This window comes from Necator americanus, chromosome X, assembly GCF_031761385.1.
Source record: "Necator americanus strain Aroian chromosome X, whole genome shotgun sequence".
In the NCBI taxonomy this organism is placed as follows: Eukaryota; Metazoa; Nematoda; class Chromadorea; order Rhabditida; family Ancylostomatidae; genus Necator; species Necator americanus.
In genome coordinates this window covers 7,831,971-7,976,149 of record NC_087376.1, presented here as the reverse complement: position 1 = coordinate 7,976,149, position 144,179 = coordinate 7,831,971, and the positions used below count along the sequence as shown (strand labels likewise).

Genomic DNA, 144,179 nt, shown 5'->3' with positions numbered 1-144,179 from the left:
GCTATTGAATAGCTTATATGAAAAGTTTATGTCAAAATGTAGTAATCACGAAAACGTAGCCATAATTTTACCGTGCAACCCGGTTAACAACATATCCCATAACTCAGCTCTTTTCACTTACTGACATTTCAGGCGTATCAAACAAAATACGAAAGGTCTTGCGTTAGAACGCTATACATACGTACGATTTCCATCAATTAGCTTCAAACATGTGGCTAAAATTGGTAGCTTCACAAATTTATATTTATGATGTATGAGAGAGAAAATTATTTTCAACAAAAGCTTCAAAAAATTTTCAACAGAAAAACGGATATTTAAAATTACCAAATAGTAGTAGAAAGCAATTAGTCAGTAAAAATCACTGACTCATTGCCTTGTTTCCGAAAGTATCCTTCCTCACTGGCATACCTCGCTTAAAACTTACTCCTATATTTCAAAATCATTGTATGAAGTGGAATGTTCCCTATCTCTCGGTGGTAGGAAATTGTTCACCTTAGCGACGTTTTATACTGCAAGAAGCATCAAACCCTGCTTTTAGAACACGAGCAGATCCGAACAAATATCCCACGAATATCTGTGAGCGGGCCTTTCATTTCATCCACGAACGCCATGAAAAATCCTTCCCGTCTTACATTTCAAAGTGCTCAGTTGTTGTAACAACTCCTTCAATCGTAAACAGGGCTGAATAAAATAAGATCGGATAGTTATTGCATAGATCTGTGGCGGATACATCAGTTTGCGCTCGCCTATAGTTTGTAGAAAAAATTTCAGCTCGTCAACATTGAACAACAACGAAATGTTTAAAACGGTCAAAATATTATGCCTACATAGCCTATTTGGAAGATTAACGGAAAAGTTCGCCTTGATGAAAAATCACGTCAATCGTCAACCAAAATCAAAAAAGTGGCAGTGGCAACTAAATACAATGGATCATATCCGGAATTATTAAGTTAGCTTTGTCTCTTACGAACTGGAAATTGTCTTAACGTCTACAGGAGCAATGTTTTCTAAAAAAAAATACTGGAGAAAAAGACCAAATTTGCCGAGTTCATTTTTGTAATTTTTTTCCCGTCTCACTGGTGCTATGTAATTGGGCCGATTTGCTCTATCCTCGGTTATAATTTTTCTACAATTGGAACTGGAAATCAGTCAAAAGCTCCGCTAGGGTGGAACATCCGCTGACGCCCGAAAATCTTCACCTAATCTTTGAAGAAGAAGGGGAAATCCTACACCGCTCGCTCATGGATGTGCACGAGGGTGGCGCGTTTCGGTTGATTTTGTAAGAAAGGACGCTCTTTTTCACGCCGTCTGAATTTTTCTGGAATCAACGTCATTTCTTTAGGAACGCTGTGGTAAAACGTTTTTACTCTTACCAAGCCCATTATCGTCGCAAATTACCTCTTGGTGGGATGAGTTGCTCCGTCGTTGTCAAGGACCTTTTGCAATCTGTCAGCAGAGCTTCAATCCCCTACTCATAAAATTTTGTTTCCTTTGAAGAAAAATATAATTCTAGGTGAGCTCGCACTTCATCGATTTTTTTGGAGTTTTAATCCCTCAGAGAATGTTCCATCGATCGGAATAAATAGGAACCCGCCTGTAAACCCTCCGAATTGGTTGAAGGTGTCTTTAGACCTTGACCAAGTACCCTGGAGAGCGTTTGCAATTTCCTGAGTAATCAGTTTAGGATCAGTTCTCGCCAGTGATTTTAAAGAGTCACTATCAGGGCGTCCAGCTCGATCGTTATCAGACAAGTCAAACTCACCGCTGGAAACTTGTCTAATCCAGCGTTGGCAATTATTGACTTTCTGTACGTTTCCACGTAGATCACAAATTTTCTTTTGTTCCAAATATTCCATTGACACCCAATTGAAAATGAAACAGCATGCAGTGGCGTAAATGTTCTTCACTGGGTTGATTGTCCTCAATTTTTACAACGATGTAGTTAAAAAACGTTTGAATTTAATTGCCGCAAAAGTCAAGACCACGAATTGTAATATTCCCACATAAATCATGTTTTATGCAAGTACGCTCTGAAGTAGACTGAAGCTTAATATTCCACGCTAACAATAAATGATTAATTGTGGTACCTGGCGATGGGTACCTCTGATACGTTTCTCTTTTATGAAGGTTCAAAAGTGAACGTAAAATACCCTATTGCCATTCGTATGGTTGTCAATATAATCTTCTTTTATTCAATACCGATATCTAATTGCTTTTTTTAAGACATATCCCAACTTTTAGTAAAATTTCTTCTGCTGAAGTCTATCTCTGATGTCCTCTTGGTTGAACAGTTTTAGGTACATAAAAGCAACTGAATGGGCTGAAATTTCGTATCTCAGCTCAATAGTTCTTTAGGCAATCTCTTCCTCAAAGAAGTTTATTAAAAAGTACTCATGGGCGTCGACCTGACTTAGGATTTAATCCAGATTTTATCTAGATTTTATCTCATAGGACGCAGTCATCGAACGTCGCCCTATTTAATTTGTGTTTTTTGCTATCTTGTAACCTCATTTGGAAAAATGACTGCTCTGCGAATCATTTGAGCAGCTATGGCGGGACAATTATGTTTAAGCCTTAACTCTATGTGTTTCGAGGAGATCCTTAAGCGGACATGAAGTTGATCGTAAAGAAACGACTTCTTTCGAGACTCTTTTGAGGCAATGTTAACGTTTCCAATGTTTCTGAACAATATCACTTTCAAAGATTTTCCCCTATCAAAAGACGATCATTCCCGACAGCAATGAGAATCTCGCCCATTACTTTTTGTGAGCAATCGCTTGATCTCATCTAATGCTGCAAATATTGAGTTATCTTGTCCCACAAGTTTCTTTCTGCAGCCATCAACACTTTAAAGACAGCATACTACGAGTCTGAGGTGGCGCGGATTTCAGGTGGAGTATTCATATACGAGATAGTAGATTATGGAGAGGAGAGTGAATCCATCCATTTCTTCCTAATTCCCGTAGAAAACGGCACGGAAGATACGGCTTCAGGCGTTCTGGCGCAATATTTTCTACAAGGAGTTTGATTGGAGCGCGCCAGCCTTCTGCACGCGCCGCATCTTCCGGACCGTTTTTTACGGCAATTAGGAAGAAATGGAGGGAATCGTACCCTTCTCCATAACCTACTATCCCTTATAAGAATACTCCACCTTAAATCTGCACCATCTCAGATTCGTGGGGTGATGCCTGTAAGCTAACCGAATCAACATTCTGTCACATCGATTACTGCTCACTATTCTGCTTACCGTATTGTTTGTTGGAATATCTTTGTTGTTGAATAAGAAATAAAGTTATCATAAAAGTAAGAAAGAAACTTATGGGACATTTTATGGTTGAAGTTTTTTGAACTCTTCCAATGATTTCACACACGCCCGTTATCTCAAAATCATATGTGACACATATTAATTTTTTCACCATTTTTATCTCAAGTAGAGGAATAAAGTATAAAGTAAATTGGGAAGCTTGTCGCATGAAGCATGCCAGAAAAGAAAAAAATAGAGAGAAAGGATCTTATATGAGAAGACAAATTTGACCGCCACTAGCGAACTGGTTTGATAATTAATGTACACTTCTCGACGAACGAGGGTTCAAAAAAAATCTATTTTCGTCTCTATTTTGCTATTGCAGGAAGTTTATCTGTAATTCTTTTACTGTCACCTACGGATTTGAAGGAGTCACCCACCCTGTTAATGTAGAGTGGTCCGACGATGAAAAGGACGAGAACCAGAAAATCGCATATCCACATTTTCGATCCAAATACTCGATCGGGAGTCGTCATCCCTCGATATGTATGGCTTCGAGGATCTTATAAGTTGTCCACACATTTTGGGGTTGAAATAGCATATAGCTCTTTTTGCTATAGGATCTTATAAATGGTGTAAGAAGCCACTAGGAGAGCAAAAATCCCTTGGAGAAAATAAGTTAAATAGCGCCAAACAGCAAGTGTTGTTAACAAATGAAAGAATTAAGCGGCTTTTTGTAACAAAAAGTGAAGGGGTATGGAACAAGAGATAAGGATCAAAACAAGAACCATATCATTTAGTACTTTATTTCAGGAAACTCCAGAATAATCTTAGTTGTCTCTTTATCTCAACTTTCTCCTCCTACTGAAAAGTTCGCTCCTAGTTTCAGAAATAGTCTAAAACTAGTTTGTCAAATAATTCACAGAGGAAGATTAAGGGTTGGACACAACCAATATGCTCGGCGTTCAACCGAATGAGCTCGACGCCCTCGAATACGCACGTACTCAACGACTGAACATGTTCTGGACCGACTATAAAGATGTTGCGAAGTATTTCCGTTGCTAATCTAAAGTTAAAAATCAATTGAAGCACTACAGCTCCTGAACTTTTAGAAGAAACTTCCACAACACCACCGATGCTCTTCTATTCAATTATTATTATTCACTAGCTGACATCTACACATGTCAGAAATAATGTAGAAGTAAGCGAACACGATTAAGTTCAGCACAACAATAAATAAATACCATGTAAAAAATTATTGTTGCTACAATTATTAGAAGTCTTATAGAGAGCAAATTTTAGCACAACCGTTGGCATCATCACTCAACATAATTAGTTCTATATTAACTCAAGAAATGAGATTGGCACTCGACCTCGCACTCCGCCCTTTTCTGCCATTACATAGTCTGGATCCAATCCTGGCAAGCGGTAGACGATCAGTACCTGAATAATATACTTATGCTGCGACCTTGTGCCTGTGCTGAGACGCAGGTGGATCAAGGGGTGGACTCTTCGTTTCTGCTGTTGTAGAGTCGACCCATAATAGTGTTAAATACCGCACGTCGGTCCGGCCAAAGGCCTGCAATCAAGAGTTGCCAACAAATAAGCTCCACCTGTCCATTCCAGGAGAACGCCACGTTCTTCCAAAACTTATGGGACCATGGGCCGGCAATCTGTCCTTACGTTTCACAATTAAATACACGACACAGTAATAAGAAAGAATCTCCTGATACCGTAGGAAAGCCTAGTAAGGTAGCATCAAGGACAGGGTTGTAGGATTCAGATACCTGAATCCTTAGGATACCTTAGGATGAAGATACCCTAGGCTACCGAAACGAAAAAGGACGAAGATAACGATCTGTACTTACAACGCACGTACGCTTGCATCAGAAGTGACCATTGATGATCTGATGATGGAAGCTAGGATGATTAAGTACGACGTCATCGGAATGACCGAAACGACGACACCTCCTGAACGCCGTATATGACACTGGACGAAAACTGTTCTTATGAAAATGCGACAGAAGGATTTGGTGGAGTTGGTGCCCTCGTCAACACGAGTATGACAATGAACATCGACACTTTCGAACAATCAACCGATGCTTACAGATGAGAAGAAGATCTACGAAGAGGAATAAGTCGCAGTTTTCACATCGGGACCCATATCTTGCAAAGAAGAAGGAGAGAGGCTTTCTGAGTTCATCATGGCTACTAAAACCATCGCTGTCGGATGTCGCTGTTGTGCCATAGTTCTATATGAGATCGGACTATCGCCTTCTCCGAAAAAGATTTCCTTTCGCACGGAAAGGAGAGAAAGCCGCGTAGTTCACAAAGCGGACTCCCAGAACCATCAAGGAGTGGGAGCTCCTAGCTTCGCTTGTCGGCTTTTGGGAGGAAACCTTCAAAGACAACATCGGCATAATATGATTGGCTTGTAGAGTATCTCCTCCACGACTGTACGGAGAAGGAAAAAGGTTTTGGAAACCACTATGAGAAGCCTGTCTACGGAGACTCTAGAAGTAGTAGGTCAGCGTGGAGCAGCACGATTTGCAGGCAACCATGAACTTACGTCCGAGCTGGCGAGGCTTTGCAGATAAGCAATAAAAGAATACTTCGAAGAAGAAGAGTGCCAATATTGGCTGAAGCAACAGAGGCGAGTAAGAGCATTCGCTACACCCGTCGGAACTTTGCCAATCACAAAACAAAAGCGACTGCTCTCCGGAACCCAAAAGAAACAACTACAGCATTGACGAGAGGGATAAAGAAGGTCATTTACGACTTCTACTCAGATCTCTTATACAGCCACGTCCACTTGCCCCCTCACTATCTGAAAGAACATGAACAAATCATTCCAGAGATCCCCACTTCCGAAATCCGTCAAGCTATCATGTCGGTAAAAAATCATACTTCACTCGCTCCCGACAGAATCAAGTCTGTACAACTGAAGAACTTATCATCTAGTCATCTGCAAACTCTTCATTGGAGTAATCCTAAGAAGGATAGAAAGAGCATTGGACGAGGCAATGCGAGCAAACAGAGTATTGAAGCTTAGCATGACTGACCATATACTAACCCTTTCAAAACTCACAGAGGTATCGCGAGAGTATAAGACACCGCTGTGTCTCACCTTCATCGACTTGAAGAAAGCCTTCGATTCAGATGAGACGAAACGGATGAAGACCTTAGACAACAAAGGCATCTCTACTCCACCCATAAAGATACTACGTGAGTAGTATAGCAACTTCCCCATTCTGTAATAATGTCGTAATTGACATAAAGACAGAGATTTGGCAGGGTGACGCAATCTCATCAAAAACATTCAGCCCCACTATCATGAACACGATGCAAGGATTGAAATGGGATAATATGGGAGTGAAAGTTGACGTACGGCATTTACACCATCTTCGTTTCGCTGATGACATCGTTCTGATAACATAAAGCATCAGTCATGCGGAAGGCTGGTCGGATTTGATGAAAGGTGAAAAAGATCGGTCTTCAGCTGAACCTAGATGAGATGATGATCATGAGAAACGGATGCGTTTCTGATGTCCCATTCACGGTCAACACAACGTATATATCCGAATGTACCAGCTATGTATATCTTGGTCAGAAATTTAACATGATGGATGACCTCTGAGATGGGCAGGAGAAAACGAGCGGCTTGTGGACATATAAGAGGATGAGGATGTAGTGAAGAGGACTAAGAACATCCAGCTCCGTGTTCACACATTCAACATCACCGTTTCTCCTGCTTTGAAAAACCTAGGCGTGTACCAAGCACGAGGAAAATGTGAACAGCGTCTTCGAACGTCGTCAGCAGAACAGATGATCCGTTTTAACGACAATCGTTGGACCAGAGCTGTGAGCGACTGGATACCACGTGACATCAAGCGCACCACAGAAAGTCCCGAGTCCCCACGGTCAGTCGGAGTCTTCTTAACGAAGTTCTTCAAAGAAAAATACGATGCTAATAAATTCGAGTCTCTCGCGAGAAAAAAAAATTCGCTAGACAACTCTTACACGCGATCAGGACAAATGGTAGCAGTAATATTACTGGTGCCCGCTAGAGACCGATGAACAAAGGGAACACAGGTGATACTGGTGATAGTTACCTCAAAACGACTTGAAGCTGCGTAAACAGTTGCGTTCGTAGCGCCGTGGTTAAACTGATGCTTGCGAGCAACTCGAACTGCAGCTGTGCGTGGCTGGCGAGAGTTCCGCAACGATTGCAATTACCAGCTCAGTCGCACCGCATCGAACCCAGCCGCTTACACAACAGCACCGAGCTTCAGGCGGTTCTGACCCGAATACGCGACTGGATCCTTAGACGTAAACAAGCAAATTGTAAGTATATCGAGCGTCTTCGAAGAATGAGTGAGAAGATACGGAAAAGCGGCAATAAATGAAAAGCACTCTACATCGTTTTGTCGTACGCTCATTTCCTGCGGAAGAACTGCATCGTAGTCGAGTATGACTCGAGCTTGTTTTGTTCCAACATCCGAAATGTCGAACGATTTGCCGGTTCCCGTAGCAGGCTGAAAATCCACTAACCTTAAACAAAATTTTACGAAACGAGAAGCTTTAATACCGACCTTGGATGGAGCTGTAGTAGAGTTTGCATGAGTTGGAATCGAACCCGCATTCGTTGTCACCAGTACAGCGGATGAACCTCGGAATGTCAGAGTCCTAAAGGAATGATGTTGTTGAGATGCCTGTTGTGTATGCAGACATCCGAATGAAGAGATTTAGGTCCGAAGAGAGTTTAAAGACAGACATAATGACACATGACGACACATGACGTAGACGTACAGTCTACGTCATGTGCTACTTAGTAGCTCAGCCCTGTCATGGAGACCAGACCAGACAGTCGTTCCCTCCACACCGCGGGAGACGTAACGCCGATATTACACGTTCGACGCCGACAGTGTGCTTATGCCCAACAGTGCTGTAAGTTAGTACGCCCGGACAAAACGTCCTAATTCATGCAACATATTGTGAGGGGTTACGTACAAAGAAGAATTGTTCTCAATCATTCGACCATGACTGCGTGAGTATCCTCTACATCCAAATTTTGGCTAATTTTCAGCATAATTGCGCCGAGTTGGACGGGTCCCATCGCGCGTACATCCGCTCTGGATTCGTCGGAACCACAACGGCACCATATGGATCGCGAAGTTTTTTTTCTAACTATAGAATATGGAGGATAGAAACTAACCAGTATTTTTGGCAGGTGCTGATGGGTTCGACTTCACTTCAGAACTGCGAGGGTTAATGGGCGCGTCTGCGGCCTAACAATAGCTAGCAGAGCAGCGGGGGAAACAGACCCAAAAATACTCGGGCTTCTTCGAGGAATCTGACCAAAATGGGGTCTAAAAGAAGTTCTCGAGCATATAGCGATCATGATTCGTGAGAGCGACTTGTGCCGCCCACCCTCAGTAGACTTACCGTCGGTCCTTGATAGCGGAAGCCTCTTTCCCGTATCTCGAATCGCAATGGCTAGTCAAGATTAAAAAAATGGTGTCCAAGTCTTTCACACAAGTATGGTACTAATTTGATGACAATGTGGACATGAAAGTTCTAGTTGATCTGGGCCGGTTTAGAAGCACTGACCAAGCATAGGCTTCAGCGTCTCTTTGCACTACGCTATAGTCAGCCGTACTCTGATTTATTCTAATTATTTCTCGAATAATCTAGGCGTACTCGAGAGGCTTTGTGCAACACCAGTTTCCGTTCTTTACGAACGCATCTCAGATTCTTGGTATCCATGCACACGACTGTCTTTCACAGATGTTATTACCTGCCCGTTTTCCTTTTTCGTGAAGAAAGTGTCGTGTAAAATGTAACTGGGAGGTAGGATGGACTCAACCGCGCTTTTATTTCCGGAAGTGAATAACTAAGTTAATCGGCGCACTAAAACCCAAGCATTAGTCAGGGAAACTACAACATGTAGGTGAAGGCTACTAAAGGAAAAAGAGGAGGATAGAGCATTGTCCATATTCGACTGTCCTTTGATCTTGGCATGTGGAATTTGTAGCTTTTATATTGATTCGCTTGAGCTGTGGCCGAGATTGGTATTGATCCTTATTAACAGCTAACGTATCGGCGCTATCACCTTCTTCAGCGCCTAAAAAGAATCAAAGCCATCAGTGATTTATTCTCTCAAGCGCCTTATCACCTTACAGAAACATTTAGACGATAACTAAACTGCAACAGCAACACACCGACTAATGCTTACCTCATTTGCTAAATTTGGTAACGCAGCAGGCCACCACGTACCACAACTACTAGTCGCAAGGATTTTTTTATAGGGACCTGTTGGCCCGACCCGTGCATCAAAACCCGCACAGATCTTGATATGGAGTTAGTTCGTTTGTGATCGCAATGCGCTCATCCTTTCTGTTTATTATTGAACCTTTGGCGGTTATCCAAAATGTCTCTGGTGTTCTGCGCGCTATGATTTCGGACTCGAAAGATAGTATCGTAACTTCCACTTCTATTTCTGAGTTTTAATGACATATTCTACACTTGTCGGTGCCAGCCGAAGAACAAGTCAGTCTTTTTATCCTCCCGGACAAGTTTGGTACCAATCTATCGACCTCGGAGCGATGAAGGGCATGGCTGGCTCCAGGGTATTTCGAACCATCGACCGTTCGGTCACAGCGGACCTCTTGCCGACTGTGCTCAACCCGCTCTCGTCCTAGATGATATTATAACGTGTACACAATCCAATCTAATATGTTCAACCGTACGGTTGCAATGCGTATGCAGCAAAAGACGCTCTGCCCCTGCTTTCTGCACACACTCCCCCTTCCGACGGTATGATCCCAGCAGCGTTCACCCTTCTAAAGACGATTGGGGCTAACTACCACCACGGACGTTGTACTGATACTTGTTTTGCTATTTTTTTTAAATATCGAAGATATCCTTAGGGGATTGCTCTTCATAAATCTGCTGTGATATGTTGTGTACCCAAAAACGCTCAAAGCTATGTAACAGTAAACATATTCAAGGACATGACTGCCAACATATCAATGCAGGACATCTCAACACCTGATGCCCAGCAGAAAACAACCAAGTACAACCAGGACTCAAATGCTGGTCTACTTTTCAAGTCGTGAATCAAAACTGACTTGACTCGTTCGTGATTGAATGTCTTGAGCATACGAAATAAATTATGAGGAAAATGTGAAATTTGAGGGTAAGAACCATTATGACAACATCTCATTTGAACGGAACTACATTTCCTCGAGAGTCTCGCACTACTTCCTCTTTGGTAAACTGATTCAGAAGGAAAAAAGGAGAAGATTTGGAACGGATCTATTTAATTCACGAAAATCCAGGACACGAAGCGCACAAGTGCATTTCACGACAAACCAACATGACTCCATCAAGTGAATGTGAATTTAAGTGTTGCACGCAAATTTCACTTGCACTTTTATAGCAGAGGTACCTCACGAACGTCAGTTAGAATGATTACCCTAAGTTTTTTCTTCTAAGCCAGCAATTCTTCATATTAATACGATCGTATCACCATTTTGTATAGTAAACATACTAAGTTTCACCATCTCTATATAAAAAAGTAGGAGACAGCAATTTTAACAAGGACATTACCCACAAGTTCTACAAACTAGCTTCATAAATCCATCATGATGCTGCTATAGACCCAAAAACTCAATAATTTATTTGAAAAAGGATAAATAATTAAGAACACAACTAAATGCAATTCACCCTAATAGAATTTCGCATGCCCAACATTCTACTCTAGTTTATTTTCCACAGTTCTACATGACTATAGGGGATAATATGCTTTCTTTCAACAGGCGATTGCAGCCGTATGAATTATGGACGTAAAATATGTTTTCTCGTTCCTCAAGGGAGCTAATCTCGTGATGGCCAATGAACAAAGCAACACAACACAACAAAACTACACACGTTTCAGAATCTGAAAAAAAAATAGAATTGAACAAGTTATTTACATATTAAACAGAGCTCACGAGGCAAAAGGATCACAAATATCGACTATAAGATCGCGTTTCCAGCACACGAAAGATGGAGGTTTAAGAAGAACGTTACAACCTACGCGACGAACACAGTTTGGAAAAGTTGAACCAAACAGTAAAAATGTCACTTGAGATCATCTCCGGGAGTGAGAACGGGTCCATTCCGTGCAGGATTTGGGGAAGCTTTCGCGAAAAGTCCAATGTGAGGTTCACTCAGCGAACTAAAACACAACACTAGACTACACACTGTTGCAGTTCCAGCATACCACAATCTATTCCTATCTTTGGTCACAACTACAACACTAATGCATCATTCAGCTTCTGTTGCACTCTCACTTTGCTATGCGATTAGGGAACGAGACAAAAAAACAATGCAATACGGAATAGACAAGGTGCGTTCCTAATTTTGCAACCATATCACAAATGATCATATTCAATGAGTACATATAGTACTCAACGAAATTGCAGCTTTTGCCATAAAATAGCGATCATTTTTGCAAGCACAGCTGGTTAGTTCACACAAATATTCACCAATTCACACAAAGATGTACGAGAATTGATCACACTTAACAAAAATTTTCGAACGAATCTCCAGAAATCAAGGAAATGTATGTTTGTGCGGGGGTTAATGTTCGTTCGTGTTTAATCAAGGTATGATGCGTTGAAATTATAGTGTAATACCCATCCTTATCATAGAACAGTATCGAAGTCAAAAAAATTGAGAAAAAAAGGATTCATCCCAATAGAATGCTCCATCACAAACTTTGATCAATTCTTGAGATTTAGCGCAATACTTAGAAGCTGCTAAGTTCAATATAAGCCTGTGACAAGCTGCTTTACAAATCCTAAGCTGTCAAATGCAATTTCAAATGCGACAATTGTCGAATTCACAAGGAGCCACTCAGTTTTATTTCATCTTTCGCTACTTGAGACATTGAAAGCTTTCATAAGTAGTCAACGTTAGCATCAATGATATGTGCAAAACTTAGTTGATGTGCATTAGTAATCACGAGTGCTTTTAACTGAGCAGTGATTCATCCAAACAATGACAATCACGCACTATGAGTAACAAAGGGAAATGAGAGAAATAATCAGCAGGTATGTATCCACACGCTTCAAAAGGGCTAACAAAGAGGCAGTGGTAATAGTAAATCAATTTGCTCACTGCAATTTATACATATGCGCTCACTTCTATGCAGCTGCACTGATCTCATATTTTACGAAACCATCAACAGAGAATTCTCTTCAGACATTATTTCAAAGGGAGAAAGAAGGAGAAAATCACTAACCCACTGAGCTCCCGCTGAAGGTCAGCCATCATTTGATGAGCTTGGGCGAAATAGGACATTTGCAAATCTACGAAATCTCGCAGGCATTTCAACTGATTATTCTGAAACAACAAGTATTCACCCGTGCGAATGGGCGAAATTATGATACTCTCCCACTGTTCAAGATGTTATCGTAAAGAGATTGATGTAATTCTGAGCAAAATAGCGGAAATAACACAATGCAATTCTTTCACCTATTGAAAATGTTCAATAACGCCGAACAAAGCAAGACAACTGGTAAAATTACCTCGGAGCAGTGCAGTTCAAGTTTGCAAGGAAATGGAAGTAAAGAAAAAAAATTGGCTTTTTTGGTCATGGAAGCAAACCTCCAGTTCTTGTAGTAATGTATGATTTTTCAGAGTCAAACTATTACAGAGAAAACAGAACTTCTAATACATGTACGATATGAAAATGGTCAGGTGTTGTGAAACTTCAAATTTTATTTCTTAGTTCACCATCGTGACACGCCAAAATATAAGCGAAGTAAGGTGCTTCCATAAAAACTGGACATATAAAGCAGAATCAGAAAAAAAAATCTGCATGATTCATAATTCTAGATAGAAAGCATAAAACGCTCAAATTTCATCCAAAGAACTATAAGAAGAAAGAATGGCATATCAAAAACTGAATACTTCCTATGCACTGCAGCAATTTGTAAAGTGCAACGGAAGGAAAAAAAGGCAGAAAAGGCGCGATGTGGATTTTGAATCAACCAATATGTGTTTGATACATAATCTTGCATAACGAACTTACGTGTGCTGTCTGGATACCCTCTAGTAAGAGTTTAGTGATTTCAACCTGCTTATCGAACTCGGCTTGTGCAACCCTTAAGTCGGCCTCAGCCTGCAATAACAAATTAATAGCGGAGTGCAGGAACTATTTAGGAAATAAAATTACAAACAAAACAATAAGCAGTCGCTTGAAATCAGTAATTTTACCGTGTTTGTATTTCTCGAAACTGTTATCGTTAGGGCGTTGAATGCAGTAGTCAAAAGAAGATCATCCGAATAAACCGGATCGCCACAAAGTGACCTGATTTGGTTCAAAAGCATTGCACAAATCTTATATTTATGAAATGCACATCACGCTAGCCGCTGGCCAACGTAATCTGCAATGTTGAATTTGGACCGAAATCTACGTTTATATGAGTAACTATGTACTAAGATATTACAGATGGCCTTCTTCGTAGAAAATATCAGTTCATTAGGATACCATCCGAGGAGAGAGGAGTAAAAGAACATTGACTTTTTATCTCCAAAATAAGTATATAATCGCTGTAAGGCGGAGCTTTCACTTCTAATCACAATTTGTAGGTATTGCGAAGAATCGAAACTTCGATGGAATTTAAAATAAATAACGAAAAAACAAAAAAAAAGAGCACAAAAAAATCTTGAAGCATAAATGGAGTTTCGAATAAAGATTGGGGAAAGCGATTAATCATTCACGCATACAACACAACAGTTATCAAACCTGTTCCACGGAAAAATTTCCTGTGGTTCTACTATTAGCCTAAAAGTAAGAGAGTTGTTAGTGGGAAAAAAGAGACGTTAGCGAAAAAGACGCTAAAACACTTTAACGAAAAGAAATCACTCACAGCTGCCTGACTCTCCACTGACTTTGCTTTTCGGAGTCTGCTTTTGCAAGCATCCAAGTCCAAGCGTTTGCTATTTAATACTTTGCGTTCTTTCTGGAAATTGGAAACCATGTACCAAGACAACCAAGACAAACGAAACATATGTAAAGTGTATGTATGCAAACATAACAATTCTGCATAAAAGCATAGATAAACTAAGAATTTGGTTGTACCTGTATCGTTTTCATGTCGCCCTCAAGAAATCGACGAATAGGAAGAAGAGTCTGACTAGCCGATGAAGTCATGAATTCCCGTTCAGCTTGTCCCAGCTTTTGCTCGGTTTGAGCTATTTTTACTAGTGCGCTTCCTTAAATTCGTGCAGTAAAGAAAGGAATTAAGAGATGGAGACGTAATATTACAGGAAAAGTCATATTTGTGATTAGTACACCGGAAATTTAACCAGGAGAAGGTCATAGACCATATTAATGCTTTACATACATTCAATGAATTAATTCACCACTTTTTCAAGTATATCCACAGACGTAACCGTGGAAATGTCTAATTTTCAATTCATCTTACTTGCAGCCATGTCTACGTCCCTAACCAGAATCTCAAATTCCTCTCACTAGACTGAATGACATTCAAAAGAAAAAAACTTATTGGCCACTAGATATTGATGTTGTTTTATATCACATTTATATTTATACACATTTAAAAGACATCACCGATAGGTATTTGTATATGCTGTCGATTTACTGAAGAAAGTCGGTGAATCTCAAACAATGAAGTTTATAGTCTATTCTGAGCAGTGTCGAAGTGACAAATATTCATCTTTTATCAAATTCTATGCATTGAAAACTGTCGTCAACTAAGGTTTAGAGCAAAACAAAAGTTCTCGCTTGACATCATATTCTTCCAAACGAGTCGAAATTCACTTAGTCGCAAATCCACCGCATTGCTAAATTGTCCACACAATTATACCAGTGCTGCGTACGAAACTGTTGTGTTGTGATGAACGTGTAAGATGTCCACATCCTCAGCTCCCTAGCAACATTTCAAAAGAGAATTAAAGTGGGTGGAGATTAACGAAACCAAGCTACCAATCTGTTACGTACATTTTTTTTTTGAAAAGATATTGAAATGAATGCGCAAAGTCGGCCCCAACATCCAAAGAGAAACAAGAACTTCCAAAGAAAAAATTGAAAACTAATAAATTTTACTACAACAAACGCTGCTTTGAACTAATTTCTTCAAGGCAACATTGAAACATGAAGCAGCGAAACTGAAATTGGCAACACTTACAATTAGATGCTTCAAAATTAGCTGAAACAAAAACGTTTGAAGCAGATCAACGCATACTTCGAAGTTTTTCTCAAAAATCATTACCTTGTAAACAAATTTAATAGAGAAGTAAGTCTTCGACGCGTTTTCATGCATAAATAAGGTGACTTCGTTAGAGAGTTGGAGTTTCGGAAGAAAAAGATAACGTCCTAAACTTCATAAACTCAAATTTAGTTGAGGCATAGAAAACGAAGTACTTGAACATCGATTTTGGATACAAAAAAGTTCCTGGATAATATAAGATGTGTTTGTTGAAGCAAAGAGAAATCACACTTTTCTTAAAAATCAAATAGAATTCAAAATGAATAGGAAGATAGCTTGAATACTAACAAATTCTTATAAGCAATGATCTAACCATATGGTGTTGTGCTGCCAAATTCTTCTCCAGCATCGCTCATCGCTTGCGCCATCAACTCCAGATTATTGAGTCGACCAGCGTGATCCTTCTTCAGTTCCAATTTTTCGTAGAAAACCTCTTCCATCCGTATGGCTGCAAATAGAGATGGTGAAAGCTTGACTGGATGTGCAAATGGTGAACGATGCACATCTAAAGAAGATTTTAAGTACAACTTACTTGGATTAGGTTGTAAGTAGCTTTCTATGCATGACAGTAACCTTCGAGTGTGTTCTTCCGTTTTATCCGCTCTTTGTAGTAAGTTCTCAAAATGCGGATCAAGATCGGTGCGTTCGGCCTTTAGAAATGTCTCCTCCGTGTACTGCAAGAATAATTCCGTAAGTGATTGTGTGTACATTCGAGATCCAAAAAAGTTAATCTGCAGACGGTCACCTGTTTTGCACGACTGAAAAATCCACCGGCTTCAGTGGCAATCTTTTTGAAGTTAAAATCCATTAGAATACTGAAAAAGCGTTGCAAGAAAAAGCATCAACAATGAGGAACGACGACGACTAACAACGAAGAGGTTCATTAGTGAGAGTACACGTCAATCAATATTGCGTTGCGCCAATAATCTTTGCGCGCTTGTACTGGGACAACATCCATAGGTCGGAGTAGCGGGAAGAATCCTGAAGGATGACCGACACAGCCATGTTGAGGCAATTGCGGAGGCGAGGCGATGCAAGCCAATAAAAACAAGCGAAACGGAAAAATCAATATGAAGGCGCGAAACCACCAAACGTTGAGAATCGGAGCGTAGCCTGGAAATCGCCAGGACGAATTATTCGGCTGCCAAATTCTATTCGACCATGTACTACAAAGAAAGTAAGATCGATATGTTTTACAGAAAAAAAGCAGCATTCTTTGACAACCAGTAGTTTTTTTTTTAATTCATTTGTTTGTTTTTGAGGTCTGAACGTCTAGTAAATCACAGGACAAGTTCGATCTCTTATGGAATATCCATTAGTAGATTCGATTTGAATTAACTCGCTCACGCGTGGGATAACATTAAAAATTGCATCACATGCACTACGAATCATTACCAGAATGTTTCTCATTTCCAAACCTATCAACACAGAAAGACGTTGCTTACAAAAACTCACAGATACCTTTCCGCTCGAACAAAACAGTTGCAGGCCAGCAAATGAACAGTTATTTGCAACGAACAAAATTACAGTCGATCATCAAACAACTATAATTGCAATTATAATTGCAACTACATAAAGTGTAATTTGCTTCGATCGCACCGTTTCCATTAATCCTTTTGGGTCTCGGTTGCATCGCAGCATAAAGTACAAGGTCGCCCACGTCCATGTAATTCATGGTTCATTTTTACCAATGATATGAATGTTCACATCGTCTAAAAGAATGGAAATGATTATAAATCATTTCCAATAGGCTATTTTGAGCATATGAAAACACATTTGACTGTTCAGGTGGTCATGTTACTAGGGCGAGGAACAATTCTCGCCTTGAAGAACCTGTCATACCTAAAAGGGAAGAGTCGGATCTAGTAGGGTCAAACCAATCTGAAAGCCTGGGAGAGGTAAGTAGGACTGCCACCTCGTCTCAGCTTACCACCTACGCAATTGCACCAGGTTTCAGGTCGTTTTCAAACGACAATATCCGGAGTGCTGACTAAAAATATGCCGAATAAATTAGTGAGAATTAGGGGAAGTAAGACCTTGCTTCTATTTTTATCTAAATATATTGTTTTTTTGCCATTTCTGTTCATTAGCTTCCTGAAGCTCATGCCGCTTCTTCGGTACGCTTTCCCCTTTGAGCACGGTTTCTTTGCCGTTTACTGTTATGCATACGTTGGCATACTTTATAATTATTTTGCGATAAGAATTAAAATCTGACTAATTTTTCTCCTCTGTTTTCGTCACTATTTTGATTGTATATATTGGTGCAGCAATTCAAAATTGCTTACTTTACGTACAGAAATAATTATTTTTGCAGTGACACTATTTTCATCATATTCTCGAAAGTTTTGCAGAAATATTGCTGCAAGCTGTAATTTTGAATGTCGGATGAAAATTGATACTATGTGAAGAGAAGCTCAACATGCAAATCCGCGCAAAAGAAAGCGCCAGAGGCAAAAGTTCACTCAGTGTTTAGTTTGAACCAGCTGTACTTATCCTGGACATCATCCTCCCCATTTTTTAGCTCCATGAGCTCGCTTCCCTAATTAGATCTGGCAGCTGAGCACAGTTTGGTACTGCCTAGGTTAAACACCCGGGAAACACCTATCGTAATTCAAATCCATCGCGTAGAAAAACTAAAACATAACCACACAGAATACTTCCACAAAAATCCTACAATTTTTCTCAACATCGACATGAGCTCGCTTTGCGATTGTATCTGGATGGAGAATTCACATTGTAGAGCTACTACGATGTGACTTCTCCATCCAGATACAATCGCAAAGCGTTGCTACTAAATATAGCGCCACCACATTACCGTAAATAATCAGTGCATTAAAAATAATCGGATGTGAACTAATGCAAAATATTTGTGCCCATAATTAGGAACTGGCAATGAGGTCAGCGCTGAACGTCTGGAAACCGGATGAGGCACGCTCTAGAACAGCGTGGCGTAATGAGGGAGTTATGCGTACTTACCCTACGTCTTCACTGTTTGCGCTTTTCTTGGTCTGTGATGAATCTGTTCTGTTTTGTTTGGTTGATTCATTTGATGAAGGATCTCTGTTAGATACTGTTTTTCATCATAGTTTTAGTTGTGAAGCAGAGAAGATGTAAGGAAATCCGAGGAACTCGAATTATTTTGCTCCGATGTATTTTCACATGTTACCCATCTCCGAAATTACCGTTAGAACCTTCTCACAACAAAAATTTGGAGTTCAGCACTTTATTAACGTGAAAACGAATTTGCTATCAACGCAAATTGATAATGCCTGCCGTTGTAATGTGGTCCTGAACCAGTTTGGGCAAATTCTACTGAACAATACGGGCGAGTCACAGCGTGACTTTCAAATTTGGAGATTGGAATTGATGTTTTTTCAACTCTTATGAAATAGAACAAGAGGGTTCATGTACACAACTTTGGAAATTTGAAAGAAAGCCGAGTGCAATGAAGGAGGACACGTCAACAAAGGGCACATTTTTTATGAGGGCTCATATGACATGATGGAACCGAGAAATTTTAGATGAAATGCTATCTCAGGCTCTGAAACCGGAAATGAACGGAAAGAAAAAAGTTTACCAAGATTATCTCTGACAGCCTACATTATTCATACGGTACAGCATGAATGTACACAAAAAAACCTTCAATTAATCATTAAACAAATAGCACGATGCTGCTGGATATTCCCGTCTCTTTGGTGTTGAACACTTAATCGTCTCCAGCTATGTTCAACCGGACGAGCGCGACACGTCTGTCGCAACGCAAACTCTTTTTCTGCTTGACAGACATATAGTCCGGTCAAAACGACACGAAGCACGGTGCGGTAGCGTAAGCGGTTGCGCTCGAATCAACGAGGTGGAGATAGCGGTTGTAATCGAGATGGGACCAGACATGAAAACTGCAGCCATGAAAGGTACAGCATGGGTCCCCACTCGATCCAAACCGTTACGCTCCGCTTGCACCGCTTCGAGTGCAACAGCTTGCGCAACTACACCGTGCTTCATCTCGTTTTTACTCTACTGTGCTCACTTTTCTTCGCACTGCTGCAACTGAAGACACAACTCAACTCATCTGATTCGACAAATTTGACTATATATATTTATATATGTATATATATATATATATATATACTACTATACTATTATACTATTACTACTATTATTACACTACTATTACTATACTACATATGTCCATGCCCTGATTCATGTCAAATTCAGCAAATCATCGTGATCTCGATCGCTTATCTTTTTAGCAACAAATACAACGAAAAAAAAAATTGGTCAAAACCTAAGGAGAACAACAATCATCTTTCCCCACAGATATTATTTGATCAGGATCAGAAGCAAATTAATAATTCGTCCAACTTCGCGACATTTGTTAAACTGGTCTTAAATCGAATCAAAAAAGGTTAACGTGGAGAACTCGTCCATTCTAGAGAAAACGGCATTGTAGAGGTGGAGAGGAATTTCCAATTTTGTCACAGAACCATGGGAACTTTCTGCTACAGCATAGCTGCTTTCCGGAGTTAAACCATGATAAGGTCACAAGATGAGTGCTTTTCATGTGATTGCATCATATCGAAGACATTGTAGGCCCAGGATGTATTCAATAAATGCAGTATGCCACCGATTAGCGCAGCGCAGCGAGAAGAGAAAGAGGAAGTGTATGTGAAGTACGGGAAGAATTTGCGCTGCGGAGGACTGATCGCGTTCATCTGGTTGAACATATCCGGCGACAACTGTAGATGTTCGCCCCAAGAATTACCCCTAGCCCGATGGGAATCCGGAAGCGATCCAGAAGCACTTCTTTGTTTCCTTTTCAGTTATGTCGCTGTAGCAAATTCAAGTCAAATTTATGAACTCAAGTGGCTGCAGGAACCTTATGAAACACTAAAATGAGCTTTTTGTTCGCTCCCATTGCTATCTATCTCTATTTCCAACGACTTGCGCAGCTATTTACAGTCAACATCAACGGAACAACATCAACATGTGTACATATGGTCATTCAATAACATTCCTCTCGATGAGCGACTGCTCCACACCGAATTTCTTTAAAAAGATCATCCATGTGATTGTTTATGGATAATTGGGACAATTCAAAACAAAACAAAGCAAAGAAAAAAACTCTCGTCGACGGAACTGAGAGGTCAGACGCCGACGTTCGGCGAAGAATTGGTGCGGTTGTCGCTTTGTGTAGGGCATGTAAGTAGTTTGGAGTTTAAATGTCGTCGTAGAGGGATCCATGAGAGGAATCGTGTTCAACCCGTGGAGGCCAATTACAAAATGTCACGCTATTATTTCTAAAAAAATCATTTATTTGTCCAATGCACTCATGATTCACTGAGAATTGAAATAATGGTTCACTTAGGATAAGCACTTTGAGCACCACTGAAATCCTTTGCTTCTGAAGTAACTGAAGCACATATGAGATAGTTCATATTTTTTTGTAGGTACCTATTTTATTCGGATAATGCTCAACAATCCTATAATAAGCTTGGGCAAAAAATAGCTTTTAAGATTGAAACTGGTTGTATTTCTCAAAGGAAATGTTAGAGAAAAAACAGTTCCTCTAAGAAATATAGTCAGTTTCAGCCATAAAAGCAGTTATTTAAAAAAAATAATAGAAGAGTTGTGCCTCTTTCCCAGGATACCCTTTTCCATGGTTCGTGCTATAATGAAATGCCTCTTGCCTTGCCAAATTTCCAGAAGCGTCTTTGAATTTCTTTAATGTTCATCTCGTTATCTATGGGCGAAAACAGGTTTCCACCACGAAAAAACCGCGATTAACGTGGAGATCCTTTTTCCAAAGTTTCTCAATTGGGACCAGAACAATGGGGGAAAAACACTTGAGTATGTCGCAAAGATCCAGAAATCCAATTTTTCTGAAAAGTATCCTTGGGGTTATTTAAGGATTTTTTTTTGAAAAGTACTCAGCACTATTTCAGGGATTTAAAACCAACTTCTATTGTTCTTGTTATCATTGCATCCTTCTAAAATAAACAAAAAAAACTCATTTTCGAAACTGTAGGTGGTACGGTGGAAAGTCTACTGTCTAAAATCTACTGTACATAATGATCCGACAATCTACGTACATATATATGTATATGGAAGAAAAGCGAAATTTCTTTCTTCCGTTTGATTAACCATGTCCGTAAATGGACATCACATTACATTCAGTGCAACAATCTGGTTTTTATTCAAGAACCAGAAACCTAGTACTGTTTTAAAAATATTAAATTGTTATTACAATAGTTATTGTTATTAAAAAACCAGAACAGAAAGAACATTTTTCTTTTTCATTGGCAATAAAATAAAGTGATATTGTGAACGGAGAAATACAGAATTAAAAAAAATTAAGTTGGATTAAAGAGAATTCTAGAAAAAATGCAGAATAGCATATGAAAAACTGACACAAAGAAATGATGAATGATGAATAAAAATTGATTTCCTGCCAGGATACCGGTGGTGATCTCACAGTGAGCACTCAATTCTCAATGTAATCTTTCAGCTTGAAAAAAATGCTCAAAATTTCATATCTGAATGGTTTTGAATATTTCTTTGCGAACTCCAACATGCATCTCCTCAGATACATGACACCTTAACGAGAATTTTTTTCACCGTCTCTACGTCCCATCTCTTCGACATCCGTTCCAATTTTGATGGATTGAGCGATTCCCGCATCGGAGCAGAGGAATTTTTTGACTCGGATTCAGCATTCTGTCGGTTCAGAGTGGATTAATATAGTGACTTTAAGCTACTGTTTATTTTCGTTTATTCAAGTGTATTTGGAATTATTTCATGTATCCAGTACATAGGAGAATACGGATAATGAATTATAGTTAATGTCTAAGGTAGTTCAAACGTTTTTGTGCCTTCGAACCTCGATTTACTTCTTCGGTCTATTTTTTATTTTCTATTAGTGTGCCTACGAGTTTTTTTCAGGTGGGACCTTTATTAATTTGACGTTTCTGCTTTTAAGAAACATCAGGGTAATGAACGTTTCCACATAGAAATCTCGTAAACACACTAATGGATGAAAGCGAAACGTTTGGCTAATGAAGGCTCCACGCAAAAACCTCACTAATGTAATGGGCAATAATAGAAAGGATGTCGAATGTATTAAATTGGGTGAGCGAGATGCGCTATCGATTGAGTCAGGGTGGAAGAAAGAAATGGTAAGTGTGAGAGGTGTGTGGGGACGCGGCAAACGCGGCGCAGTCATACGGTAAAACATGAGCACCTCTGGGGCCGAGTATATGGTGGCTAGTCTAGTGTCGAAATTCACCGTTCCACACGGAATGTTAGCTTGACAATGTCCTTTTTTTTCAAAAACGAAAATTATGTCCTCTAACTTCTATATTAGAAAGACACTTCTAAGTCCTTCTAGTTCACAGACAAATTTTTTTTTTCAAAAGCGAAACCGTGAAAGACCATCGATGAAATTGAAGTGAATAAAGCTAAGCTTTTTCTAAAATGCTACCATTGGGGTTTAGTGCGACTAAAATGCGACGAAAGAATCACCTCCCTGCCCTAAACAACTTGAGCCGCAAGTTTCGCGCTTCAACTAATTAATTGCCCGATTCGACTTCTTATTCAGGATTTTGCTCGATTAGGAGCGCAAAAAAGTGCATGCCTTGCTTCAAAAGAGTGACCACGGATCCCTTAGCTGGTTGTTGTTCAGAGCGCATTGTGCTTCGTTTTCAATTCACACGAAAAAGGTTGCTGAAATACGGTGGAGTTCTGAAGAGGAAGCTAATAATCACCATTTTTCTAGGAACCTCTCTGTGATAAAGCTTCTATTTTGATAACTTCTTTAAACAGATGATAATGGCGCCTTTGAATCGTAACCTTTCAAGATTTGTTACAAAAGATAATGGTGAGGAAGTACCTCTCAGTCACTTCACATTTTTTTCTTTAAGAAGTAGTCTTGAGTTAAAAGAGTATTAATTTATTCATAATCGACCTAGAATTTATTCAAATATTTCCCTCGTATGTCGCCGATTTTTGTCAATTGAAGAGCTCCTTAGGTACGCGTCATTTTCAGGTGTTTTTCTACTAACAGAAAATGAACTCCTGAAAAACAAAGTCTATGGTGTATCAATCCGCTTGGGATTCGCCTACACGACTTCGACTTCAGTTCAGAGTCATTGAGGTTTATGAACGCGTGTTGGCCTATACAATGACTTGCGAATCATCCGAGACAAGCCTGGTATTAACTTATCGACCTCGGAGAGATGAAGGGCGTGGTTTGCAGTAGGGCGGTTTCAAACTGTCGATCGTACAGCCACAGCCGGACTTCTTTCCGACTGCCTTGCACCCGCCCATAAATGAACTCCTAAAAGACTCAAATCGTTTTAATGTTGTTGTAAAGTACCAGCATAATCACTACATCAGATATTGATGAAACAGCTACTGAAACTGGAACTATTTCGCTAGTTCACGATGAAAAGTGTGGTTTTTTGTTGCAAATTCAATATATACGAATAAAAGACTGTGAACCCATCATTTGTGCTCCCAAAGCAAAGCAATCTAATCCTTCTGTTTTTCTACACTTCTAATTCTGCTCCTCGTTTTGAGAGGGGAAATTCGTATGACACGAATACAATTATGGATTGCGAATATTTAGTAATGATTTATAAGCTATGGATTTTTTCGTCTCTACATTTTATTGCTACCCTATGTATAAAGGATAAAAGATAAAGTGTCTGCAGTTAATTCGCCTGGAGTGTACCGTCGCGTTCACTTCGATTCAGAATTAGAATCCAATTAGAATTCAGAATATCAGAATTTGAGGTTTACGAATGCGTGTATGGCCTACACAATGATTTGCCGGTGACCAAGTTACTGTTTTTATCCTCCCAGACAAGTCTCATACCAATTTATTGACACTGGTGAGATGAATGGATTGGATAGCGCTAGCAAACCTCTGATCGATCACGCCGCGGCCACAGCGGAACCTCTTACCGACTGCGCTATTTTTTTCAAAACGTTTTGGTTAGTTTTTTCCCATGTTCTCCCGTTTCGTGTTTCTCATGCTTCTCTACGTTTTTAACTTTAAAAAATTAGTCTCATTCTATATCATCTACAAGTTGCGCAAGTACAGTAGGATCTCTTATTCTTCGACAGAAGACGAAAAAGACTAAACCGCGTCTTTTCCTCTTTTTTTCATAACTTGCCTCAAATTTATCTTGATTATAAGATCTACACATCAATAGATTCGTGAGCGCGAGCTCTACCGATTGGATATAATTAGAATTTTTAAAACCTATCAAGGAAACAGTTTCAGAAAAAATTACCTGCGGGTACATGTTAACTAGGCTGAGTCCGAGATAATTGCGCCCCAACTTATTTTTTGCGATTTATTGGAAGTTTCTCCAAATACCAAGTGGATATGTTTTTTCAGGAGAAAGAGATCTATTGAATGATGCTAATTTCAAAAATTTCTGTGGCATTCGAATTTTCATCACAAATTCCTTCAGCCTCTATGGAAGGTTGCTGTCATCTAGGCACGCCGACCCACCAGATACCTTAGGACACACATCGAGTTACGGCTCTGTTACCGCATTGATTACTACATTTGAAAAGGATAGAATAACTACAAAGAAGAACGTTTTTTTTAGAAAACGAAATCTTTCGAGATAGTCTGCTTCATTTGTGGAAATTGCAAAGAAAAAACTTTGCAAACCCTTGAAATTGAAAATTCTGATAACGAAAGCGGGGCTGTCTTTTTTAACAGCTAATCCTTGACGTAATTTTGAAACCATCATTTCCATAGTTCTATTCAGATTTCTAAATCACAGATTCCTCTGTTTTCTTCGTCATTCGATTGCTCCATTCCAGTCGTCGTGGAGAGATTCGTCTAAAGGCATCACCCCACGAATCCGGAGTGGTACGGATTTCAGGTGAAGTATTCGCATACGGGGTCGTAGATTATGGGGAGGGGTGATTTCGTTCATTTCTTCCTAATTACCGTAGAAAACGGCCCGGAAGATACGGCTTCCGGCGTTCTGGCGCACTATTTTCTACAGAGAGTTCGACTGGAGTGCGCCAGCCTTGTGCAGCACCGCATCTTCCGGGCCGTTTTTTACGGCAATTAGGAAGAAATGGACGGAATCATCCTGCTCTCCATAATCTACTATCCCTTATAAAAATACTTTACCTGAATTCTGCACCACCTCAGATTCGTGTGGTGATGCCTTCAAATAAAATGATTTCTTTGACTTGATGACTTTACTTTAATTTCGAAGAGCGAAGAATGCAAGTAAAACGAAAAGAAATAAAGTAAATAAAAAGGGGATAAAACAGAAAATTATGAAGAATATCGCTCTGCAGGTATAACATTCTCCTGTGTAGTTATTCTGTTCTTTTCAAATACAATAATCAATGCGGTAACACAGCCGTTGCTCGATGTGTGTTTTAAGGTATCTGGTGCATCGACGTACCTAGATGACGACAACCTTCCATAGAGGCTGAAGTAACTTGTGATAGAAGTTGAAAAGATGCAGAATTTTTTGAAATCGACACCATTCAATACATCTCTTTCTCCTGAAAAACATATCCACCTGATATTTGGAGAAACTTCCAATAAACCGCAAAAGATAAGTTTTCCGTAAAAACACATGAAAAGTCCTACATCTTTGCAGGTTCAAAAGTGACCGCAGCTGAAACATATTAAGGAAGAAATCGGAAAAACTCATAGGACTAAGAGTGTTCTCTATTGGGTTGCGCCCACAGATGGCTAGCCTAGTTTGTTAGCGATTTATGAACTGTCAAAAATCAGAGTAAAAAATACAAAATACCGAAGTCGTAGCTTTAGCTGTAAAAAACAGAATATCCTGTTGAGATGAAAAACCAAGATATGAGGTCCTCCTACACGAAATAGTTTTCTTACATATTTTGTAAGAAAACAATTTTTAAGATGGTAATGTCCTTCCTGGAGTTCAAACGTGTTACTTTAGTCAAATTCACAAAGTCTTCAGAGTCATGGAGTTATAGCTGTGAAAGATATCAAATCGTTCGCAATATTATGTAGATTACGAATATGTGACCATCATTTCACTTTTCGAAAAACATGTCCACGTCAAAAATCATTTATCCTTGGGGCGCAATTATCTCGGACTCAGCCTTGTCAATACGTACCCGCAGGTAATTTTTTTCGGAAATGGTTTCCTTGATAGGTCTTGAAAGTTCTGATTAAATTCAATCGGTAGAGCTCGCGCTCACGAATCTATTGATGTGTACATCTTATAATAAAGATAGAATTGAGGCAAGTTATGAAAAAAGGAAAAGACGCGGATTAGTCTTTTTCGTCTTCTGTCGAAGAATTAGCGATCCTACTGTACTATCTATCATACATACATATAGTATATACATACTATATACATGCATACGATAGTTTTGTTGATATTCTTTTAGCACCATCGGCACATCTCTCAGCTGATCTCTAGTACGCCGACAAAATAGTGATATTCGCTCGAAACATGTTGTAAACGTTGTATTGAAATTGGCTGTAGCCTGAGACTCCGCCTTGGTGAGTGCGAGGTGTCTGCAGTAGTCTCTTCGATACCCTCAACGGGATCAGGGTGGTGAGCAACCCACTGAATTCGTGGATTAACTCTGTTGCTTGGGATTCGTGCTTAAAAACAATGGCAGCTACAAGAGAGATGTTCAGCAAAGGTTCGGTAAATGCAATCAACTCTTTGATTAAGTGCCTGATTGTGGTCGATTAAAGGATAAAATGATAAAGTCACTGGCGTATCAAACCATTTGGGATGCGCCAACGCGTTTTACTGGAATTCGTAATCGTTGAGGTTTTGGAACGCGCTTTAGCCTATACAATGACTTGCGGGGGCCAACCGATGATCAAGTCAGTGTTTTTATCCTCCCAGACAAGTCTGGTACCAACTTGTCGACCCCAGAGGGATGAAAGGCTTGGTTTGCACTAGGGCGCGGCACTAACCCTCGACCGTGTGGCTACAACGGAACTATAACCGACTGCGCCACACCCGCCACATTGTGCTCGATTCCCATCGCCAAAACGAAATTAAACTGCTACTCCATCTATATTCAATTCGACCTACAGCGATATATGAGTCAGTTTTCGGCAGCACCTCCAACGGCGATGGAGAAACCTGATTCCATTGAGAAGTTGGGCGGACGCGGACGACACGTGTAAAATATCAACATCCTGCACACCTTTCTAAAGTAGTCACTCTTTCTAAAGTAGTCCTTCCGGACATAAATTAAAAAGGGCCTGGTCATGTTCGTAAAAGAAAGTTTATTTTATAAATGGTAAAAGAAGTTTTGAAAGGACTTGGTGTCGATGGACAGTTCGTTCAAGATGTCCCACAACTTACCGCATAACGACGGATAGATAGATAATATGTGAGCTCTAGCTGAAGATCAAACAGAGTGTGCTTGGATATGCTTAAGGAAGACACCCGACAAAGATGCGGAATCCGCCCATCCCAAAAGTAAAGTGAAGTTTTTGTTCTCTCTCAGTGATAATTACGTAACTTTACATGTTTAGTATTGGTCCATAATCGTAATCGTAGCGAAAACGTGTTCGTAGGTATCGGCACCATCGTCGTATGGATTAGTTGTCCAGTCGATCGGCGGACACAGAGTGACAAAACACTCGTGCTTCTATCCTAAAGACGCAAGCGTCAGGTCAAGCCAATACCTTTTGCCAAGTGTACGCTTCTGCTCGAGCACTACACTATGTTCATCAAAAACAAAAGCAGCGGTATACATTTAAAAAAAGAATTTTTCTATCAACTAACTGTCATAGATTGAAAAAGAAACGCTTCTGTGAATAGATATTATTTCCGCTGTTTAATCGCAGAGAATTTTTGAGCAATACTGCAGTTCAACTGACCATTATTCGGGGTTCCATGATTTTGAAGTCCAAGCTGGTCACTATTAGGAAGAATTAAAAAAAGTGCATATATATATATATATATATATATATATATATATATATATATATACTCACAGACTACCAGTCTCATAGTGAGCAGTTTTCTGGTGTTGTACAATACATTATACCACAACTCTAGATACTGTTTGAACAGGATAACACTTATGCAGAAAGGTGTTTTACTCAGATGCAAAGTATAATATGCATGTATAATATGTCCGAAATGCAAAGTAAAGAAGTTTACCTTTACTCTTCTGATTCGCGGACATTGAGCGTCCAGTGGGCATAATTTCTCATTGGGATAAAGCACGCCATATTTCCCCATAAATATCCAGAAAACTATCCAAAGTAAAGATAGAAATCTGTAAGGTTGATCACTTATTTTCTTAACATGCGCATACTCTTTACAATTTTACAGTTCTTTGCTCACACTTTGATGATCATCCGTCGATGTATCCACAATGACTTTCTATCACAGTGTTACAACTTTCTGGGAGGGATGCAATTTTATGGGCCCAGAGGAGGGGGAGATTGAGACTGCAAGAACAGTTCAACAGCTGCTTTGAAGTTACTGAATGAATTGAACAGTTTTTGCTTCAGGGATTACTCAAAGGCCTGAAAGAAGTGGTGTGATAGGGTGAGATTTGAAGAATGGGATGCGTGAGGACCGATTCCCCTCACAGGCCTCAAGTTGGCAGTGCGCTGCCGAAGCGAGATGCCACTCCGCACTCCATAAGACTACCATTTTTCGGGGTCCTCAAACAGTGTCTGGAACAAAAACTGCTTGATTCCTTCAGTGGCCTGAAAACCGTTGATGAGTTGTTCTTGAGGTCTTATCCTCCTCCTCCCCCAACTTCTAGAACCAGGGAATTGTAAATCATTTCCCACCCCCCAGAAAGATGCAACACTGTAATAACACACTCATGGTGAATACATCGACGGATGATCATCAATGTGCGGATGAGAAACTGTTAAACTGTAAAGCGTGTGTGCTTGAAAAAGTATGTAACCAAACTAATAGAAGGTTTTTTAGCAAAGGTGTAGAAAAATAAATTCTGGTGCTGGACTTTTGGACCACCCTAATCTTTATTCCAAACTCATTTCCACTATGTTTTTCATTTTTTGTTCATATTAGACTATTAGCTACAGTAATGAGTTTGATTGGACATGCATAGCATCAAAAATGCCTAACCATTTTCATTTAATAATGAAGAGGCTGTGAAAACGCCAGCCAATAAACAAAGTTTCACCAAAACCTCGCTAACAAAACAAGAAAACATTAAAATCCACTTCACAGCGGCGAGGTTTCAAGGAGAGAGAGCTTGATTCAATTGTTCATATTTTGAATAAATTTCGTGGTCAAAAAATTTTTCCCTATTTCTCCCTTTCCAATGAGTTTTTAGTCAATTATAGGGCAACAACTGGACGAGATTCTGTTTACTGGGACTAGGATCATTTACGTTCCCTCCATGTTCTATCTGTAAACAAAAAAACGAACTTTTAGCAGTTAGTCGGTTTACGAAGCTGCAGTGAATCTAGTTGATAAGGTTTCGCCAATATCAAAATGTATGACCTTCAAAAACGTTACAAACTGATCCTACAACAGATTTTTTGTCAAAGAAGTAATACCACTTATATAGCCTATTTCACTCACTCCCTCACTCTCTTTGTTTCTTTCTTTCTCTCTCTCTCTGTTTCCTCTACATTTGAAATTTCCTGAGTGACGTTGGAATTTACAGACTGTTTACTCAAATCATACAGCAGGATGAGACGAGCATTGCAAATCAAAACTGTCTGGGAATTGCAAGGCTGGGAGATAAATAACACTCCAACGCAAGGATTACTCAACCAGAAAACATTAGTAACTGCTACTTACATACTGAAGAAAAAATGTACAACCATTAGGAAAGGGAGTCAGTTGGTATATACGGTAATGAGGAGACTGGAAGGTCACAATGTCAGCCAATTTATTCCAGGAACAAAGAGCGGTGTTTTTTTTTTTGTATTGAGATTCAAGGAAGAATTCATGAAAAGTATGCAAGAAGGCTGCTCATTTAGAGCGCAGGGCAAACTTTTTGCTTACTTTAGTAGAGTGCAATATTTTCGGGAAATCCGTGAATTATTTAATTCTTTTTCCCAACATCAGAAAATCCAATATAGTTATGCAGGTTGAGAAGGATTATAGTTCTGAAATTGTGGATCATTTTAGTGAAATGAATTTTTTGACATCTCAAATCATCTAGCGTATTTGTTTTTCAAAAAATGGACGTTTCATCACTATTCAAAATCTGCCCGAATGCTGCATAAACCCTTTGTTCGAATAGATGGCTTGTTTTGGCGTTTCCCTTACAAAAACAAAGAGGAGAGGAAAAACATAAATGATCAGCTGAATTTCCCTTATACATACTAAATAATTACTTCCACTGTATGTTTACGTGATCTCAAATTTCTCCTCACCTATAGACTAAGGAAGTTCTTAATTTTGAGTGGTGAAATTTGATTTTTAGTAGTCGTTTCGCCATGAAAATAAATTGGTAAAGCCGTTTTTAATTTTAGAAAACTCACTCCTCATCAGTGGCAGTGTAGCGCAATCGGTAAGTGTTCCCGCTGTGTCCACAATCGTCCGGAGGTTCGAGTCCGCCCCATTGCAAACCAAACCTTTCATCCCTCCGTATCGATAAATTGGTATCAGACTTGTCTGGGAGGATAAAACACTGGCTTGACCCATCGGTCAGCCCCCGCAAGTCATTGTATAGGCCAGTTACACATTCGAACTTCGAACAAAAAAAGTGAACCTCGAACGAAGTCCGAGTTGAAGTCGAACGCGTAGACGCATCTCCATAGGGATGAACAACGCCTTATCCTTTTCTTTACCCACTCATCGTTTAACCTCAATTTGAGCATTTCGAAGTCGAAAGTATGCATCGAATCTCAATAACAGGTGTTTTCAATGAGTTTGAACCGAATATTTCAATCATATTAATTCTCGTTTAACGTGTTCTTTCCAAAAACGAATACTGTGACACCATTGACAGCTGCGCTCACAAATTAATGTAAAGATGAAGTTGAAGCTGAGCCGAATTGTGATCTACTCAGAATTTCTACCTACGAAAAGCTAGTCGAAACTTTGCAAAGTTGTTGTCCTTGAAACTTTCAGAAACTGTTAAAAAAGCAGGATTATGTCCATAGTCGTTTATTTATTTTCCACGAAATAACTTAGTCTTGAAGTTGGGCGGGGCGGCATCTAAACGACTAACTAGTCCCTTTCATACACATTCCACCAGTAATGCACCAGCCGTCATCCATGCTACGCCACCTGCTCCTTCTTCTCTTCGTCATTGTATGCGGTATGTTTCACAGAATTTGAGATTTACTACAAAAGAAAAACACTCAATTTAGCTTATAGAACATGTAACAATGAAAGGTATATTTGCGAAAGAAATTAAATTTGATTGTATAAAATGCTGCTGTGATACTAAATAACATTATATAATATCGCTCACAAAGAGAATACTTAAACAACGAAAACATTCACACTTATTTATGTGCACAGTGTTCTAGAAACACTTAGCATAACATACCTTAACATTTTTGTACTAGTCCACAATTACTCTTATATCATCTTTTTTTTTTATTTTCAAGTATTCTCAAATGTCAACTACGATAGCGGTTTGCCATAATCATCTAGCCTTTCAATATTATCCAACTAGGACCTTCATTAGGCTACAAATCTTTGTCCTTAATTAAGGTCTTAGTCAAATGAAATTTGAAAGAAAAATCTTTTGTTGTTGGCTTTTATGGAATAGCATCAAGCTTTCAGCTTTAATTCCAGTTTTAACGTTCATTGATCTGAGTTCGCCTCAACATTTGGGAATATGTGGAATTAAAATAAAGTTTTAGCAGTTTTAGATCCATACTTAATAATAAAGAAATGGCGGAGACCAGAAGCCCAGAAAAATCTTTAAGAATTAAAGAATTAGCTTATTCCCGAGTTTCCTTAGCCGCACATCCACATTTCATAGTCACATGATCAATGAGATACTCTTACGCAGCTCTTGGATGTTTGAAATCGGATCCGTAGTATATGGCAACCAATTAGGGCCAAGTTAAGTCAGAGGTATGATGTTACGAAAAAGAAACTTTATTATTGTTTTCCCCGCTGCGGTGGTACGGTAACCACATGTAACTTACCTTAAGAGAGATGTCTAGTAAATTTGGCAGAGTTTAGGTGAAAAAAAGAGAGTTGAAAAAAGTCTTTTGTTGTTGGCTTTTATGATATAGCACAAACTCTGTCTTATTTCCAGTTTGAACTTCATTGTTCCAAGTTCACCTGGAGAATGAATATAAGGTTTCGAATTTTTAAATGATCAATGCATTGTTGTTACTAAGAAAAAGATCATCTCTTCCGGAAGTCCCATAAATAGGAAAAATTATAGTTTAATACGATTATGCAAAGAAAAATTCTAAAACTAAGGTAAGTTTATATTACAAAATAGATCTATACTCTAAGAATACATTGCAATAGAACAGTTCTACGATTACATGTTTCCATGGTGAAAATTATTTTGTAGCAACTGAGAAAGACTTTTTTTTTGTTTTTGTTATGAAATAAAGTCCACTTTCGTAACGAAGATCAGTGTAAACAATTTATTAGGAGTACAGAGAAAAATGTCGCATCAACATATGTCTACATTTGTTTATTCTAGTCAATCAGCTTTGTATTTTGTATTTCGAAGTTATTTTGAAAGATTTCTGTAGGTGGAGACGACTTCTTTACCTCTGCTTTACACATCAAGATAATTTTCTTGATAAATTTCAAAAATTCCATTCCTTCCAAATTCCAGAATTCCCGTGGTGGTTACTCAGGTTCAAGTCGAGTAACATCGGGTATTTTTAATACGAACAAAACGACGGTACTTTTCGTTTCCCTTAATGTTTGTTAATCAAATCTTCATATTCAACTCTTATTCCCTTCTTTGAAATTAATAAAAAAAACCTTGAAATTCATTCATAGATTGAGAATTCCCGATAAACGTTATATTTTGATGAATAGTTAAGATTCACGAAATACTAACAATCAATCTATCCCCCAATTTCAAAGGCCCTGCGGATGACATAATTTTTAATCAAGAAGCGTAAAAAATTGGAATCACGTGGATAACGGGGGATAGAGAAACGTGGAGGAACCTATCAGACATTAGATTACGAAAGATGTCTATGAGTGTGATAGCATTCCCGAGAAACTTTGATCTATTCATGGATGGTAAGATCGTGGTGCTCCAAAAGGCATAGGCTCCCCTCGTTTCTATTCAAAACGTACTAAATAGTACCAGTTGATCTATATAATCAAAAATCAAGGCAAATATCATGTTAAACTCACTGCAACAATTTCTCCACGTTTATTTTTCTTGATAAAAACCCGTCGGAACGAATTTCTTCGATAGCTGCAGTGGATTTTGCAATAACAATTTCTATCCTATTCACTAAAATTTCGTGTTATTAGCTTCATAACTACACTGCTGATGATAAATACTGTATTGTTGAATGATTATGTAGAAGAAAAGAAAAGGAATAGCAAGGATTATACCCGCAGAAATTGCTTTCAGTACTCCACCAAGAAGTGTCCATTTAGGAGAAACCGGAAAAACGAAAAACACCAGGAATTATTCAGCACAATATGTGCATAATCTCATAGGAAAATAATCTTTAAAAACACAACATTTATCCATTTAGCAATAAAAGCCACTCTTTTTGTGGTAATGCAAGATCTGCCACAATTTTGCAATCGCAAATTAAGGTTTTTCTGTCTTTTTGATGTGTGGATGGGAAAAATTCGATTGTTTCGAGATGGTCTTTGAAGTTTTGGTTTTCATAGCCAAAAAATAAGTAAAACATAATTATCCTTAACAGTTCACTTTAGCTCAATAAGGTTGCACTATAGAGTCCAAACAAAGAAAAAGTGAGTCCTTAGACCACTATTCCTTTTGTACTCGTAGTTTCCTTCTTCCGCACAATTTACAATTTGTACGAAAAACTGAAGCTGGGAAAAATTCCACCTTTTTTAAATTTGTTTCACATTCCAGCTAGGATATGGTTTACGTAACCGTTTTGTAGCTTAATCCATTTATAGCCATTTTTTTTGGTCATCATGAGCACTGCCTTTTAAAAATTATTTTTGTATTCTTATTTCACCACATTTTTTCCTCAAGCATAGGACTTCATGTATTTCAGTGCTAGCGTATCCCTCACTAGACGATGCAAGGCAAGATGTGGACGTGGCCTACTTGGATTCATGGCAGGACACAGTAAGCCCTCTTTACTAGTCTAATTCAAACAATAATCAGAAGAACAGCGCCAAATCAGCAATCAGCCAGGAATAAGTAGAATTATGATCTCAACGGCACGTAGTGTGCTTGGAAATAACTACAAATACTAGAACGTGCTACAATTTTGTAATACTAGTCAAGATACTAGAATATCAAAAGTGAAGACTAGGCAGCACAACTTTGAAGAACTGATAAAAAATAAACCACGATTTAAACGCTTGTTAGGACATGTGTCGAAGAAAATTTTGCAATTACAGCCCTTTTTCCAAGGACCATATCAAAAACGATGGGCAAATCAAGTGAGATTCGGGAAACGAGCAAGCAGTTGGGCTTCGTCCGTTCGGTTCGGCTAAGCAATTCTATTTTTCCGCTGTTTCATCACCTTTTTTCCAAATGCGTAGCATTTCGAGTATACCACAGGAACATTATAACAATACAGTTTTATAATATTTACGATCTCATGATGGATTAGACGATTCTTACTGTTTCTTGTGCGTGTTGCCAGAATAAACTACAACTTTGTTGTTTTTTTCATTTACTTTGCAAAGAAGTACCGGCGGATTTTTCTCGTTCAAAATAATGACTGTTGTATCAATATCTAGCAGCTACTATGTGGTACTCAATTCGAAGCTGGCTCCTTATTCTTTTCTGTGCTCTAAAAAATAACCAAATCGTAAACTTTGTTTATGAAGTGATCATAAATAGCAGTTATACATAACTTATGCTAAGCAACTGTTCAGCATTAGCTTGAAATTAGAAAAAAAAGCACATCAATGCATCCGATAAGAAAGAGCAGATCAGTTAAACATTTTGTAAAGAGGAACAACGTCAAGGAGAAAGAATGACCCGGACAGAATTGTAACGTTGGCTACAGGTTTACGGTCAAAAACACCACCAATTAATGTGAGCACGTTTGGAACGGCAACTAAATGAGTACCGCTAGGTAACAGAAATTATATGAAAATATCTAGCTAAAATCATGCGTAGGGTAAATTAGCACCAGTGTAAAGAAAGGCTGGAAGACATACGGGAAATATGACATCAAAGCGAATACAGTACAAGAAAAAAACGCAGTACATAGCGAAATGTGGCAGTAATAGGGTCTAGTTCGTGGAAATTTCCTTGAAAACAACATTAAATTGTAGAAGGAAATCACAAGAAAGAAAAAAATCGCTACTATGTTTAGCAGCCAATAAACTACCCATACGTTTTAAAGTGAATAATCTGAAGTCAATTGAAAATGTTTATATACAGAAACTACTTTCTTTTTTTTCTTGAAGAGTACATCAACGGTTGATTAGTTGTAGTATTTGACGAAAAGTGACCTCGAATTGAGGAAGGATATGTGATTCAGCAAAGTCTGGATTATTTGCCGATCCGGATGCGCATGTACGTAACTGGCGTACAAACACTTCCAGACGATTTAATAGCTCACTGAAAATGTAAACAATTTATCATCAAGTATTTTTTGTTACCAGAATTTCTATGATCACTTTTCCACTAACCGATATCGGAATTTACTATGCGGAGTGATTTGTTCAGCGTAGATGGCACAGGTTGAGTGAAATTGTTGCATGACGTCGCTAAGTCGGATCAGCATCGCAAGTCGAGAGTCAGTACGAGATGTCTGCGTTACGCGTCCGACTCTTTCGTTGCGAAGATCACGCATACATCCTTCGAGAGTGCGATATAAGGCCAGTAGTGATTCCTAAATATAGAAGCACTTACAGGATGGTATAATAGCAAATAAATAAATAAATGAGAATAATAAGAAGGATAAAGGTGAATGATGAAAAAGGTAAATAATAAAAATAAAAGAATCAGATGTAACGATGACGTTTTCCTCACCTTACTTACACTTTGCTGTTCACAACTAGACAGCGGTGTAGCAACCACATCGTCCGGACTACTACTGGGACTCGTCTCTGATGTAACAGATGAGGAATGTGGCTTAGATTCCAGAAGAGAAAAGCGTTTGTTCGCAGCTGTCCCAACAAGTCCACCGCGAACTGAGATTGGAGCTGAATTTGCAGAAATAAAGGTGTTAAGCAACATCCTAATGATATAAACAAAGTTTCGGAAAGAAAAAAATTTAAAACAAGCTTAGTAAACACTAAATTGAATCCCACCAACACACGTATCATCAGACAATTTTCTCGCGACCAAAAAATCGCTCTCTTATTTCTATATGAGTTCATTTCAACCATCAAGTAATATAAAATTGCTGCAGTAATCAGATAAAAATCCGATCTTATTCTGAAGTGCTCAAAAAACTTAGGAGATTTTTCTGGGAACTTGGATCCCGAAATGTCACATCAGTCATGAGCTAATCGTCGTTGATTCAAAGCAATTAATGTCAGGCTCCTTCGCTTCATGTTTGATAGTTTTCCTTCATTTTTGCCTTGATAGTTCACATAAGCTAAAATAACATTGACACAAAAAACTGCTATTTCTGCAGTAGCCATATTTTTGGATCGAATATTATAGATAATGAATTCAACAATTTCCCAAGGGTCAGTGCAGGTCTGAGGGAACCTTTCCAAAACTCCTGAATTAGGGAATCACTTCAGTAAATAGTTAAACAGTAGTTTTGAGCGACATGTGGTAACTTTCCAGACTAATTGGAAGTGACTGGATACTGGTTCAAAAATTCAAGTAACTAACGCTGACAAATGCGTGAAAACAAACAGAGTCATGACTTTGAAAGTGATCAAAAAAATTTCAAAAAGTTGTTAGAAAGAACTCATACAAGAGATTTAGAAAACTAGATCCATAAGGAGAATTAATTTTTGGAAAGCGTAGCAAATAGCGAATAATACTTCAAAATCTTTTGTTATCAGAATTAAGGTTACGAGAAAATAACAATCATTCAACCAGGGATAGCTCAGGGCTTATGTTACAAGTAGGCGCATAATTAGGACCTGATTGATATCCAGCAGCCCGTATAAACTTCCCCTGTGTATGAGGAGCAACAACAGATCTTTGTGGATCTATTAGCATTGCTTTTTTCGAACTAAAAATAAGCACTAGAAAAAAGTGGTGATACGAAGTCAGACTCGCCCTATTCACCTAGTGTGAATCTCGTAAACAAATATATTCTAGGAGAAATTCGTACATACTTTTAGTCGGAGCCGCTGTGAGTTTCTCAAATTTCGTCGTGATGTCTCTCAACGATTGAGTGCGAACCATGCCCGAATCGAGCTCTTCGTTAGCGGAAGGAACACGATCTTTCGATACTACTTCTCTGAGCTATAATAGAAAATTATCTGTATAAAATGGGGAAAATCCAACAGAAATTATAAATATAAGGTATGCTTATGTTAAAGTAATCAAAAAAGTAAAAACCTTCGGTCTTTGGAGTGTGCTGAATGGGCGAGGTCCGTCAGAGTCCGAGCCACCGTTTCGTTTTTCTACATGCTTCATATTCACTGCTAGGGTGGATGCGGACGAGTCCGAATCATCAGAGGAGGCCTGCACAGAGAAGGGCCGATGATGCTGTAGCGGTGCAACCTAGAATGGGAATTATCTTCAAAAATTAAAGAAAAAGTAATTTTTGCGTGATGGAAAGTACAATAACGAAGTTTTCGGAAAGGGGTCCATCTCAAAGCTTTTGTCAAGTGACTTAAAATCGCATTTATGAGGTGATACTTCAACAGACATGCTCTTTTATTCTAAAATATGCACAAAATTACATTCCTAACCATGAGGAGAAGAAATGTCAGTATGAACGTAAAAACACAACGTTAATGTCAGTAGCAACGAAGAACCCTGGTGTGTTACGGAACTAAGGAAAATTTTATTGAATTTTTTGAGAATAAATACGCAGGTGGGGTCCCTTTCTAAATTAAAATTCAAAAAAAAAGAAGAAGTTATCAAGTTAGACTTTATGTTTCGTGTCCTGTTGCAAACAAAATATTGCAATGCTTTCGTAAAATCAGATGTTGGTCGACTTATGTTACAGATATCGTGTCAGCACCTGTACTCTGTAAACTTCTAACAAATCAACAACAGCGTAAATAATCCACCAGTGGCTCGTTTATCTTTTTCACAAGGTAGTGAGTGGTTCGTACGTGAGACAAACTTTTCTTTTTTTCTTCTCTACTCTCTCCACACATATAAAGAGTATCAACAATATTCCTTCCAAAAACGATAACACAAGAGGATAAAGAGGTACATCTATTATCTCTTAAAGCCTTAAAATATCATCATTATCACTTATCACTAGTCAAAAGAGCGCTGGTATCGCTCTTTTGACTATTAATTTTAATAAATCAGGTTTAATAAAGTTATTAGTGACACTACTGTCAAAGCCCTAAATTACCGTCATGTTGCTGCGAAACGAATAATTGAAGTAGTGGATGGGGAACGAAATCCTTACATTCATATATGTTTGTTTAATTGTACTTAAAGTCTATTTATTTGTCCATAATATATGAAAGAGTAGGAATGAAGAGTTACAAACCTTCTGAGTGATAAGCTGTCTAACTCGAGCTACTTCGGGCGCGGATGCTGATGACGTAGAGGCAGTTTCATCGGCTGAGTTTGCAACAAATTCAGACGTGCTCTTATCATCTGGTTTTTCAACATGACGTAACGTTCGAATCCTGGCCTTTAGTTCACCTTCTGCCAGTTCATCGCCGAGTTTTCCTTCGCGCTTAATTCGAATATGATTCACCTAATAAACGAATAACTAGGTATGATTAGAAGTCATGCATAGACAATACAAACAGGACAGATAGACAAATAATCAACTCAAAGAAGTGTGGAATGAAATTAATGCGTTTTTGATCTTACACGGAATCTTTCAGGAAGTGAAGTCTAATCACACAGTTTCTATTATTAAGAGAAAAACGTATTAAATTTCTTGCCACTTTGAAGCACAAAAAAAACCGTTAGAACTATTTTCGTTATGTTTGTCACAGATTACAGAAACAAATTCAACATGGCAATTCCGACGGTCATTTGGAAGCATCTATTCCGCAGATCCTAGAAACTAGCTACAAATCCACAAGAACCCCCAACTACATCGCAATAGAAGGGTACACTATATAATTTGCGACATGAAGTCGGAGCAAAAAAAAAACCCAAATATTTCGCCGTTTGCAAGTTTTCTTGAAAAAAAGGACTGCATGGCGCCAATAAATTCGAACGCTTTAGAAATTTGTATGGTAAGCAGGGTTCAATGACTTTTGGGTTAGTAGGTACGAAAAAATGGGGTTAATCAAGTTCCTCATACCCTTTCAAGAGGACCGCGCTTTGCTGACCGTCTAGGCTTCCAACCGGTGGTTTGCGAATCCGTTTGACAAAATCCATCCACCTAACAAACATAGAACACATAAACTTGGCATGCAAAACTGCATTCAGCAAACGAAAAGAAAGCAGGAAGACAAAGCAGCCAAAGCAACACTGAACACAATACAAAGCAAACAACGCAGCGAGCAACTTGACCCCTACCTTGTCCACTTTCTTCTTGCCACTATCCGTCTTAGGAAGGACTGGTAAAGATGCCGCGTTGGAGCGAGTAGGAGGTTCTGGAGCTGGACGAGTGACAACAAGCTTACTCGATCGTGGCGCAGAAGACTCAGGTGGACTACTCGTAAACTGGCTAGATTCCGGAGAAACTGGTGATTCCGATGAAGTTTTCTTTAGGCGGGACTTCAACTGTACTAGCACCTGGAGTATTTCCTTACTAAGGAAGGAATTAACTTTATGACGATGTTTCACGTACCTGGCTCTTGCCCTCCATAGGATCAGGAATAGGAAGCTCATCCAAAGAATCATCAGAGAGGGCATGGCCCATTCCTGTAGATTCCGCGTCACCAACATCCGAGTTGTCTGGAATGTCCCAAATAAGCAAGAAGAAGTCTCCGATTAAAGATATCTCGAAACAGCGCAAAAAATATGGAAAAATGAACGAAAACTCTCATCTTCTCATATTTTTATTCTAGGAATCACATAACTTCAAAGACAACGTGATTAAGAGATCAATGTTTCTAGTGTTACTGAAAGCGATTCCGGATAGTACCAATCTTTTTCCTTAACTCTTAAGTAGCAGAAAAAGGATACAAACCTGGTTGATCCCTCTTCATCGATTCCAAATATGCATCTATTCGATCAGTTTTTGGCAACGTTCCAAAACGACTTATGGCCTTCCGGAGATTCTTCTCCGCAAGTGGTGAAATAAGGACCTCTTCTAAAAAAAACGAAAATATAGTACAATAAAAGGACAAATATCCCCAAAGCAACAAATCACCATTGCCTTGTCCGCGATCCATTGAATGAGATGCGTTGCTCAGTGCTGTCTTCAGCAACTTGGGCTTAGAGGATTGTGGAGGAGTTGGAAGCGGTAGATGACGTGGAGTTGGTCGAAGCTGATCAGCAGTTGGATCGCGGAACGATGAAAGCTGAAAAAATCCTGTAAATTTGTGGAATTGGAATAAAATTAAAAATACCCAAAAATCGTACAGATGGTTGAGCTGATTCCTGTAGCGATGACTCATGATGCGAAGATCGCAGCGGAGGTGGTGGAAATACTTCTGCGGAAGCTCTTTGAGAAGCGCCAGCTCCACTGAAGGAGCGTCGATTATTTGTGTCTTGGAATCGTACCGCTGATACGGGAACGACATCGCTGCGACGGGAGCGACGTTGGGAAGTGAGACGGGATTTTTCCAATTGGCGATCCACCTAAGGGTGAAAGCATATTTTGTGGTAATAGGAAAGGTTTCATTTGATTCACCTCTTCATCAATGTTGGAATGTGGGAACAGTGATTCTAAACTCGCATGTATATCACGAAATCGCGGTCGATCGCTAGGAGACCAAATCCAGCTAGAATAAGATATACAAAAAAAAATCATACCAGAAGGAAGAAATACAAGAAGGGAACAAAATCGCACCACTGTAGCATCAGACGATAGACACTAGGTGGGCATCCAGGCGGCGAATCCATGCGGAATCCTTTTTCGAGCAAAGAATAAACATTCGATAAGTCCACTCCGGGATATGGTGCCATACCATACGTTGCAATTTCCCAAAGCAAGACTCCGAAGGCCCAAACCTGAAGTACAGCGGATAAGGTGAGACATGATCGGAACTCAATCGTAAAAATTTACATCGCTTTTTGTACTGAATGTATTGAAGGCGAGCCCTTCAGGAGCTGTCCATTTGATCGGGAATTTTGCACCCGCGTGAGCTGTGTACGTATCTTCTCTCATAAAACGTGCCAAGCCAAAATCTGCTACTTTTACAACATTTTCGCTGCCAACAAGACAATTCCGAGCTGCGAGATCTCTGCAACACAAAGAATTTTAGAAATACTGAAAGAAAAATAGTAAACAGAAAAAAATCTAGCTGAGATTACTACATTTGTTGAAGTGAAATCATACAACGAGTACGATCAGTCAGCACCACAGCATAAAATAATTCCATTTCATTATATTCACTACTTGAAAAACAGCATTTAGAAAAATACTCCAATGTGTTCGTCTTGTTTGGAGAATAGCACTCAAATTTTGCAATAGCTGTGCATTACTAGATTAGCGAAAGTTACCTTAACTTACCAAAATTTAATAAAATGCAACTTGGTAGGGTGGGATTAGTTTTGAAGAATAAAAAGTTCAATGCCATGCGGAAAGGAAGCTCCAAGCCCGATTAATATAATAATCAACAGATAAATAACAAGTAGACATAATTATATTTTAATTGAATGTGAAAAAAAAACAATTGCTACAAATATTAATAGGATAAACCAATCCAAACAGCCCCATACAAGCGTTTGAAAAAAAGGATATAGAACATCTCCTACCTATGAATAAAGTTCCTCGACTCCAAATAAGCCATTGCTGATGCGATCTGAGTAGCCATATACATCAACACCGTCGGTGGTAACTTCGATCGGTCCGATTTTCTAGAATCAAAAAAGTTTTACAAAAAGTTCCGGGAGAAAAAAAAACCCACAGAAAAGGAAACGAACCTTAGATATTCTAACAAATTACCGTTACACATATACTCGGTGATTATGTAGAAAGGTGCTTCTCGTGTGCAAACCCCTAGTAACTGTACAAGATTCTTGTGATGAAGATCTTTCATTATAGCAGCTTCGGCTAGGAAATCATGTAAAGCCATTGCATCTTCCTTTAAAAACAAAGGATTTACTTTTGAAAATAGTATACACAAGGATTACGTTTGTACAAACAAAAATATTACCTTCAAAGTTTTCACAGCAACAGTCCGTTCATGGCGTTTCCAGTATCCTTCGTAAACATCGCCATACTGACCGCCGCCTTAATTGAATATATTCAGAAGAACTTTGGAATACAGTTATTATTACTCAATTCATACAATAACATCCAAGTAAGAAAAAAAGAAGAGAAACTACAAGAAGAATGATTATTTGAAAATAATTAATTTATGTATGATTTAAAAGAAGGCACAGTAACGAAGATGAAAGGAATGCAGAGAGAATAACAAAGTTTTTCAAAAATCTTACACATTGAATACTACTACTAACAACACCAATATCAACTAACACAAACATAATAAATGGAGAATATACCAATTTCAAAAAGTATAGGCGTTTCCAGGTATCAAGGAGCTCAAGAGGGCAAGATTTAGCTTCTTAGCCAAGAAAATCAAAAAATCTCCTTTTTTTTCCTACCGAAAACGTGAAAAGAATTCCTAGTAAGTGATAGTAAAGGGTGGAATGGTCTCATTGCAAATACTGTGCTTACACTACTGAGATATAGCAGAACATTCATTAGAACTTCGTCTACATTTAAACATTTTTGTGAATTAATCTTATAATTCGCCACAGAATTGATAATGTGTCATAAAGGATACGAATTGATTATCGATGTATTTCTATCACAACCGAAAAACAACAGTGTTATTGCATCTACAGTCGAGTCAAAACCAATTTAACCCAATTTGTGGTGCAATTGCATATGTGGTTGCGCCCGGTGAGGGACATTCCTTAGCTCCAATTGGCTAATGAGGGTCCCATTGCGCCGCTTCGTGCACAGCCACTTACAAAACTCCACCATAAATCAGTTCGTTTTAATCTTACGATAGTAATTAGGAGCAATTGATCTCGCTCGAAATTATGTTTCATTTCCTAGATTCCTAATCTGGACCTAAACAAAAGATCGGGAGCAACAGTAATGTCTGAGAGGAAACAGTGTTTAAACAACAGTAGAGCAGTCACTTTCTACCTGTTTATGTAAATATCTTTATTAGAAATCCTAGATGTAACAATAATCTGAAAGACAGCATAACTTCGCAATCTTCCAAACGTTGATTTCGCTCACGAATAGTTCCCCTTGAAAAAGAGGTTTATGAAGGTAACACAGTCAGCGTCGAATACGTTGCAGCGGATGAACGCAACGCGTCTTTCTCACTCTTCTCCTCTGCACCTCCATAATTCAAGGCACATCGCGTCGACTATACCTTGGCGAGATTCAGTGCTCGGCATCCCGGCTGTCCATTAATGCGCATTAAAATTTTGACTGTAGTTTGCAAGTTTACCATCTACAAATCCAAGAATCAAAGGCATCAGAACCACTCGAAGTATCAGTTTATAACTCAAAACGGTGAAATTGTGATTTAGTTATTTTGTCGAGTAATTTCACAAGTAATCCACTTTGATTCCTAAATTTATGAGCGGATTTCCTAGCATCAAATAATTTCCCAAACGTTCCCTTTAGAAGGTCCACTACTATGACACAGCTAAACCAACTTCCAAAGAACCTTATTCGTTCAAATTCGACGTTTTACTTTTTCGCAATAGGCGCTCTGCCAGTTTCAGGCACGACAGAACCAGTCGTTGATTTGTTCAAGAAACCACTGCTATGGCAACCAAAAAGTGGGAATTCTCCGGGATTTTTCGACCCGAAATAATTCTGACATGAGTGGATACTTCGTTTTGATGGATGTTAGCTCTATGAAACACACTACCGAAGCAAATGTCAATGTGCTGTTCAAAACTGACAGATTCGTTAGAGTGTCAAGATGAAAAAGAGATTCAGGACAGCTGCGGACGGCCCATAGCTTCTAAACCAGATGTCTGCCGCAAAATCCCAGAAAAACCATGCACTAGACATTTAGAAAAAGGGAGAAATGTTGTGTTTCGCTTTTTTTGTCGACGAATGTGCAACCAGTCCAAAATACGAACACAACAGCAAGAAGGAAAAAAGGAAGTGTAGGTAATCTTAGTGATATATGAATTAATTTCAAATAAAAACCCACCTAATTTATTGTGCATGACAATTTCCGTACGTTCCACCTCCCATTCGTCTGGTTGAGTTGGACTTAACGAGAAAACACATGGAGGTCTCTCCTTTTTAGGAGCAGGAAATAACAGATTACCTAAATATATCATGGATATGGCTCTCCAGGAATCGCAACAAAAACCCACGAAAAAAAAAAACCAAAACTAGTCACTCACAAATCAGACCATCTGCCTGGACACTATGATGATGAACTAATTCACCCAAAGTTTTAAATTTTGCATCTTGTGTGATGTATAGCTGAAAAACATGCTATTTTAGCCCGTGATTCTCGCCATGAAAAAGAAAAATAAAGGACTGAAGAAATGTTGGTTTAAAATATTATCACCCTATCATTCGCGTCCACGTTAATCCTATAGTGGTAAACTCGACCATCATTTCGAACAGAAATCGAATATTGTCCGATGCTGGTCTCCGATTCACGAACAAGAAATGACCCGTTGATTCCGCTACCCAAAATATACTCCGATTCGCTGCGCGACACCTTCCCATGATACCTAAAATAGAATAGTAAAAAAAAAATGAACCCGTTCTTCAATAACGCACAGATGATCAGCTTTAAACGTGGACGTTGAAACTAAAATTTAAGGAAAAAAAGATGAGAAACACAAGGAATCCTCAGAGATCCCTGGCGAAGCTAGTTTAATCTCATCAGAAAATAATTTGGGAATAATTCGCTAGCAATTGTTGACTTCTTGAGCTGGGATGACATCAACTTCATCCTCAGACCTAGTTTCTCTTTTATTGTTTAGAAAACGTCCTTCCCATGATATTCCCTTAGTCATGTGCTGAGAGTGAGCACCCCAATTAGAGTACATTCACCCGACGCAAATTCTCTCATATCAAAAGTTCCGAAAAAGTTTTTTCTTTGTTCAAAAAAAAAGCAAGAATTAACAGATGATCGCAGCTTATTTTGTATCGAAGACATTTAGCATAAAATAGAAGTTTCTTTCGAATAAAAAAAAAGATTCGTGCAAGTAGTTCCCAAAACTTCTACGAAACACGTTCAAAAATAGAATTTTTGCAATTAAAGAGGAATCCACCAGACTTCCAACAATTAGTTTCATAATACATATTTTGGATTCGCTCTATAGCAGTCGAGAAGATTTTAGCTACTTGGATTTTTTCACATGTTATTCTAGGGAAGAGCAGGAGCTCAATTGCAAGGAATAACACTGGAGACCTCTCTATTTCAATTTTTCATAGTATCCGGTTCTTTTGCCTGCTAACTTCACCTGCCACCACGGACAAAACAGAAAATGTAGTCAAGTGAGTCACGGTCCTCGCTACTGCTCTTGTCACTACTTAGCCGCTCAATCTGAAGTTATGTTGACTAGAGATTTCGTTATTGTTTGCTCAGGGTTTTGAAAGTAACAGTCTTGGAAGGCTCTCAGTAAAGATTGCGAGCGAACAAAAAAGAAAAAAAAAGGAAAGATAAATTCAGAGCGGGGGCATTGTCATATGTGTAAGCAACGGAAGGGTCTGCTATTTGCGAAATTCAATTTGAGTTCGAAACGTGGTTTCGCTTCTCAGACAACAGGAATAACCTCTGATTCAAAATTTCAATTCTGCGAAAGAATCGGGAAGAATACGACGGTAGAGGGAAAAGAAGGGACTGAACAATAGCTGAAATTGGAGAAACGTGCGGTCGTTGACGGTGGAAAAAATGTCGAATTTCATCCTCTGTGATAACCTCAGGCTAACAGAAAAAAAAACGAGCGATTGACCTAATTCACTTATTTGTTTTAATTATTCCTCGTTATTTTAGGAACCCACTTTGAACCCAAAACTCTGGGACTTACGAAAAAACAAGCGAAAGGAAAAAAAAAGGAATTTGAAAAGGTGAACAGATGCAAGTGACACAATTAGGGCGCACTTCACATAATAGCGCTACTAAAACGCATTTTCTGGAAATAATGTTAAATGAGAAGCGTATTTTTGTAAAGAGCTCTAAGAGTCCCATCTGCTGGTGGACTTCCTTTCTCAAACGTTCATCGTGTGAGGTACACAAAAAATGCAACGGTAAGGGACGGTTACATTACGATTACATCTGCGTGGCGATTATATCAGCACGGAAATACCATCGTTTTTTACAAAGTCACTGCGCGGTAATTTATGTGTGCTTATGTACATAAACAGTCAACCTCCATAAACAATGTCCAGCCTTCTGATTCCCGCTTAGTCCTTTTTTTAATTCAGCATGTCATCTTTAGTGTTCTGATAGTGTGGCGCGACAAATGCAAGTGTTCTATTAAGAAACCAGCAGAACTCTCATGCTTCCTTCCTAAATACTTGCCAGGAAGTATTTAGCCTTAAGTAGAGTTGTGTGGTAACAATTTAAAGTAGCGTGAAACTAGTCCTTGCGCAACATGAACGTCGAAATTTGCGAACGCTCCCATGCGTTGTTCGCCGCTTGCCCGACCTAGCGATAGGACGCTCAAGCTGCAGTACTTAAAATGTTTGTACGAATTCTTACTACTGCCTTTTTATTGGCAATCAACTACGGGACATAAAATAAACATTCAAGAAACATTTCCTGGAATTGTAAATTGATTGGTAGTCAACCTAGAATTTCCACTGGTCTAACACCAATTCAGAAGCGAAACGATTTCTGATCGCTGCAAATTATCATTACATTACTACCTAGGGGTATACCTGTTCACAAGTTTATTAGAAAAAATTGCACTAGAACTCAATTCAAACTCAAACTTAATCCCTCTAGTTACTTGGGATTTTTCGAATATCGATTTTATATTTAAACTCTTCTATTTTCCAAGTTTGATGGCTACTGGAAAATTGATTGCAAGAAAATTCAGATAACAAATTCTTATAGGCTTAGGTAAGCGAATAATAGCAAAAAAATGTTGAGATAGCACCTACCAACTATGTTTATCAAGTGAGTTGAGAGGAGCGATATAGCTACTTGGCACCCAGCCAATTTGTCCAATTCGCTTTTGACTTGCTAAATCGGATTGTCGAGTAGCCGCAAGACGTGCTTCACACCATTCTCCTGCCTTGTTGTAACCAATCACCCGAACCTAGAAATGAAAACGGGGAACTATACTTAATCGCTTTTCATCCTGTATTACAGCACTCTCTGAATCACTCACAAAACCAATAAATATCCGGCAGGTTTAGAACTAAAAACTGAAATTTTATAACATATGTTCCGTTTATTGCGCTGTAATGAATCGAGAGAAGTGATGTTCTGGTAAATACGCTATGAATTCGGGTGTTAGGAATGATTATTGCCATTGCACCCGAATTTTATTTGGGATTCACGTTACAGGCAAACAAACGATAATTATTCGCTGTGTACGACACCTGACCAATGCTGAAATAGGCCGGTGTAGCGCAGTCTGAAAGAAGTTACTCTATAGCTGCAGTATGATTGATCGGAAGTTCGATTCCGGTCTAGTGCCAAGTAGACATTTCATCCCTCCAAGGTCGATAGATTCAGAGTTACCATACCAGAGTTGTCTGGAGGGATAAAAATACTGGCTTCATACATCAGCTAGCCCCCGCAAGTAATTGTACAGGCTAGTTAAGCATTCGTAAACACCAAACGATTCTGAACTGAAGTGAACGCCGTGGCGCATCCCGAGCGGAGTGATTAACGCCAGACACCTTATCTTTTATCCTTTATCTATGCTGGATAGCTATTAGAAATTCTCCCTTAAGAGTCAGAGATGCTAAATCATTATTACAAGTTATCATAAGTAAGATCGGAGTAGTAACACTAACCAACTAACTGATAGAGAAACTTGTCGGGAAAAATGAGAGATAATCTCCTAAATTAGCAAAAATTGTTGCTGCAGTTCTTAATTAAAGAATTTTTAGGACTACAGGTAGAGACACCAAATTAAATAAAAACTTCCATTGCCTTTACTTTTTTTCTTATCACAGCTAATCTGTTTCTAAAAAATCTTTATCAAATACTATTCGTATTGAAAAAACCCCCAAATTTACTTACTGAATATGACATCTCAAGTTTAAAAAACTCAAACGTACCATGTCACCTTTTCGTATTGAAAGCTGCTCTTCACCAACACCATGAAAATCATAAAGTGTGATGAATAAAGGCGAAGTCGCATCGTCACCTCCACCCATCGATGCGGACAGCAAATCCTCACTGAAATCCGTGGATGATAAGAGATTAGAATAGGGCATGAAAATTTTAGTCATATAAAGAACTGTTTAACGATAATATTGCGAAGGAGCAACTTGAGTTTTCCAGCACCTGATATATAATTAACTAGCTAAACATAAACAAACTGAACTTGACCGCAGTGTATTTTTTAACAATTGAAGCAAATGTATGTCTTTTTTAGAACTTTTTTAAATAATGCAATCTCTTTTAGGGATGAGCACACATAATGACAGCTCTGAAGGTCATAAGAAAATGATCGCATGAGAGGAAAGAAGAACAGAGACGAGGAATATACGTATTGGATATTTGCAGATGAAATTCAACCCATCAATAGAAACCGCAGCATGGTTGTTCGTGAAGTACACGTGATCAAGCACGAGGCAAAATTCAGCTCCTTTGTTCTCGAAAGAAGGAAGGGTTCACATAAGAGGTTCGACGGAATCGCTTAATAAGCACTATTTTATGTTCAAGGACATGTCACTATCCAGAATTTTGTCTAGGTGCGGACCAACACAGATAGGCAGTCAACTAACAGAGTTAAATCGATTGAAAGCACAAAAAAAAACAATAAGCAGTCCTTACGATATTCAATAAAACGGAACTTTCACTCAGAATTGAAGAATTATCATCTCTCAACGGTAGACAATTTGCTAGAGCAGCAAACAGTCCATTGTCAGTTAATTGAGGATTTCATTCTTACAAGACAATGAAATATAATGTTACATCGTAAACAGCTGCAAAAGTAATGCGGCAGGGGAATAAGAAAATACAGCGCTATCCAGAACATCTTTGTTTGACATTTCAATTCAAAGGAAAGTCTACAACGCGAATACATTCGTCTCTTATCTATGAACACACGCAAAATCTGGAAATTTACTAGGGAATTCATTACATTGCAAAAGTTTGTTACTAAAGTAAATCTCAGATCACGAAAGAGTTTGTTGAATAATTCTAAAATTCATCATGAATGAGATATTTAGGTCCTCATAACTATATCTACACCCAGTTACTCACTCTCAACGCTTTCGAACGAAGTAACAAGTTCAAATAATGCGGATTATATAAATTACAATGATCTGGAGCATACAGTCAAATCAACAAAACCACTGAAATTAAGGAAAAAACCAGGTAACAGTTCGGTTAAAAAGAAACGGCGAGGGAAATCAGGCATAAATTTCTCAACTGTTCTACAAGCTTACTAGAATGCCCACACCAATTAAGACTGCATTAGTGACGAGAAAATACGGATTCGTTAAAATCAACGAGGGCTAGGTAAAATAGCCGTTAAAATGGCATAAAAAGCTCACTACACTCATGCGATGGAGTTAACTATAGATCATCACTCTAGATCAGCACCTATGAAATCTTCGCTTTACACTATGGATGCAAACGTTAAGCGGATGTCAAAAACGTCGCCAACTGCACAAGCGGCTCATTTTAGTGAGATAAATAAATCAAATCGGTTAATAATGGCGGATTCAAATTCAAGAAAAAGATATGGACAACTGTGATATGAGGCATTTGAAGACATTGTTCAAAGAAATCATACGATATAGTGTAACACATGCTATGGGAACTTGAATGCCGACGCATATGAAGAACGGACGTTTTCACGACCGCCACAAAGAACTAAACGACTTTATTCGAGATGACTTCAACTATTTTGTGCCGAGAGATGGATTGGGAATGAGGGAGCTGCGTTCACACTGAAAATCCTGCCTAAGCTGCTTAAGAGAGAGAAGAAAACGGAGGCAATAGTTTGCCCAGCAAAGTACAATTCAGTTCAAGGAAAAACTGCTGGGATAACAATCGACGAAGAAAGCTTGAACCATAATTTTTACTAAGAATTCACAGAGAAATTGAAATCTATAATATTAATAAAAATCATCGCTCGCCTCAGTTCTCTGCTATAAACTCTTCACTCTGCAGAAAAGACAACAGAGTTCGCAACTGCATTCTCAGAGTGTCCAGACATTCCAACAGAAGTATTTATAAAAGGAGCACCAGGTGTTCTTGCAAAATAAGCGACTGTGCACACAAATGCGCACAATTGTGTAATGAAGTGCCGCGAACAACTGAACCCCTGTCCCGGTCCTGTTTGCCAGTTACTCTGTTGAGAAAAAAGACCAGCTATAATTCACTAGTTTAGGTATGGATAAGTGGATAGAGAACTAGCAGAGCGCAAAGTTCTAACCATGATGGTAATATATACGATGAAAAAAAGGCAGAAAACAAATAAATGAGCTTATCAGAAGTCCAGCCGCTCGTTATTCACAGCTGTTCGCGTTCATCACGATACTAACGACAAGAACGGATCGAAAGCAAATATGTAGTCTCTCTGGGACACAATACAAGCACATGGTCGTACCTATCTAAGAACGAAAAATGAACAAAAACTAATATGCGGTGAAAGAAAAACGGATAACTCAAGTGAAATTGAACAGATGGGTAGAATTTTATTGATTAAGCTGACATGCGATGAAAAAAACAGCAAAAAACAAATAAATGAGCTTATCCGAAGTCCAACGAAATCTAGTTATCAGTCAGATGGAAAGGAAGGAAACTAGATATGAAGAGTACTCAAAGAATGAAGAATTCCTATTTCAGCTTCATTAGAAATCTGGCATTTATTTTGTTCCAAGATTACTCCGTAGACTACGAAAGAAAAAAAGTGACACAAATAAAACTGGTGAAAACTAGCAGATTCAACCAGATAAATGATAAATACTGAGAATAGTACGAAGTAACAAAGAAAAATTAAAGATTTATTTGTATCTTGGGTCTTTCACTGAAATGTATGTTCTGAACACCAATGCCACAGAAAACATGCAACAAAACCCGAATTGAAATGAAAAGTGTACGCTATGTTGTATAAAAGTATAGGCTTCGTTTAGGTTTAGTAGAAATTCTTTCAGCCACGATGTCAGAGAAAATTCATTATACTTAATGCAGCGAAAGACATAATTCAACCAACAAATGAAATGGGCGATTCCATAAGCGAGGAGGAAACTACGAAATTCGCGAGGTGGAAAAAAAATGCAGAAAGTAAGGATAAGTGCTGTGGAGCGAGTGGAATAAAGTCAACAAAAAGATATCGACCGCATACTTCGGTGAATTCGTACGATTTCCTCACATTACTTAATTTGTTCACTGTATTTTGTACTTCACGAACAAAAAGGAACATTGTTTCACGTTTTGAGAGAAAAAAAAATAAGCAATCAATTCTTGGGATGTGAAAGATGTATTCAATCTCGATAGTTGCCTAGCAAGTTGCATCATCCGTTTTAAATAACAGGTATTCTTGATACAGAAATACAAAAAAAAAAAACCGAAATATGTGCAACTGTCAGTTCACCAAAACCCAGCGTGTGAAACGTAAGGTAAAGATTGTCGCTAACTGGAACTAAAACAGGTCAAATTCGCAGACGAATAGTTTATTTCAAGAGTTATATGAAGCTTGAAGCATGCGCCCGCAAGTACTCTTTCCAAAAGTTCACGGATGCAAAGTTTTCAACAAACGAAGAAAATGTAAACGATCTGAATTGTTACATTTAAAAAAAACCTATATATTACACAATAGAAATGCACTCTATTGCGTGACCAATATGCGACACACTTTTATTGAACAACGAAACCGTGTCTGTTGTCCATTTTAATGAATAGAATATGAATGTGAATAACTACTGTGAATAACCGTTTCCAATACTTTTTTTTCTATATATGTGAACTGTGCATAAATCATTGCCGATAAAGTTTGTACATTACATTAGGCGATTTATTTAGAAATAGATGGTACTTCTTCCTACCTTATTTTGATAACATTGAGACTAGAAAAATTAAAAAAAAACAAAAATTAGAATGCGAATCCTATAGGTACATTCGAAACAAATTCCAGCAACTACTTATCCATTATCATCACAAGAAAAAATTGCACTATGAATGTGGCAGGTTCAAATGTCCAAAATTTCGAAAATTTGGAATTATTACATTATTTATACCTATTCGGTGCTAAAAACTAAAAGATTCTTTTTTTTTTCGAAGGCTAATTAATGTCCAGATCACATCCGTTCATCTGGATACAGAAACAAAAAAAAAAACAGTATGTCTTCTAAACAGAAGCAAGAAAAAGCAAGATCTAAAGCAATTCCGATAGACTTTTAAAGTAAAGTTCATAGAACAGGGATGACATTGTTTCTACACATTCATATTAGGAGTTTTTCAATGTTTCTCCTGAAAAATGAGAGAATGACACCTATCACCCACCTATTCCTCGATATTTCCACGACTACCTTTGTACTAACAACCGACTCAGTTGCTCAATAGATGACTAAACTCAACTTTTTTTCCGCAACTTATGGCTAGCAAACAGCTGTATACAACTAAGCCAGAGAGGGATTCGCTTGAACGATATGAGTACGTAGAAGAACTTTTCGCGAGAACATGAAGATAACGATTATTGTCGTCGAGCACTAAGGAAAAAGAGATGCAATCATTCTTCAACAGCAGGACTCAAGAGGCAGGAGGGATTTGCATAAGGTTTTTTTTTCTACATACTCATATCGTTCATGCGAATCCCTCTTTAGCTTCGTTGTATGAAGCTATTTGTGTTTTCACGAAACTAGAACACGTTCATGCAACATTATAGACATTTTGAAAAGGGTCTATATCGAATAAAATCAAAAATCGACAGGACACTTACTCTGCCTCGCTTGGCATTTGCCTTATAAGAGGAAAAGTGGGGGAACTTTGTTTGTTCGTTCAATCAAATAGTCACGACTACTTATATAAGGGTCAGAGGTACGAATTTCCGATAGAAATAGGAATAAAGAAAAAGTGGACATATTGCAGAGAAGTTCGGATGTTTTGCACGGAGGAATTCATTAACACGCTCGTCAAAAGTAAATTGTGGACATATTACAGAAGTCAAAAGTACAGTATGCATTTTGTATGACAATTTCATGTCTCATTGGCTCAGTCAGTCAAGATGACCTTATTTATCTGAGCTTCGGAACACGAATACTAAAAGTGGGGAATTCAGTGGTAGCGCACCAAGCTCTTAGAAACCCGTTTTCAAAATATACACTGCGCCGATGAAGAACCTGACGAAACTAGTATCTTCACGCAAAGCGTTTATACAGCAGCAAAGTCGAGCACCTCCAGTAGAAAAAATCTGGATTATGAATTAACCAACAATCCGGTGGAATAATAAAAGTTGGCCGACTAACGCAAATATCCGCTTGTTAATTACCCGAAACAGATTTTAAAAAAAACCTAATCAGCTGCTCATGACGATCAATAGATACAAAAACATAATCTGGTTTATACGTTCAGAACAATACATATGTACCAACATCTCCAAGAATATTTCTGCAACAGACAAACGCTTTTTTCAATTCTAAAATTATTCAAATATTTCAGCTTAATGTAATTAAAAAGAATGGTGTCAGATGAGCTCTTCTTGTGTTGAGCTAACTGAATCTTCATAACGAAAAAAAAACCTAAACTGCAGAGCATCTAACTGAATCTTAAAAAGTAGATAGACTGAGTTCACATGTATTAGAGCGAAAATGTTGTTGCGACAAAATGAACACAACGAAAGTTAAAACAAGAACAACTGAGAATCCAGTAAATCCCCTTCACCATAATTCCACAGAATTATTTCCGATTATGAAACTTACAGAACCAAGACTGGTAATATGGTTCTATTTTTCCCACCTTATAAACAAATTTTAAAAGTGGAGCAGGTAAGACAGTTGCACCCGACATGATCGGGTAAGATGGCCATGTTCTGGTAGGATCGCGAGTGAGAACGGGAAATCTTTTGCAGCTTTCAGATTAGGGAGAGAGTGATTTCGAGGACTGCGATTTACCGTCAAGTGGTCCCCATCCGGTCATCTTCGAATGATACCAGCAACCGTTTCCGAATGTTTATTCAGGCTGCTACGTATCTCAACTACGTCATCATCTCTGTGTTAACATATGACACATATCTCTAGCGAGAGTTTGTCAACTAGTTGTTTTCAGAAAAGTTACAAAGCAAATTGCTATTATTTTGAAAAAATTGAGGTGCAGGATTTCGAGGAAGAGTTGGTAAGCAGTTTCTGAAAAATTAAAACGACAAACAAGTTGGCTGACTTCTTAAAAGCGCAAAGTTTGCATATTATTTAATTTTTGAATAGATTCATGTAATCAATTCGCTTTCAGAGTATTACGAGCATAACAGCTCGATTTACAGGATGAAAAGAAAAAACGCGATGAGACGGAGCTCTTAGTAATTAAATTTCCCTGTCTTAGACGTTTTTGTAATAGAAATTTCGTAATTACGAAAGTACATGTAATGAGTTTTCCACGGACGAGCGAATCGCAAAAAGGTGCAATTTTCAAGCGGTGAAAATCCAAACATTACGTGAAAAATGTTTGAATCGCGGAGAATACAAGTCAAAATAAGGAGCACAAACCTAAATTCGTCGAAATCCACAGTCAGCGTATGGCGGAAAGAAAAAGCAAGATGCGAGAGCGAGCAAGAAGAGCAAGAAGATTAAAAAAAAAGCATTCGATTAATTAAATACCAAGCTAAACATAGATTGGCAGTAGAGAAACTAGTCCCCAACATTTTTTAAAAACTTAAATTTCGTCCAACACTAGTAAACTCTGAATGTGACCACGTCCAGATACACCATTTATAAGCAAATCTAAGCAGACAAATCGTATAACTCTGAATAATAGTCAGCGCAGGAAAAACAACAAATACAACTTACAAAGCAGGAATCAAAGATAGAATGTCGCCAATAAACAACAATACCTACGTGCAACATTCCGGTTTACAGAGGCTATAATTATCTCCACAAAACGAGGCCGTATGAGTAATGCTAAACAAATATCAAAACTTCCAAATGACTTCAGCATGACAAACTGTTTTTAAGTTTTTGTGATCTCCACGCTTTCAGAATAACGAGTAAAGCGCTTCACTTCCGAAAATCCCTCAAAGATTTGAAGCGCAAACTACATCAACTAACACAGTCCGACCCATCCATCCCACTCTTCTGGGCTTAAAAGCCCTTAAAAGCCGCCATAAGTGAAAAATTTGTTCTAAGAATTTAGACCACCCAATATTTGGCCTTCTAAGCTGTGTAAAATGACAACAATGTAAGTGTAAGATGTATCATTGATGACAAAAACTTTCAAATGTTATTTATAAACTAATTTCTTATTTGGTACTTTTTAATGTTTATTTTGTCACACTGACAACTCCAAATGTACTCATTAAACGACGATATACAGCAAAATTCCAAATGAATGATGTTACAGCACGGATGCTAAACTGCGAACATATTTCAATCGTCGAAGAAATGATAGAGAGAGATCAATCTTCTCCAGAAGAAAAAGCAAGAATAAAAATGAGAATGATGTTAATTCGCTGATGAAATTAAATCAAAATGAATAATATGCGTACGGGACTCACCGACTACTCCACGATGAGCTTTCACGCTGATGCAGTGCACGAAATGTATCAACGGATGATGGACGGCGTTCCATGTTATCACTATCGTGAACGCTCGCTATAGCGGCTACCGATTCAGCCCAGTCAGCTGATTCAGTACATCCTAAAAAGCATCATAAATATTGTAACATATGTTGCGAGCATTGTTTATAAACACACAGATGGCGGGCATTTGATGGCTTAAATGACGGTGAATGGTGAATGTTGTGGCGATGAAAGGATTAGGAGGGCCGATGCGTGCAGCTTAATGTGATCAGGGATTTGCCAACGACTGCTACAATTGAAGCTTTCCGCGCGCACGCTGACGCCAGACGTATGGTGCGCATCTGAGCATGAATAATGCATGACTCAACGGGCGCTGGCTGAATTACCCGACTCAGTGTAAACGACACCGAATTTCATCCCAAATGAGGTATTGCGAAAGCTCGTAGCTGTAATTTCATTCACAGTTCTGACAGAATTGCTATCGAATCACTCAGGACAACTACGGATAGGATGGCTCGAATAGGATCAGTTACAGAGACACGGAAAAATAGATTTTATGTGAAAGCAAAACGTCAGACATGATGGAAGGGTTTTAGACACGAGGTCACTCAGATGGGACAAAATCGATATTTCAGTTAAAACGATCTAAACGAGTCGAAAAGTTTTAGTGTATCGAAAAGAGGGAGAGTACAGCAGAGAATCAACGAGGAATAACCGTTGACGACCGGATCGGGGCTCAGTGTAGACTAGTTGTTAGGTTTCCAAAAGAGAAAAGATCTCACTTATGGACACTCGAATTTACTTGTGTCGTTCCGGGATACTTATTTCTTACTCTATCCATCTGCATTAGTGATCTGATATGATAATTTTGATTCATACTCATCTGGACCAAAGAAATTTGACGGTGTGAAGAAATTAGACCTGAGAAGATCATGAAGTAGTAAGGCACTCATTGTGTGCGAATTTACCCAGTGAGGGTAAAATTGAACCAATTGCGACTTCGAAGGGGTGAACAACGAGGACATTGCGAAGACAAAAAAAAAATTCACAAAATTAAGAAAAGAAGAAACCAATAGAACGATTTTTTCTGTTCCAAACGTTTTATTTTCAAACACAAGATTTCATTCTCTCTAGTCTGAGATAATATTTATCCTCGTCTGATAATAAGAAAAATCACTTCAAAAAATCAGAAAAATGAGATAAAACTAATTGGCTATGAATATCAGTGTAGATCTCACATTATTAATTGCCTTTTCCGAAACAAACAGAAACAGCTGATGAACAGGAAACGAATGAATAAGGAACAACGTGTCTCGAAACCGTCTTTGCCTAATTCAATATGATCTCCTTCATAAGAAAAGAAATATTATTATTTTCATACATATCTCATTTTTCTTTCAGATAACGCAAAAAGAGCAACAGTAACATCTAAGATTGTAGCTCCTTTAGCCTGGCAAAATTTTAAACCAGCAAAACAAGAGATCAAAATGTTTTTTTTTCTTTTTCTCTTTCTTTTCCTATTTTTTCAACGGATAATTATTTTGAACGATTCCGAGCAAATCTTCGCAAACCTCCTTCTTCCACCACTTCTCTTTTTCCATTTCCAAACTCATATAAGACATTAAATGATTTCGCTAACAAACGAAGTAAAACTTAAATGACTCACAACTCCCAGTTTACATCTCTCATTTTATCGAGAAAAAAAATCTTCAACTTGTTCAACGCTCTTTCAGAAGTTGATTTGGATAAACTTTCTCACTTTCTTATCCAGGCGATCTTCAAATTCTAGCTCTTACTCTCCTCTTGCTTATTCCAGTTTCAAACGACGAAAAAAAAAGATCTCCAAACTAGAATATCAGACTTTCTTCATCCGATGAGTCATCGTAAAAGGAATTTTAACTTTAATGAATTGCTTGCCAAATGCAGTACAACACAGCGAAGTTCGATTTGGAGGTACAAATTCTTGGGATCTACGATATAGTACAGGAATTACCAAGCAAATTCGACTCATACTCAAAAGAAGTCCAAAAGGTTCCTGGTAGGACCGAACAAACAGTAAATATGCACCAGCAATGTTCGACAAAATACACTTAGGCAAGGCAGACCGCCCGTCCACGGTGAACGTTCTTCTCGACCAGAAGTTTCTCTCTACAAAAATATGATATCTAACTAAAATTACACGAAAATGGTGTGAACATGGAAACCAATGAAGAAAATGTGACCAAAATTTCTACATATACGTTCAAGGCTACTCATCAAACTAATCCTAACAACTTCCGTTATAAAACACGAACTTGTGGTCCCCGTTATGTGAGAATTGAGTCGGCGAAACGAATTACTGTCAATACGTCAGATATTGTCGTAAGTGGCAAAAATAATCCTCAAATGTAAACAATCGACAAGATGACAAAGGCGATTGACGTCTAGCACGAACAAAGCTCGAATGCACAGTGATGGATAAGCTCCAAACACGCACACTGGCTTACCCTTAATGTACTACAAGTGCATAAGAAATTCAAAACACTCTGATGAATGCTGGTGACGAGGGGATGACTGTTTTACGACGAAAAGAATTAGCATCCATTAGACGGGTTTTCACGAAAAGGATTTCGGCGTCGGAAAATGGTAAATCGAAAGAGTGCGACGAGGATAAAATGAACGTCATCGTCGCCCTCGTCTAATGATTAAGTCGAACAAGGAAAGAGCATGACTGGCTAAGACGCTGAAAGGAGAATGAAACTCGAATCGATGCGGAACAGCGAGATGAAACTAGTACCACTAGGCCCGATGCACTGGAATGTAAGACCCGCTCACTCAAGGCCCCGCATCAATTCTATTATCGAAGCCCGTATAGCCTCTATCTGAACTAAGTCCTCCACTCCCATAGAAATCCATTACGAACAGGCTGTATTCGCTATGATACGACAAGATCAATAATGAAAGCAAAGTAAGGCATACATGTACTTTATCCATTACTCTACAGTTGTATCCAGAAATAAATAGTACCGATAAATTCGCTATTTTTCCATTGCTACTCGGTATTCTGACGGGATCGCAGTGTTCTCAAACTTTTTAAAATGTTTTTAAACGCTGAAATTTTAATTTCATTGAAATGAACTGTTTTAGTGGAACAAAAATTGAGACACAAAGGATCACCTGCCGGTTTTGAGGTCTGAGTTACGAAAAAACGTGTTCAATTTAGTATCACATTATTTCAATTACAAGAAAATAACATTAAAAATTTAACCTTTCTTCCAGTAATATTCAAGTCTTAAAGTAGTCGAACAAAAAAATTTAAAGTACACTAAATATAACTCAATTCAAGCATTACCTCTGTTTCACACAAGGACACCAGGAAAACTAGAAAAAAAATGTTCATTGGTTTCAGTCCCAAAAATTTCATGCACAATTCTCTACAGCAAATGAGAAATTATGTAAAACGTAATGTGGGATGTAAAATAGAACATTCGCTTCACCAGATTTACTGAATGCGAGATTGCAGTCGCAAGCAAAGATCTAGAAAAATCTCTTTCTGCCAAGGGTTTCAATTCATGTTATTAACTATCTGTCTGGTGCGAAAAATGTAAAGAATTGATCACAATAGTTCTTATAGATCTTACTGCCAGGTAAATGTACAGAGGTTACAACAGACACGGGTACAATACGAGGGGAAAAAAATCTGGTAAGAAAGATTAACGGATAAATAATGGTAATTAATCAATTGAGGAAGTATTAAAATTAATGAATTAATTAACTGAAGGCTAAAGACCTGAACTCCACACCTTGAAAAACATCGCAACTCTTACAGAAATGCCTAGCAAACTCGTGCATTTCAACCATTTTTGGTCAACACCTTCCGAATCAAATTCCAAGCTTTGGAGACTAAGTGAGACAGTGATCGATAGGTGCCGAAGCAGTGCACACCAATAAAATCGACAATTATATATGCATAACTTTTGTGCAAACGAAAACGACTCCGGTGGGAGGAACACTGATGTGAAAAATCGAACCGACAAAAGCAATAATGTAGTGAAATAGCCGGGCTTTTTTCGCAAATATTCCGTGACTTCCTACCTGTTCCTTTCGCATTTTTCGAGCAAACATGGCTAGAAATTTCTTATCCCCTTCATAACAATTTGCAGTCAATAAAGCTCATCTCAAGAGCAAACAGAACGATTTCCAGCTTTTTCTTCTTCAACAGGTTTGACCAGCGCAGTTTAGCGGCACCCATTCATCCAGCTTTTCAAATGAACAAGTGGATTTTTCTGTAAACGTTACATCTACGCAAAGCTCATCAAGTTGCGTACATACACTTTAAGGGATCTTTACAAGATGTTATAATGGCAAGTCAAAGGATTTACTGTACTAGTCAAGTGGGAGTCTACACTGAACAAAAGTGAGTTTCATGCTAATAAAAGATAAGCATGGTGATATTGCCATATCAGACTCATCAAGGAGCATAATTCAGGATGGACTAATTTATGTGTTCCATAAAGTTCCGAATTGGAGATCGCAATTTACTATCGAGAACGCTACCAATGCGCAAGTTCAAAGCACTAACGTTAAGATTCTAGGAAACTAAATCAAATAAAAAAGGATTCAAATGCAAGCGTAAAGTCTCGAAGTGCTCCGAAACATTAGTGAAAACAATCATTCCCACAAAAACGGATGAACAACTTTTTAAATACACTAGCCTTAAAGGCAATAATTCTTCCAAAACAACTGATCTACGATGAAAGGGGCAGCTGACCTGTCAATAACTTTAGTTGATAACATACTCCCACTTGAACACAACTATTCACTAATAATATGTGCTAGAACTGTCAACCATTCGTAACTTCATGAGAACATAGGAATTGCTACTACATATACCTGCCATAGTTACTACATAGCACTATCTCTAATAAAGAAGAACATTAAAGAATAGGGAAAGGGGAAAAGTTTAGAAAGACCGAATAAAACACTGAACCAAACTTTGCTTTTGATCCTAAACATTATCAAAAACTTCAAAAATTAATTCCTTAAATTTTTTTCAAACTAAAGAAACATCTTCAAAAAAAAGACGGTTTCTATAAATACAGTTCGCAACAGATTTAACTCGAACTATATGACTACTAAGCGGAGATCCTGAAAAACAACAAAATTGTGAACAATAGCAAGAGATGTGACGTTGATGAAAGCTTACGATGACAGCAGTAGTTGAAAGAAAGAGATGTGTAAGACGAACCAAATATTCTCACACATGAAATCAAAACAACAATAGTGACAGGCGAGAGCACAGCTTACGCATCAAATTCGAAAGCAGGAGAGCGATCTTATTTCGGTTACATTTCAAAAAAAAAAACCACAAGGATAAAATCGGCTATGATTCCGGCCTACTGGCGCCGATGACACTTTCCCGTAAAGCATCTCTTGGAGTCTTCAAAGAGCGTAAGAGCACAAAATTCCAGTCACATGATCAGCGAAAAACAATATTTGTGTATTCTCCCCAAGCAATCAAAACTAGATGTAACAATGAAAGAAAACGGGTCAAGACAATGCATTCGCTCAAACAGCAGCTAGAGCGGATGCAAAGGAGCCTAGAAAATGTGGTCAGCATGCAGAAAAAAATTGAGTGGATCTGCTCGTTCCCAAGCAGAGAGAAGGAAGTATCGAAAGCAGGGAACATCTATAAGCATTGAAAAGAATAGCGTTCGTCGAAATGGGTGTTTTTTGTCGAGGCTTTATAGATCCAGCACTTGCAAGAGAAATGCGAAAGAAGCTGAGACCTTATGTTTTACGAAAAATAGAATGATGTGAGAAAATTGTGATGTTGATAGGAAAGAGGAAGCTCGAATCGTCATCAGTGCGTTTACCCCTCACTATCCCGCGCGAGTATTTGCACAACACAGACTCGGCCACTCGCGATCCTTCCCTCCTTCATCCACAGCCTACAATCCTCCTCTAGCAATCCAACGTTGAACGTTGCATTTAACGATCGTTGAGCACCTCCCAACTTGTATCCAGTTAAGCCAAAGTTTCTCGCGACAGTCAGGAATGAAATGAAGGAGAAAAGGGGAAAAAGAGAAACAACAACATTGTTGTATCCAACTCCGAAAGGTGGAAGGGGCGTTGAAAGCGACTACTCGTCAATTTCGACTGACATACGAATGACGGATGAGAGGGGGCGATGTATCATGATCCCACTGCAAGAAATGAATGGATCAGTGGGCTTTTAACAAGAATTAATTAACCTTCAGGGTCATCGACTTTATTTCTGGTAGATAATCGATGCATCGCAACAATAAAATCCCACAATAAACTTCCATGCTTGAAACGTTAGCTTCTCAAACATTTAAACCAACGAACAGAATCTAGATCAATGACTGATAAAACAGAAGTGATGCAGTGAAATTAATAATGGTCACCTAAATGCGAAAAAGATACTAAGAAACATAAAGGTATTTTTACTATAACATAAAACGCCACGAAATGAGTAGAATCAAAGATTAGAAGTCTGAAAAACACTTCTACATCTGCTACAAAGCAACTGCAGACAGCACTTCACTGCTCTGACTTTGCTTTTCCAACAAATTTCCTCGAAGTGTACAGTGAACAAACGTAGAAGGAAGAGGTGACGTAGTTAACGGGTGATAAACATCCGCAGCAGACATGATAAGAACCAATTCTGGAACCATCTCACGCTTGCAGGCTAATTGTACTATAGTTATATTCGTAATAGCTGCAGAATTGTATTGAATCCGTCGCCATTATCAAAGGTCAGAAAACGTTTAAAAAGCGGAACAGGCTAGTGAATACAAATCGAAACCTTGATTGACCTCGCGCACTACGTTCCTATAATCGACGTACGAGTCATGCATAAATCCTCCCCGTAACCCCACAAATAAATGGATTCGGCGGAATGTAAACTATTCGATCATTCATATGCTCCACTAATACGATACAGGTCCCTTCAACGCCTAATCTCGTCAGTCGTGGACAGCAGAAATATGTCCGGCGCTTTGTCGAACAAATTAGCAATGTTAAGTCTTCTTGACATCGTTCTTCGCACTTTTTCCACTTATAATAAAAGCAGACCTATGCTGTGGCGATCAAACTCGATTTCACAACGTACCACCTCTCAAGAAACTGTTAAAGATGACAATAAAATTTTACGACATGGTCCAAGGGATTTCGCTCAACGAACGAAAACACTTCATGAGAAGTCATCCATGGTCGTTGGGTCACGCTGGTTGGCAACAATTACAGCTATAATCGATCGTCCCCAAAGTTGCTGCCTATTCTGGACGTCAGATGAGCCGTATCGATAGACAGACTAGAGACACTACGTTAAAAGCTCAGAGATCCAGAGCCGTAAGACGATATATTTCATCAGCCAATGAATAAGCGCTATAACTGTCTCACCAAAGATTTGTCAGCAACATTTAAACTAAGCATACTCAAAACTATGAACTCTATAAAGGTTCTTCTCATAAAGAAAGAAAACAAACTCAAGAGAAAACATTTCCACTAACATCACCATTAACAAAGGTATTGTAGATACGCCGGTAATTGTGAATCCTGCCTGGATGGAAAATGTTATTTTACTAACCTAGAATATTGCTGTAAAATTGTATTACCTCCGATAAAGCTGATATACTTTCAAATTTTATCGGAAAGAATTTGAACTTTTTATTTCCTTCACACCAAACGAAAATCACGAGGGATCCGACCAAAGAGACACATCTGTGACCAGGGAATGTCGCACCCTCCGCAAAAGAACACATGGCATGCCTGCTTAGTTGTCTCTTGCACTAACAAGAAAAAAGAATAAAAACGATTGCTGTATCATCAGCATAAAGGAGTTTGATTTCCCAAAGTCATCAGTGCTAAGTGGAAGGAGCAGAGAAGAACTTAGTTTCGAAAAAGCTCAACAAAATAAGTAAGAAATAAACACTAACTAGTGCTCTAGGATTAATATCTACCAAAAATGGAAGTTATCATTTCCTAGAGTCATAAAAAAGCTCCAAAAACGAAAAAGCATGATGCATTGATGCAAATTGAAATAAGAGGCAGGTAGATTAAGCAGAAAAGCACCACTATCTGCAATGCCTTTAGGAAGTGAATTCTAAGTTAGAAAAGAAAGAATCAGAAGCGAAATAAAGCAGTGATGGTGGAAACTGAGAAAAAAAAAACTTCCGGAAACCATGTCAAGAATCTACAACTAACAAGTAATTATAGAATAATTATTGAAATCACTGACCAGCACTGAAAAGTGAGCAATCACCAGCAGCATGTTTTGAAGCAGCACTTCCATCACTTTTAGCGCTACTTTGCTGGCCACCCATAATATCGAAAACGGCAAGTGCCAGACGAAAAACGGAGTACGATGTTGGACGACAATGTGATCCGGACCTAACAACACCGAGATGAACACTGGAAAATCGTTGACACATTATAAAAATTGCCGTTCGAATACGAGCAAAGAACATACGAGTAACGAGGCGAACCACAACAAAAACTGAGCGTCTTCAAGGATGCAACGACGAAGAAAAGTCTCGGTTGTGCGTCGCGAAATGATTGTAAGTAGTGGGAGGCATGGTGGAACTAGAAAACAGGGGGGATGGGATGGCGCGAGGAGGACGAACACCAAATAGGGCCGGCTTACAATAATGACCGCTCGCGCTATCCACCTTTGCAGAAAATACCGTCCTGTACAACGTCACAGCAAAAAGTGCTCTAAGGGCAGAGTTGTGGGCAGGACACTATAGCAGAAAAAAAAATGCAAAATAAGCGACACTGATATTCAAAATTCAAAAACATCAACACTGTACATAACGACTTAAAAAAAATCAGAAAACTCAATTGAATGAACTGAATGCCGACGAAAACACAACTGAGAAGGAATTGCTTGAAGAAAACATTCACCAAAGGAATTAATTAGTTAATGTCAGTTTCGGCCGAAGAGCGATGACTGAGCGCTGCTTCAGCAACCACGAAATTCAAACAGCAGAAATAAAACGAAGGATCGAAATGATAAAAACGAACAAAACGAAAGAATATGAAGACGAACTAATGTATTTGAAAAAAATTCACTACCTGAGTGTAACCTCAACGGCGATACAATTCCAAAAAAAGTCAAAAAAATAAGTGCACCATTAAGTTTTAGTTTAAAGAATGATGAATAACTGAATTAACAATTATTTTCCGCAGGTTTAATGTGGATTCATAGCGCAAATCAGCAGCTCGATTTAAATTTTAATGAGAAACTTCTTCGTAAACCATTCAAAATTAGAAATAAAAAAAAAAACTCACGCCACTACTGAATAAGGTTTCTTGCTGATTTAAGTAACTGTTATCACCATGAGACAGCTTCGAACATTACTTAACTACACATTCTGGTGAACTACTAAAAACCAACGGTCAATGACAACATAAAAACAACAGGAAGTTTCGCAGCAAGCACTAAGGTTGTACTTAAATCGTCCAGGAAACAGTTGTGAATCAAGACGAATGAAAAACAGCTGCGAATGAACGTGTGAGTTTTGAGCAAAGACGTATTACTACAAAGTAACCACGTGAAAAGATAACATTTTCAAAAACAAACACATAACTAGAACAATACAACACTTGAAAGCCGCCGTTACGTGTGTAACCTCAGCCTGTGAGAGTCCAACAGGCCGTTCTAGTGGATTGGAGGGCGGCGAGGCGATGAGGCGAGATTTTAGAAGACGCGAATCAATGAAAAACGGAAGGCTGACGAAAGAAGACGTCGTTCAACCGTCGAAGCGCATTGTGACGAAGGACCGAGGGGATAAGAGCTGACGACGATTGACAATAGAGCACGTAAAACAGCAACGGCAGCAGCGTCGCCGTCCGATAACGGGAGGCGCTCAGGTGTTCGCGTAACCGTTCGACTCCATACGATTTCAGGTGGCAATTTTTGAGGAAAATGAGGGGCATTCGTTCATTATTGGAAGGATTGCGTTAAATGATCGATGCGGTGAACGCTCGAACGAACTACATTCGCATCAATCGGGAGCAGACAGACTGCGCGAGAAACTAGAGATGCAGAGACGGTGGGAAAGAGCGCGAGACGCAGAGGTAGAGAGAGTGTGTTTGAGGCGCACAAAGAGAGTAGAACTCGCTGAATTGACGACTTCTCGTTGTCCACTCGAATAGATGTGAGCAATCGGCTACGAATTCTCGTTATATACAATCATTACGGTGAGTCAAGTTATGTGGAGGTAGGGGACGCCGAATTCGCGTAATTCTTCGCATTTCCAACAATCCTACTATCGTGTATCGCTGTCGTTTTTGTGCACGAATTTTAGTATCAACGCACCATGAATTAATATTTAAAAATAACAATTATAATATATAATGACTAATAGTTATTTAAGAAATTGAAAAAAAAATGCTCTGAGAATGATTGGAATTTATTTTGAATAAGCGAGGAAATACGAGGGAGAAAGTGCAACACAAACAGAAAATCGAATGAGAATAATTTTTCTTGCTTACTCTAATACAGAAACCTATATTACCCACCCTAATTAGTGGATAATCTAACGCTCGACAATAAAAAACTATTCTCATCCGAGATGTTTCGAAGAACTGAGCAAAAAAAAAAGAACGAATTATTCCTCAGTGAGGTTTCTTCATAATCAAATACCCGTGTACTCCTTGAACGAAGTTTAGTGGACTAAGAACTCGTGGCATCTGTGAAACATCTCCGAAACGTAAACAGAAAAAGACCAAATTCGCGACCATTCACAATCCAAATCATCCAGACCCTAGGTCATAACGATCCGACAAATGAGCTAGCGCTCACATCTACATCCAGCTGTACCGATCGATAGAATATGCTGATGTGAGAATTGAGTGAATAGAAATGAATGGTCCAAGATTTGTAGAAAATTCAGGAGAATTTAGCGGTAACCAGACTACTATCTTTACATTGAATACAATTTCTAAATCGATAGATCATCCGGTAACCAGAAACGTATATATCAATTACTGAAAAAATCCCAAACGAGATGGCAACGCATACTCGGCTAGAGAACTAAAAAAAATCGGCGTAATCGGGGTTGAAATCGTTCCAAAACGAAAACGTCGCATTCGACTAGTTGTTAGCTGCTCTTTTTTTCCTGTGCATGTGAAAGAAAAAAAAAAGAACCGGGTATGAGCTGAGTGAATGAGTGAGCGACAGACGGATTGTGGTGTGTGGATATGTGCACCGGTCCGGGTCACCCGCCAACCGATGGCCACACGGTCATTATGCGACGACGGACGGCGTAAGCAGAGCAGCCCGTTGCGCTCGTTGCGCCCTTGCCGTCCTCATCCTCCTCACGCTCTAAAAACGGTTCTCTCTATGCTTTGACAGCTCGACAGAAATTGACAGCAAAATTTCGAAGCGAAACGAAATTCGTGTCGTTCTTTGTGTATTTGAGACAGAGAAGATGCCGCTAATTTCGTGCAGAAACAGCTGTTTTCAGTGCTAACATTACCCCATCTAAAACGATCTGAACGAAATAATTCGTGTTGAAAGAACACTTTGTTCGAATCATTCGTTGAAAGGAGAACAAAAATTCGAACAAAGTTTTCTTTTCTTGCGATGGTTACTCTTCATCTCCGCTTTCCTGCTGTAATCTACGAATTTTTCCCGCCAAAAAATAACGAACGCGCCCACGTCTCTCTCCAAAAATTATATAGTCTTTGTGCTCCCCATCCTCTGGAATTCCATCGCATTTTCTTCACCAAAATTATCTATTAACAAGGAAATTTGTGGATATGTGCAATCACTCTTCACCACGATTTTGAGTGTCTCGCAATGAAAATATTGTTTTGACGAGATCAAAATAAACACTTCTTTTTTGCAGTGCAATTTAATTTCAAGAATTCAAAGCGGACATTAGATCTCGGCTCCTGCTGTGTAATTTATACAAAAATTGCTCGAATCTCACCCCATTTCGTGCTTCTTTGCAAAGAAAATCATCCGTGATGCTGATACTCGCTCATTATCGCTGTCCTGACTTTTGCAAAGCAAAGTACACGGGATACAAATCCTTTGGACCCTTGTGTCACTCTGAGCACAAATACACTTCCCTCGCGATTCTTCGGGGAGTCAAGTACGAGAGGTCATAGACCAACATAAGTGCTCCGGAACTTGTCATTTCTCTCCTCGTAATGGTCCCTTAGGCTAAGACAGCGCAACGAGAGTTTTGGTCGTTATTCGAACAACTCTCCACAGCACTGGACTAGGGCAAGATGACAACGTTTATATGGATGAATCCTTGTCTACAATGAATCTTGCATACATTATTATTTTGTGAAAATAATTGAAGGTTTGTTCAAGGCGCTGCCAGCTTATTAACACCTGCTGTTGACAGATACACATGATCAGCGTACATGAACAATGAAGCAAGTTTTCATCTCGGGACCAGTGATCACAGTCATAGTAGCCACTCTTTTACTCGCGAAATAAGGTTGGATTTTATTCGTTAACTGATTACAATGGTAAAAATGGCCTGGAATGGAGGTATAATTAAATCTATCACCCTGGTGAAGAAGGTCAGTGCACCTTCACCTTCTACGAGCTAAGGTATCCTAGAATCCATCTAAAAAAGCGTATAGTGCATTTCATTCCATTTGCATACCACGCATTCCTGAATTCATACCAAAAAACGGAACGTTCAAAAGGGAAATATGATCCAATATGCTTCCTAATTAAGGAGTCTCAGTGTTCTCAAAACAAAAGAAAAAACTACTCAATGGTGACATAAAAAATGTTCAAGTGCAGCACTAGCCATCCATAACTCTAACATCCATGCAAACCAAGGAGCTGGACCAGCGGTTAAGTGGGAATGCTAGAAGGATCCTGCAAATCAAATGGTTTTCTTTGTGTTTCGAAAAAAAAAAACTCTTTTCTTACTTGTCTAAGATATTCTCCCACACCAAGCAGTGTAAATTTAGCATTTTCTAAAAAAAATTGTACAAATGGATGACCAGACATCTCGTAAAAGTGTTCTCAAATATTCGTGGAGATTGTACGCTTGTGAAGGCCAGTTCTGGTTTTTTTTTTGTATCCGAGAGAAATTGGGAGCACTCGAGTTAGTTCGTTGTCACTCAAAATGCAACACGCGCGCATGTGTGGATCGAATTACGAAAACGAGTGAAAAACATCACGAACGTGGAAATCCCTTCACTGACTCAACAACATGGCCTATTTTATCCCTTCGATTCAACACGCGGCTCTCCAAGCAAGAGTATTTCAGAAAGAATTGCCGAGTGGAAAATCTTCTTTACTAACTTAAAACTCAAAAGTGTGGCTAAAGAATAAAAAGAGGAAAGAATTCAAGATCAATTTTTATCACACTAACTTTTACGGTGAGGTCTCATAAATGAGGATGGATAGGTCGAATCCGGCGCCTGGATGTCCATTTGAAATCGGCGGTTCATTTGTTTCGATTTTATTCCGAAAACTTAATTATGTTCTCTCCCGAGAATTCCGACGGTTTGCTACGAATATTCCCAACATCCGGAGACGGATGTTGGGATATTGGTTAGCAGCAAACTTGCATGATTACTATTCCATGAACTTTTCATGGAATAGTTTCATTCTTTTCATGTTATGTAGAAATCTCGCCGTTTTCAAAGCACATTACACTCTACTTCGGAATCGACTCCTAGATACGTATATGTATCCACGAATAATTTAATCCATTTTGGAAAGAAAAATTATTCTTGGAAAATGTAGATTCAATTGTAGCAAATTCTCTTTTCGACTCGCTATTATCCATTTTGGAGCTACTGGTCCTTGCTTTAAAGGAGCTAAATAATTCCCGATCGTTCTCTGTTCACAGAAAAAATCTTTAGATTGACAATTTTTGTAGAAATTTTTCTTCACGGATGCAACAGTTTTAAATGAGTTCCTAGTTTAATCTCTTAGACTTCGATGTCGTATATGGTTTTCATTATATTATATTTGTCCATATTCCATGTTTTTATTTATTATTATACATTTCCTATTTTTATTTTTCGTTATTCGGATGTTTTCTTTCATTTCTTTACATAAGTTCCGACGTTGTGTAATAAATAAATAAACAGATAGGCGAATAAGTGAACAAACATATAATACAGTGTGTGTTAGGATTAAGAAGACGAGTTTGTGTCTATCGACTCGGAATTTTACAGTTTGCATAACTCGGTGTCATTCAAACCGGTGTGAGTGTTCCAGTTTGACCATTTTTATTTTCGAACACACTTTTACGTCATCATCACATTTGCGCAGATTTTTTAGGTCCCACATAAACGTTCCCCAAAACGTATTTGTTCAATGTTACATACCTATCTATTGTGAATTTCCCATGTCCAATGGAATTTTCAATATCCATCTTTGAAACGGCTGTCGTTTCTAGTGCAAAAACATTTGTTTGGAAAGTGATTAGCAAGCATTTTCCTTTTCTTGTTGTCTTTTTTTCTCGATGCTGATTTTATCATTTAAGAACACGATGTATATTTCAGATTATGACTGGAAAAAACGTAAGAGAAAACATTTTCTGTGGAGCAAAACAATCGTCTCATTTCTCAATCAAAAATAATCCTCGAAAATATATTTAGTTCAGCGAGCTCCCAATTTTCAATACACCATTACCTCTTTTGATTCTCATTTATAGCATTTGATATTCATTCCTCGATAATTTTTTCCACCTACCCAAATTTCTAACTATGTAGATAGTAAACAGGAAGTTGAGGTGAAATACGGAGGATACGGAGGGTGTGAAATCGTTAATCCCAAATCGAAATGGTATTCGTTTAATTCTACGAGCAGCGGACGAAAGAAATGCCGACATTTAGCGCATCGTCCTCGTACATGAACATTTCTACACATTTCACTGCTATCTTATTTATAAAGGACAAAGGAAAAAGTTTCTGGTGTTAATCAATCCGCTTGGGATGCGCCAACGCGTTTCATTTCAGATCGGAATCGTTTGAGGTTTACGAACTCGTGTCCGGCGCATTCAGTGACTTGTTGGGGCCAGCCGATGTCTGAAGTCAGTGTTTTTATCGTCCCAAACAAGTCTGGTACCAATCTATCGTCACCGGAGTGATGAGACGCTTGGTAGGTACTAGTGCGGTTTCGAACCATCGATTAGTGAATGTGAAGTCACAGTGGAACTTCTTACCGACTGCACTACACCCGCTCAACGTTATCTATAATCGAGTTAAAAAGAAATGAAGCTCGGTGCAGCTGCGTAGACAGCTGCACTCGAAGTGATGCTGTGGACCGTGGTGGTTAGGATCGATGGGGACCTTTGTCAGCGCTACTTACGTGTCGCTGGAGTTCGTCATTTTCCTACTTCGACCTCAGCGAGTAGTTCAGCCGCGCTGCTTCGAGCGCAACTGCCCTGAATTTCACGTCGCCTTGTCCCGACTATGTCTGGGGTATCAATTTAGCATGAATGACTGAAAGAATAGACATCCTCGAGCGTCGCATCATCAAATTGATTATGGCAACATTTCATTGGGTGGTTTTTTTTTTCAATGACTTAAAATCTTTTGAATTTCTTCAATATAATAGAAATACTTCGAATAATTACTAAAAACTCTATCTACTATCTTATTCCTCTATTTTTATATCCACACAAGTCTGAAATTGATGACTAAACTACCTCAACTTTTTTCTCTCTCTATTAAAGATATCATTTGTTTTTTAAAAAATTAAATAGAAATTCTAAGCGCTCATAGGCGATAAGAGCAAATAATGAGAGCCCTTAGTAATATTTACCAGCACCAACTATGTATGAATAAACATTGCTTTGAAAAATTGAGAGAACTATTTTTTTCACTTTTTCTGCGCTTATTTTTCGCAGTACGTTTACATAGTATGAGCGGCTAAAGATCCGGGAGTTATGAAGCATACAACAAAGTCGCGAAAATACTGTAACTAAACACAACAATTTTAATTTTTCGGCACAACTATTGACGTAAATTTAAATGCTATCGATTGGCAGGAGAATAATGTGGAACAGGAGATTCCCAACAAAGTCCAAGGTGCTAATTATGGTAATTAGCCTTTTCACGCCTTTTTCGTACCTTTAATTGCAATGGCAGCGTATAATAGCCTACGTACGTGTAATGTGGGTGGCCATTAAAATCGGTTTGGGACCATTGCAATTGTGCCAAGCACCTATTAAAAATTTCCCTACTTTACTATCAGTTGAAGTTTTTCCTCCCCGACGCGTTTATCCCTATCTGTTCGCAAAAATATAAGAACATCTTCCAATTCATCCCTCTTTCCATTCCGAAAGGTGGAAGATCAAATAAAATAGATCCAGAAAAAGAAGCTTCGTGAGTAGCTAATAGGAAAATGCTCCGCTGTTTTGAAATTTCCGCACGCCACAATAAAACTAGCAATTTTTCTAACAAAAGTAGGAGTATTCAACATGCTCAAGAAATCATTGATTCATTGATTTCATTCCCCTATTCACTCGCATTAAGGGCATCACTCCATGAATCTGAGGTGGTACGGACTTCAGGTGGAGTATTCTCATAAGGGATAGTAGATTATGGAGAGGAGGGTGATTCCGTCCATTTCTTCCTAATTGCCGTAAAAAACGGCCCGGATGACACGGCTTCGAGCGTTCCGGCGCGCTACTTTCTACAACGAGCTCGATTGGAGCGCGCCAGCCTTGTGCGGCGCCGTATCTTCCAGGCCATTTTTTACGGCAATCAGGAAGAAATGGATGGAATCACCCTCCTCTCCATAATCTACTATCCCTTATGAGAATACTCCACCTGAAACCTGCACCACCTCAGATATGTGGGGTGATGCCTTTAAGAAATAAAGTGATACAATCCCCGGCATTGACCAATCCGTCACAGATGCACCAATGCGTCCGACCTCAATCCAGAGTTGTTTGAGGTTTATAAACTCGTACTGGACCTCTGTAATGATTTCCCAAGGACTACTGACGTACAAAGGCAGTACCTTTATCCTCCTAAGGGATTTGGATAATAATTTATCAGTACCAGAGGGATGAAAGGTTTGGTCCGCTTTAGAAGGTTTCGAACAACGTACCCGCAGCGCAAGAACTCTTCTGCCACTGCACTATCCACACCCATTTACGGAGAGGAATGAACCATAGTAACTGAAAAGTTTATGAACTCTATATAGAACCTAGTTAGAATAGAACATAGTACAAACATTGGAGATCAAAGAGCCCAAATCTCCCGCCACTTCTCCGCTGATAATCACAAAAGAGACGCGCTGGTTTGTGCAAAAAAAAAATCCGAGCAAGAACCAAAAGTTGAAAGAAATTTTTGCAATCGTTAGCGATGGTTACACTACAAAAAGTCCAGGAACTGTTGGTTTCGAAGGTGTCATAGGTGGTGGAGCGTGATGATAACAACCAGTCTACATTAAAGGAATTCAGGAAAATTTTCTTAAGCTGGGATTCAGTAATAAAAGTCCACAATTTTTGGACATCACGAATGCTCAGACACATCGGTCAGTCCGCTTCGATGATATGTGGAAAACAAAACAACTCGTCAGACAAAACGATTTGCGCAAAACGAGGACATCTATCGTTCTAAATCGATAGAATGTCTTGCTAATGTGTTGGTAACTTGCTAAAAGTCAGCGTTCGCGAAAACCTTCCTCATTCTGCGAGGGACGCGTTTTCGGGGCTATTGTGCACGCGAATGGCTCTGAGTGTTCCTGATGTTTCAAACTTCTAAATTCGGGAGTTAAGGTCTTTCCAGGTGGAGAGGTTCTCAGCCTCGGAAATTGCGCAGTTGGAAAAAATTCCACTGCGACTGCACGGCCGGTCGCTATTTCGAAATTACCTTAGAGCCAACCGAACCTTTCGTCCCTTAGGGGTCGACTAATTCGACTTCGACTTCTCTGGGAGGATAAAAACAGTGAGTTGATGCATCGGCTAGCCCCATAAAGTCATTATATAGGCTAGACACATTCCTTCTATCTATTGTACTTCATCTTTGTCATTCATTCACAATACAGGAACAATACCTTCACAAGTTCGCTGAAAACAGTTCTCTCATCTCCTGGAGTGGTGTAATAAACTGTTTAAAACGTATTTTCCATTTCTTCCACATAGGCCGACGTTTGTGAAAGTGGACCAACCGCATGCACGAGTTTTTTGCCACATGTAAGCGGTTGGTCCTGTCTTCTTACAGTGTCATTGTACGAACGTTTCCTTATAAAGACGAAATGAACAAAGACAGGGCTTCCCGCAAAAACATTTAATGTAATTGCGAAAGAAGAAACATTGTACAAGAAGAATAAAGAGTAAGGAAATACCCACATATCTTACACAGAAGAAATGATCACGGGAAAATATCGTTCACAACCGGGATAACATCCACACGAATAATAATACTAGCTAATTTCTTACAAATATATGAACAAATCACCCGCCAGCCCACAGGCTGAACTGACCCTTCTTTTACGAAAGAACACTTGCCGAGACCCACATCACATTTAAAAAAACAATATGTATCTCATAGAAATCTTAGAATTTCACAAATACTACTGCGCCATATAGAGCAAAAGAAAACTTCTAAACAAAAAAAGCTAGTTAATAACTTTGAAAAATCCGTCCTGCATGCGATAGATAATAACCGATGACCTTGTCTTGCGATCGATAGCAAAAATCTTCTTCATATGTTCGTACAAACACTCCATATCTTCCTTGGACCTCTTGCTTGATTTACAGATTGTGTCAAATACGCGAATAAGCTGACTCAGAATAATATTAGTGGGGATAACGAAACAACGTTGTCAATTTCAGAAAGATTAACTAGCAGTTCTCCATGTTAAACAAAAAGGAAACATACCTCGTCTAGAGTCATCCCCTTATTAATAGAAGTTGCGACAGATCTAATGAGATCACCAGGAAGAGAGGTTACTAATAGAGTAATCTTTTCAGAAGAAGAAAACTGGGAAAAAGTGTTTGTTAGTCCAACTCGAATTTGATTCTGAATGGACAAAAGATTGAACTTTTATTTGTATTTAAGTAAATGGTATATTGCTATAACTATGAACAAAGAAATACCTCAATTTTCTTCTTAGTATTAAGTGCTGGACGTTCAACGGTTGCATAAACAACGATGCAGTTCGCAAATGTAGCGGGTGAGGGAGGAACTGCCGGTAGTTGGTTCCTGAAATGACGAAACTATGCTCTTCACAAGAACTGCCACAGCCTATATACAGCCTCAAAATGTAAATTTATAGCAGTTTTCTCCAATTACAATTTTCTTTTGAAGCTATACTTTCTTTTTCTCCTTATTGCATAAGCACTCAGAGAGTGGTTGGGTAAGAGCAGGTAATGCTTTTCTTCTTGAGAACGGGTCGAAACATTTCTTATGTGTTTTCCCCTCGACTAGTGACCAAACACAACTTATTTTTAAGTATCAGTATCTGTCATTATCTCTATACAAACTTCTCCTAATGAATTAGCTTCGACATGAGTTTTAATTTAATATAATTTTACCTAAAGACTTTGGGAAAAACCACTTTTTTGTCCAGGCCAACCCACTTTTCCGGCCTGTATCTCCCCATAAAAAATAATGAAAGTTTAAAATTCAGAATTAAGTATATAAACTAATTGTTTGATGAATAAAATAATAATTGTTGCAAAATGAAAAACCAATGAACCGGTGAGCAACATCCTAGTATGAACCGCAGCTGTTCACCTACTCCTCTTGAGCAAGACATAACTTCGCCTTTATTCAAGCAACTTATGTAAGCTATATGACAATTTCGAGAGCGAAAAATGCTCTAATAAGAGCCAGATTTTCTGATCCGTTTCAGAACCGGTTGAAAACAAATGACTGCTTCTTGGCGTCACTCAGCAGTAGGAAGAATAAAATATGCATGAAAATGCGCACCTGTGAATTGGTTCATCAGTTTTCTTCTTTAGACGGTCTACTGCAGCCGTGAATGTCATCTGTTAAGAAGAATAACGTTTAAAATCTAAATTAATATATAATGAACAGTGAATTTTACGAACCTTCCCGTGATCAATAGCATTGTTCATTACGAGCACCTCGCTAGGACCAAACACGACCAGAAGATTCTCAATATTGCTTCGCACACAGTGTTCCTGCAAAGAAAGTTTACTAAACTAAAAACTTTGAGGGCTGAGGAAAGTACATACGAGAATTTCAGGAACAGAAGAAACCGGTTCATGCATAATGTCTGTGCGTACTCCTGAGTCACGAAGTAAATTTGCGAGTTCAAACTTCTCCACCAGCAATGGTTTTGAGTATGAACACACCAAAGCATCGCAAACGATAGGGCTCTCTGAAATGAAAGAGGTCATACCTGTAACGTGTTTCAACAATAATGGATTTAAAATGTGTGTGTCGCATTAATCAATCTGTTTGGGAGGCGCCAAAGTGTTCACTTCAACTGAGAACTGTTCGAGAATCGAACGCGTGTCTATCCTGTATAATGACTTGAAGAGCTGCCCGATTCATCAAGTCAGTGTTCTTATCCACCACACAAATTTGATACCAATTCATTGATTCCTAAGGGATGAAAGAATTGGTTAGCGCTAAGGCGGTTACGAACCATCGACCAACAGTACAGACGCAACGGAACCTCTTACCAACTGCGCCACACCCGCGCCATAAGAAAATATTTACCGTTAGACAACTTCCTTCTGATATCGGCCAAGACATTTAATGAAATAGAAAGTCCGACAAGGCACAGAGAATGGGCAGGTCGAATATCCTGCGGATGCAGCTCATTTTTCAGCAAACTGTCGTAGCGCCCTAGAAATACATTGCAGAAATGAAGGAGAGTTTTTAATGAATAGTTATTAAGGAGAATGGAACGTACCTCCTGCGAGGACTGTGAGATCTACAGTGCCACGTTTCCTTGTGCTGGGCAACGTACAAGACAAATCGAACACTATCCCGTCAGCAAATGTAGAAGGACGATATACGATGGTTCCATCAAAAACTATATCGATATTTTTGGCGTTAGAAGCTAAAAATAAACAAGTCTTAAGTCCGTCCAAAACATAAGAGTACCGCTTATTTCCTGGAGTGAGACTTTCAAATTACACCTGTCTTCAGGAAAAGTTCGATGGCGCGATGGGTTTGGAAGAATGAGACAAGGTTCGATATGTTTATGAAATATCCTTTATACAAATCATATACAAATCTTATAAAATGTACTGCATCGGACACTGTTAAATTCTTGTAAGAAAATTGTTTAGTTCATGAATGAAAGAGATTGCGAACAAAGAAGATAAATCCTAAGAAAATAACCATCACAGCATATTTATGAAAATCCCATATACATAGCGTTTTTGCCATCAAAAGATGGAATTATTCAAAAACAAGGTTTGACCAAAAAGAGACTTTAACTTTCAAACCTATTGCAATATAATGAACTTCCACTAAGGCAAAGTTCATTAAAGAAGACGGAAACCCCACTTTTAAGACCTAAAGCAAGTTTCGAAGTTTTGTTACACGCGCTGCGTCAAATGAGAGAGGGGAACGGCGACGATGCGAAAGCGTCCTCACACACTTTTTGCGAAGATTGTGTCATTTCGGAAGTTCAGGCGGCGTAAAACAATCCCTGATTGTCGCTCGGGAAATTAAGCGCGTCAAGTTGGTTCGTGGAGTGTTACTTGTCGCAACGCTCTGAATTGCACTCGGAGAGCATTAAGAAGACAGTCTAATGTGTAGAAGAGGTGAGGTTCGACGAGATTTCAGCACGCATGTCAAAATCTCAAACAGGAAAATGAGGATAGATCTCAAACTCAAAGAGTAACCTACCATGAGCGAGCAATTCCGCAATTTGTTCCATCTCCGAAATAGCCACGTTAGCAGCATCCTTGACCTTACTGTTTCTAGAGTGAAGCAAACTCTTACACTTATCCTGGAAATGAAAATGGATCCATCAAGAAATTTGGGAAAAAAAAAACTACAAAAACCTCACACCTTGAAAACAGAGATCGGAAATGCTTTGGGCAATGCAGCAAGGAAGCATCGACTCTTACTATCTCCTACAAGATCTCCCACTGACTCGATAACCTTTGATACAGGAATAGGCACTGGAAAGTCACAAAGATTAGATATGAGGGTAATATCGTATACAGATTTCATTGTGAAATAAAAATTCGCAAGAAAAAACAACAAAACGTCAAAAGATACTAAAGTTTAATTCGCGGGACTGCATGGATTCAAGCACGATCTCCTTCTTTTCGTTTTTGATGCCTGCATGGATGAGAGCCGCCTCTATCAGACTCATATGCCCAATGCTAAATCGTGTAAATTGATAATGAATCCAAGACAAGTACACAAGATTTACCTTAGAGTACATTTGTATTCGGGTAGAATTTTGTAGGGGATTTCACTAACGACGGTAAGGAGATCTGCTGAGAGCGTGCTCGCAGAAGTGGCCAAACCGACGCAATCAACAGAGCATTCCCATTCTTCAGATGGATGGACGTCTTCTGAAATGACAAGTTTGAAGCGCACAAGAAATACATGATAAGATAAGGAGGAGGACCATTGGTATCCTTGTTCGCATACACCCTATCGAATACGTAACGTTTGATCCGATTAATAGAGTTTCTCGCACATAATCGGACGAAATTTTGGCGGAGATCCATCTAGAAAGTTTTTTTTCTTCTAATGAGGATGTGAACGACAAAATAGATGAACAGCTAATAAATGGACGCACTGGAAGCATAGTAACGTAACCATGTGGGTCAACCATTGCTGCTGGCTTGGAATACATTGATTTGCATGAGTCTAGTGCGATCTTCGATTGTGGGACAAGAAGGTGCGTGTTCAGTGGGACAAATGCGTGCATCCGTAGAATGGAAGCGAGCTCGTCCATCAAACGAGCGACGTATATGTCCCGAGAGCATGTAAATTTCTCCTATTAAAAAAATAGATACACATACAATGATTCAATAATTATAACTTCATTACCAAAAATTTCAAATAGAGTTTCCTACCTTACAGATGCCCTGATCGTAACAGTAAGCTCGCGCTGCGGGTAGCACCTCTTTCCCAAGTGCATTAACCATCCAGTGATAGAGCCGATTTCGAGTTTTTTGCGCTTGCGTGAATATTTTCTGAGACAACACATGGTCAATCAACGAAGAGGAATAATTACCATAGTTAATATGATACAGTAACTATAGGATCAAGAAAAATAACATAAAATAATATAATAATAAAAATAACATCAAAAAGACATAAAATTTATGTCTGTGTATTATAAAATTGACGGTGTTGGCATCTCACCACGCATACAGGGTGTCCGTAAAGTCATGGTGCGCTTTTGACTTTTGTCACAAAAAAGCAACAAAACAAGACAGAAATGTGAAATTTCGAAAAAATAAAGGGGAAACCATCCAAGTTTCCGTAATATGATAAGCAAGCGTGTGTGCACGCAAACTTCTGGATACAATATTCCTCCAGCGAGTGGATAGTCAAGGGTTCTTTCAAGTCATGCCCACCACGATCCCCCGATCTGACATTCTTAGACTTCGACTTGTTGGGTTATGTGAACCAATATGTGTGCAGTTAACGTATCAACGACAATAATCATTTACTACAGAGAATAACACATGTTATTCACTGTGTTATACCAGGCATCCTTAACCATGTGTGGGAAGAACTTGAGCATCGTTTAGATGTATGTAGTGCAACAATTGGAAGCCACATCCACGTGAAATGAATAGGTAAGAAACTTGGAGAACTTTCCATTATTTGAAGATTTCACATTTCTATTTACGGATACCCTGTACATGAGGGTAGAGGTGTAGTTCACGAATAATGGACGTGATCATGCTCAATTCCCAGTAGCAGCCCACAGAAAAACGTATGAAACGGCTTTGGTTGCACCTGCAGCTGAGGAGCCTCTGCTTTGCTGTCTGTTTGAATTACATTAGTTAGACTGTGGGCGCAGACGACGAGGGAATTTATCGCGTAAAAAGTTGCATCGTACGGAGGAGGAGGTACAACCAGGTCTGTTTTTCACGTCTCCTAGTGAAATCCTACGCAGAATTGAGCGTAATCTCTATAACGATGAACTGCACCCCCACCTATATCTATTGGAGAGATCCAAATACCGTCAAATCCTGATATGCTCCATTCAACTGATTACTGATCACATATCTTGAAAAGGAACCTTAAACTGCTTGTCCTCGATATCCACGAGAGGGACATGATCGTCCCGTAATAACTGTTCGGCAGTCGGCCTTTCAGTTGGGTCTGGTTTCAACATCCATTCGATGAGATGACGTACGTGTTTTGCCTATAAAAACAGAACGATGCAGAAAACAACAACAAAGAAAAAACTCATTTAAAATGCAACCTGTACTGCACTAAAACCTTCTCCGAAATTTTCAGGGAAAATCATTGATTTTTTTAGGTCAGCAATAATACGCTGGCGTCCCATTTTCGTAGAAAACGGAGGATTACACATCTCAAAGAGAACAATTCCAGTACTGAAATACATCTCTCTCACAAATTCTATCAAAAATAACATGTTTTTGAGAAATAACTACAAGTTTCAAACTGAAGCTATACCTGTAAACGTCGATTTTAGCGGTATATGGTTCAGAATTTTTGATATCACTCAATTCAGGCGCCATATACATCTCAGTCCCAATATCTTTTGTTAGTAGAGCTAAACTATGGATATAATGAGCATCCTCCTACACAACAACTTATTCACAACCTTGTTCTATGCCTACGGAAGCAGATACACACGCCGTTGTCTGTGTTTTCTTGAGGAAAAGATCTCTGGTCGCCAATCCGAAGTCCCCGATTTTGATGTGTCCTTCACTGTCTAAGAGAATATTCATCTGAAGAAGTATGATGTTAGGAAAATAATAACAGCAAGAAGACAACATATTTCAATGAATCTGACGCACCGGCTTGATGTCACGATGGATCATTCCTTGACGGTGGATATAGTCTAATCCAGTTAGTATTTCAGCAAAAAGTCTCCATATTAAACGCGGGTTTCCGCGAAGGTCACCGTCTTCTATCCAATCTCTCAAAGTCCCACCGTCGCAGTATTCCATTTGAATGTACAGTACGCGCAAAGGAAATCCGGATGCACGCTAAAGAATGCAGCGGGTAGAAAATAGATCATTGAAGGATACTTTCAACAGCCTACCCTATCAGTACTTGAAAGCGCACTTGGCATTGGCGGTGATTCTTCCTTGTCAGGACTTGAATCAGCAGGCTTTATCGCAGAACTGCTCGAGGATCCTCCAGAAATCTTTTCATTTTCGAATAGAACACTCTAAAAAGCCAACGAAACACTTCAGTACCTCGGACACATTTTGATAGCGAACGAAAAGCACAATAGCGTGAAACGTCTTTGCATTTTCCCTGATTTTTCACAGTTTCTCAATTTTGCCGACTCAGTACTTTCATCTCCTCATAAACAGAGATAAGCAAAGAATGTCAAGGTAGGCTTAGAACTTGTCAGACTAACATACGGAACTATTCATGTGCTTGGACTTGTGCTCCTTTATCCAAAAGTTGAGCTCCTGCCAAAATTTACCCTCTTTCCTTGTCTGATGCATCAACTCCTTATTAGGCGCCGAACTTATAAAACGCTAGTCAAAGTCACATTGTCAAACACAACTATCGGTGCTATTTACTATGTTAAGAAGAGTGATACAATGAAAACGGGACAAGTGAAACATGTCGCTGACATGCGAAGAGATCAAAGCAATAAATGAAGAATAATAGGCCAAAAACAAAATGTTTGCTAAAAAGGTGAACGCAATGATAAACGAAGAAGAATGAAAAAAGACGAACGATATAAAACGACCTACTACAAGTACCGAAAGTAGAAAGCAAACATCACGCGCCAAATGTATCATAGAAGAATAGAGAAATCGTGCTGAGGAAAAAAGCCGAATTTGAAAAAAAAAAAACAACTTACGACACTGTCAGAATTTGAATATGTAGGAGGAGCGAAACGATTTGAGTCACAGGATTCACCATCACTACTGTCGTCTGAGGACGAAGGTGGTTCCGGTCCTGAAGTAAAAGACGACATCATCATCAAAAAGCAAAACAAAACAACTCATGACACACCATCTTCGTTAATGGAAGGTTTATAATGTTGAATAAGTACTAGCCATCCTTAGCGCCCCTAATGAAATGTAGAAAGAATTTGGAAAGATCATAAACAGACATGCGATAGTCGGAGCCGGTGCTCCGACCCCCCTTCACTTTTGGACGGTTAGCGAAGGGGCCCCCTTCACTTGAGCTGCACCCACGGTCACCACGAGAAAAAAGAAAAAAAAGGTAGACAGTTTAACATGTTGAGAGATGTAAGAAAGTCGAATATTTCCATTGCAGGTATTCTCTTCAAAGTAAGAGCAAATGGACGACGGAAAAGTCGGAAAAGAAGGAATATTCATTCATAACTACCAAATAAAATAAAATAATATTAACTATGAGAATAAAATCTTAGTGACTTACCTGTCTTCTGATCACAGTATCGCGTGAATTACACTACAATAAACTACTAAATAAGGAGACATTACCGAGAAGGAACTACCGAGCAACAGAGCGAGAATGTACGGTTAGAGTTTGCTCCAGAATCACACGGCAGTGAAGAGTATCTTGAAATACCCCAGAACGTGACGAATCGAACGGTATACATCACATTCATTATGCGTTCTTTGCGGAGGAATTGGCGTCCAAAATTAGGCATGAAAAATTGAGTGTCTCCAGTTTGGAGCCCGTTACTTTTTTGAAAAGCAAGAAATCAAAAAAGAGATAATACACTGAGGTAGAGGTATCCCAGTAAATCACACTGCAATAAGCTACTAAATAAGGAGACATTACCGAGAAGGAACCAGCAACAGAGCGAGAATGTGCAGTTAGAGCGTGATTTTTACAGCAACAGAATTTCGCTGAAATATACAGCTAATATTTCCGTCCAGAGGAAAAACCGCCTAGCAGTGAAGGGTTTCTAGAGATTCCCTAGAACATGGCGGATCTAATGGTGTACAACATTTTCATTGTGATTTCGTGTCCGCTGAGAAATTGACGCCTAAACTTAGGCATCAAAAATTGAGTGTTTTCAGTTCTGAAGCCAGTACTTTGTTGGAGGACAAGAAACTCAAAAGTAGGTAGTATGCAGAGATAGATGAGAAATTTCTCTACAAACTGGTAGCAAAATTGTTATTTCACATTGACTATTAAGGAGAAAAAATTGGACCTGAAAATGGAGATTGAAATTACCAAATTTATAAGTTTCTTGCTTCGTTTTCTACCTACTCGAAACGAACAGGCAAGTATTGTATACCAAAGGAATCCGCATTTTACGCTCTATCTGAAAATATATAACATGTTAAGGAAAGGTTTTGTCTCAATCAAACGGAGGGGGAAGAGCACGCGCAGTTGTAGATTCTCCGGCCCAACAGTCCGAGCCTAATGTTTAAGCATAGGAGGGGGAGCTCCCCCCCCCCCCCTCTCTTTGAAAAAACTACGCATTTCTGCAGGTCAACCGAGTTACCTTTGTATAGATTGAGAAATTCTAGAGCGAATATGTCCCCTTCACTCTATTGATAGGTTTTGAAATAAACAAGTTATTTAGAAAAAACCTGTTTTTCCGGCTGCAAAAAAGCAGCGATTTTTTTGAGCTTGCGACGCATTTCTTCAACCAGGTCAAGTATGCTCTGTATAGAGCAGAAAATGTAGGTGCGTTATGTACCCTTCACTCTACTGTTAGCTTTCTCAAAGAACTGAGTTATTTAAGAAGATAAGTGCTTTCGAAGATAGATACAGTGAATTTCTGCAACTTAAAAACTCTTTTAGTCCGGTATTTTGGCAAATACTTGTAGCGAATTCCATCCTCTTTTACAATATATTGTAATTAATCCACGCAGTTTAGTCTGGATTTTGTAATATCTGAAATAGTAATGTATGTGCAAGAGCTGCTCGTGATAACTCATCACGCCGCACTCCTTTGGGAACTCCGCCAGGAACTATATATAATATAATATATAACATATATGACGTATATAAGTGCTCTTTTTCTTTCTAGTTCGTAATTAAAGTTGCTCATTCGTCCTCGCTGCTCCATCGTACCGATGTTGTTTATTCATCTTCATACTTTCTCTTTAAATACGATTCAGTAGAAAATGCGTATTATGCTGTTACTGTTGTTACTCTTCATCGAATAAGTAATTTCTCCGCTGCCAAAAATGAATTTTTTGTTCTGGTAACTCTTGATTAATATGACTAATCTCCCTTTAATGCTATCTGCTGGCTTATGAGCCCTTCTCTTCTTTACAATGTTTAGGACAACTATTCAACTAATTAAATTATTTAAATGGTTTTTAGGTATTCTTTTGTCGATGAGTACTATGAAACAACCTTTCTGAGTTGTCCACCTTTATTTGTACAGACCTTCTTCTTCTTCGAGAGACATCGATATACAAAAGTGACATAGCGTGCTCCTCCTCTCTCTTTGAGAAAACTACGCATTTCTGCAGGTCATCCGAGTTACCTTTGTATAGACTGAGAAATTCTAGAGCGAATATGTCCCCTTCACTCTATTGATAGGTTTCCAACTAAGCGAGTTATTTAGAAAAAAACCTGTTTTTTCAGCTGCAAAATAACAACGACTTTTTAGAGTTCGGGGCACATTTGCTCAATCCGGTCAGATAATTTCTGTATAGAACAAGGGAAGTTAGGGCAGTTATGTACCTTCACTCCATTTCTAGGTTTTCAAATAACTAAGTTATTAAGGGCGAAATTTGCTCGTTGAGGTGATAATGTGACTAGTTGTTTTGCGTTGCTTGAGGCTCTTTTCTGACTCATTTCTTTGCAACTTCCTTATAGGAATTTCCTTCTTCTTTCGCTGTGTGTAGCGTTAGGAACATGTGCTTTGTAATTCTTTTTATTATAATATTTATTTTATTTATCTCGAATAGTAAAGTGTGTGCACTCTAGAAGAAGCAGCTTCAACGCTACCTTTAGTCCCTAGAGGGGAAATGCCACCGTCTGCAAATGTTCTGCTTCACTGGTTTTGGACAACTCTACTTCTACTCATCGACATAGTTAGTTTTTTGAAATCGTTTCCTGCTCTTCTTTGCTTTACTGACTTTGTTCAGATACGCTTTCCCGTCTACTTGTGGAGAAAATTCAGAGGGGCCCAGTAAACAGATGTATAAATATATACATACGTATATTTAAAAATGTGTTAATAAATGATGTTTTTTCCTACGGAATCATAGAAAATAGGAAAAAATTAAAATAAGAAAAACTTATTTTCGCCGTCGCTACCTCCCCCCCCCCCCCCATTGACGATGACGATTTCTTTAAAGTTCACTAAATATATGTCTCATTGACCCCCTTCACTTTCGGCTGCCCAATATGGGCAAGACCCTTCACCTAGGAGGGGGCCGGCTCCTCCTTATCGCACCTATGATCATAAAATTCAGGAAGAGAAGTGGATTTTTAAGGAATAAACTTTTTACGCCCAAAAGACTATGATTAATGCACAATAGAAAACAAGCAACTTTTTTTATATGTATGCATTTAAGCAACATGAGTAGAGCTTTCTAAAATCCTTGCAAGGGTCGCGCGTAAATGGCCAGTTGCCAACCGAATTCGGTCCTGCAACAAACAAAACTACTGTTCTCGCTGCTAGTGCAGAAGCTTTGTTAAAGGCATCACTCTACGAATCTGAGGTGGTAAGGATTTCAGGTGGAGTATTCGTATACAGGATGGGAGACTATGTAGAGGAGGGTGATTCCGTCCATTTCTTCCTAATTGCCGCAAAAAACGGTCCGGAAGATACTGCTTCAGGCGTTCTGGCGCACTATTTTCTACAGGGAGTTCGACTGGAGCGCGCCAGCCTTGTGCGGCGCCGCATCTTCCGGGCCGTTTTTTACGGCAATTAGGAAGAAATGGACGGAATCACCCCCTCTCCGTAGTCTCCCATCCCGTATACGATTACTCCACCTGAAATCCGTACCACCTCAGATTCGTGGAGTGATGCCTTTAACCCGTATGTTAATACTCTTCACACATCTATCCGCCGATAGCGGATCCAAATATCGATAATACATCTATTTTACTGTTTTCCAGCCAGCATAAATCCTACTCATAAGTGTGATACACATCACTTACAAATTTATAAGTGTACAGAGAATTTTGAAGAGTATATATATTTGGAGAGTTATTATAAGTAGTAGATTAAGAAAAGACGGAGCTTCTTCCACGACAGTTATTTATCTCAGAATTTCGTACCTTCGCTTTGAACATACGTCCGGAAACTTAGTTAAAATATTTTGCTAAATTTTGTTCGATACTTAACCTAAAATCTTTACCTCTGCAGCTCGCAGTCCACTCATTTGCATCCACCAGTAGTCCACCTGCAGCGACCTCTAGATTTCTAAGACGTGTTGCCAGAAGCGAATCTAGAAAATGTGGCATTTCTTGCTTAAATGGGATGTGAATGATCATGTGATTGCATGTCATTGTAGTCTTCAAATCCATTCTTCCTAGGTATGGAGAAGCCAGCTGTTTTGTCCAACAGCTGGGCACCAATCAAATTTCACAATGTAGTAGATGGCACTTGTCGCCGATCTGCATCCTCTAGAGCAAAATTCAGTGTACAACTGGCATAGACCTAACGAAATGAATTTTTGTTAAATGGAAGAGTAAAGTGAATAGATTACATAATCACTGCATTTAGCAACAAAGATGACCGTTGTAATCTTAAGACAAGTGAAGTCTGCAATAAAATTAAGACACCAACCGTCCTCCACTTCAAATTTCTTGATGCGTTCGGCCGAAAAAATAGAACTCTTAGCAGGAGAAAATGTGGATCTTTTCGTATGAGCTGTTGTGACAGTCTCGATCCATGCGCTTGAACGGAAAAATTTCAACATTGCAAATTGTTCTATGTGAAACATGAAACCATACTTGAAGTACCGAACCACATTGGGATGATTCAACTTTGAAAATAGCTTCGCTTCACGGGTAATTCTTCTTGTTAGTGGATCATCCATTGGGTCTAGTGTAATGCACTTCACAGCATAGTCGCACCAGTCAAGCTTGTTTCTGAAATTGGAAAAGAAAGAAGAAACTTTTCAGCAAAGCCCGCAGAAAAAAAACGGCAAAGTTACCTTGCTTGGACAACTTCACCGAAAGCTCCTTTCCCAAGGTATTTCTGTATGATGAAATCTTTCATTAACCTACTATCCTTTTGTTGGATAGCAAAATGATGTGAGTTAGAAGAGCTGTAGGAATCGAATACGACCGCTCCTACAACAAATGTCAAACAGTTTAATACAAATGAGAGAGAAAAAAAAGAATAAGACCTCCATGATTGAAATACTGGTGATTTATTAATTCCTCAATATTTTGCGCACTCTCACACGTGGAGATGAAGCTTTTTAGCTCCTCTAGAGATTCTTCTCCATCGACAAACGCTTTCTTAACAAGGTTACGTGAAAAAAGAGTACACGAGATGAAAAAGAATAATCAAAGAAAATTCGGCCGAAGAGAATCCCATATTTATCTAGCTGACCCCAGACATAAAAAGAGACTTTTGCCCTAGTCCATGAAGAGACTTAAAAGAAAGTTTTTTTTTTCGTGAGAGTGATTCACGAAAAGACGATGACTTGAACGGAAAAGTCGCAGTCGATTTAATATTCAATGGAACGAAATAGTGGCTTTCCATTGCAGCGCATTTTAGTTCTGTCAAATATAATTTAGGTCATAATTATATTATACTCTTGATATCAGTTACAGTTTTCGTCTTCATATATAATAGTTTGCCAATTGTCGATAGAAATCAATCATATCGGTCCTGTTGCAGCCGAAATTTCAACACAAACATATTTCGTTCTTACAATTCATAATAACTTAACCTACAGCTCAGATCTTAATTCCTTACTACGCTCGCTGAATGCTGCATTCGGATTTTTGCCTTCACACCAGAAGGCTTCCAGTAATTTGCAGAAATAATAGTTATTGTAATCTAATGCTAATAGCACTCTCGGGGAACGGTAAGGAGGGTCCCGGCGGATTCTTCGCGAAAGCCTCCGAGACATAAATGCCCAGCGGATGCAGGCAGATACGCGAGCATACCTCGAAGAGGTCACTCTCCAGTCGTTCAGGAAGACGCAGACAACTGTCTTAGATGTTCTTCTAGCCACAAAGACGCAGAAAACGGCGGAGTTACAAGGAAATATGCAAAGAAGAGTGGTATGAGCTGTCGAAATTACCGAATAAGTCAAAGAATAATAGCGTTAGAAGTTCACGGGATTTTGTATGGTGTTCTAATAAAGAAAGGGAGTGAGTTTGTCTTTATATCACCTTCAAAAAGCCTAGAAATCCAACCAAATTTGAACTCTTTTTCTTCCTGTAAGTCCCAAGAAGTCAGAGATACAGAAGGTCCTTCTGTCCAGAAATAAATTAGGCTACAAGAAAGTTTGAGAGTTACAGGATAACGATAATTCTCATTACCGTTACTTTTGAGAGCTGGAATGTTCCGTTTTAATGAAAGTTTTTATGCACGTGATTTGAAGCAATTAGATACATCTTTATCTCATATTTCACGTGAGGATTTCTCTTGCTTCTAATACGATTACAAAATTGAGATCACCTCACGTCACAAAACTGCAGTGAGTGTGTCTGATTCTCCAAACAAATTAATGGATAGTGAATTATATCCTAGCCGGCGATGCAGCGTATCATTAGCGGTAGGCAACCAGAGTCAGCTTTTTAGGTAGCAACGAAAGTGAATCTCTTTAGGACGCGCACCATCGCTAATTGCTCTGGCGTGGCGTGACCGGGGCAAGCTCGAAATTCCGCCGGGGACCTCTTTACGCGAACCCAGTACTTTCAATATGAATAATTCTCAAACAAGGAAAAAAAAAACTATTTTAATAGAGATCGTCTTTTTATCAATAGTTCACCCATTAGCTTTGGACTTGAACGCCCTTAACGTCTCCTTTTAAATCCACCTAGTCTATTTTTCGTTCGAAGGTAAGATCAATTGAGTAACAAACCAACATTTGTCATTATTTCCTTGAGAAGAGAAGCAAGATCTCTCAAATCATGGGTTCTTTTGCTTTTTTCGTCTGCGGGATTATAGTGCTCCAAGTTTCCAGTATAGTACTTGAAGTACTCGCATAGACTAAGAAGACGTCTTCTAAATTAGAAAAATCGGAGGATTTAGAATACACAATGTGTTAGATTAATAGGCAAAACTCACTTAAGACAATAATCTGAAAAACGTAATGACGATTTGCCACACCAAAGTGAGTGAATATCAACACATCCATGCGCCAATTTATGATCATGAAGGCAACGCAACGCACAGACAGCACTGGTAGAAAGTCGTCGCAAAAAATTCTGAGAGAATTTACCCCGATGAAACTCTGGAACAACTTGCAAGAAAGCAACGAAACAATACCTCCTTACGAATACTATCAGCACACTCTATAAAACACTTTTCGTCGTCTTCGACCTTCTGCGCCACATACACTGTGACATTGAAGAATTTTGGGGACAAAGAAACTTTATCCATAGCCACGAAATGATACGGTAACAGTGTTTGCTCATCTTTTAGTAGATTAGAAATGGAATGACGCAAGTTGTCAATTTCCTCCAGTTTTCTAAACAGCATTTCGATATGAGGCATGCCGCTAGCACAAAATTCAATCTCACACTCACCTCATAAGAGTGACGTATTTTGGATCTTTGATATTTGTTGGTGTATTTTTGCACCCACTGGAATTGAACTTATATTCGGAGATGAGCAAAAGTTGACCCTAAAAGAATAAATTAATAAATAATGATAAGTTTTAGAGAATATAGTACAAAACGAACATGGTCGCAACCAAACCATTCGCGACAGAACGTATGATGAGGTCTGGTGATTGAAAGAGAACTAGCAGTGATTTCACGTCCACCAATTACAGACGTAGTGGATTTTGTCTGAAAACAGGACCTGCCTTGAGATTGACGTAACAGGAAATGAAGCGGCGGCAAACACTTTGAAAATGTAATGATAACAACTTGTAATCGCTGCACACGCAATACAAGCGGCATAGCTGATCGAAAAAGGCTTTCTATGTAGTAGTAGTTCTATGCAATCTCAAACTATCATGCTGAAAGAATGATGAAAAACTATGAGAAACAAGAAAAAAAACCGAGAACTTGCTGCGCCTCCTGGAGAGGGCTTAAATGCACGCCTTCACGCAAGACGCGATCGTCACTTCGATATAATACGTTTTACGTTGATTGCAAATTCTTTTCGAAATACAAAGTGGATAGATAACTGTACATAAAAGAATTCTGATAAGTATTTGTTGCTAACATAACACTTTCTAATGTATCTAATGATGCAGACCATCGTAGATACCGGGATGGGTAGCACAGTCGATAAGAGGTCTCGTTGCGACTACACGATAAATGGTTCGAAACCGCTCTGCAGCCAAGCCTATCACTATCTATTTTTCGATAAATTGCTCAACAGACTTGTTCAAGAGGATAAAAACACTGACTTTACACATCGGCTAGCTCTCGCAAGTCATTGTATAAGTTACATGCATGTTCGTCAATCTCAAATAATTTTGAATAACAGACAAACACTTTCTAAGTGGATTGATTCATCAAAGACTCTCATCATTTTTATAAAGCAGTGAGGCTTCTCTGGGAATCTCAACGAATTTCAATTATTTAAATTTTTACTTGAAACCTCTAGTACAATTTTCAAGTCTTTTCATACATCTTTTTTTTTGCTTTCCTGTCATGCCAGTACTTCTGTACTTAAAGGCAGCATACCACGAATCTGAGGTGGTGCAGCGGGGTCGTAGATTATGGAGATAGGGGTAGTTCCGCTCATCTCTCCCTGCATCACTGCAAACAGCCGCTTCCAGAATGCTGTATTGCATCTATGACGCCATCTATTGCAACGCTCCGCCCCTTGCGCCGCCTCCGCCATGCGATTCGTCGAAAATCAATTCGGACTGTCCCGATACGCAGTAAGGGACGTTACGTGTGCAAGGGTGGCGCGCTGCAATAGAAGGCATCGTACAAAACAGCATTCAGGGGACGGCTGTTTGCAGTGATTCAGGGAGAGCTGAGCGGAACCACTCCGGTCTCCATAATCTACGACCCCATTACGGATACTCCACCTGAAATCCGTACCACCCCTGATTCGCAGTATGCTGCCTTTAAACTCGGCTCGCGTCCTGTTTATGGCGCCTCTCGGAGTGAAAAACGCCACGCCACCGTAATTACGCAATGAACATTAGCTCACGCGGTCATAAGTTGTACCGTAAACACAAGAGCATCAAATTCTGGGCACATTCACGAGGAACCCAAGCTGGTTAGTGCAGCTGACCTTGTCCCTGCCACCGAGATCGCCACTGCGCCAGCTCCGGCTTTAGGTCAATGTTAGGCACCGCCCGTTCCACTGTATGTGCTCGTGTTTTCTTTGCATGAGTTGATGGAACTAATTTATAAGCGAATGGAATTATAAAATTTGAAATTGAAAAAAGAACTTGTTTGTGAATGAAAGTAGCTGAAAGAAAGGCAAGAAAAGCGATGCTTTTCTTCTAAGAATGGTAGATCGGCAGAAAACAAAAATAAAGGTGACCAATTAATCAAGAAGGCGGTGAAGTGTGATGATAGCCGTGACCGCCGATTTCCATGCGCACTCAATACTTAATTTGTGATACTTGATTTACGGTTTTCAGAGTATAAGGTAAGGTCGAAAATAATGTTCTTGAAGGGGAATATAAGCTACAGGCTAATTTCAGGGGACGAACTACCTGGTACAATCCATAGTTCGCTCCATATGGATACGATGAGTGAGCATCGCTACTTATATTCTACAACTTCTTTCGACAACTACCTCCTCGGCTTGCTAGGGAAACGGTCTTACCAGCAACAAAAACTAGCATCTTTGTTGAGAGTTGCAATGTAGGGCCAAATGATCTGCAGCTATTTCGTTCTTTTGTTGCGATACTTGCAAATCAGAACTCAACTACTACTGGGGAAGACCCGCTGTTTCCCGAATGCTTCCTTTAAGAAAATAACTAGGTTTTCTGTATCGATTACGAGAAAATAATATACCAATGTCACAATAGAATATATAAAACAAGTAAATAGGAAAGTAAATAAATAAGTAAATAAAGAAGGTAGGAGCTGTCACCTGGACATCTTTCTCATCTGCACTTTCAGTCTGCAAGACTTCTGATCTCCACTCAGCTTCGAGTTGTTGTCTTTCTAGTTCCTCCGCTACTGCTTCCTTTTCTCGTGCTTCGCTGCACGCTTTTTCTTCCTAGAGATCGAAGAGATACTTGGAAAAAGACATGTTGTGAAGATTATTTTGGAAGATTTTTCCTCAAACTACCTCTAACAAGGAATCTCGGTTTTCCTTATGTCGTAACATGACGTCGTGGAAAGATCCGAGAGGTGGTTTGTTTCTTTCATATAGAAAACTACTGACGACATCGCACAGATCGAGAATCATTGACTGAAATTGAATGTGTGGGTAGAATAAGTACGACAGTACCACATATAAAAATCCACTTCTAGCTAACTTACAGTTCCAATAAGCTCATTACATCTTCGATTCAGTACTACAAGAAGCTCTTTGATATCATCTTGTGAGAGACCTTTGGAATTCTTCACACTCAATGAAGGTACACTACAAAACAGAACAAATAATATGTACATAGATAATAGACATAATAGTAGAATTAGGAAAAAGGCTAAGGATAATCTCCTACGTATAAAAACATAGTGCAAAATAATACCTATTCGGATAGGACTCTGGGCATTCTGCGTGAAGATCTAATGAAACGAATGTTTGACTTGCCTCCTCTCCAGTGTGATGAGGCTCCAGATGTATCGTAACCTGCAGCGGCTTCCATACCTGTGTGAGGAAAAGGGCTAAAAACATTGATAAAATAAAGATGTTTTTTTGTTACGAACCTTCCAAGCCATCCGAGGAAAAACTGCGTCGTTTCCAAAAATGGACTCCAAAGCCAACTTTTCGTCAAGCTGTGCTTGACGCGTCCAACTATCACCCATGTTTAACCATATGTAAAAATCGCTAAGTGAATTAGTATTAAGCAGGTTCAAGTCTGATAGGATCGGGACATTCCGATGTACAGAGAAAGAAGTACCACCCTGATACTGAATACTACAGAATTATGAAAAGATATTGATCCAAAAAAAAGTGAAAACTTAGAATTAGTCAAATCAGCCACTCTCAAGCACAGGCCACTAACTCACCATCGGTTTGTTTAGGCGGCTGCGTCGCGGCGCGCTATTTTAAAGCACAGCACCTTCGCTGTCTGTCAATTTTGCCGAGGATGATTGCCAGTAAACATCCTCATTTCTTTTCAACCGTTTTGCACAACAATTTCCACTTACATGTTTTCAAGAGCATTACAATCAGCAGGCTCTCTTTATTCCTTCCGACTGTTTGGACTGCCACATTTGTTCTTTCAAAATCCTTTTTGCTCAGTGGCGCCCTTATTTCCCGAAGCTCTAACTTTTTTCTCTTAGTAACTTAAGTTTACATGTCATAGATTCTCTAAGACTAATGCTTTGGGCCTTAGGACCCCGACTGATTTGATTATTTACTTCGAGGAATAAAAGCGCCACTGAGCCCCTCCCCCCGTAACGACACTTTACCCAGGTGTTGTCGGAGGTAGTCCGCTAACGAGAGGACAGTCTCGCCTCCTCGGCAATGCCACCCAGCTGGCACGAGCTGTCTTTCCCCTTCCCCACTTTTGATATGTTATATATATATATATATATATATATATATATATATATATATATAGTAATAAACATTTGTAATATACGTTTGAACTCCCCCTAAGCACCAAGTTAGGATGGATCCCCTATTATCTGGATATAGCCAGTTTGATAATGAACAGTTGAGAAGGGGTGTGATCCCTTCAGTGACATTTCATTTGTGTCACTAATGTTTTCTGATGCGCGCAAATAACCTGCAACTTCTGTTAGTCTATGTATGGATGCGTTTCCGTTCAACGTTAGTTCTCATTGCATCGCATATGCGTTCAACGTTCCATAGTCCATGTTAGCACGGAAGTTGCCGGGAGAAGGATATAAATAAAATGGTGTTAATAATAAATAATTATTTCTCGAAGCGCCCTTACTTCTCGAAGTAAATAATCAAATCAGTCGGTGCCCTAAGGCCTAAGCATTAGTCTTAGAGGATCTATGACACGTAAACGTAAGTTACTTAGAGAAAAAAAGTAAGTTAGAGCTTCGGGAAATAAGTGCGCCACTGGGTGGCTCCTCCCCAACGACACTTTACCGGTGGATTTCTTGGGAGACGGACAAAGGCGATCAGAAAGAGTCTAAGGAAGTTCGTTGTATCAAACACAATGATGAAATATGCGGAGTGTACCTCACTTGTATAGAGAACGAGGCCCCTTTTCAGGTGTGACATTGGAAACTCTACCTAGAAACACTTGTTTAAAGGCAACATATCACGAAATGTTATAAATTGCCAATGCTGGGATCTCTCCAAGGAAGGATAGAGTCAGAGATGCAGATCACAAGAGTGAACACGATCATGCTCAATTCTCCACTAAATGCCCTGGTAAACAGCGTAGGAAACGACTTTGTCGATCGAGGTTCCCTACGACTCACCTAAACACGGGTAACGTACGGGGGCGCAGGCATATGAAGTGTTTTATGTGCTGTAGGTTACATCATTTTGGGAAATTCTAACTTTCAATTGAGGGTCGATACTGTGACTCGTTGTTGATCTCAATCTATCTGGCAAGTAATACTACTAAGTAATAATAAGTCGTAGGACTGATTGGAATGCCATATTGCTCTTAATTCGTTAAAGCACCAATGCATGGAAAGTCTCTTCTTCTATTTCAGAGTTTTCAGTGAACAAATAGTATAGGCCAAGTTCTGGAAGGACGAAAATGTGAAGTCATGTACTAGCACACATTTGATTTTCGGATGCTGGAAGAGTTACAGTCGGGCGTGCGGCGTTGCAACTCGGGCTCTAGAGATTGGTGACTATCAACAACCTTTCCTGGCAGGCGGTCCCTGCGATCGATAGCTACCAAATTCGTAGAGCCTGAAGTGCCGGAAGTGTGGTGCCATAAGTCTGACTCTGACTCCCCGAACAGCCACGTATCCAACACATCCAGTGGATCGTATGATCAGCTATATGTTTCAACCGAGGATAACAAAAGCACCAACCAACGATTACAAAGGAAGGCTAAGTATTCAAAAAAAAAAGAAAGAAAAGAAGTTGGAACGACTGCTTCGCACATCATCAGACTCATTGGAAGGCAAGACACACACACACACACACACACGCACGCACGCACGCACGCACGCACGCACACACACACGCACGCACACACACACACACACAGACAGACATACGTGACAGAATAAGCCCGTTATTATATATCATGATCATGATCATGATATATAATATATATACGAAAACTCAAAGTCGATCATTTGAAAAATATACAGAATACATACAATATACTATACAGAATATTTACCAGTCAGAGAAATTGTTCGCCAGCTTAGCATACTATGGACGGGACCTCATTTCGCGCTCTATTAAAGGCAGGATACCACGAATCTGACGCGGCGATGGAGTCCGCGGGAAAAGCTAGAGATGGAGTTGTAGATTGCGAGATGCGGCGGTGTACTGCTCTTCTCTGCTTAAAGGCATCACTCCAGGAATCTGAGGTGGTACGGATTTTCGGTGGAGTATTCGTATACGAGGTCGCAGATTATGGGGAGAAAGGTGATTCCGTTCATTTGTTCCTAATTGCTGTAAAAAACAGCCCGGAACATACGGCTTCGAGCGTTCCGGCGCACTATTTTCTACAACGAGTTCGATTGGAGCGCACCAGCCGTGCGCACACGCCGCATCTTTCGGGCCGCTTTTTACGCCAATTAGCAAGAGATGGGCGGACTCACCCACCTCTCCATAATCTACGATCCCGTATACGAATACTCCATCTGAAATCTGTACCACCTCAGATTCGTGGGCTGATGCCTTTAATGAGGCGCGAAATAAGGTCCCGCCCGCAGTGTGCTGGGCTGACGAACAATTTTTCTAAATGGTAAGTGGTGATTTTATCCGAAACTGACTGGAAAGAGCTACCTCGTAAAGAGGTTGTTTACGAAGTGACGCGAAATAAAGGATAACGAAAGATGAGGTTAAATTACACAGAGATTACTTTGAACTTTGAAGAAGATGCTGTAGTATCTGTCCTCTATCCTAAAGAAGTTGTGGGTCGCCGAAGACCACAACCTGAAAGGTCATCTGTCTGGAGGGGTTAAGGAATCTTTGTCAACAACCGTCGGTTTCGTCACGCTGGACTTTCGAACCGAACGCGAACTACGGAGATCGCTGAAGAGAACAACAAAGACGGTTTCTATGATGTCAATGTGTTGATGTCTAGTATACCCAACCAGCAGGTAGTCATTGTCGGAATCGACGCGAAGATGGAACTTCAACAGCAATCTGAAGTGTTAGGTAAATGGTATTAGCTTGTTAAACACACATCATATAACGGTTACCGTCTGGTTGACTTATGTGAACGGACTGACCTCGCAATCGCTTCACCACTAAAGAGGAATCATCGTCGCTATCAGCTTAAGTGGCGAGAAACAACCTTTTTGACGCCTGAAGAGCAGCACAAACAAAAGATGAGAACTACCAAACTCCAGCTCGACTGCGTTCCGACGAGAAACATTGCTCAGTCGGAGTTCCTCCGCAAACGAAAATCGACATGGCAGGTCTGAACGACGAAGATTGCCCAACGAAATCCCGGCAACGTGTGTCTCTTCATGTTAGAAGGCGGATCAGGAAGAAGCTTTGCAATGCGGATTCCTTCACAAAGTTCATACAGGACGCTGCAAGGGAAGCGGTCACGGGTATACCCTGAAGAGGTTCGTTTTTGTATCTGCGGAGACAAGATCCACATATAATTCTGTATGCGTCCGCCGCAGTCTTGGTGATTTCAACCAGAAGAAACGTCTGGGGGTGAAGCTGCGCTGTCGGCTGCAAAAAGAACAGCGAAAACGAATAAATATCTCGAGCGAAGGAGTTTGAGTAGGCATTGGAGGACAAGAACCAGAAGAGAGCCTTTGACTAACCAAGACAGCACAGCGACAAAATGAAGAGTTGTCCTCCAGTTCTCAACACTGCTAATGGAGTCGCTGTTTGTGTGGCAACCCTACCAATTCAGAGGAACCACCTCAACACCTTGTTGTACCTACAAGCGCCTCCCTAGCTTAAGCACGTCCAAAAACCGAAATGCACGATCAGTGAGGAACCACCAACAGAGTCGGAAAATTTGGCAAGCATTCGAGAGGAGAAGAATGGAAGGTCTTGTGGAGACGACAGAATTAGCGCATAAACGCCGAAATCTCTTTCTCTTTCTAAGGTTCATGAACTAGCGAAGACCACCCGTTCAATATGGCTTTGTCCTGTGATGAAGTGAGGATCGGAGACTTGAGCAGCACCATCTACAGTGATGGCGACAATCGAGCATTCGCGTCAGGCGACAATATCATCCCTTCGATTTAGTCAAGTAAGTCATGAAGGTAAAAACAATTTAGAACAGGGTTTCAGAATGAATCTTGCCGTTATGTAATTTTTTTTCGTATTTTGCTCTCATTCAATCTATCGTCTCATTTCAGAAACAGAATGAGCTTGTCTCGTTATTCCTAGACGATGAGATGATTAGCGAGTCTTTCTGGAAGTAAAAAAGAACAACAAAGGTCTCCAACGTATGGCACAGGAGCAGATTTGTACCTCATACAACTTGTTTTTACACAATTACTTGGGTCATTTATTTATTCTCATTCATCAATGTAACACAAGAAAAAACCAGTGGGGAAACACATTTGTCTGAGTCAGAACGATAAAAAAAGAAAATATGCTTCGTTTTTTTTTGTCAGTAGAACCCGTTGCAGTCCTTCTTGTGGCGTTCTAAACGGCGTGTTCTCCTCTTATAGAAGGTGAAGGGTCTTCTTATGGCATCTGTTCCACTGCTTCAGAGTGCTTCAAATTAGTCAACCTATCTACCATTGAGATCTTGGACAACAAACTTTGCCTAAGCCAGAGGAGCATGTTGGGACACTGAGCGGATCTCTCGAGGACTTAAAGATGGGATGTCATGTAATTGACGTTGTGGTGTCTGTAGAGTTCGGGGTGTAGATTATGAGTATGAGCGTTGCCGACCTCAATTCTCCCTAACCGTTTAGAAAAAAGCATAAGAACCGCTTTAGTTCCTACGAGATACGCTAGAAAACCCCTTTCCTTCATACAAGCTTCTTTTCCTTTGCCAGCCCCTTGATTGCTTTTATTTGAATAGCCTGCTGGGGAACCTCATCGGTTCTCGACCGCTCGCTCGTGGACGCGGCGCGTGTTCAAGAGTTGTGCGTTCTAACATCGTAGGAACTAGGGCTCTTCCCACGTCGTTTTTTCAGGAAGATCAGGGAAAATTGACCGTGACCACGGTCATAGTCATAATCTACAGCCCGAACTCTGTTGTCCCAACATCGACTATACCGTGATATGCTGCCTTTGAGCCACTGTATTTTGTGATCCCCAACCGACTAACCATCAAAATATATAGGGACGGAAGTCAACCTTAGTGGATGAAAAGTCAGTAAGAGGGGTCATACAGGAATAGGTGAAGATGGAAGTAACAGAACGGAAAAAAATTGAAAAATACTTGGAGGAGTAAAAAGTTCTGAATATTTTTGCTAGATGTCTTTAATGAGCCATATTTGTCGATGAAAACATCCCGTCGGATTATCGTCGGAGATTTCAATCCTAGACCTGGCACCAAACGATTAACAACTTTCCGAGCATTTGGAAAATTTCCTTGATGGTGCAAATGTGGCCTCGAGAGAGGGTTGTGAAAATGAGGTAGTCAAGTTTTTTGCCAATGAGGACGAGGACTTCTTCAATTGGGGAGTTATGAAATTGTCATAAAAATCGAACGAGGTAGCGCACATTTGTTTTCAATCGTTTAGTCCTGACTATGATAATTTCGTCTTCGAAAGAAAGTGAAAAAAAAAACGCCCAGAACTTTTAACTTTGCCACTTCCGCCAGCACGTGAATGACTTAAGGCTTTGGAGGTTACTAGAATCAGAAGCATCCGGCTATACATTAATATTCAAACTACGGGATGTGTCGATTCCCTTCAAACTTATCTCAGATATTCTACTGTGTTTGCTTTTATCAACGTTACAGGGTAAAAGCTACAACATTTTTGGAGTTGTAGAAAAAGTTGTTGGGCATGAGGGCAAAATATCCTTTATCTATTTTTGCGTTATGCGTTTAGACTTGACTTTAAAAAAAAAGAAAGAAGAGAAAAGAAAGTAAAAGAAAGTTGACTTAGTTGACTTTAACGGCGTCCTCATGTTATGACCCAACGCGGATTATCCGCATTTTCGCCGAGGTGAGCCGCCCTATAACATATTTGAGCCCATCCTGTTCGATTTTCTGCTATATTTCGCACAGAATCTATCCATCCGTCGCTGTTCCATGTCCTGCGAAACCTTATGTCTCACCTGAACTGCCTGTCGATGTCAAGTTTCCTAAAGTCTTCCTTCATCACTTCCGTCCAGAACTTTCTTTTACTTCCGGATGGCCTCCTCCAGTTTGGTTCTAGGAGCATCCGCAAGGTAGCTTAGGCAAGGCGATCCGATGGCCTCCTTATAATGGGACCAAGAAATCGAAGACGATTTTCTAGGATTATTTTAGAGGCGGGGCAAGATGTTGGTGTTTTCCTCGCCTCATCCGCCTGTACACCATATCCACCTTCGTTCTTCGTTATGGCACACCATCGGCCAAAAGTAACAAATCATCCGTCTAAGCGGCTTCCTTTCCATGCGGTCGACCTTCTCCCTCTCTGCTGACGACATTGCCCAAGTCTCCGATCCGTACATCGTGATAGAAGGAATTCCGGATAGGTAGACTAGCAGCTTGACTCCGTTGGCGATGGGGGGCAACCACTAGCAGTTCGTTAAGGTGTTGAATGCAGAAGTGGTCAAATGTACAACCATTGTCCGGATCGTACACGAACCCAGGCAAGCGTGTTGATAGAGAATTTGTGACGAATTTGGCCGTGGCGACGGGTGCTGTTGGAACGGCTGGGTGTGAAGTGGAGGCCATCCTTTCCATACGCTTCATGAGCTCAGTGAACATTTGCTGCTGTCCCTTGGTTTGGGCTTCCAAGATGGTACGCAGAGTTTCAGCATCCATTTTGGAGTTGCTGTTTTGTGCTCGGCGCGACCGCAGTAACAGCAAATCGACCGGACTCACTGCGTGGGCCGAGTGAGTGTCCACTAAGGCGTTCGACCAGGCAAAAAAAAGGCGGGACTATTTTGAAGCTTGACACTCGGTTCGACCTCCTTCGAGGCCGACCTAGAGTCCTTGTACCAGAAATCGACTTCATCAGAAATTCGACCGGGCTGGAGTCGACTTGACCAGCAGTTCGCCCGGGGTTGGCCAATGCAGCCGAAGACCAGAAGCTTTATTAAAGTCGAACACGGAGAAGGGAACAGAGCAGAACGGAATATGTCCACATAGAAACCACAGGGTGGTCATACATGTATGCGACGTATACAATACGGGTTTACTCTAAGCGAATGACATGATGAAATCATGATGAAATTCCCATCCTACAACAGGTCCGAGGACTCTTTCCTATCACTTTCACATACATTTAATTTTAAAAGCCAAGGGCAGGTTGCTGGTTTCCAGTCACATTAGTTTTCGGAGAACGTTGCGTTCTCCCAGAGTGCAAAGGTGGAGCTAATTTGTTGGAGACGACTATAAACCTGCTCTCCTGCATGTTCCAGTCAGTTTATTGCAGGATTTTGGTCTAGCTGATGTACAAGTGTGTTATGAGACAGTCCTGGCACAGCAGAAATGTGAAGTGCGTCCCCTGAATCCACCCGTGTCTCTGGACAGGCATACTGTCGCTTTTGGTACGTGGTTAGCCTCTATAATCTCCTGGGGATGTAGCCTCGCAACTGACCGGCTGTAATCTTTATACTGATGGAGATCCGTGGATCTATTATGTCAATTTAGTTCATAGGCAGGATGTCACGTAACTGATGGTGCAGGAATTCTGCCACGAGTGCCGCGAAAGAATGAGAGGCGTAGTTCATGAATATGTGCATGATCACGCTAAATTGCTTCCAATAATCTAAAACAAAAAAGAGGAGATGAGATCTATCATCGTGAAACGTCAAGAAGTCAAGTATTATAGCTCAAACAAGCAGCAGAAGCTGCCCCACATACAGAATCGTATACGAGTTGCTAATTTCCATCGTTCTACTATTTGTGAAAAGTTGAAGACATTGGTGTAATCAAAGCTGTTCAGATGTCTTTTTCTGGAAAACTAAAAATGTTCAGCTTTTGTGATACGATGCCTTCAATTTGAACTCTAAAGAAATATCGCGAATGGACTTTCTGGCATATTACTAGCTGTTACAAATTAGTGGAGCTGGCACGAAGATATATGTGCTTCAAGGATATAAGATAGTTTATGTAAACAAAATGCAAAACAAAACAAGTAAAGTGAAAAAACAGTTACATATTATTAAAGAAGATATTTGACAAACATCTGGCCCCATTTCCTTCAGGGTTTAAAAGCTTCTAAAGGTTTAAAAACTCACCCCACGAATCTGATGTAATACGGATTTCAAGTGGAGTATTTATATACGAAATCGCAGATTATGGGGAGTAGGGTGATTCCGTTCATTTGTTCCTAGTTGCCGTAAAAAACAGCCCGGAACATACGGCTTCGAGCGTTCCGGCGCACTATTTTCTACAACGAGTTCGATTGGAAGTTAGCTATCTTAGCTATCTTAAGTTAAACTTAAGATAGATCTTGATTTTAAAAATTGATTGATGTTCATACGTAATGATCTTAATCAAAATGAATCAAGTGACGGAAAAAAGCACGAAGAAAGCATTTCTGCTTTTTTTTCGTTTTCTGTTCATAGAATTGAAGTGGTAGGTGTAGTTTCTAGGTGCTGATTCTTGCTTTGGTAGAAAACTTCCAGAAACTTTCATACAGCTTCATGAAGAATTTTTTCCTCAGTTACAAAGACGAAGGGATAATAGTTGATGGTTGAAAACCTCTGTCGACTTTCACTGCAAGTCTATACGAGCTGTATGTTCATTCGGTGACTGTCGTGAAAGAATAAATGTTTGCAGATGTCAGCCCTTTCCGTAGCTTCGGTGCATATCTTTGACATTTCCTGCGCATGAAAACTCACCTTACTTGCTTTCTTCTACTTTTCTTCTCGACATTATTATACACTGCAAATGCCGAATTAGATAGGTACCGTACCTTTTTTGTCATTTTAACGACACGTAGGTGGAAAACCGGTAGGACGCGATACACATACGTAGTACTTTGTGATATTGTATCATTGCATATATGTAACATTTACAAAATTGTAGACTCTCTTTCTGATTTTTCAAAAATTGTCTGAAGGGCTAATTTGCAATTCCAAGCAAACTTATCGGAGCCAAGTTCTTTATCGCTTTTTGAAAAAAAAAAGAAAAAAATCATCGTCTTTTAGCTCCTAATTTAATATGTGAAACAGAGGACGAAATTCGAGGATAGGAGAACTTGAGTTAGAAACATAAATAAAACATTAATTTTTCCTAGAGAAATCAGGGAATTATGAATACTATGCTAGTGCGCTTCAAATAGCATCTAATGTCTGCATTGAATCATGAAGATTGATTACATTACGATTGTGCCATATCTACATAACGATTGTAACATATACGTAGCTTGTACTTTTTCAATGTAGAAATTTGTGCACGTGCACGATTTCCCTATACCGTTTTGCACTCTTGTGATTTCGAATCTGAGCTCGTGACAATAATATTTTCGAATAAGTGAGAAAACAGGGCTTCGAAGACTACCGAGATCTCACGACTGCTGTACGCGACTAAAGCCGCTGGATACCTGAGTGTTTAATGTACAGTCTATGTGCTTTTCTTTTGTAAAAGTGCATGTTTGTGGATCGATGAATAACCTATACGTCTAAAAAATTCGGAGTGCTGCGGAAGCAATTAGGCGTATTTTCGATCAGGGTTTTCTTGACGAAAGTTTTTCTTAGGAAATTTTGAAATAAGGGGTTCTTGGCTGAAATCCTTTAGTATTACGATGTCAGGATACTGTTTCTAATTCTTTTAATAAATTCTGAAGCGGACCACTTTATTTGGAGGCTCATTACATTTATTTCGAATTTAAAAAAAATCATTCATTGATTAATGCTATGGATTGACAACGGAGGAGATGCAAATTATAATTTGAAAGCTTTTATAAACCTGAAATAAATTACAAATAATAAACTAAACTTTTATCAATTTTTATAAATGTTCTACGATTTTTCAACACTTTTCTTACGAAAAGATTCTTCACAAATTTGTAGTAAGCGCTCGGTTTCTCAAAGGATTGTCAGTCTTTTGAACAAAGAAAGGATTTAATAAGAGACGACTATCTAATTTGATGTAGTTTTAGGTAATCCAAAGTAGTATTTTAGAACCGAGCGCGATTACTGCATTCAACTAAAACTGCATGTTTGAAGTTGTCTAAAAGTTTCTGCCTTCGAAAAATAAAAAGTCAAAAATCAAAAATCTCAAAAATTCTGACTCATCTTCATAAGTGGTGACAAAGAATCAAATGATTAACACTTTTTTACAGTTTTAGACCGACAAATGACGCACCTCGTGATGACTCGGATGTTTGGCTAGTTGTTGTTTTGTGCGCTTTGATTTGCTTTGCTATGCGTCATGCGAATGACTTCTACGCTGGAGAAACAGTAATTCATTCAATTCAGTCTTTTGTCCGTATATATTTCTAACTGTAGCACATCTCAATTTTACTTGCTTTTCAGATTACGCTTGTTGAGGAAGGCGTTTGGAGTGGTCGATTCCGTCACAAGGTCGAACATCGTGTGTTAACCAGCATTGAGAAGGATTTTAACGACATGTATGAACAACTCAAGGACAAGGAAGAAGAACGAATTCAAGCGCAAAACAGTAACAAACCGTGACGGACACGATTTCATGTCCTATATCATTCAATATGCTCACGTTGAAAGTCATTTTCTCCTTTTTTTGATAAAAAAAATATTTTCTAGAATACACCCACTACAAAAAGTCCCTTTTCGCAAGTTAGCCTCGTTTTTAAACCGCCTAACATGAAATAACATGAACAGGTTTGTTGTCGTTCTTTCGTGAGCAAATATATGAATTCTGCAGACATTTGTCGAAGAAAAGTTCAAAAATTTAAACAAGATATACGTATGTTGAATCACATCGAAAAAGATCTGTGAAGGTGATAAAATAGGTTTTTGCAAAGGAGATAAAGCGAAAAATGCGATTCCCGTAAGGACGGTTCGGTTGTAGGAAGAAATAGTGGGGTTCTTAAATATCATCTATCAGAAAAGGTTGTTTATTTGTAGTTGGTTTTGACTGACAACATTGCGAAGTAGTCCTGTATGTGAAAATCGAAATCCATTAAAAGAAAGCACAATTCAGTTCAACTATAACATCATTCGTTGAAAAGAAAAAAAAAACGTTAGTTACAAGGGATTTTGTATATTCTAGAATCTTAATATATAATAAAAGGTAACAATGATTACTGTACATGATTAATTATACATATTTCTGGAAATGAAATTTCGCAGAGCGATCTACAATAGCTATTCAGTTCTTCGTCCTTTAAGAGGTGAACTTTTCTGCTCACTCTTCCTTTTCTGCTTCCTCTTCCTGAAGTGTGCCGCATATTTTTACAGCCCACCCCATGCTCAGTACCTTCATATACTGTCAGAATTAATCTGTAACATATAAATTTGGTGTGGGTCGGTGTGGTTATTAGGTACGTGCATAGATAATATCATTCACTTTGTATCTTCACTTTCATTATTTGGAATTTCCTCTCCAGATATTTCTTCCTCTCCTACTGTTTCTACTTGAACGCAGCGTACCACAAAATTGACGATTTCTGGATCTCTTGACAAAAAAAAAAATAGAGGTGTGTGTGTAGATCACGAGTACATACACTATCGCGCTTAATTCATCCCAGTTGTCCTGAAAAACGGCGTGGGAAGCGGCCTTGATGACTGAATTTTCCTTCAAGGCGAAAGAAGCAGCGCCAACACCTCATGAATTGTCCGCGTTCGCTCGCAGACGCGACGCGTATACCTGCTTTTGCATACACACTGTTAAGTGCTTCGTAAGAAAATTTGATCAACAAGGTTGTTCTCCAACAGTTTTCATGGGACAACCGGGGTAACTGAGAGCGATGGCGCTCATAGTCGTGACCTGTACTATAATCATATTTTATTGCGAAGAGATCTCAACATTGCTAACTTTTTTTTACCCATATTTTTCCTGAATCCTGACTACGTTGTAATGAACAGCAACAATCTTCAGCAAAAACCTTCAAATTATTGCGTTGCAAAATTTCAGGGAATTCTTCTTAGTGCCTTTAAGTTAAGTTTTCTATACCCAAAAAATGTCTAGATCAGATCACCGTGTGATTACATCCGGTGAATGATTATATCGTTCTTGCTCATGATTATTATTCATCGTTTGTGCAGAAATGGAAACATAATAGTGACACCTATTGATATGATCTTTTTTTGAAATTTAATACGACTTGAACGATAGTAATAATGTTTGATAAAGTAATCTTGACTCATAAACACACATACGCATCCACTGTTTTCGGTGATTTATCGTTGTCCAACCTTGATTGCATTATCGATATAGATCTACTCTGCTACGTCGTTCAAAGAGTATCTTACTTCCTGAATCACTTGGAAATTGGTATTCCTTGAGAGTCCTGCTAATAGTACCCGCTTTATTCTTTGCGCCAAAACCACCATATTATGTCTAGTATGAACAATAAATACCATACTTCTTCACTTCAGTTAATTTGTCTAAAAATTGTAAGTTACGTGTATGCAGAATGGGTTACTATCATCAATCCGAAATGACTTGAATTATAAGTCATTACAATAAAAAGGACAAAGGATAAAGTCACTGGCGTATCAATCCACTTGGGATGCTCCAACGCGTTTTACTAGAATTACTGGAATTCGTAATCGTTGAGGTTTTGGAACAGTTGTTAGTGTACACAATGACTTGGGCCAGCCGATGATCAAGTCAGTGTTTTTATCCCCCAGACAAGTCTAGTACCAATTTACTGACCCCGGAAAGATGAAAGGTTGGCCCTAGGCTGCCCGCAAAGTTCTGAGCCGCGCGGGCGCGCGTTTTGGCGGTTCTGCGGTTTTGGTAGTTATTGAGCGCACTGTTGTGAAGAGTCAATAACCACCAAAACCGCAGAGCCGCCAGACCGCGCGCCAGCGCGTTTCTAAACTCTGCGGGCAGCCTTAGGGCGGCTTTAAACCTTCGACCATGCAGTCACAGCGCACCTCTAACCGACTGCGCTACACCCGCCCAAATTACTACGATAGCTGTAGTTATGTAACTGGAGCTGGAATGGTTCAACTAGGTGAGCGAGAAATGCCTCCAATTTGCCCAGAGCGGAGAGAAAAGGAAGTGCGTGGAAAGCGGAAAAATCGGGCGCATTGTGTTGTTGTTGTTGTTGTGTTCGCATATGGTGCTAAATATACTTCTCAGTGCGTTTTTTGAATCACTATCTGGTTTCATAGAAAATTCCTACAAGATAAAACATCGGGCCCACACTGACTTACTGACATTTGTCATGAACATTGAAGTCTCCAAGGTTAATTAATGTGTGTATCAATGCTAGTGAGACATGGCTATTTTCTGTTTTACCGGAGCTCAACATGATCAGCACCGTCAGCGGAGTCGAACGACGTAGATAATTGCTGAATCGAAAATTTTTATTCCAGTCTCTGTTAGACGATTTCACAGAACTGTTGCACTGCACCATAATGAACGACTTCTATCTCGGATTGATTTTTCACTCCAACTTCGCCTTCGCACTTGATTCGGCGCTGACAGCTGAGTCCACTAGTGGAGTACTCGAGTATTTTCCCTCTGCTCTCTATCAGGTAAACTTCTAGGTACTCCAAAAAGCCGCAAACCAAAATCACGAACTTCGGGAATATCTCATACCTCCGCAGTTCGTGCTCATAAGCCTATTTAATATTCGATTTTGTGTATTTTGTTATGGGACGTTTATCCGCAGTTTTATATGACAAGAAACCACGATAGTAAATTTTACGCTTGTGTTGAATGAAATGAAAATTTTGGGTATCCGCAAACCATGTTCACTCATATTTTTCAGAAGACTTTTAGAAATAGGTTCTATACAGCTAATACATGCAAGAAGGAACATTCACAGTATAACTGGAGTCCAGTAATAATGTAAATGCATACAGTGTATTCTGGGAACTGTGACGCTACAGTTACACCTTTGTCGTGAATCGCATATTCGGCGAACACGCTATTAAAGAACAGGTCGGAACCGCTAACGCCACAGATGATCTTACAGTAACCATTACTAATCATCATACGGATCAATGAGAGGATACATTCTTTGTCCCAATTTTAGCAATTTTCCACAATCGTCGATGACTAGGTGAAATCAGTGGCCAAAATCCTATTACATTCGGAGGGACATTCCTCGGAAAGGAAATACCCGCAACGATGCTAGTGGTTTAGCCCGGTGTCACCTTGAAACAAGGATCTCTCTGGCTTCATACAACTTTGATTTGACTATGAGATCAACTGACATAATGGTTGAGTTCAATATTTATTTGTTAGAATTATTATTTGATCAGTACTAAGATTTTACCTGGTGTAGGTGCATAAGAACTTTTTAAGGAAGAATTTCTATAAATAACAACCCCATTGTGATAAAGTTAGATATAAGTTCTCGAGATTCGATAATCCAACGTTCTGTTCTTCCAGAAAAAGTAAGGAGCTCTCTCACCTCATTATTTTGACTTAAACTCTGGGAATTATGCTGCTTAAAACGATAAGCACGGGAAAATATGCTATCTCTAGGATTTGCCAAAGCTAGATCTTTTCCTTAAAACTTTCCAGATACCGGTACACGAATAAAGCGATGGAACTACTATATTTCCGCAGTGGTTTGAAAGTCTTTGCTATCTACAATATCCCGAAGTTGGCGATTTTCCTGGTTATTTAGGCCATTGCAGATTCTTGTAGGCGATTGTGCGATTGCACATCTACAAAGCATGGTCATTTATTATGATAAATAACTGCATCTTCTTTATCAAAGAAACATGACATTTCTTGGCAAGTATTCATAGTTTCTGTCTATTAATTTGTTTTCTTTATGTGACAGTTGTAAAATAAGTGAATTTTTCCTTCTACCTTAGTAATATTTGCAGAAAAAGTGATCCCATTGGACAAAAACAATGGTTTTTTATTAAAGATAGGTAATAAATTTAATATAAAAATTGAGAACAAATGGTAACGCAGTGATAAATTGCTATAAGTAAAATAGATTAATAGTTGTAAATAAGAAATAGTAATAACAAAGTTTTTGACTCAAGTACCATCACGAGGCATAGCAGCAAACTTCATGAATCACAGCGGAACTTTATTAATTCTGCCCAGAATGTGAACAATGTGGTGAACAATGTCTTGTGTACTTTCAGATTCTATCTACGGTGTCGGCGACTGTAGTGGATGACGTTTTCGGCAGCAAAGGCCAAACTTGAACATGACCGATTTTGTTATTACATAGGTGGCCGTTTGCTGAATTGAATGCGCGTTAATGTTCCTGGACTAGATCGATGGTCTAAAAATGAGCGAAGAACTAGAATATGTGCGGCGAGATTTGAACGAGTGAAATGTGAACTCCGGTGCTATTCTCGTAGAACACACACCCGCCACGACATAGTTTTCCTCTAACAGAACACACCAGTTCTGAACGTAAGATTGTTCTCAACAATTAAGAAGCTCTTCTTTCAAGCTGCTATCGTACACAATGCTCTGCTACCGTCAGAACTTGGATTTCTGTAAGACCTGAGATCAGGGAAATCACCGTAGTGCTTGCGTTAAAGATCTCTAAAACACTAGAGTTCGAGCTCGAAATTTCATAGCCTTCTCCATATTTCTAAGTACCCCTCAATTTTCAAAGCCATTCAGAATTTCTCAGTAACTGCACATTTAACCCTTTGACGGCTCAACGGTGTGCCCCATAATTTTCAACGGTTATTTTTTTTATAATGTCCTAAGTTTCTAGACGGTTTTCGCACTTAGTGGGTCCATTATCTTCGAATATAATACAAATGTAGCTCGCAATAGTCGATTGGCTTGCATCCCGCACCAGAAACGCAACAAAAAGTTTATGGTTCCCTCATTTAAACTGTGTAATCTCATATTTCTATTGTAGATGAGGTTTTATTTCATTTCACAACAGCCCACTCTTCATTTCTGCATCCGAAATGATGGTGGAATGCCCTTGAATAACTGTACTTGTGTACCGAAGTGAACGGCGTTTTGATCTGCTTCGAGCTAGTTTCAGCGCTCTGTTCTCAAAATGGACAAGTAATTATTGCAGATGTATCCAAACTCAGATCACAGTTATGTATTCATTGCACAAATTTGCAGACCATAATTTGCTGATGCTATTAACATAGAGAATTCCTTTTGATGTATATGACAACACCATTCCATGAATTACTGCGTTGATCTTTGATGTTATTTTGCGCAAAACACCAGTTACTGCAGCAATGATCGTAATGAAAGCAAGGAACCCGTTCAAAAGTTCGCTGCTATCGTATTTCGGAAAAACGAAGGTCATCGTGAGACCGTTGCTTCTTCAAAGTACACTACTGACAATACCGCTTCGACCCTTCATTTCAACACGGACTTTTTGACAAAAGATCACAGAAGTCTGCTTAAAGATGAAATGCTTAAAATGAAGGTCATCCCGAGACCATTACTTCTTCAAAGTCTTTCATAATTTTTGGATCGAAGATAACTCTTTTATAATTCATATGTAGATTTTAGCATAGTGATAATATTTTACGTAAACAAACATTCTGAAATCGCACAACTTAAATTGTTTTCTTTATTCGTTTCCGCTTAGAAAACTCTTTTAGCTAATAGCGCGCTTCCAACTCATTAATTTTCTGATGCAAATGTGGTTGCCTGTGTTTAGAGTAAATATTTTGTAGTTTTTGCATCAAGCCATCCAATCCTGTACATTTTATGAAGATTTATCTCTAGAAGAAAATCTCTTTTCTGCATGGAATTAGGCGGTAAGATTCTACCAAGGAGAATAACCGGATAGACCCAGCCATTAATTTACTTTCCGTGAAGAACTGTGATGATGGGATTCCTACATATACGCCGAAAAAGAGGTATAACTGAGTCAGGCAAAAGTAATATGTACTCTCCTTGAATTCATCATTTAAGGCTATGTCTTGAAACTATTTACCATAATATTCTTATTTTCTTGTTCAAACGTTACGTTTCGGAAATCTTTTGTGTCAATTTTTCAAAATGTGGACATAAAAATTTATCTTTGTAGAGCTATATTTGACCACCTGTCGTTCGCTCACATTTTTGGCTGTTTCCGAAAAATCCTTTTAGAATGCTGAATTTACTAATCATGGATCATTCGATGAAATATGCCATATACAGGGACATCATTGAGATTCCGGGAAGTACATGAAAAATCTGAGTATCATATCAAGTAGATAGCGGCGATCTTTAGAGGACGATGTACGAAGAGCAGAGATGTTTTGTCCTCGAACTACTCACGCACACACCCAGAATCGATGAAGTCGAGAACCGGTATTCGTGTCGCAAGTGTCTGTTGGCGATATGTTGGCGATTTCGCATACATATTCCACAACGGTGACTTGTCACCCTTCGACATACATTCTTCAAACATTACAAAATATTTTGTTTTTTTCGATCTTTTCCCCATAAAATGAACACCTTCGGCGCTCATCAGGTGCACTCGTCGCCCGCCTACCTGACCACTGCTAGTTGATGTCGATCGGTCGCGTACCGTTGCGCTTTTGATCTCCGCCTGCCGGGGTGGTCTTCGCAGCTTGTTGCGTTCGGGAGTTTGTTCGGCGATAATCTGCCGCAAAACCTATTGGTCGCTCTTGTCGCTCTATTCGTAGAAGGAATTCCTTTTTTTGGAAGACAACCGGAACGATTTGGCGCGAATAAACCACCGCCAAAGCGCCAGTCACTCACTCCTTCCAGCAATTCCTTGTAGATCTAATCGAACATCGATACGTTTTCTCCACCATTTCGGCCTTAATCTCGTTCCTACCACACCCAGTTTAGTCTGGCTCTATTTAATCTCTATTCCTTATATCTCTATTTAATCTAAATATTCGTGTTCTTCTTCCACATGTTTTATTTTTTAGTAAGCTTGCTAAAGACTTCTCACTTGAATTCGCTTTCTTTTTTTTACTTTTGTATCGTTTTATTTTAAGCATAATGTATCGCTAGTCTATATCTGAATGTTTACCTCTTCACTACATTCTCTACAACCCAATAAATTATTGAGTTTTTTCTAAGAACACTCACATAAATTAGTTCTTCCGATTAAAATCTTTTCGATCTAGAATTCGTTTAGTTCACCATGTGGTTTGAAGATGCATGCCAAATAGGGCATTTATCGTTGAAAGTGTTGCGTGAGGGGATTCTCTGGATTTTCCACGTTCTCCAGCATCTCATGTTTTATATGATTGCGTGCGCTGGCTCGATTATTGTTTTATGTGCATATCCATGCAGATGTATGTGAACTAAATATGTGCTGAGAGATCTTGAAAAATCCTTATCTGAGGAAAATTGTAAAGAGGTTTAATTCCTTGAACTGGCACATCGCGAGATGAGGGCTAAATTTGCTACAGTTCTTTAAAATGAAATTTAATGGCAAGATTTGTAACTACAAAATCCAAAACAATAAAACAAAACTCTCAGACTATTTAGACATTTAGCCGTTAGAATACAAGGTAGAAAAAAAAAACTATTTTTCTTATATTAATCGTGAAGAAACGTGATATATTATGATAGCTCTAGCGACACGTTTTTGTAGTATTCGTGAATGTCTCCGTCGTGAAGTTCCTTAAAGGCACGTAGTCGTTTTTTCTTTTCGTCACGCCATACTGTACTTACAATAGTGTCTTTATTTTCGAGGTTGCGATTATCCGTACCTCAATTGTTTCTTTGCTCATCGGTTTTATTTTCAAATATCATCATAGCCTCATATCTACACTTCGTGCAATCGCTGTTATTCTCGCATGTATATATCGCGTTTTTTTTCTCTTTGTAGCAATGAAAAACTCTTCACATACGGATCGTGGAGTCTCAGCGTTTCCTCATTTTGATTCAAAATACAAATGTTGCTGCGATACGGTTCATGTTAAGGTGACATATTAGTCTTTTCTTTATCTTTTCATTATCCTACTCATGACTTTTTATGGATTTCAGCAAGGAACATTGATGATTGGAATAGTTAGCGCAATAATAGCTGTATTCGGAATGTTTCAATCTTTGTTTTCCTCAACGGATAACGTCACTATGGCAGTTCTTGAAGTTAGTAATACTTTTTGTGTTCTTATCTGACAACCTAATTATTCTGACGATCGTCCTTTCAAGATTCTCTATATGACTGTGGAGGCGTTGTGTATAGCACTACTCTTCGTCGCTATTTTCAAGGATAAGAAGCTACTCCTTATTCCATTCTTTTTGATACAGGTTTGTTGGGTTTACGTCGAAAAATTCTGATTTTAGATGAGACGGTCGTGACTTATTGACTTAATCGCCGGGCGAATGTTATGTTATGGCCTAACGCGCCTTATCCGCACCGAGATGTGTCGTCCTCAATCACGTCCGAGCCCACCCTGTTCGATCTTCAGCTAGAGCTCGCATAGAATCTAACCATCCGTCGTTGTCCCATGATCGGTGGAACTTTACGTCTCGCCTGAACTGCCCGCCAACTCCAAGTATCCTCTTCCCTTACCACAGCCGTCCAGAACTTTCCTTTACCACCAGGAGACTCCTTCCAGTTTGGGTCTGGGAGCATCCGCAGGACCACTGTCACAAGAAGATCAGACATCTTCTCATAATGTGACCAAAAAAGCGACGAGGTTTTTTTTTATGACTACTACAAAAGACCGGGCAAGATTTTAATGTTTTCCGCGTGTCACCCGCCGGTACACGATATCCACTTCCGAGTGAAGTTCTTCGTAATGGCACACCATTGGCCAAGTAGCCTGACAGTCTTTCAAACAGCTTTCTCTTCACGCGATCAAGCTTCTCCACCGCCGTCGACGGCGTTGCGAAATGCTGTTAGGTAGACTTGCAGCTTGACTTCGTTGGCGATAGGTGTCCACAGGCACCTGGTCAATTAGTTGAATGCCGGATCGGCTTTAGCCCATCTTTGCTGGATATTTTTCTCATAGCTGTCATCGTCTTCAACATACAGTCCAAATAACAGAACTCATCCACGAGTTCAGTAGACTGTCCGTCCAGCCTTCCTGTTGACGGTCTCAAGGAGACCCACATCTGCTTGCACAATTATCAGGGCGGAGTCGCAGTCCGTCGGCTGCAGCCGATTATATATATATATATATATATATATATATATATAATATATATATAATAGGTATATGACAACATGTTGTAACTCTGCGCTGCTCGAAAGGAACATTACTACGTCGTCGGTGTACTCGAGAACCACCAAGGGAGATGCAGACGGTGTTAAAAGTTCAAGTTCTCGGCAGGACAGAGAAGGTCCCGTCACGGCCCCTTGTCTCACTCCATTTCCCATTTCGAACGATGTTGTAAATCCAGTTGGTGTTGCTGGTGTTCTTCTATTCATGTCGTTTCTTAGGTGAACAAGGAACCCCAACGGTGTACAAATGTTCCTTCCAGATGGACAGGGTTGTCTCCCCGACAACGACTGCGTTGATTAAGAGACCTCTTCTTCTTGCCGCTATATTGCCTTAGCAGAACAGACTTTTCTCAGGTTTTTTCCCTCCCACGCCTTTTCAAAATTCTTCACTCTTGACGTCCATTCGTTATCACGACCACGTTTCAGCTGACAACGCAACATCCTTCTCAGATGCTTCTCCTAAGTGAGTTCACCAGTACTGCAGGCTACACATACAGAATTGTACGTGGATCAAGTCTCGACAGATGGAAAGACGAACTTCTGCTCGGTGCTAAAACCGGGGACATTTTTTTTGCGTCCCAAACGCATTCGGTGAAAAAATCACGTCTTTCGCTCTCTTTTTGGTCCGTAATCCGATATCGAATGGAAATTCGTTGGGGGGGGGGGGGGGGGGGGGGGGGAAAGAGAAAGTCCTTCTGCATTCATCGCCCTTGAGACCAGCCAAGTCGAGCTTCGGACGATACTGAACTCCACGACCCCTTTTCTGGAACCCTACCATCAAGATGAGAAGAAATTTAGGGTGGCCGGTATCGAATGGGACGTCCCAGATAGCTCTAGATTTTCGGATGTCTGACAAAAAAGATGTTCTATATCAGAATGTAATCGAGCTGAAGCTTAAGAGTTCTCATTTTCCGCTGGCGCTGCTTATGTGGCATTAAAGAGGTTGTTCTTTGCCACGTAAGCTGATGGCGTCGATGATTACTCTTAGATGTAAATGCAATGATGAGATTTGTCTGGTCGCAAAGGTCTATCAGACGACTTTGGTAGTCGGACGTTTGCTTCGCGGGATGATGTCATTTTCGAAACACATTGGATTGTTGTTCAAGTCCATCTTTGCACTAGCATCAATTCCGGCAATTACCGCCTGCTGGCTCGGTATCTTGGATATCAACTTATTGAGTTCATAATAAAATGGCATTACAAAAAAAAAAAACATACAAAGGCGAATCCTGACGACGTTGAGCCAAATTCCTTCACCACGTTCTTGTGATCATTCGTCGCAGCTATCGCAGTCTCCTGCCATGTTTTCATCAGCGCCGCCACTGTAGATTGTGTAATCTCCGAAACTGATAACGGACCGTTTTCTGATGTGTGTTTCCTGCAGTGCTGAAAATGACAGACAGAGATATTCCAGAAGTTTAGACAGAGTTGCTTGCTGGAGTTCCCTCGTCAAGGTACGGCAGTTCAGGATGACGAAGCGGATAGTGGCTGCCAAAGATTCCATGCTTCCTCCAGGCAGATGACTTTTCAGGATATGGGCTTTAGCGATGTGTTGAACGACAGCACCTTTCGCCATACATGGGAATCTTGCACCATATAAGCTGTTCAGGATATACAACTCGTACGCTCGTACGGGTATACTCAAGTGTCTGAGTGCGTCTAAACATCGTCTGAAAACAGGGCCAACAGAATGTAATAGTCAGACTTGTATACGTGACCCCAGAGATGATCGTATTTTATGCTTTGAGATGTAGGAACAAAAAAGGGGTGGAATCTGTCCCTCAAATCCTGAAAAAAAACTGCTAGTCACACCTCATTACAGATGAATTTACTGTAGAATATTGTCATTAAAGTTCTTAAATGCTCTTGCCGTTCCTTTTATAAGCCTTTATAAAATCCTATTTGTTTTGTTTTAAATTATGATACCACAATTATGAACTACAAAGAGTTTTATAAGGGACACTAGCGCTTCTCCCCATCAATCAAAAGCTACAGAGGTCTTATGTGGGGCTAGTTCTTTTGTGATCGAACGGTACATCGTCTCTGTTCATTGCTGGATTTTTGGCATTTTCCCAAAACGTATTGTGCGCTGTCTCGGACTTGACTGTAAGTTCAACCCCTCTTTTGGAGCTTTCACATACACGTATTATGCAGTTGGAATTGTGCTTTGGTGAATCCACCTGCACCTTTAGCCTAATACACAATAACCTAAAGTCCTCCTATGTAATCGGCATGATGCGATGTGATACTAGTCACCCCTGTCACCAGTCAGTCACCCTCTCTGTCACATGGGCAAACCATACAGCTAGTATGGAGTTCTGCATTCCTGGTCATACCCAAACATGCGTACCAGCCGTCGGTCAACCTTTGTTCATTTTGCAGAATCTTTTCCAATTGCTAAACCGGGGAGAAAGTGACGACGAATGTGAGGATGTTGTCGCTCAAGAAGTTGATACAACTGATGGTCTATATAGCAGGTCATTGTGTTTCAAAAAATTTGGCCTTCTACCCGAACCACTCGAATAAGAATAGGTTTTGTAGAAGGCAATTTGGGTGGGAGCACTCAACAGTGCTCTAGTCGAACTGTCATGCAGCTAACTGCACTTAGATCGCAAAAATCATTCGTAGAAGCACAAAAATTGTCCTTAAAGGCAGCGCACCACGATTTTGACGTGGTGCGGGACCCACAGTGAAAGCAGAGAGTTCGGATAGTAGACTGTAGGACCCGGCGTGGATGCACTAATTTTTCTCTAATTGTCGTAAAAAATGCCTTGAAAGATGCCGTTGTTTTCGATCAGAATTGTGGTCGAAGATTAATTATGTTCTCCCACGCCTATTCAAGTCAAACCGATGAATGAGCTGCTAAGAGAACCGGTACGTATGCATAGAGGCACGTTCACAGGTATCTCGTAAGAACTAAAGAGGTCCCACCGCCCTTCTTTAAGACGATTACGGAAAAATGAGCGGAACCATGCTAGGTTCCACACCATATCAAAGTCGTGATTATCGAATCATAAATAATCGTATCATCAAAATCGTATCGTATCAATCCTTTAAATCCCGATTGCGGAGAAGCCATCTCTAAGGCTATTTTAAGATCTTTTTTATCGTTGAAAATACCGCAACATATAACATAGCTATTCATTTCCAGTAAAGCTACTTGGAAGGTTTGATGAGGTAGATGCATTAGTAAGTTCATCTCCTTCATCCTTCTTTATCCTTGTAGCATTAGCCTTCATGTCTTAGATCCTTCAGGACTAATCTGTGAATTTTAGGGCCCCGACCCACTCAGCTATTCACTTCCAATCATAGGTGCGATAGGAAGAAGCCGGACCTTCTTCAGGTGAAGGGGGTTTAGCTCATGGGGTGCAGCTCAAGTGAAGAAGGTCCTTTCGCCAAGCGTTCAAATGTGAAAGAGGTCAGAGCACCGGCTCCGACTATCGCTTGTATGCTTCCAATGATGAACTGTCGATTTATGAACTACCGCCTTCTCAAATGAGAAAATCGTTTGACAACTGAGAACGGAACTTTGTGCTTGGGAAGCGATTTTTGCGTTCTAATGTGCAGTTCAACTAAGGCAGTGTTGAGCACACACTCCCCCCTCATTTTCAGAGCCACTTAGAAGATCGCTATTAAAATACCACCAATTCAGAAATGACAACCAGAAATAGTTCAGTCTTTTGTGTGCTTCTTTCTTTATAATCAATAAGCCAAGAAAGTCCATAGAAGAGACTCATTTCTAAATGATGAATGAGAGAAATGGTCCTAAAATGTTCAAGAAAATACTACTTCTGTAACTAGCTCTGGCATCCAACTGTCGGCAGGCTTAGATGAAATTCCCCAAACTTTACTAATAACATAAGCAGCCCTCCATAACATATGCCATCAATTCTTGAGCGACAAATAGATTACAAACAAAAGCAACCGTTATTAAATGAAGTAGCATAAACAGAGGAAGGAACACCAGCGGTTTAGATGGTCCATCGCCAATTAAAGGCTACATTACGCAAGAATCCTCGCTGGAGCAAATTAATGTTGTTTTTCGGCACATAGAAATACTCTTGAGTAAGAAGTGAGTGCGTTTTGGTCCTTACAGCGATTTTTTTTTGACGGATGCTTCAGGAGATTCTCGCTTACATGATTTATTTTCTCTTATGACGAATTGTATGTTCAACGATGGCGATCGGGTTGTCTACTGGTGCGAAGGGTTCGACAATTGCGCGTTTTCTGAATTCTTCTATTTCTGAAGATATATTTTTAGAGAAACAAGGCCTAGGGGGGATTAGTAGACTAGGTTTTACTTGTTGTGAGATTGGGTAAAATGTGGTTGGCTGGAGGGGGTGGGGGGAGGGCACTCAGTGGCGCCCTCATTTCTGGGAGTAAATAACTAGATCAATTGTAGCCCTAAGACGTGCTGCAAGATGATCTGTGGCATGTAAGCTAAAGTTAAAGTTAAGAAAAAAAAGTGAGAAAGAGCGTCCAGAAATAAGGGTGCCACTGTGAGCCCCTCGCCCCCTAATTTACATTACATTTTCTCCGTCAGATTTTCATATGCCACGTCAGATCTTCTGGAACTTCTTCATTCATTTGTACGCTAACTTCCAACTTGCTCAATTACAACCTCTTCTGAGGTAAACGTTGCAAAGAAGATTTTCTTGAAATATCTCTTTTTACAGCGGGTGCGCACTAATTTTCATTAGGAAAAGTTTGGTGCCACTCACATCTAAGCATTCCTGTACGTCAGGTACTGCGTTTGTAAGTCCTGCACTAGCTAAATAAGTATTCTCATTGTATATAGCTCTGTGCCAAAGTTGGCATTTTGCAATTTTATGGTCAAGGGATGAATTCTTCTGTCTTGCAGATCTTTTGCAATTATTGTTTCTAGAAGGGGTATGCTGACGGTTCTCCATGAATGAACTTGGGTTTCGCTTTTTCGCCTATCAATTCGTGTGTTTAGAGCGAGATTAGAGAGTGGTACTGTACTAACATTAGTAAGCCGCGGAGTAGCTCACGTGATATTCCCGTGGTGTTAGTTGTCAGCCAAAGTTGGCAATTTGCAGTTTTATGGTCAGAGGATCAATTCCTCTGTTTTGCAGATCTTTTGCAATTATTGTTACTAGAAGGAGTATGCTGACGGTTCTCCTTAAATGAACTTGGGTCGGCATTTTTGTCCATAGTCTATCACCTTCTTGATGCTATAGAACTGTTTTGAAGAATTGTGACAATTTTGCTCTTGTTCTATCGTTTAATGTTCCGGGGGTAAAGTATTCGTGTTGGAGATCACTCAGTCGCGCGCTTACTTCTGGAAGCTTTATCTTCCTTTTTTCCCTTAGCAACTTTAGCTTACAAGTCCTAATCCTTAGGTTTTAGTGCCCCGACTGAATTAGTTATTCATTTCCAGAAATAAGAGCGCGGTTGATGTCCCCATCCCCTCTCTCTCAGTTACATTTCACCCCGAGTTTCATCGTCCATTACATTGAGATTGTTGCTAATTTGTTTGCTCCGAGTGAGCTTGGATATTGCATTTGTGGAAAACTCCCTTCTCCGTACGCTTGGTCAGAGGAAGTGTGGTGTTGTCAGTGGCACTGCTCTAGGATAAGATTAGTGTTTTCCAGTCCAGTTATTGGATGAAATCCTCCGTTTAGTGCATGTTTTCCAAAAAGAATTTCTAGAATAATTATGCTAACGCCTTTCCTTGAAGTAGTGCAGTTTCCACGTTCCATTAATTTATCAATTTTTTTTTCGCAGTCTTGTATTTTAGAACTTCGTGAGTGTTGTTTTACTAATGCTATAGCTCTTAGATTACAAATCACCACATTTATTTCCTCAGTTTATGTCACTATCAGTGAAATGTGGTCATTTTTAAGCTACTGCAGAATGTTCTAGTACTGTATGTGCATCTGAAATGTCGTTTATACTAATTTGCTTGAGCTGCAGTCAAGATTGGTATTGATCTTTCTTCTCTGACACTGTTCCGGAGTTCTCGCCCTCGTCAAAGGCTGGAAAAGATTCATGAGTGACTTATCCCGTCAAATGAATATTCATCTTACAGAAAGTATAGTGAGGCCAAAACGGTATGAAACTTGGTGGGGCTGCGTAAAAACTAGAAGCGGTGCGAAAGAACGTAGTGGTCGGGATTGAGGGAGGACCGTCACCATTTACTGCTGCAGTGGGCGATGGTGTCCCATCTCGATCCTTGCCACTATCCGCTGCACCGCTTCGAATTGCAACCGCTTCTGCAACTGTACCTAACTTCATGCCGTTTTGACTCGACTATATTTGAACGGTTCGTAGGCTCAAAAAAAAGCACATCGGCGAGTGTGCTTACCTCAGTCTTGCTGAAACTGATAGCTTGGCAGACTTTCTGGTACCACAACTATGTGTTACAAATGTTTTTATAAGGGATATCAGCGGCCGGCCCGTAGATTAGAACCCGCTAAGGTCTTGGTATTGTGATCACTAATGATCTAGCCACATATCCAAGCCACCTATTCTTTCTGTTCATTCGCTAAAGGCGAGAATAAGATGTAATGATGGGGGGAAAGTTGTACTAACAGAGGTAAAGAGAAGAGGACATCACAGTTCTATTCATAAGAATTGCAATGTCTTTTTTTAGTTGTTTAGAAAGCTTCCGTCTACGCTTTTTTTCCTTTAGTCTTATCTCTAAATAATACGAATTGGTTTTAAAAATGAACAAATTAAAATTAGTCTTGTTGGTTTTAGTTAAGTTCTTTTAAAATTCTGGAACTCTGTTAATATTATGGAATGTTTTAGATTACGTTATTGGGAAATCTTATTGTGATATAGTTAATGACAACGTTTTTAGGTGCTCTCTCTGTTAATGTGCGCAATCTTTACGTTACTCTGCATATGGGCTCTAATTGATGCCGATAATTTCATTGGAATAGTGATCAAGGTGAGTTCACTCTTGATAATTGTTTGAATATTTTTATCGCTCGCAACTGATTTGTTTGTCAGATAATTTTCATTTTGTTTTCATAGGTTGACCTGTGTTTTGTCCCAATCAGTTGCAATTGAGATTGGCTTTTTTTGTTGCCATCACGTGTGGTTGCATTTTTTTCATGGCCAATCATCACTCTAATTTAATGCCATCATGCAATGCAGGAATTTGTTACAAATTAGAAACCAGTTTGCAGTCGTATATGCCATGGTTGCCCCATTTTATCAGGAGTTCATGAAGCGCTAAAGAGAGGGCGAGCTGTTGAGATCTTCAATTCAATAATTATTCAATTAATAACATGTTTACTTCGTTAAGTTGTTGTATTAGTTTGAAGCTCCTTCAAATTTCATTTTTATTTTCAGTGTTAGGAAAAATTTGTACGAACTGTAGGTATCCTCTGTCTGTTCAAAATCTTAAGCAGAATACCCCACTGCAACAATTTTGTTTGATGGCAGAATTATTTTCTTGGAAAATGAGTTATACCAGAAATTTCCTTAATATCAACAGGGAAAAGGTAGAAGAAACAGATTGTCTTCAGTTATACTACTTTTGATGCCTTTGTCGTCTTTATGAATTTCTAAATATATGGGAATTAATGGGAGCGGTATCTCAAACAGTACACGTCTCATGAAAACTGTAGCAGAGTAAGTAGGATCGGTATTCACTTACTCCACTCTAACAATTGAAATAATTTTTTTTGCAGATCATTTACTAAGGAAGCAGATTTTTAGAAGAGTATTATCAGGCATGAACAGAAGCAAAAAAAAAAAATCTGCAATATTTCAGACCTTGTTGACAGTTCTAATCTTTATTTATTTTTACTATTTATTTCTTATTTTTCTATTCATTTTTATTTCAAACTCGAAAAATGTTGTTTCTTGAGGAATGTATTGTTATTTACATATCATTACATTAACATATTACTATATTATTAGTTTGTTGAGATCATCTTTATTTCCCTGCTTTTCTCCTTCTGGTTTTCTGCAATCAACTCAGATAGTAGGAATGAAAAAATGAGCAAAGTAAAGATTTGTACGCGACATTGACCACTCTGAAATTCCCTTTGTTCAACAAACCGATGAAAATATCTTTAGGAGTCCGTTGTGAGCCCAGAAGAGATGGAGATGGAAAAAACACATCCAGAAATGGCGGGAAAAATGAGTTAGTTGTACACTATAACTATGCAAAAGTTATTACTTCTTTGTGTAATGGCTTAGTGGTGAATCCGTTCAAACAACTTTGGCTGATCATATTCTGATCGATGTGGATATTTATAACCCGATAGTTCTAAATTTAGTCGTCCGCTTGGCGGCTGCATTTCTGGCAACAACGTTCATGTTGTTGTTTTGTATGACGTTCTGGTGGCTGGTCGTTATTCATAGGTGAGTTTTTTGAAGTGAAATATCCAGTAGCTACGGTTTGACGAAACGTTATACTATTTTATACTGTAGATGTGAAATGAAAAAAAAATAAAATGTAGTTGCATTTTATTTTTTATCTTATCTTCTTATCTTAATTTATCTTGGACTATTGGAGTTAGTCGTTAACTTTTTTAGATTTGTTTAGCAAACATTAAGTACCCATTAGGTAGTGTAGCATGAGACTGAGTAAAGTTGATCATAGGAATCAGAAACACGAATAAGGCAGCCAGCAGAGGTTGCGCTGAAGTAGATGGTGCTGTTAAAAACTACCTTGTACGTAGCCGCTTACGCAGTATTTCATCTCAAATCAAAACGTCTTGAGTTGACCAAAGGTGCAGTCTTAAAAGCATCACCCCACAAGTCTGGGTTGGTGCGAGTTTCAGGTGGGTTATGCCTATACGGAATCGCATATTATGGAGAGAAGGGTGATTCCGTCTATTTCTTCCTAACTGCCGTAAAAAACAGCCCGTATGATACGAATTCGAGCGTTCGGCGCGCTATTTTCCACAACGAGTTCGATTGGAGCGCGTCGGCCCTGTGCATGTGCCGCATCTCCCGGGCCGTTTTTTTTTCCGGCAATTAGGAAGAAATGGACGGAATCATCCTCCTCTCCATAATCTACACCCGTATAGGAACTCTCCACCTGAATTCCGCACCACCCCAGATTCGTGGGGTGGTGCCTTTAAGTAGATCTCAATGTTAGATTCCTAAGCTGCTCATAACACAGATTCTTTCGCTGATGCTAAAGAAAACGTATATAAGAAAAGGTAGAGGTATAAAAGGATTTATAGGTGCTACCAATACTACAGCGACATGGAAAAGCACAGGGAACCGTTCGATACACCAGTCTCCTACAGCGCCCAACAAGGAGCACAAGTTTATTGAGTATAGCGAGAGATCGATTGTAAAAAGTACGATTCCGTAATGTTTAGCAGAACAAAATGTGATTTATCACCTAGTGATAAAAGACTGCATCTATATAGGAAAGTCTAGTGAGCTGCTGCGATTGTGTTTTGTTACATTTTTTCCACTTACGTTACTTACTGGTATTATATTTGTGTACTAACACATGTATTTTCTCTTTGCCGTTATACCGATCTCAATGTTCATATATTAGAGTTCTTGTATTTAAAGAAGATAATAAATAAAAATAAGAAGAGCTGTTTTATTGTTGCTTAGAAAGAACTGATTACACTGCTACATTTTGAAGCTTCAAACCAAAAAACGTTGTTAGAACAAAAAGTGGATAAAGGATAAAGTGTCTGGCGTTAATCAATCCGCTTAGGATGCGTTGTTCCATGTTCCATGTTCACTTCAATTCAGAATCGTTTTAAGTTTACGAACGTGTAACTGGCCTATACAATGACTTACAGGGTTAGCCAATATATCAAGTCAGTGTGTTTATCCTGCCAGACAAGTCTGGTACCAGTTTATCGACCCCAGAGGGATGAAAGGCTTGGTGAGCACAAGAGCGGATTTGAACCTTCGATCGATCGTGCAGGCAGCAGAACCTATAACCACTGCCTTACGCCCGCCCACTTTGGAATGTAGATAAAAAAAATTCTTAGACATGTCATCGAGCTGGACTGATCCCTTCAGGGGATTCAGCTTGGAAACTATTAATTTATGAATGAGTTGTCAGTTCTGTTATAACATTTGGTGCGTTTTTTCTTCAGTAGATGTTCTAAGAGCCTGTACTTTGCTTCTTTTTGCATTTTCGGGGAAGAAGAATCAGCTTCTTTGAGTCACTAGGCTGTCTTCAAGACGGTTTTAAACAGGTTTAAGGGTGCTTTGGAATTTTCTCAACAGGAGGTCACAAGAGGGGTGAGGGAGCAAGAGAGAGTCGTAAGGAGTGTGGGAAGAGTAGGGAAGATTTGAAGAGGGGAAAGAGTAGTCTCAAAGGATGAAGGGTGGAAAATTTAGCTCTAATAATCTAGTACGTGCTTTGGTGGGATACCTTATGGTGCCAGTAATTAAAGTTAGCGAGTGGCGCAGTGCGTTGTTGCGCGGTTTTTATTGAAACGGTCAGAGATCAATCTTTGACAGAGGTGAGATTTTTGCATTTAGCATTAAACAGTTTAAGGAACACTCTCCTTATCAAACAATGGCGAATTTTCATATCATCACTCAAGAAAGCAATTTCGATGCCATTAGTTAGCAAAAAGAAGGCATCTGCAGCTGAACATAACGATACAATTAGTGCAAAGTAGGTTCCACCTGAATAACGACGCTCACAGTAAATTTCCATGTCATACAATTTTGCACTGCTGTAGAGGTAGATTTTGTCGATAACTGAGCAAAATTTGGTGTTTCCAATTTCTCTAGTTTCTCCTTGAAAGCTACTTGAGAAAAATTCTTATTTTTTCCCCACATTTTGAATTTTTCTCAAGTAACCTTTGAGAGAACCATAACACGTACAGAGATCAAAATTTGCAGCTAAGAGTTTTCCCCATTGCTCTTCTAAAATACACCATTGAACTTTTCGCCTACGTTACCGCAACCTCGCAAAGAGAAAAGGTGCAAAATTTCAGATTTCGGCTGCGCGACAAAATCTGTGTGACTTAGAACAAAAGCCCAACAACTCAGCTGGTTGTTTGCAAAAACTAATTCCCTTTGAAGAGTATCATAGAAGATTTTTTCTGTAAGAATTCAGTTTTACTCATTTTTCAGTTGGTTTTTTCTCCTCGAAAGGTACCTGAGGAGAAGTAGAAAAATTTGAAAATCCTCAACTTTTTCTCAACGTGCCGTCAAAGATACACCTGAGAACCTGTGGAGAAAGTTACTGGAGTGTTTTATAGCGCAAATCATCTACAAAACGCATTACTTAGTGTCTCTTCTACGTTTTTTTGCGCCAAGCTATAAATATTTATCTCAATCTAACAAAATCAGGGTAATCCAGCAGTCATTTCATCAGGGTCAGTGTGAATAGCTAAAATCACGTCTGAATGCTGTAAGTACATATTGGAAAAATGGCGGGTGAAGTGTTCTTCTCAGTTGTTTCTTTTTCCGCTTCGCGAAAATCAAGATTCCGGCGGGGATCGAACTATTCACCGTCTTTATTAAACAACAGCTAGCGTTTCGGCGTTATCGCCTTCGTCAGAGCCAGGAAAATTCAAAGCCATTAGTGATTTAGCCAGCTCAAGAAAATCAATTAAAACTACGTTTCAACATGACGAGATTCAAAGACAGTCGAACATGGGCAATATTCACTGTCTGTTATCACTGTTGATAAGTAAAATTGTTTGCATGTCGTAGAAAACAGTTGAAAATCCTTTTAGAAGTTGTTCTGCGTCGTTATCAGTTGTTTTTTTCCATTCTGCAGAAATCAAGATTCCGCTAAGGGTGGCACTCTTGAACATCCGTAATGAGGCATATGTTCTGAGGCACTTTTAATCCTTCTATCTTATAGTCGAACAAGAACTCTTCAGGACTTATCACAGATGGATCCACTGGAACCTCCATATCTATAAATTGGACAGTTGATACTAATGACAATGCACAAAGTAACACAATGCAATACAGCACAATGAAATAGAGTTGATAATACAATAACAAAAATGAAAAATGAAGATTCATCTCTGTATTCTTGGCCGTTCAATAATGGCCGCTGAGAGCGATTGTCACGAGTTGATGAGTTGAGGTGGTTCAGTGTGTGAGTTAATAATTGGCGGACTGCGTCGATTCACATTTTGATGAAGGCTGACAGGTGCGATGATGGCTGACATAGCCGTGAAGACGATGAAGAGTGCGCACCACGGCAACGATGAGGAGCTCGAATTGACGGTAGCACGACAGTTTCTGTTTTGTACCTGCGTTGAATCTTTGTCCCACGAATAGGAAGGCCTCCGGGGCCGGCTGTTGAGCTGATGAGTTGTTCAGTCCTAACAACTGAGATATAATGATGATAGTTTAATAGATTCTTAGAAAAATAATAAATACTAACTTGCATTATATATATATATATATATATACTTTTCTTGAATAGTATTCTTGTCGTAGTTTAATGTAGTTAGAAGTTTGAGCGTAATGTGTAGTCTGTCTATGAAATTGGAACAAAAACTGCAATTCCTAGATATTCGAAGGGTTTTTGCATATATAATAGCAGTTTTAAGAGTACTAGAGATAAAAAAAATTACCATGACAGAAGCTAAGAACTGAAAAATTGAATAAGTTTGTCTTTTTACATTGTTCAGTATACAAATGGTTGTTATAACAGTAAATATGTAAGTCTAGAAGATGACATTCAAATTAATTTGTGCTATTAGTTTTTTCGAATGTTAAAACCTTCCGGTAAGTTCCATCTAGAATATTAGCAAGAATTTCTTCTTCAGTATTATGTATAACATGTAAATCATCCATATATCTAAATGGATGAAAATTAAAATTAGGTTTATAAAAAGCGTTGTTGAAAAAAGTTGAAAGCAAGTATTCAAAATACGAGAAGGGAAAGGTCGGGAAAAACCGTACTGATATTACTACCTGGCGAGACACCTACGATTTGTTTAAACAGTCTGTTTCCCACTTTAGAAAAACTACTGTCCAGGATATATTCGAGTAGAGACATAAGATCGTATATGTTATAATTTCTATAGTTAGGTTTATTTATAGATTCATCTAATTGGAATATTTTTTGTCCATAAATTATAACAAATATTCTACGAGCATTTTTGAAACATATTTTGATAATTTCTATCATATTTCTAATGGAATATTAGTAATCATGTTGGTCTGCTGAGAATAATTGAAGTCCATGACCTGCTATGGATGTTATATCGTGAGGTATATTTTTATCATTGATAGGTCAACAAGTGTTTAAGCAGTTTTTCTTCTTATAGACAGCTTTGGTATAACTACGGAAATGTGTTTCAAAAAAGAAAAGAATATTCATTAATTCTATTGATGCAGGTTTAACACTGCTGTTGAAGGCCCCATTGATGAATTTAAATTTAATAGATGATTCATGCAGTTTTGGAATTGCGTCAATAATTGGAAGAGTAGAATTAATAATATTGGAGATGCTTGGATTTTTCATGTATCTGGTGTGCCTAATAATTACATCTAAAGGATAGTCATCATAGATGCAATAGACGGAGCCGGTGCTCTGACCCCTTCACTTTTGAAAGGTTGGAGAAGGGACCTCCTTCACCTTTAAATGGTTAGCGAAAGGATCCCCTTCACCTGAGCTGCACCCCATGAGCTAAACCCTCTTCACCTGAGGAGGGTCCGGCTTCTCCCTATCGCACCTATGATAACCATGTATAATTCCGTAATAAATGTAAGGAGCATTGTTAAGTAAACCCATCTCTTTGAGAATAGAAATGAGATTTTTTTTTGCAAATAATACCGTAATTAGAACTAAATTTATTCAAGGAGCATAAAATAAAGTATTTCTGCATGTAAATGAGTCCTGTGTAGTATGAATAAAATTCAATGTTTTTAATATTGCTGAAAAGAACGGACAGCTAAGAAGTATATAGATAGTTCTTATAGAAGTTGGAAATGGTATAAGTATGGTAGTCATTTTGTTTATATCTGTTTCTAATTTTGGATGGTACAGTTTTTCTGACATTATCCCATAGATTATATGTCTGGATATTAGTAAGATTCATACGTGGTCTGAATTTCGTACCTTTGCTAAGTATGTTGTAGATTTTGTAGTTTTGAAATACACGAACATCTGCTGTTATAATGTGTTTATAGCGATAATCAATATAATTTTTAAAATAACTACAAGCATAAGGAATAGTTGTTACTTCTAAATCATGAATGTTTTTGAGAAAATTGTTGCAGCTATATATCTTCGTGGGCATAGGCTTGGGATCTTCATACACTATTCCAATAGTATAGTAATAATATGCGTTTCTCATTGAAGGAATTCTTGTAGACGTTCTTCTTGACCGTCTTGACACTTGATGTCTGTCTTTGCGATCTGCGCTATCCGCTGCTATTGATGTCGTCGCTTTCCTTTGTGAGGTCGTAAAGTCGTCTTACATATAGTCGGGTCAAAACGACGTGAAGCACGGTGCATTTGCGTACGCGCTCGACGCGGTTGAAGCAGCAGTTGGAGCCGAGGTGGTATCACCGCAAACTCCAGCGATATGTGGTGCCAGCAAGGGTTCCAGCACGCTTCTAACTGCTACGCTTCACCGCACCGCCTCAAGACAAGCCGCGTACGCAATTGCACCATGCTTCATGTCGTGTTGACCCTACTATAGCTTGTTAGCCATAGTATGCTGTCACCATTACTTGGGAGGAGCACTTCTTAGCAAGATGATGAGTCGAAGAATCCGGAAAGGAGAGTGTGGTTGTTGCGATAATTTCTGTTGAGTAGGCAAAAATTTGTAAATAGATGAATGAGGAGAAACCAAGTAATAACTAGTTTACATTCCTGTCGTTGGATGTAAGCGATCGAGAGAATACGCATCGGCAGAAAGCAATGACGATCACTCGAGGCCATGTCCAGAACAAAACGTAACCAGTGACTATCTTAGCCGTAAATGATAGTGCGGGAATGACGAGCGTTTTGTCTCCCGAAATGATTGTGTCAATTATGTGGGCTGAATCCGGAAATACAATTTTGTCCCCGAGAGTGTCTTCTCTACCAGCGATCCTCTTTACTGTATCGTGAATCATACGGACCCACAGTAGAGTTCCAGTGATCTCGGAGCTCGTTTCCTTGGTATCACATGTTACTGTGCATTTCAGCTTCAATCGGGGCTTGTATGTGAGTAAGCCTGGTTTGCGACGTAGTTCCTTGTAGAGAACCACCTCGGCTCCAACTGCTGCCTCCACCGCGCCGTTTCGAGCGCGTACGCAAATGCACCGTGCTTCACGTCGTTTTGACTCGACCATATGTAAGACGACTTTACGACCTCACAAAGGAAAGCGACGACATCAATAGCAGCGGATAGCGCAGACCGTAAAGACAGACTTCAAGTGTCAGGACGGTCAAGAAGAACGTCTACAAGAATTCCTTCAATGAGAAACTCATATTATTACCATACTATTGGATTAGTATAAAGATGAAATAGAACCATGAAATGTTTCTCATCACGGCGTATGACGGGTTTCGTTGCTTGATAACTGTTGGTCTAAATCACTTTCGAAACTGCTCCTTAGACACAATGACAACAACTTTGAGCGATCGTGTTGAAAAATAGAGTCTGTTACCTCCACGATCGTCGCAGTCAAATCTCCTCTCAGTGTCAGTGGGAATTTGGCGGTAACCAACGTGAAGGACTTTGTGGCTGACTCACTGTCATGAACTGTCGAACAGGATCCATGATCCGCGAACAAGTAAGTAATCGGTTCTCGATTTCGTCGTAGAACACTGAGATGGTAATGAAATCTACGCAATTACGTCGGATGCGATTTTCGACTGCCGGGCAGTTACGAGTGTTCAAGGCTTCCGATTCGAGGAGTTGATGGCGGGTCACTGCTTCAATGGCGAAGTTCCCTTATTCAACAGGAGAAGAGTCTTCCCTATTGGAGATAAACGAGGACAAGTGTGGAGTTGGAGGAACTGTAATAGAGCTGAGCATGATCCTCATCTGATCATGGCGTTTCGGTACTGTTGAGTGGAGGAAGATCGTTGATCTATAGAAGAGCTCTGATTGAATTTCGGGCGCGACTGTCTCTGTCTACATCCTGACATCGGAAGATCTCCAGGATGTCTTCGACTGCTTGAACGTGGTGTATTCGATAGAGAAGGCAACCACTCTTCACATAGAAACGAGAGCAACCAGGTCCTCAACAGCTTTTTACGGTTCCTCGCAATCTTTAACGTCACTTGCGTCACGTTGCACATATTACGCCTCAAACTTGGATGATTAAATCAGAATTTGACGAAGACAAAAAATTCGTACAAAGACAAGGATAGAAATAACAAATGACTTCAAAGAAAAGTATTAATAAGAAGAGACATTCTCTGCGTATTTCATTTCCTTTTTATACAGTCTTAACTTAATTTCACTTCTTATCATATATCAATGCATGACAATATGGATGTCGCACGGGTAAAATGTAATTAGGGAGGGGGCACGCAGTGGGCCCTTCTTTCTCGAAGTAAATAATCATCAATCGGGGTCCTGAGGCCTAAGCATTAGGGCCCCGATTGATGATGACTTCGAGAAATAAGGGTATCTATAACATGTAAACTAATGGTACTAAGAGGGAAAAGTAAGTTGGAACATCGGGAATAAGGGCGCCACTGAGTGCCCTCCTCCCTCCCCCCGACTACAGTTTTCACATATCGCACTCGTATCACCGGTTCGTAGAACATTCGGGATGCGGACACTTGTGGAATATCCTGTGCAGGACAGCTTCTGTGTAGGGTCGTAACGCATTTTCTCCGCTAACGCTGGCTAAATGGGTATTTCTCTTCAGATTCTTGAGACGTACCTTTTTGCCTTGCACATACGTCCTTCTGAGCCCTTCGCCAGATGGCATCTGGATGCAAACTTCATTGGAGATGTCATCGAGGGGAAGTGTTAGATTTGTGACCGTCTTCGTGAAGAGTTCTTGTCTCTTAGAGAGTGACGCTGCCATTTTTCAATGTTTGGTGCTTGAAGCGATGTCTTCCTATCCTCCTTCGATGAGTCCTGAGTTCTTCAGGCGTCCGATGCACCATATAATTGAACACGAGTTCTTAAATTCTTATTCTTCTAAAGTTCTTGGAACCACTGGAACTCACATATTTACACTGAGAAGAGGGAATAGCGTCGCTCTGTACTGTGATAACTAGGCGGGACGAGCTTCCTAGAACGCCATGTTGTGGCTTACAAAGGAATACCAACCAGTTAAAAAGATATAGGATTAGACTAAGAACGAAGCACAAAATGATGCAATATGACATAGTAGATTAAAATAAATTGATAATACCATAATAATAATGAAAAATAAAGATTCGCCCCTACATAGTTTCTAATCGGCGAGCTATCTGTGGCGTTTATATTATATTATATATTTTTATTTTACTTAGTGTTATATGTTGATGCTTATCAATGCATTACTTACAAGTACTAACTATAGTGTTTTATTTTATTTATTTTACTTGTCCAAGTTTTTCTTAAATTCCATCTATTATATTCAGTTTTTGATTGCTTTTGATTAGAAAAAATGAGACGGAGGGGTCGCTTTCGAGAGGTTCTTCTTCTGGGGAATCGGTGTCAGGAGTTTTTCTTTCCCGAAATACCCGCTTAACGCTAGTTTCAGATGGTCTATTAAAATCTCTGGAACACAAATTACGAACATTTTAAATTCCTAACTTAAAACAAATTGGCTTTCCATTTCCTATTTACATAGTAATTCTCTACATGCTTTGGAGGATACGGATCCTCTTTTGACGGGAAACGAACGTAGTAAATCCATAGAGGAACAGACCTGTCAATTTAGATAGTGGTCAGATCAGCTAAGGTGTACGGTGCTCTATAACCCATACTTGGCAGCACCTGACTATCGTTTGCTTCAATTAATACAGTATATGTTGGAGAGAAGAAAGGGATAGATAAGCGTAGGAAAATCCTCATGAAGAACAAAGGCAATCACCAAAGAAGGTAACACAGATAAAAAAAACGAAAAGAAAACAAGAAAGAACAGAAATAATAACGACAAAAAGAAAACAAAACAACAAAGACAAACAAAACTGACAATTCCTACAAAGGAACTTCTGCTGGAGAAAGTCGGAATGCAGTGGAGTCATCATGCAGAAAAAAGCTCGGGTCATCCTAGTTCTTAATGGATTGCTCATTTGGGCGCTTAACATCCAGACATATCACGGTCTCCTGTTAAGATTCGGCACTAACTTCAAGGTTACCATGATATTCGCACTGTTACCTCAACCAGACTGCTACCGCCATCGGGAAAAACAAAAAAAAATCTGGTCGAATCAATTCCTTGAAACAGAAATTGGTCGAATCAAATCCGTGAAAAAGCTTAAGAAGTAATGGAGCAATTGGTAAAAAGATCAAGTTGGTCCCACAACGATTCTGACCGAACAGTGGTAGTTACATTACCGTTTCCATCTGAATGACAGATTCTTTGTCGGTGTTGCGAAATTCTTGTTTGTTTGTTACTTTAATGCCAGTAAATCATTATCTCTTCTCTCTTTTTGAACCTGTTCGGACCTTTTTTCGTTTAGTTGTTTGTTAATTCGTAAGTTAATCTACTGAAAAAGGAGCAAGGGAGCAACTGGTAAAGGCTGGTCCTAACACGATTGTGGGAGCACAACAGTATTTTCCGGCACATATCCATCTAGAGGATAGGCGATAAGCGCTCATCAGTGTTGCTGGGATTGTAGTTGTTTGCGGCTTCTACAGGCGTAAATTTTGGCTTCTGTTCTTCTACCTCTTTCCTTTTTTCCCGGACCCATTCTTCCTTGTTCGCAAAGTTATTGAGTGATGCTCTGTCCACTACGTATACTCCTATTAGTTCTTAAGCGTTTAAGTTTCTAACGAGTGGTTACCTGATCTTTCGCCCGGATCGGATAGTAGTCGGTGTCTTCAAACACTTTTCAAATTTCAGCTTCGTTTCGCACTCATTCAGAGTATCGCCATCGCTGCTAGTTACTCCGAATTATCCGAGCTTCAACCTGACTGTCAACAAATTGTGTGATTCTCCTCATAGTGAGAAGTTGTTTACAATTCTTTGATCAACGTACTCATCTTTATTACAGATTTCAAACATAGGTGAAAGCTTAGAGGAATTCTGTCTGTATTGTCTGGATGGCTGTAATCCTCAACGTGTTGAACACGCGCTTAACCTGTCATGTCAGGTTGGCAGGCGCGAAGTGGCGTCCTTCGGGATTCCTCGCATTCTGCTCAGTTGTACCTCTTTCACTCACATAGTCACGTTATGTTTGTATGGCTCGCTTAATTTTTCCATTTCCACTGCTCTGTTTCTTTTCGTACTGTAACCTTCTGAACTGAGTATCCACTGCGCTCACTCGTCTGAACCCAATCGGCGATGTTTAACTTAGAGCCAAACGTATTCTCGGGGCGTTAGTTGTCAGGTAAAGTTGGCGTTTTGCATTTTTATGGTAAGAGTATCAAAAACTTCAGTTTCGCACGAGTTTTGCAAATACTGTATCTAGACCGAGTACGTTTTTGTTTGCATGGGCATGGATTCTGCCTTTTCGTTCCGCTTATTTTCAGTAAAATTAGTGATTGTGACTGTAGGCTACGCTTGTAAGTGGTGAACTTGTCTTGTTCTTACTTTTTTGGTTATTCCTTTTCTGACATTTTACGTGAACACGTGAACCCCCTAAGCCCATCTTTACCCGATGAGATCCCAACATCGTCAACTTTGTACTGTGCTGCTTTCAACCATCCGTTTTGCTTTGCTTATGAACTTCAGTTTAGTGATGAGCGAGAAGCTAAAGAAGTATATGGAGGAACTGGATGACCTTCCTCCATTCATTCAGAAGAATGCTAAGGAAATCCGTGAGCTTGATCAAGAAGTACGTTTGCTAGTGTGTTTTTGATTGGCGTTGCTGGAAATTTTTTTATTCTTCCAGACAGAGAAATTAATGCGCGTGATCCAAGAAAGTACCGTGTCGTATGTGACCAACATGAAGAATACCCCCATGGAGCAGCGAGTGAAATGGTACAAAGAAATGCAGGTTTGACTAGGTGTTCTTCAGCCAATTTCATAGGATTCTAACATCGGCAAAGAACGCTCATAATAATGCTCTTATCAGAGTTCTTTTCTCATGTTTATTATTTTCAGATCACAAGGCTGGATGGTTTTTAATGTGTTTAGTTTCGTTCATTCTAAAAAGTGCTAGTTTTTTCCATGGAATGAATCACTAAAAAGCCGCTATTTCCAACGCCAGTTCTTCGTCGCCCCGTATTTTCAGGCAATGTATGATGAGGTCGACAAGCTAAGTGAAAAGAAGGAGCAACTTGCTGACGACATGTATAATGCTGTCGATACGCGCATCAAAGAGATGGACAAAATGATGGTCGAGTTCCAAGAACTTCAGATCAGGAACTGCAACGAAGCTGAGGAGGCTGAAGAAGGTCTGCTTTTCCTATTTGACTTTTCTCGTCTTTTCCGATCAATATCTTGTACTTGTTTAGGCGAGTCAAGTTCGAATACTCTGAAGCGTAAAGGTTCAAGATCTGCCAGAAAGGGTGGTAAGAGAAAGAAGGGGGATGACAACAAAGTTACTTCTGCGAAAAGAGGTAATCGTCTTGCTTATTTACTTCGAGTAGTATCCTCTGTGAATTGCGAATTCCAGCATCATTTATAGGTAATTTCAAGCCGTCTGCAATACCTGCTGTGGATATGCCTGTTGATCCGAACGAACCCACGTATTGTAGCTGTCACCAGGTTTGCAAGTACTTATTTCGACATTCTAAATGTGGAACATACGATAACAACGTAGGTGTTTGCTAAAATAAAATGAAGAGAATTAATTAGTTTGTGCGAGTGGACTCTCTGCAAAGCAGTCGGTCCTTCTGTGCGCATCTTCGAAATGATCGACACTTTCTGCTGTTACGCTTGTGCTGAAGCAGCTGATGAAGCGACCTTAAAGGCAGCATACCACGAATCTGGAGTGGTACGGATTTCAGGTGGAGTATTATACGGGATCGTAGATTATGGAGAGGGGGCTGACTCTGTCCATTTCTTCCTAATTGCCGTAAAAACGGCCCAGGTGATACGGCTTCGAGCGATCCGGCGCGCTATTTTCTAGAAGGAATTCGATTGGAGCGTGCAAGGCTTGCCAGCCTTGTGCGCGCACCGCATCTTCCGGGCCGTTTTTTTACGGCAATTAGGGGGAAATGGACGGAATCACCCCCTCTCCATAATCTACTATGCCGTATACGAATACTCCACCTGAAACCCGTACCACCTCAGATTCGCGGGGTGAGCTTTCAAGCAGTAGGAACTCTTTCAAATGTTTCTTGATGTGTTTGCTCGCTACTGAGCTGAAGTCTTCATTGACACATTCTTTTAGTGGAAGGAATGAAATGCTTTTTTTTTGGAAGAACACAACACAACTACGCCAATTTAGTTGTCGACTTTCCGAATTAGTCGTTTACAGTCCATGTAAAACTTATTGTAACGGGTTGACGTGTCGTGTTCTCGGCGAAAGTCTGCACTGCACTCTCTTCAGTATACAGGAAACATTCCACAACTCTCCTCTTTTCGCTTTCTACAGTTTTTCACTGTCTCTTCGTATAATAGTGCTTGAACGGCACTATATAATCTTAATTATTTCACATTTGGTTCATAGTTTATTCAGGTCTTGATGGGCCTCTAAGATCTCAATTTGTAGTGCTTTAATTTCTGTCCTATTTTTTGCGTAGTAGTACACGATTTTGGGGTAAAATGTAGTGGGGATGGGGGACTCAGTGGTGCCTTTATTTTTCGAAGTGGATAATTAAAGGCACCACCCCACGAATCTGGGATGGTACGGGTTTCAGGCGGGTAATGAATATACGGAGTCGTAGGAAGGGAAGAGACGTGTGGAAAAGACGGACGACCCGGAATTGTTTCTTGCGACGGCTTCTGTTGCAATGCGCAACTATTGCACTCCGCCCCCGCCTGCGATTCGTCCGAATGGGTTTTCGACCAGTTGCAGGCGGGAGAGCGCAACGGTGGCGGGCTGCAATAGAGGACGTCGTAAGAAACAGCGTTCCAGGATCGTCTGTTTACAATGATACAGGCAGAGATGAACAGAATAACCCTCTCCCCACCTCTCCCCCCAATTTACGACCCCATATAGGAATTACCCGCCTGAAACCCGTACTACCGCAGATTTGTGGAGTGATGCCTTCATATCAATCGGGACGTTAAGCCCTAAGCATTAGTCTTAGGAGATCTGTAACATGTTAACTAAAGTCACTAAGAGAAAAAAGTAGGTTAGAGTAGGCGTCGAGAAATAAGGGCCCCACTGAGTGCCCCCCCCCCCCCCCCACATTTTCCCCCACGATTGGTGTTTCTCGTAGTAGTCCTTCCCACCAGATCAATAGTTTCTCTTGAAATGAGGATATCTCTTCAAAGACTTCAGCCGAACAGAATTGTATTTGTCTCGTTCTTTGTGGGACTGAGCTTTCTTCGAGTGCGGCCTTTAGGATTTTACTATGATCTCGGTTACAGTGAATACAGTCATGCACAATTACATAAAAATGGGACGAAAATTTAAGCCGTACAGACTAAGATTCTAGTGATGTCGTAGAAGGCTATGTAATTATGTTCATTCACTACTATACGAAAAAATAGTGAGAAACTATGAAAAGAGAAAGGAAAGAAGTTCTTGGAGTTTACCGTATAGTCTACGAGTTCCCTGCGCTCCTTCAGCGAGGTCGCATCGCGTCCACCGTTTTACGCCGACTGTATGTGTTGTTGTCAGAAAGTTTTGGTTTTAGGACTTAAGAAGACATTTTCAATGTTTAACACTTTTCACTGTTGACTTTTCTGTAAATACTGTTCAACATTTCTCTCTCGGTTTATACTTATAGCTGTCGGGATTCAACAGCAACAGTTGTTGTGCATCAAGTGCTGACGGAGGCAGTACTCCGAAGAGAGTAGTCCTGGCGTCTCGGCCATACCACCCGGCTGACGTAGCCCCCTCTCTCCCTTCCCCCATCTTTTGTCATATAATATTTTATAGTAAATATTAGTAGGAAGTTGAGAATTTCCGTAGAACATCAAGTGTAGGATGAGTTCCCCATATCTTGATTTGGCATACGCCAAAAATGAAGTCTTTGAGTGATACGCTAAACGTGAGGTTTATTCTTTTGAAATCAGTGTGAACGTCCGGCTGAAGCGGGAATTAAAGGCATCACGCCACGAATCTGAGGTGATACGGATTTCAGGTGGAGAGTTCCTATATGTGGTCGTAGATTACGGAGAGGGGGGTGATTCCGTCCATTTCTTCCTAATTGTCGTAAAAAAAACGGCTCGGAAGATGCGGCGCGTGCAGAAGGCTGGCGCGCTCCAATCGAACTCGTTGTAGGAAGTAGCGCGCAGGGACGCTCGAAGCCGTATCACCTGGGCCGTTTTTACGGCAATTAGGAAGAAGTGGACAGAATCAGCCCCCTCTCCATAATCTACGATCCCGTATACGAATACTCCACCTGAAATCCGTACCACCTCAGATTCGTGGGGTGATGCCTTTAAGGCTTCTTGTAATGCTGGCTTTTCTCGTGCTCACAAACCTATAGAAGTTGAAAGTAGTGGTGGTTTACGTAAACCTTCGCTATAGGATTAAATTTGTCTATCCTCTTTCAAAGCTTTTGCCGTTTTTTTTTCTATTATAAATTTAAGCATTTATTTAAGATTCCACAGTTCTCTTTCTAAAGGCATCAATACTACATTTGGAAGGTATTCAACTTGACTTTACAACTATGTTACTTCTATACCTTTGCAATTTGAAAAGATTTATCGAATTATGAGTTCTTCTCGTCTTTTTCCTAGTAGTTGGCACAGAATAATTTGCTCACATGAAATGACATGAGCATCATCATTCTGATAAATATCATTTTCTACGTCAGATCGCATAAATTTTTAGCTGCTTTTCTTTGGATACATGTTTTCAATTTCTCAGTGAAGGATGTTATCAACCTGATAAGGTAAACGAGGAAGAAAAAGAGAAAAAAGATCAGAAAAAAGAGGAGAAAAAAAAGACATTTGAGGTATTCATAAGATAAAACGCAACACGAGCAGTTGTCCCGACCATAAAAGGCTTAAAAAAAATTTGCTTCTTGACAAATTATGTTTGGAATTATGCGACAGCATCTGGTTTCTGCGCCACAAACCGATCCCGTTAAAGGCATCACCCCACGAATCTGAGGTGGTACGGATTTCAGGTGGAGTATTCGTATACGGGATAGTAGATTATGGAGAGGGGTGTGGTTCCGTCCATTTCTTCCTAATTGCCGTAGAAAAACGGCCCAGAAGATGCGGCGCACACGGCTGGCGCGCTCCAATCGAACTCATTGTGGAAAATAGTGCGCCGGAACGCTCGAATCCGTGTCTTCCAGGCCGTTTTCTACGGCAATTAAGAAGAAATGAACGAAATCATCCTTCTCTCAATAATCTACAATCCCGTAAACGAATACTCCACCGGAAGTCCGTGCCACTCCAGATTCGTGGAGTCCTCCTCAGTGTTTAAGTCCTCCTCAGTGTCGGCAGACCAATTCGACGCCGTGCGATCCGTCTCTCTGCTCTCTGGAATTTCGTTTCACCCACATACAGATACTCGTTTTCGTACGCATAAATACACTAACGTGACTGACTAAGTCCTTTATTATGTAGCATGATATTTAGGTTTCTTTCGGTCAAATGATTGCCTGCGACGGACCAGAATGCAAAATTGGGTGGTTCCACTTCCAGTGCGTCGGCTTAAAAACTTCTCCCGCTGGTACGTGAACTGAATGCTTGCTTAGAACTTTTAAATCTTCTTGTATTTGTCTTGTGACTTGCTTAGATCTTCTTACATGTAGACTGGCAATTACTTTACCATCCAACGCGTTTCTACTTTCGTTTTAGGGAAGTGGTATTGCAAGCAGTGTAAGGGAGGAGCAAGAAAGAAGAGAACTAAGTCGTAAATATTTTCTATGACTCTGCTTTTTCTCAGACGTCTCTCTTCACTCTCAGTGTGGTGGTTATCCGACTCAATGGCAAATTAGTACATCTTGATTTCTTTTTCTGCACTTTGTGTAATCTACAGTATATTTGGTGTTATTTTCAGCAACATATATGCTTATTCTCAGTTTTGCATGTATGCTAAAGTTGTTCTCTATATAAAGTATAGTTAGCGATTGTTCTATGTCTCGTCGTACTCGGGCCCGGTCGTGGTGGCTGACTGCGATCTTTTCCTCGTTTCGACGATATCTTTTGGAAATCAGCTACTTAAGGAGAAAAGAACGCCTCTAGTGCTTTCTATTAATTGAAAGCGGATAGCAGAGACCTGTACCCTTTTCCTGAAGCGTACATAAATACATGAACGAGATCTAGAGCCTCAGACGAGGATGGCTTACTCGTTTACGAGTGGGTTTGGAAAGTGAAGGTTGGAGGCGATGCGGGAGCAGTTGATGGAAACGAGTTCATAGGGCTGCGGACTAATGAAATTCCGCGTTCTTCAGTAGAAATAGACAGGCACTCGTGCCAATTTGAGGACCGAGGTTAATTCCTATGTTGGATTGGAAATATTGCTTCTAGAACGAGTATGTCAACGTCTCCTCTCTAGTCAGCTTGGGTCTTATCAATTCTTCCTGCCATCCACGTATTTTCAGCGATGGTAGAGATTGCGACGTGCCTGTGGACAAAATTTGTACAGACAGACAGACAGACAGACAGACACACACACACACACACACACACACACACACACACACACACACACACACACACACACACACACACACACACACACACACACACACACACACACACACACACACACACACACACACACACACTTGTGAGCGGCGTTCCAGGCTCTTAGCACTCTCACCGTGTATAGCGATGCGACAAATTTAGCATTTGCAACACCAGGATCAGGAGATCAACTTCTTTTTGTGTTCTTATTTTTCAGAAATTTTGGAAAAATCTCCTTTCCAGAGCGAGTATGCTCATCTTTTTGTTTGAATGAGCTTGGGTTTTAGTTTTTCGTAGTCTGTCCCTTTTTTATGTATAAAGATGCGTTTTGAAAATTTGTTACGGTTTTGTGGATATCCTGCACTTCTGCATTTGTTATTTTTCGATTTTCGCTCATTTTTTTTTGTTTGAGTAAGCTTGGGTATTGTGTCAAGGTCTTTCGCAACAAAATACTACTAGAAAAAAGTAAGAAAATAATAAATGAATAAATAAACATATAAAATAAGAACAAAAATGCTACCAGAAAATAGGAAATCTACTATTATCAATAAGATCGCTCTTTGTTAGGGCTGGCACTTTCCAATCTTAAGGTCATTGGATCAGATCTGCTGTTTTGCGGAAGTTTAGCAAAAAAGTTTTTTTTTAGATTGATCGTATGGATCTCTTGCTTTGAAGTATTTCACCATTTTCTTAATTTATCACTTTCTTTGTAGTGTTGTATTTTGGATTTTCCGTAGTTGTTCTTTTGCACATACTATAGCTTTTTTTTAAATTTACCTTTCAGAGGTGGCTGTATTTTGCGACTTAGTCCTTTTGAAGTTGATATCGTGCTTTGAAGTTGCTAAAAAATGATCTGTATTCGAAGAAAAAGGAAATACTAACGAAGATGGTTTCTGGCTTCCAAATAATGAAGCATTTTATTGAAAATGTTTGTGATATGTGTTACGATATTTTCCTTACTGACCTCTCTCTATCGTTAATAGCCAACGAAAGCAGGACATTTTTTAAAAATATCCTTTTTCTCCCTGAATCCATCTTAACATTTATGTTTCTAGCCATTCGCCTCTTTTCATAAAGCACTATCTGTTAATGATGTCATTTTGACTAAGACATGCCATTTTTATTATTTAATTTGATATTTCAGTTATTAAATCATCGGTATTATATTTCTTCTTTATATGACTTTTAAAATTCGTTCACTTTCCTTCACGAGAAAGGAAAGAGAAAGATTTAAGAGTGTCGGATATTTCACATATCTTTGTGAGAATAAGTATGATCAAAATAGAACTACTCACCTACGTCTTCCAATTGCACTGTTAGATGTTATTATTATATTATTATTTATTATGGTTTGATTAATTTCACAGCGAAAAATACTGCTCGATGATAACTCGTCGTATTACCCGACTATTCCTTGGATAAATATATCCAATACTGAGGGAGTTCTATAAATATGCTTGGTTTTGAAAGGCTCCACGCTCGCTGAGCAAGCGTTCTAATTTAATAACAAAAATCTTTTTATATCGCTTGTTTTTTAGTTTTGTGATTTTAACTATTCATGATGTATTTATGAGATTTATTAAGATAGAAACTGTAAATGGAACACACGACAAATTTACCCGCATCTAACAATTCAGAAGAAAAAATACAACAATGGCTGCTCTTCATAGAAGGATTATAATTTAAGTTTACAGTTTCACAGGAGAAAAGAAAAACACTCGTTGATGGAACAATAACATCAAAAAATTTGTGAATAAGTATGTACAAATGTTGAATTTCGAGAGAAAAAAATCGTATAGAATAAAAGATGTGACAGAAATGGATTGAACTGTATTGAACCAAACTAACTACCCTGCATAATGATATTTTAACATGTAGAAGAGCAATTAATTCTAATTCAAGAAAAAAATGATGTGAATTATGACGAATACTGACTTTGTGCTTCTGACTATACTGAATGGTTGACAATTATCGCTGACAGCCACACTATGAGAAAGGGTGACAATGAATATGACACAATAATGATGAATACTGTAGAATACTGTAAGTCGAAAAGTTTACACTTGATTTGCGTAATATGTGGAACTTTCCGAATACTGGCATGATGGATACGAGGTGGACGAGAACGAATGAGCATACGTGGAGTTCGGCATTGAATAATTACCGTAATATGAACATACTCCTAATTCAGTATTTTCATATGGTGGTGATTGATGTGAAACTTCGGATGTCCAATAGGATGGATGCGTCTAAAATAATGCTTTTAGAATTTGCTTTAGCTCGGGAAAAATAGCACACGATTCTTCCTCGAATTTGAGAATTTGATGAGAACAAGACAATTTTTCGTCCTCAAAAACTTACCATCGGAAGAGATCCCGGCGAAAAACCGTCATTCCCACTACTTGTACGATCACTTGACGGAGAATCCAATACCGATGCTGTCGGTCTGGATGAAGCTCCAAACGTTGCATGAGGAGACGGTGTCGAACCACATCCGTCAGAATGTGGCGGGGTCAGTGGCTGAGGCTTCCGCTTTACGGGGATCCGCTGGAATTTATTAAGAATTTTCTCGAAGATGTAAGTTTTACCATGAAGTATCGTAATAAGATGTACCTTAACCTGACGATTGTTGTTTTTGACTGTATTTTTTCCTATAGCCATATGCAAAGGGACGCAAGTTTTGTTATCATCTGAATCCAGTACTTCCAGAACATTACGAAATTCGTTTTCTTCTGCGACCTTGTAGGGAGTACGGTCCTAAAACAATAATAAAATCAAGAGAGGAATTTTAGAGGATAGAATTGAAATGAACTCCATGAAAAAATATTAACCAGCTACCTTCTGATCTGTGATTTCCAATGAAGCTCCAGCTTTGACTAAAGCTTGCACAGCTTCAACATGTCCATGAGAAGCAGCAAGGAACAATGGTGTTCGGTCCTGAATTCGCCGGTTATTTAGTACTATCGTTATTATTTATAAACAATTCGTCCAGAAATGTCCAACCTCTAGATCTTGGGCATCCTTATTGGCATCCTTGCTTATAAGAAATTCAATCATTTGCACATTGTTCACTTGAGCAGCGTAATGTAATGCGGTACGTCCGTTATACGATAGGGCACTCTGTAAATTACACTAAAGATTGAATCTTGCACATAATATACCAAACAGACCTTATCTCCAGGATATGACGGATCAGCACCCATTCGAATCAGGAGCGATGCCACTTGATGATCTACCGTATCATTAGCAGCACATCTCATCAACGGAGTTCGATCATTATTGTCGCAAACGTCAATCTACATGTTACCAGCTTTATTCACTATAACAATCCAGAAATCCAAGTATTGTTACCTCTTTAACTACAGAATTATGTTTCAGTAGTTCCTCAACCATACGAAGATTACAGTTTGCTGCGGCTTCATGGAGACATGTCGAATCGTTACGATTCATAATTGTAGGATCAGCTCCCATATCCAGCAATTTCTTTACTAAAGCCAAACGACCTCGCCTAACCGCAATAAATATTGCCGTCTCTTCATCTAAAAAGGTTTTTGTCAAGCGCAAAACTATAAATTTTCCTGATTCTTCACTTACCGTCATCCTGCAAATTCAAATCGCCTCCGGCAGCCCAAATCTTTGCCGCCTCCTCAACCAGTTGACTTTCCGTCTTTTCCGAATTATCGCACAACATCATTAGTGCGGTTCGACCGAAAGGACCACGTACATTTATCGTTGACTGATCAACTTCTATTGGTGTATTGGAAGATGCTTGTTCGTGCAGAAGTGTTGGAGGTGGATGTATCTTCTTTGTGGATTTTACTTCCACCCTGGGATATCTATAGTAGTTTACCAGTAAGTAACTGTATTCTTCGGAGTGATTTTTTTTCTCAAAAGAAAGAACTAACTTGTGTGAATTTAATGCAGATGTGAAGGGATCGGAGTCATAGAAATTCAAGTTTTCCAATCTTGGCCTTTTAGATCCAAATAAATGATCGGAATAGAATCCTGCCCGTAGCATTTGTTCACTTTGAGATAATGAAACAAGTTTGTCTGAAGATTTCAAGCGTTCCTTTACTAAAATCCTTTAC

At 39.4% G+C, this 144,179-nt stretch overlaps 11 protein-coding genes across 17 annotated transcripts in view; 4 read left to right on the top strand and 7 right to left on the bottom strand.

The window, feature by feature from the left end:
* Positions 1 to 4,582: 4,582 nt before the first annotated feature.
* On the bottom strand, positions 4,583 to 16,336 carry RB195_021791 (uncharacterized protein; the record flags this gene model as incomplete). Of its 4 annotated transcripts, XM_064208689.1 has the most annotated exons (12): positions 4,583 to 4,687; positions 7,357 to 7,439; positions 7,527 to 7,779; positions 7,837 to 7,930; positions 11,373 to 11,465; positions 12,534 to 12,634; positions 13,326 to 13,415; positions 14,167 to 14,259; positions 14,379 to 14,512; positions 15,842 to 15,976; positions 16,061 to 16,202; positions 16,274 to 16,336. In XM_064208689.1, the coding sequence occupies 12 exons, from the start codon at positions 16,334 to 16,336 to the stop codon at positions 4,583 to 4,585; spliced, it is 1,386 nt and encodes a 461-aa protein (XP_064064567.1). The 4 variants fall into 4 exon arrangements, with proteins under 4 accessions (XP_064064567.1, XP_064064568.1, XP_064064570.1 ...); XM_064208688.1 differs by lacking the exon at positions 7,357 to 7,439 and having other exon boundaries at positions 7,663 to 7,779; XM_064208686.1 differs by lacking the exons at positions 4,583 to 4,687; positions 7,357 to 7,439; positions 7,527 to 7,779; positions 7,837 to 7,930 and having other exon boundaries at positions 11,369 to 11,465.
* A 15,412-nt stretch (positions 16,337 to 31,748) lies between these two features.
* On the top strand, positions 31,749 to 35,123 carry RB195_021790 (uncharacterized protein; the record flags this gene model as incomplete). Of its 2 annotated transcripts, none has more annotated exons than XM_064208685.1 (3): positions 31,749 to 31,791; positions 34,676 to 34,749; positions 35,028 to 35,123. In XM_064208685.1, 3 exons carry the CDS (start codon positions 31,749 to 31,751, stop codon positions 35,121 to 35,123), a joined length of 213 nt encoding a protein of 70 aa, XP_064064565.1. The 2 variants fall into 2 exon arrangements, with proteins under 2 accessions (XP_064064565.1, XP_064064566.1); XM_064208684.1 differs by lacking the exon at positions 31,749 to 31,791 and adding an exon at positions 33,656 to 33,707.
* Positions 35,124 to 36,056: 933 nt separating this feature from the next.
* On the bottom strand, positions 36,057 to 71,060 carry RB195_021789 (uncharacterized protein; the record flags this gene model as incomplete). Of its 2 annotated transcripts, XM_064208682.1 has the most annotated exons (26): positions 36,057 to 36,204; positions 36,276 to 36,478; positions 36,619 to 36,791; positions 37,890 to 38,019; positions 38,116 to 38,280; positions 39,233 to 39,424; positions 40,007 to 40,087; positions 40,225 to 40,443; positions 40,499 to 40,605; positions 40,841 to 40,963; positions 41,024 to 41,174; positions 41,236 to 41,454; positions 41,507 to 41,597; positions 41,666 to 41,826; positions 41,882 to 42,059; positions 42,574 to 42,675; positions 42,742 to 42,902; positions 42,975 to 43,051; positions 45,012 to 45,131; positions 45,211 to 45,292; positions 45,381 to 45,549; positions 47,933 to 48,090; positions 49,064 to 49,184; positions 56,665 to 56,806; positions 64,931 to 65,103; positions 71,014 to 71,060. In XM_064208682.1, 26 exons carry the CDS (start codon positions 71,058 to 71,060, stop codon positions 36,057 to 36,059), a joined length of 3,693 nt encoding a protein of 1,230 aa, XP_064064563.1. The 2 variants fall into 2 exon arrangements, with proteins under 2 accessions (XP_064064563.1, XP_064064564.1); XM_064208683.1 differs by lacking the exons at positions 40,007 to 40,087; positions 71,014 to 71,060 and adding an exon at positions 67,340 to 67,386.
* Positions 71,061 to 74,755: 3,695 nt separating this feature from the next.
* Positions 74,756 to 74,995, bottom strand: RB195_021788 (uncharacterized protein; the record flags this gene model as incomplete). Its single annotated transcript, XM_064208681.1, has 1 exon — positions 74,756 to 74,995. One exon carries the CDS (start codon positions 74,993 to 74,995, stop codon positions 74,756 to 74,758), a length of 240 nt encoding a protein of 79 aa, XP_064064562.1.
* A 267-nt stretch (positions 74,996 to 75,262) lies between these two features.
* Positions 75,263 to 93,768, bottom strand: RB195_021787 (uncharacterized protein; the record flags this gene model as incomplete). The annotated part of the gene is made up of 37 exons (XM_064208680.1): positions 75,263 to 75,427; positions 75,526 to 75,666; positions 75,744 to 75,849; positions 76,579 to 76,637; positions 76,701 to 76,793; positions 76,848 to 76,993; positions 77,338 to 77,466; positions 77,534 to 77,683; positions 78,481 to 78,583; positions 78,646 to 78,758; positions 78,859 to 78,965; positions 79,016 to 79,160; positions 79,217 to 79,319; positions 79,391 to 79,591; positions 79,671 to 79,790; positions 80,852 to 80,977; positions 81,038 to 81,170; positions 81,253 to 81,352; positions 81,404 to 81,530; positions 81,600 to 81,791; positions 81,848 to 81,976; positions 82,628 to 82,725; positions 87,039 to 87,128; positions 87,470 to 87,579; positions 87,637 to 87,774; positions 87,840 to 87,978; positions 88,035 to 88,149; positions 89,734 to 89,872; positions 89,936 to 90,075; positions 90,137 to 90,338; positions 90,397 to 90,494; positions 90,553 to 90,660; positions 92,885 to 93,013; positions 93,086 to 93,208; positions 93,280 to 93,382; positions 93,492 to 93,610; positions 93,670 to 93,768. 37 exons carry the CDS (start codon positions 93,766 to 93,768, stop codon positions 75,263 to 75,265), a joined length of 4,638 nt encoding a protein of 1,545 aa, XP_064064561.1.
* A 6,830-nt stretch (positions 93,769 to 100,598) lies between these two features.
* RB195_021786 (uncharacterized protein) lies at positions 100,599 to 100,991 on the bottom strand (the record flags this gene model as incomplete). The annotated part of the gene is made up of 1 exon (XM_064208679.1): positions 100,599 to 100,991. The coding sequence occupies one exon, from the start codon at positions 100,989 to 100,991 to the stop codon at positions 100,599 to 100,601; it is 393 nt and encodes a 130-aa protein (XP_064064560.1).
* A 2,015-nt stretch (positions 100,992 to 103,006) lies between these two features.
* RB195_021785 (uncharacterized protein) lies at positions 103,007 to 104,815 on the top strand (the record flags this gene model as incomplete). The annotated part of the gene is made up of 3 exons (XM_013452743.2): positions 103,007 to 103,083; positions 104,470 to 104,581; positions 104,657 to 104,815. 3 exons carry the CDS (start codon positions 103,007 to 103,009, stop codon positions 104,813 to 104,815), a joined length of 348 nt encoding a protein of 115 aa, XP_013308197.2.
* An 8,224-nt stretch (positions 104,816 to 113,039) lies between these two features.
* RB195_021784 (uncharacterized protein) lies at positions 113,040 to 123,648 on the top strand (the record flags this gene model as incomplete). Its single annotated transcript, XM_064208678.1, has 7 exons — positions 113,040 to 113,132; positions 113,196 to 113,300; positions 113,364 to 113,462; positions 121,208 to 121,297; positions 122,437 to 122,503; positions 122,640 to 122,724; positions 123,555 to 123,648. The coding sequence occupies 7 exons, from the start codon at positions 113,040 to 113,042 to the stop codon at positions 123,646 to 123,648; spliced, it is 633 nt and encodes a 210-aa protein (XP_064064559.1).
* Positions 123,649 to 129,138: 5,490 nt separating this feature from the next.
* Positions 129,139 to 129,615, bottom strand: RB195_021783 (uncharacterized protein; the record flags this gene model as incomplete). Its single annotated transcript, XM_064208677.1, has 1 exon — positions 129,139 to 129,615. The coding sequence occupies one exon, from the start codon at positions 129,613 to 129,615 to the stop codon at positions 129,139 to 129,141; it is 477 nt and encodes a 158-aa protein (XP_064064558.1).
* A 4,507-nt stretch (positions 129,616 to 134,122) lies between these two features.
* Positions 134,123 to 139,319, top strand: RB195_021782 (uncharacterized protein; the record flags this gene model as incomplete). The annotated part of the gene is made up of 7 exons (XM_013452745.2): positions 134,123 to 134,218; positions 134,276 to 134,380; positions 134,618 to 134,780; positions 134,841 to 134,945; positions 135,014 to 135,093; positions 139,039 to 139,132; positions 139,261 to 139,319. The coding sequence occupies 7 exons, from the start codon at positions 134,123 to 134,125 to the stop codon at positions 139,317 to 139,319; spliced, it is 702 nt and encodes a 233-aa protein (XP_013308199.2).
* Positions 139,320 to 142,148: 2,829 nt separating this feature from the next.
* RB195_021781 (uncharacterized protein) overlaps positions 142,149 to 144,179 on the bottom strand; it is a gene marked incomplete at both ends in the record, with an annotated part of 14,048 nt that continues 12,017 nt past the window's right edge. The window contains 9 exons of one of the 2 annotated variants that reach the window (XM_064208675.1): positions 142,149 to 142,340; positions 142,453 to 142,638; positions 142,705 to 142,848; positions 142,930 to 143,028; positions 143,095 to 143,211; positions 143,262 to 143,387; positions 143,443 to 143,630; positions 143,686 to 143,927; positions 143,997 to 144,141. In XM_064208675.1, coding sequence (XP_064064556.1) covers positions 142,149 to 142,340; positions 142,453 to 142,638; positions 142,705 to 142,848; positions 142,930 to 143,028; positions 143,095 to 143,211; positions 143,262 to 143,387; positions 143,443 to 143,630; positions 143,686 to 143,927; positions 143,997 to 144,141 — 1,439 coding nt within the window. The remainder of the gene's footprint in view (positions 142,341 to 142,452; positions 142,639 to 142,704; positions 142,849 to 142,929; positions 143,029 to 143,094; positions 143,212 to 143,261; positions 143,388 to 143,442; positions 143,631 to 143,685; positions 143,928 to 143,996; positions 144,142 to 144,179) is intronic. The other variant, XM_064208676.1, reaches the window with a different exon arrangement.